The sequence below is a fragment of the Leptinotarsa decemlineata genome, unplaced genomic scaffold (genome assembly GCF_025532065.1).
Source record: "Leptinotarsa decemlineata unplaced genomic scaffold, Ldec_3_MD MMD2_P_RNA_scaffold_12, whole genome shotgun sequence".
Taxonomy (NCBI): domain Eukaryota; kingdom Metazoa; phylum Arthropoda; class Insecta; order Coleoptera; family Chrysomelidae; genus Leptinotarsa; species Leptinotarsa decemlineata.
In genome coordinates this window covers 7061866-7206044 of record NW_027412526.1, presented here as the reverse complement: position 1 = coordinate 7206044, position 144179 = coordinate 7061866, and the positions used below count along the sequence as shown (strand labels likewise).

At 36.9% G+C, this 144179-nt stretch overlaps 7 protein-coding genes across 10 annotated transcripts in view; 5 read left to right on the top strand and 2 right to left on the bottom strand.

Annotated features, from left to right (window-relative positions):
- The first annotated feature begins 31125 nt into the window (after positions 1–31125).
- Positions 31126–58318, top strand: Gl (glass). Its single transcript, XM_074173385.1, has 6 exons — positions 31126–31435; positions 35610–35746; positions 45589–45922; positions 47689–47926; positions 52745–52982; positions 56124–58318. The coding sequence occupies exons 1-6, from the start codon at positions 31349–31351 to the stop codon at positions 56293–56295; spliced, it is 1206 nt and encodes a 401-aa protein (XP_074029486.1). The 5' UTR covers positions 31126–31348; the 3' UTR covers positions 56296–58318.
- Positions 38568–39594, top strand: LOC111513617 (15-hydroxyprostaglandin dehydrogenase [NAD(+)]). Its single transcript, XM_023169842.2, has one exon. The coding sequence runs from the start codon at positions 38624–38626 to the stop codon at positions 39548–39550; it is 927 nt and encodes a 308-aa protein (XP_023025610.1). The 5' UTR covers positions 38568–38623; the 3' UTR covers positions 39551–39594.
- An 8074-nt stretch (positions 58319–66392) lies between the features above and the next one.
- On the top strand, positions 66393–67867 carry LOC141481606 (uncharacterized). Its single transcript, XM_074173381.1, has 3 exons — positions 66393–66877; positions 66937–67158; positions 67216–67867. The coding sequence occupies exons 1-3, from the start codon at positions 66707–66709 to the stop codon at positions 67861–67863; spliced, it is 1041 nt and encodes a 346-aa protein (XP_074029482.1). The 5' UTR covers positions 66393–66706; the 3' UTR covers positions 67864–67867.
- A 1334-nt stretch (positions 67868–69201) lies between these two features.
- On the top strand, positions 69202–78269 carry LOC111514760 (facilitated trehalose transporter Tret1). Its single transcript, XM_023171009.2, is given in 3 exon segments — positions 69202–69402; positions 76664–77971; positions 77974–78269. Coding segments are annotated over 3 exon segments (1446 nt in total). The 5' UTR covers positions 69202–69311; the 3' UTR covers positions 78021–78269.
- A 13560-nt stretch (positions 78270–91829) lies between these two features.
- On the top strand, positions 91830–127656 carry LOC111503390 (facilitated trehalose transporter Tret1). 3 transcript variants are annotated; one of them, XM_074173361.1, is made up of 3 exons: positions 91830–91945; positions 118943–119118; positions 125879–127656. In XM_074173361.1, exons 2-3 carry the CDS (start codon positions 118947–118949, stop codon positions 127225–127227), a joined length of 1521 nt encoding a protein of 506 aa, XP_074029462.1. In that variant the 5' UTR covers positions 91830–91945; positions 118943–118946; the 3' UTR covers positions 127228–127656. The 3 variants fall into 3 exon arrangements, with proteins under 3 accessions (XP_074029462.1, XP_074029452.1, XP_074029457.1); XM_074173351.1 differs by lacking the exon at positions 91830–91945 and adding an exon at positions 103401–103524; XM_074173356.1 differs by lacking the exon at positions 91830–91945 and adding an exon at positions 107725–107869.
- Positions 127657–127764: 108 nt separating this feature from the next.
- LOC141481602 (uncharacterized) lies at positions 127765–130204 on the bottom strand. The gene is made up of 3 exons (XM_074173371.1): positions 129685–130204; positions 129404–129625; positions 127765–129347 (listed from the first exon to the last, which is right to left on the bottom strand). Exons 1-3 carry the CDS (start codon positions 129916–129918, stop codon positions 128700–128702), a joined length of 1104 nt encoding a protein of 367 aa, XP_074029472.1. The 5' UTR covers positions 129919–130204; the 3' UTR covers positions 127765–128699.
- Positions 130205–135190: 4986 nt separating this feature from the next.
- The window catches only part of LOC111503391 (facilitated trehalose transporter Tret1), an 11447-nt gene continuing 2458 nt past the window's right edge, over positions 135191–144179 (bottom strand). Inside the window, exons 1-2 of one of the 2 annotated variants that reach the window (XM_023157686.2) lie at positions 142390–142564; positions 135191–136710 (exon numbers count right to left, since the gene is read on the bottom strand). In XM_023157686.2, the coding sequence (XP_023013454.2) occupies positions 135350–136710; positions 142390–142441 (1413 nt within the window). In that variant the 5' untranslated portion in view covers positions 142442–142564 and the 3' untranslated portion in view covers positions 135191–135349. Of the gene's footprint in view, positions 136711–142389; positions 142565–144179 lie in introns of those variants that run through there. The other variant, XM_074173344.1, reaches the window with a different exon arrangement.

Here is a 144179-nt window from a genome sequence, read left to right as displayed (position 1 = left end):
CATTCACAGGGAAAGCTCCCTAGTTGGAATATCAAAAAATCCTCTGTTATTACTCATCTACAACATAAAATGAATCTACATAAAAAATTTCAGCCTCGGTACGGAGAAACAGTGATGAAAAGGTAATTTTCATATGTAAACGCGCCCCTAGTGGGGGTGCCCCACTTAGAGTATTATAAAATCCTTTCTATAACATAAAATGAACCTACATAGAAAATTTCAGCACCCAAAAATATAGCGACACGGAGAAAAAGTGATAAAAAGGTGATTTTGATATGTAAACACGCCTCATTCATCCCCAATAGGAGCGCCCCAGTTATTATATTCGAAAGTCCCCTCTTATTGCACATTTACAACATGACGAACCTACATACAAAATTTCAGCCTTCGAAAATATAGCGGTACGGAGAAACAGTAATGAAATGGTAATTTTCATATGTAAACGCGCCCCTTTCATTTCCAGGGCGAGCTCCTCAATCGGAATAATCAAAAATTCTCCCTTATTGCATATTTACAACATAGAACGTACCTACATACAAAATTTCAGCCTTCGAAAATATAACAGTACGGAGAAACAGTGATGAAAAGGTGATTGTTATATATAAATGCGCCCCTTTTATCTCTAAGGGAAGCTCCTCAATTGGAATATTCAAAAATCCTTCGTTATTGCTCATTTACAACATAAAACGAACTTACATATAAAATTTCAGCCTCTGAAAGTTTAGCGGTACGGAGAAACAGTGATGAAAAGGTAATTTTCATATGTGAACGCGCCACTTTTACCCCTACGGAAGGCTCCCCAGTTGGAATATTTGAAAATCCTTCCTTATTGCACATCTACAACATAAAACGAACCTACATACAAAATTTCAACCTCCAAAAATATTACAGTATGGAGAAACAGTGCTGAAAAGGTAATTTTCATATGTAAACGTACCCTTTTCATCTCCAGGAGTAGCTCCCCAGTTGGAATATTCAAAAATCCTCTGTTATTGCTCATCTACTACATAAAACGAACTCACATACAAAGTTTCAGCGTCCGAAAATATAGTACGGAGAAACAGTGATCAAAATGTATTTTTCATATGTAAACGCTCCCCTTTTACCCTCACGGAGGGCACCTCAGTTGGAATATTCAAAAATTTTGTCTAAGTGCACATCTAAGATCTAAGAAGTCCCTACATACCAAATTTTAGCTTCCTAGGACTTATCAGTACGGAAAAAAAAAGATGAATGAGTGAGTGTTAAGTGAGTGACTTTTGCATTTATAGATTTCACCTAATGGTGTAGTCGAAGTAACTGATATAGTAATTCTTAAAGCTATCGGCGAACTCAAAGGTCAATAAAAATGCAAAGAAATAATGTCGCTACGAATTAGTCCACGTGGACTGAAGAACTGGCGGTTCGTATTGAATCATTTTCACTAACCGAGTTTAATGATTGGCTGAAGAGTCATGAAAATTAAATTTGAAGTCATGTTAGAATGTAGCGATGAGTACCGCCGTTGTGTCGTCAATGTTCAGTTCAGGAACTGATCGCGATTTGAGAAATTCGATATTGGTGAAGTTATAATTACTTAAAATTTTTGTTATTTGTTTAAAATGTGACGTCTTTAGACAAGTACTAATAGTAATAACGAGTGTGATAACAACGCAAACTTTTTCCTTTTCCTTTTCCAGACTATTACAAGCAACATCAGATTTTACCGAAATTCTTTTCTCAACTATACGTAACATAGTCAAAAACAAACCTTATGAACGCAAGACGATGCAGGATTACCAAAACCTTTAGATGTTCATCTAATAAAATCATTAAAAATAACAATATACGACTGTTACAAAAGCAATGAGATTCCTACAATTGAAATCATAAGGAAGAAATTGAATACTTCCGACCTTAACGTGAGCTGCTGTGACAAAACTCTTCAGAATTGGTAAAGAAACTAGGATTTAGATTTAAAATAATAAACAAACAACAAGCAGTTATGGAAAGCAGAAGAATAGTGGAATTGCGTAACAAATACTTAGAACAAATAACTGAATATAAATAAGAACAACGGCAACTTTTCTATTTGGACGAAACTTGGTATGACACTCACGACACAGTTACAAAAGGTTGGACTGATGGTTCAAGAATGTGTACGCCTAACATGCCTGCAAACAAAGGATCGCGACTAATCATTGTGCATTGCGGAGGAAGTGAAGGATGGATTCCGAATTCTTTGAAATTATGTGGAAAAAACTTGAGGACTGCAATGTTGACTATCATATGAACATGAAAGCTGATATTTCTGAAGAATGATATGAAAACACATTGGTCCCAAATTTGGATGCGAATAGTGTAATATTTCTTGACAACGCTTCCTATCATTCGCGACAGCTGATTAAAGTACCGAATAAAAATTCGAGGGAAGATGAAACACAAAGTTTTTCAATGGATAATAATTTGTATTTTGAAGATAACTATACCAAAAACCAACTACTTGAAGTTTTACAGAGAAAAACATTTGAAAAAGTGTATGCCTTTGAGAGTATTGCTGAAAAGTATGGACACACCATATTGAGACTTCCCCCCCCCCCTATTTTTGTGTTTTCAATCCAATCGAGTTGATTTGGGGAAAATTGAAACAAAGCATCAGGCGTAAAAATATATATATATAAACTGTTGGATAGTGGGGTATTGCAGCAAGTAAATGAGTACTCTTTCAAGTTAGTCCAAGCTTTCGGAAAATTTTATTTCCATCATCTCCACTTATCTATTCATTTTTTGATTTTTATGGAATTATTTTCCAGCAGCTTGATTGCATTAACCTTATATATATATATATATATATATATATATATATATATATATATATATATATAATATAGTTATTGTGATTCTTGTATAATCAGAAATGACTATTGAATAACAAAATTAGCTGGCTCCCTAACTATTTTATTAAAGGGGAACTGCTGGAAGGTACGGTGCACTATATCGTTTACTTGAACTATAATTTAACACCGCTTGGAAAGTTTGAAGCTGAACACATTGAATATAGAACGTGTAACTGAAATTGCAAATTGAGGTACCTAATCAATAAAAACAATTGTCCAACATTTGGGCTTTGTTCTGGAACAAAATCAGTGTAGCTATATAATTTACGAAATAGTTCCTGTACATTGGATTATTCCCCATCTCTCCTGTTATTTCCAATCCACACCCAAACAATCTGAAATCCAACTTCATTGGTTGCTAGGGTTTCGAATTAGGGACGTAACTCCACCCCTCCGTTATTAATTGGGGTGAGGATTCATCCTCTTCACTGTACTGTAGAGTTGGGGTTGGTAGTAATGATAATACTTGTAATTGATCTATTTTAACATATTCCAGCGTGTTTGTGGGTAGTGAGAGTAGAAAACATTTCTTCAAATTTGAATTTTATAAAGAGAAAAAGAAATTGATGGATGCAGCCGTTACGACATGGTAGGAGATCATCACGAAAAATGATAAATGTTTTTTGCCACTTTTATTTGTAACTGACGTTACTGCAGTTTTCCCTATCGTCCCACGTCACAGCATTAAAAATTCGCTAACTTCAGTGGAAATAATAAGTAACCAAACCACGCCACACGAGCCAATTTTAGTTTCATTCGATGTAAAGAGTATGTTCTACATGTATGAGTATGTTGTACATACCGTACAACGAATGTAAGTCTCCCATTTTAGATATATTAGATCAAGCCAAAGTGGAATATATTACTTCTTTTGAAATTTCGATAGTTTTCGATATATAAACATGATTTAGGTTCATCACTTTCAGCAGACATGTTTAAGAACAGCTTGGAGACCACTATAGTAAATTTCGACCAGTCTCATTTATTAACATTTGCACTATCTTACTTCTATTTGGGGAACAAACAGCAAGTAAACCTATAATCAAACCCCTGAAAACCTTACAAAACAAAATAATAAGAACCTTTACCATATTTGGAACCAACATTGAAGTAATATAAATCAAACTACTTATTGGCCTTGAATTCAATCTATAAACTCAAAATTAGTAGTCCGGTCAATTTAGATATTCGAAGCTACCTGAATTCCCACCAAGCTGAAAATCAGTAATATTGTTTAAAATATGACTAAAATTGAAATTTGAAAGTTCTCCATCTTTCCCCTGTATGGAAAAAATGTATTAAAGGTCAAAGGCCAGAACGGTAAGTTTTATCATGAAAATAGTCCAGAGAAAAATTGTAGATCATAAAATTATCTACAAAAAATATATGAATATTGTTTTCCTACGAGCCACGGTTTTCGAGATATAACGATTCAAACATTTGTAAAAGTTGTAATAGTCATAATATGCACATGTTTCCACGCCACCTATGAGGTAGTGTACCTAGCGCGTTTTTTTAAACATGGTTTCCCCAGCAGGCCTATTCCACGGGCCAGTTGTGATCCTGTAAAATTTAAAACTATTGCAAAATAATGGCTATTAGCAGAGATTGAAAGGAAAAAAGCAATTTAAGTTAAAAAAAGTAGTGAAATTTAATTGTCCGAATCGTAACTTTCAAATTCTTCTTCTTGTTCTTCTTCTTAATCTTCTTGTTCTTATTATTCTTCTTGTTCTACTTCATCTTCATCCTAAGTACATGTAAAACTGCGTTTATAGCGATGTCGCCTCGTTGGAATCAAACGGATCTTCCACTGTTGGTGATTCAATATTAGAGCACGACCGACTTTGACAATGTGTACATGTCAGAGAACAAAACAGTCCGGCTTTAGCAACCACATTTAGTACTGCACCCCTTTTTGCAGTTGCAAAAAATTGTGTTCAGCAGTTTTTCTGGCGTTACTGATTTTCAGCTTGGTGGGAATTTAGGTAGCTTTACTTTATTTTTTGGTCTAATTTGACCGGACTATAGCTGCTTCATTTATTATGTTAAAAATAATACAGAGAAATCAAACTTAAATTTTATTCGAATTGGTCGTATTCACAATCATGCTACGAGACAAACCAAATTACTGTCAAAAATTAAGATACACATGATACGATTTTCATACTTTCATTATTTCCCCAAAATTCAATATTGAAATTGAAATAGACTATTTCAAATTGAATCGGAAAATCAATATCACTTTTCAAAAACCCCCTCACTGAATTCACTTACAATACCGCGAGATTGACAACAAAATGACCGTAATCCACACCAGCTCAGGTCCCAAAACAAATATTTAATTTTCTCAAGTGCACGGATCGTGGGGAAGTTTCCAACATCCTAAACGACGTAACACCAGGCGCGTGCGGAACATCCTCTTATCTGCCGCAAATATCTAATTTTCGGTAATCTGTCGGTGATCAGATACTCTTTACGAGAGTAATGAATATTGTTATCCGGTGGGATTCTATCCGATGAGAACTAATCTTATCAGCGACTATTAATCGATGTACAAACATATTTTTTCTACGATCGAGCAAAAAGTTAGTAGGTACTTTTTGCACGAGCCCCTATGCCGAAATTTGATTTTTGTACAACTATCAGAAAAACTTGACATTTCTGTATTTCTATTGATGAGTAGATGTTAACTTTATTCACCGTGAAAAAAAGTCTTTTTTGTACAACTGTCATTAAAAGTGAAATTTTCAATGGTTGTTAAGAGTATTAAAAGATGATGTTTACAAAGTAGCGCGTTAAAAATATACAGGGTGTTCCTTAAACACATGCTAATATTTAAAGAGGTAATTCTTAGACCCATTTTAAGAAAAAAACTTCCTATGGACGTATGTCCTAAACGCCTTAACTTTTGAGATACAGGGTGGCAAAATTTTCAAAAATAATCAGTTTTTTAATAATAACTGAGATAATTTTGTAGACATCTTTGGCATATTTGGTACATATGTCCCATGCCTCAAGGCGCATTTTCTGATGTACACAAATTTGTATTTTTTCAAACAGTGGCATCCCTACGGGTTTCGCATTGAATATTTTTGGGGAAAAAGTACTACGCCAATGATTTCTTTTCAGAATAAAATCATTTTTAAAATCCTCATTTATTTTTGAGAAAATTTGATCTCTTGGTATTTCTTTGTCCGACGCATGATTTTCTCTCAAAAAAATAAAAATCGACAGAAAGCAAATTAAGAAATTAGATCAATTCTAAAATGAATGAGAATCTGAAAATTGCTTCATAACGCATTACCAATTCCCTATAATAATATTTGAAAACATAATCTGCAAAAAAATAAATTTTTCACAAAAACGAGTTTTATTTTATTTTGCGACAGTAAGTCTAAACGAATAGCACAAATTTGTTAATTAGTAATAATACCAAAACTGATTATAAAAATTGTTGGAAGTGGCCACCTGCACTTAGTATGCATGCTTCCGCCCTTCTACGCATGGAATTACGCACCCGTTCAAATATTCCCGGTGTATTTCGTATAGTTTCACACGAGGCAACTATTCGCTCTCTAAAATCTTCTAAAGTATCAACGGGAGTCCTATACACAAGAGTTTTAAGGTGACACCATAAAAAAATCTAAACTGTTGAGTTCGGGGGTTCTTGCTGGCCATTGCTGAGGTCCTCCGCGACCTATCCAATGATTAGGATAAACTGTATTCAAATGGTTTCGGACAATTACACTGAAATGAGCAGGGGCGCCATCGTGCATGTACCATATTCGATTCCTTAACGCAAGTGGCACATCTTCCAATAACCTAGGTAAGTCTTCTTCGAGAAAGTGTAAATAAGAACGACCATCAAGGCGTCTTGGTAGAAAAAATGGGCCTATTAGATGATCACCTATAATTCCTGCCCATACATTAACCGAAAATTGGTGTTGGAAATGGGTTTCGGTTATTGCATGGGAATTTTCTTCAGCCCACACATGATTGTTATGGAAATTTTGAATGGCATTCCGAGAAAAATTTGCTTCGTCTGCTTCGTGTCTCAAACTGCGGATTTAGTGCAATACTTTGTAGATACCACTGACTGAAGTTCACACGCCATGGAAAATCTCTGGGGAGTAATGCCTGCACTCTTGAAATATGGTGTGGGTATAACAAAAAATCAACCAAAATACGCCAAATAATTTGATGACAAATATCCAGAGTTTTAGCGATCTTCCCCGTACTCGTCTCAGGATATTCCTCAATTTCTTCCAGCACCGCTTCCTCAATTTTAGGAGTTCTTACTACACGAGGTCTACCTTCCGGAGTCCCTTTCTTGAAACTACCAGTTTCCCCAAGAAGACGATGATAATTTGAAAAGGTTCGGCTATCTGGTAAGGCACGATTAGGATATCTTTCCTGATAAATGCGCCTGGCTTCTGTTGCATTCCCATCGGCAAGGCCATATACGTAATGCATTTGCGCCATTTCCGCATTCGTATAATTTACCATATTTACTGATATTCAGAAAAACAGCGGACTACCAAAATAACTTCAATAACACTTCAAAATCAATCAAAACTCGCTGTGACAGTTTTTAACACCAACACCTTACTTTAAACCAACATCAATATTAGCTACTGACGTTTGTACATACAGAGAATTCGTTTTTTATTGCTATGGTGGGTACGCTGTTTTTTCTGCTTTCAATCTTTAAAAGAAATCACATATCGACAAACTCCATATTTCCAAGAGGTGCAGTAAATAAATTCTGCTACACGTCATTCATTCCAGGATAACTAAATTTATGTTTTCAAAAATTATTAAGCGGTGCTGCGTTATGACGTAATTTTAATTGAGAACAGTGCATCTGACAACAAACAAATACCTTTTAGATCCTCAATTATTTTGCAACAAATCTGATCTCTTAGTTTGCTTTCAGTCGATGCACGATACCGCATCAGATTTTTAAGGAATTTATCCTTAAGTAAAGCGATTTTTAATTTTTTGAGCGAAAACCATGCGTCGGACAAAGAAAACCCAGCAAATCAAATGTGCTCAAAAATGTATGGAGATTTTAAAAATAATTTTTAATTCAAGATAAAGCAGTGGTGTAGTATTTTTTTCGCCAAAAATATACATTTCAAAACTCGTACGTACGCCACTGGCAGAGAAAATTAAGAAAATTGTACATCAGAAAATGCGCCTTGAGGCATGGAATATATGTACCAAATATGCCAAAGATGTCTACAAAATTATCTCAGTTATTATTAAAAAACTGATTATTTTTGAAAATTTTGCCACCCTGTATCTTAAAAGTTAAGGCGTTTAGGACATACGTCCATAGGACGTTTTTTCCTTAAAATGGGTCTAAGAATTACCTACTTAAATATTAGCATGTGTTTAAGGAACACCCTGTATTTAGTACTACCGTTAAAAGTTATTTTAACAGTTTTTTTTTTCAACCAAATAGCAATAAATAAAACATAAATACTCAATTTTTAAGGAAGTTTTATCATAAACAATAGATATAGATACAATTATATTCTGTTACAAATGTATTATACACATTATTTACATTATTATTTTCATTTATTAACATATTTACATTATTATTTTCATTTATTAACATTATTATGTAAAATGCAATCTGAACAACTGCTGATATTAATACATTGCCATGTTGAAGAATCTTGTAATATATTTGAACTAGCTGAGTTGACAAGAGTCAACCGGAAAGAAATGTCACCTTCAACGGACAAGAGACTCCGTGGATCAACGAAGCTAGATACCTGGGAGTCAACCTAGACGAAAGATGAACTTTCAGGTCTCACGTACGGCAGAGAATAGGAATGAGATCTGCCCGACAAAACCTATTACCAATAATAGGTCGAAGAAGCAACATGGGACTGAAAGTGAAGCTGCTGATGATAAACACCTTAATACTACCGATAATCCTGTATGCCTGTACTGCCTGGGGCCAGTAAGCGGCGACATACAGAAAACAGATCCAGTTGTTTATGAACGCGTACGTAATGGCCGCCGTAAACGCTCCGAGATATGTACCGAATACGTACAATACGTGGACGCATACCAGTGTTGCCAACTAGTAGAACTATAAAGTCGCTACACATGAATCAAAATTCCGCCACACTGCTTCATATTCCGCTACGCTTGTATATCTGACGCAATCAGTTGGCTCATGCGATGGTACTCAGTAGATGGTACCTAATTTTCTAAGTTTACAGCAGTTAATTTTTGAAAGCTGTCGTCTCGACCAAATATTTCTTAGCTTGAAAAAATGATTCTGAAAAGTAAAAATAAAAATCAATTTGTTCACGTACGTATAGCCACACTGAGCTCTTAAACGATCATTCGCAAGGGGACTAATCCATCCTTTCAAGTTGGAATCAGACAAACAATGTTCATAAAAAGTTTGTTTTCGAGACTTTTTGTATTTTTTTGAACACATCCCATTCCCGTCAATTTCAAATGCGATAGCTCTTTCGCTCGAGTCATAATCAGATGAACTATCTTCTATTTCTACTGTAATTTGTTTCATATAAGTTATAATACTCAAGACAGTCGAGACTTTTAGTTTCAAAGTATTGGAGGTTATACAGTTTATGATATGAATAAAAATATTCGAAAATTTTCTTCTCATTCATCATGTAATGGTATAACGTATTAGCTGTGCTTCGAGTGCTGTCTGCAGATAGCCTTAGTTGCTGAGGCCATTGAATCGAAAAGAAGAAGGAGAGTGCTGTTCACTGCATCTTCTTCTTCCATATTTTTTTCAATATTGTTTATAGAAAATTCCGCTATTTTATGTTCAAATCCGCTTCGCCGCTACTGTCGAGTAAATTCCGCTACAGTAGCGGAATTCCGCTACAGTTGGCAATTCTGACGCATACATGAGGAAACACGCAGAGGATACGTTCGACAGAATTCGAGCGCACGACAACCCAGCGCTAAGCAACTTACATAACGCACTAAACGGGTTTGACCCCAGATTTCGATAAAGGGACAAACACAGGAGGCCAACGAAGCAGCACCAAAGACCACCCCCGAGAGTCGCCGTCAGGCGGCTCCGGTTAGTATAAAAATTTCTCAACCAGACTACAAATTAATCTCATTTTCAGATTCACTGAGAACCAACACTTGCTCGCGACTAAAAAGACACTCGTCTCCGGTTAGTTTTTGGGGATCCTATGCAATAATTCAGTTAGGAAAGTCATGATAAAACAATTCACAGATCAGAAAGTAAAAGCACCAGAGACTGACTTTAGACCAAAGAAGGTCAGATGTCAATCTTGCTGAAGTGCCCATCAGTAAGTTAAGAACCGCTCCAGAGGAGCGGGAGTGGATGGACGAGATGGGATCTTCTGCACCGTGTGGCTAAGATTTCAACTCAGGGCACTCAACCCTGGGGGGGGCATTGGGGGGTATAAGCCAGTGAAGTACTTGTTTTCTGATGGGCGTCAGTCCATTCAACCTACTGTCTAAGTGTATAGACGGGCTTGAACATTTGAAGTTCAAAAACGCGTTTTATTTCTTAGCCCAAATAAATAAAACGCGTTTTATTTATTTGGGCTCCAATTCCCTGACAATCTAATTTTTCCAAAACGACGATTACTTCCTTTCATGCCCATCTTCCTCATTTACAGCAAAAATCAAATACACAACTGAGTTTCTACCTCTGTTTCCTGTCTGTGTACGATTCAATAAAGACCCTTGCATTTAATTATCGATTGCCTTTTGATGGCTTCTTCCGACGTCAGAAGCTGACTTGCATGGCTTCTCGCGTTGCTTATTAAATTAATTCTTGTGCCGACATTCGACTCATGATGGCGTCCCGACGCTACGTATCAATTAACTGTGACTATATACAGGGGAGTACAAAGTATCTGATTATGTGAATAAAATTGAATAATCTATCTCTTTTCTACTTAACCTTGCAAATGGTCCGGAGAATAATAATAATAATGATAATAATGTTTATTCACTAATGATAAATGAAACAATCAGTAAGTATACAGGATGGTTAAAGTTCATAAACGAAGCTCAAATTTCAGTGAAACTATCGTTTGTAAATATAATTATATACAGGGTAAATGAGAGAGTAAACAAATAATAATGAATATAAATACTGAACATTCTCTCCCGCAGTAATTGATTCGAATGATAGAAATTACTTCAAATCTGATTATTCTCGCGAGACTTCTCTTTGAATACATCAAGTATGCAAAGTGTAGATACAGCTCGCTTGAATGTTGTTCCAGAAGCTGTAACAACATCAACCACTCTGATTTTGCCATCCTTCCCAGGGTGAACATTTGTAATTCTTCCTTTCAGCCAAATGTTCCGTGGACTATTGGAGTCATAAAATAGAACAATATCCCCAATTTTGACATTTCTTCTCTGCTGGTGCCATTTATCTCGTTTTGCTAGAGATGGTAGATATTCTTTAGCCCACCTTTGCCAAAATAAATCTGTGAGCTTTTGTGCTGCCTTCCATTTGTTCAATAAACACAAATCCCTTTCATCAGTTTCAGCACAAGGTAACGCTAAATAACAAGTTCCAATCAAAAAATGATTTGGAGTTAGAGCCTCCATATCATCTGGATCTTTGGGTACATGGGTAAGTGGTCTCGAGTTCAAAATATTCTCAACTTCTGCAAATACTGTCCTTAAAACATATTCCTGGGGGTATCTTGTTGTAAGAACTTCCGACACATTTTTCTTGATAGATTTTATCAAACTCTCCCATGATCCACCCATGAAAGGAGCTAATGGCGGGTTGAAAAACCATTTCACATTTTTCAGCGTACAAAATTCCTTTATTTTATTTTGGTCAAACGATTCCAAACTTTTTTGAAGTTCTCTGTTACTTCCTTTAAAATTCCCTCCATTGTCACTATACATCTCTTGCGGAAAACCTCGTCTACTACCAAATTGTCGAAAAACATGAATGAAACCATCCGGCTCGAAGGACCAATTAATGTTGTATTTTACCTGGAATATCTAAGTTAAATCCGGTCTCGAAGAACGAAATATTGAAATTCAATGTCAGTCAAAAAAGTTTTTTTTTATTCTCTTTGTTTTAGTTACAACAACTGAACATCAAACTAAATATAATTATATACAGGGTAAATGAGAGAGTAAACAAATAATAATGAATATAAATACTGAACACACTGTGGTTTCCCAATATTCCTGCCCAAACGTTAATTTTTTCTGAATATTGGGTATGTGTTTCCCGGAAAACGTGAGGGTTGGTGTCACTCCAATAACGGCAATTTGGTCTATGGACATTGCCGTTTAAAAAAAAAACGTACATTCGTCACTAAAACAAACATTGTGGAGAAAGGTAGGATGCCTTGCAATGGTTTACGTCATGATTTCGCAGAATTCTGTTCTTCGATCAGGATCATCTTCAGTTAATTGGTGTACCATTTTAATTTTGTATGGATGGTTCCTATTCCTCTTCAAAAGTCTCTACACAGTAGAAGGAGACACCTCACAAATATTCGCGACGGAATAAGTAGACTGTTCAGGATTTACTTCCATCTCACCAATTATTTGCACTTGCTGTTCTTCCGGAATGGACGGATGACCTGGGCGCTTTTTGTTATGTACACTACCGGTAGTTGTGAATTTGAATACAAGTTTCCTCAAATATTTTCTACAGATAGGACGATTCGGAAAACGTTCATTGAAAATCCTTTCGGTCTCGTGAAAGTTACGCGTCGCACCGTAAATAAAAATCGCTTCAATTTTTTCTTCCAATGGACGAGAATTGATCATTTTAGAGATTGTTGACGTGGTACCTTTCTACTAGTAAAACCGAAAACTAAATGAGAATATTCTAACAGAACAGTGATGTTCATTGTCGTACTGACATTTTTTGTCGTTTTTATAAACAAAAAATAACCTAACAAACCTTATTGGGTTGTTGGAATTGCCATATGGCAGATAAAAGGAAATATTTCTTGAAATATCGATATTATTGTGTTTGTCTTCAGGACATTATTAAATGTTCCGCCACTTTGTGGTAGGTGAAGATATTGACTTTATATTCTAGGGTTGTGAAGTATTCGTCAGGAGCTTCAAAATGATGTGTAACAAGACCCCCTTTTCCATTTAATTTTTTTCCCAGATGGCGCCCAGTCGCCATCTTGAAAGTTTCATCTGTCAATTTCACTTCATTATCCAAAATTTCAATTTTTTGGGTTGACCCTTTCAAAAAATAAAAGTGGTGGACATTAAAGAAATGCAATGTATATTGTATATCATTTTTTTAAATCTATGCTAACCTATTTTTGTAATAAAACCATATTGTATTAGCAAAGCTGAATAAATGAATAAATAAATAATAAGGTGAAGGGTAAGTTGATTCAACGGACAGAATGAAATAAAATGATTAAACTTTAGGCCTACAAATCGTCCTGGGCGGTGATGCTATGACGCGTTACCCTTCGCTCTTAACTTGCATACGAGGGTGGTGTAAAAAGTTTGCGGCCTATCAAAGGTAAAATACATTTTTTCATAATTTTTATTTTCAACATTATTTTCTTTCAACTTTACAAACTTCTTCTGGCAATGCTTTCATCTCTGTAACCCGTCCAAATAGTACTCGGCGTTTCTCTCTGCAAAATAATTGTTCAAGAAGGTGATTGTCTCTTCATTTGACCAAAATCTTTGTCCCTCAAGCGCAATTTTCAGATAAGCGAACAAAAAGAAGTCGCTCGGGGCTAGATCTGGCGAGTAAGGCGGATGAGATAGTTCAAACAGTGAATCGTGGATTTTTTCCATGGCACTCACTGAAGTGTGAGACGGTACGTTATCTTGGTAAAACAGGTTTTTCTTTTTCTGTAAATGTGGCGGTTTTTCTGCAAGTTTTTCCTTCGGCATGTCAAGTAATGATGCGTAGTAAGCTTCTGTAATGGTTTTTCCTCTTTGAAGATGAGCGATTGAAAAAACTCCATGACTATCCCAAAAAATAGTCACTTTCCCACTTCTCCAGCCGAAAAAATAGTTTAGTTTCTTTAGAGCCGGTTCCCCCTGTGCAGTCCACTGTTTGGACTGTAGTTTTGTTACGGACGTATGATGATGCATCTAAGTTTCATCTACAGTAGTTAATCAACACCAAAACTAGGATTTATTGTATCTAAACTGCGCCAACAGAACGTTGGAAATGTTTATTCGAACATGTTATTGGTTAAACGTGAGCAAACGCGGCACAGCTTTCTCATGTATAAATGTTGATTCAATATGTGACAAATACGTACTTTTGAAATGTTCATAACCTTTGCTATCCTACGGACTGATGACTTCGACAATTGCGAAACTAGCCAAACGTCACCATGCTCAATCCTTAAAGAGATGGGGATGGAATCAAAGGATGCAGTCTTGCCAGGATCACCCTGGACGACCCTGGGAAGCTGACGCCAAAAAAATATCTAGCAATGACCAGGAAAAACCTACGCTTAACAGTAGGATTTCTGACTGGCCACTGTCAACTAAGGAAACACCATCATTTTATGGGGCTAGTGGACACACCTCTATGCAGGATGTGTGAATAGGAAGATGAAACTGCCAGTCATGTCTAATGCGAGTGTCCGGAGTTATCGTCAATAAGAGAGTGTGTGTTCGGCGAGTCTTGGCCTACACCTGCCTTGGCCTAAACTTGGAGATGTCTCCCAGCGACCTGTCTACCTTTCTGGAAAGGACAGGATGGACGATGACCTAGGAAGATAACTCCTCGGGAGGATGTACAATGGGTCTCCTGGAAAGGACAGGATGGACGATGACCTAGAAGGACAACTCCTCAGGAGGATGTACAATGGGTCACATGTGACCTGAGTGTTGTGGGCCTACACTCACCGTCCCTACTCTACAGATACAGATACACAACCTCTGCTACCTCTCTCACTTCAATTCGGCGGCCGTTTAGTGCCATTTGGTGAACTTTTATGATGTTTCCGTCGGTAGCTGAAGTTTTTGGACGCCCCAAAAGTTCATCGTCTCCGTAGCTCTTACGGCTATGTTAAAATTCAGCTGCCCAAAATTTCACTATGCTAAATGATGGTGCAGAGTCCCCATACAAAGAATTCAACTCATATTTGATTTCCGTAGGCGAATTGCGTTTCAAAAACAAATATCCGATGACAAGTCGATACTTGTTTTTGTTAGGAGTCACAGGTTGAAAGGTAAGACCTCGTTAGTCCTTAGCTCGCGCAAGTTTCTCAACTTCTGAAAGTTGTCGTTCCTATGGGGGCGACAGCTGATTAACGGAAAAACAGATTTAAAAAATACAATTTTTTTTAAACTGCCTGTCCAAAATTGCAGAAACTTTGGCGATATATTGTCAGCAGATGAACAACGAAATTCACCAGCTTTTATATAAGAGTGCTGCTATCTTCATGTTGAGGCCGAAAACTTTTCAGTTCACCCTCGTATTATGAAATTCTCCGAACCAAATCCCAAATGACGTTCACGTCAAGTGACACCAAAGTAACCCTGCTGTCTAACGCAAACTATCAGTCGTATCTCCCGATCACCATCGTGCCGACGATAAAAAATCGAACCCATCAATGGGCTAGATGATACCATCCGCGGGACGTACGCTTGAACGAATCTCCGGATCGCTAGCCTCCCGGATCGAGTTCTTTCCGAGTCAGGTGGTTAGCGGGTGGGACCGGGATGGTACGCCACAAGGCGATGTTGCGGGGCCGCGGACGAAATTCGATACTCCGACGTGCGGTGGTGGAGAGCAGAGTTCGGCGTATTGGAGGTTAGAAACACCGGAAGGGTTGCAGAAAAATTATATTGAAATACTGACAGAGAGAGAGCGAGGATGGAACTGGTGTAAATATGGAAGAAATTTTGTGGAACTAAGTTTAGAGTAGTCTTATGGGTTACAAAATCGTACATTTTTGAATTTTATTGAACTACGGAAATAGCGGGAATATAGAGTTTGGTTCAATAATAATAATAATAGTAAGAGTCAAGCAAGAGTCCAAACAGGGTGGGTCACTTTCAGAAGCGGTGTATTTCAGGGTAATTATCTTAGTCCCCTTCTCTTCTGCATCTCACTATTGCCATTATCCATTGGGCTCAGAAATACTCGAGGGTATAACTGTGACATCCCCGGAAACTGGAGGCACAAGGTCACCCCCATTGCGTTTTATATGGATGATCTTGAACTTTATGTCTCTGGAGACAAGGATCTCCATCAGTCCTTGAGGGTGGTATGAAATTCGGAATTGACAAATGTGCAATGGTCCATCTCAAAAGAGGACGATGCGGAGACTACGGAGAGGATGAGCAGCTCGTAGATGGAAGCATCTTACACCATCTGGATGCCGGAGAGATGTACACTTACCACGGGGTGGAACAACGCCACTCACAAGAGGTAACAGCAGTGCAAAAATCTCTCTGCGCACAGCAGCACAAACTTCGGCAGATCTGGTCATCGGAACTGTCGAGGATGAACAAAGTTGCTGCAACAAATATGCTTGTCGTTCTAATCTTTCTCTACTCGTTTGGAGCTGTATCAACTCGACGTAAAGGCCCGAAAAATGATGCAACTCTATAGGTGTTTACTCTACCCGTTTGGAGTAGTGAAGTGGACTCGGGAGAAGCTGTATCAACTCGCCGTGAATACCCGAAAAATTATGCATCTCTATAGGAGTTTGCATCCCAAATCATCCGTTCCGCGGTTGTACTTCCCCGATAACAAGGAGGCCGTGGACTTTTGAGTTTGGAGTGTCTATATGACAGAACGGTACTGGATACAGCCTGTAAAGTCATCAAGTTGGAACCCGTTCAGCAAAAAGCTCATATAAAAGCCGCAGAGATCACCTCACTTCTGCGGAAACACAAGGATAAGCCAATGGATGGGGTCTTCTTCAATAACATTGGAGACCTTGGCTTATCAAAGCGCCTGACTTTTGCTTTCCTCAGGTCGAGTGGGATGAAGCCGGAAACTGAGGGGTTCATCATGGCTTGTCAGGATGGTGTCTTCAACACTGAGGTATTGAAGACACCGCGAGGCGCCCGAGACCCTAATGCACTTGCTATCAGCATATGCGGTCTCGGTCTATATCCATCGACATAACGCGGCCCTACGAGTGCTAAATCTTCGACACTCTTTCGATATTGACGAGACACCGGTGTTGCCCTACGCTCTGGGGACGTCCGTTATGGGGAAGGAGAAGTGCCAAATTTATTGAAACTATTCGTTACCCACCCTCGGGTTCAAACAAGCTAATAAGCTTGATGTAGTCCTTCTCGACCACCAGAGCAAGGCGATATTTGTCGTGGATTTTTCAGCTCCTGGCGAGACGAATATTGTCCGAAAAGAGGAGGAAAAATGGATGACATATCGAGAGTTTCTCTTCGAACTCCGCAAACTCTATCCAGACCACTTTGTCAAGATGGTTGTTCTGATTATTGGAGTCCTTGGTGGAATGATACCCTCTCTACTCTCGAATCTTAAAATCATATCGGCTTGCCGCACTAAGGCGGAAATCTTAGCCGCACAGATGCAGAAGGCTGTCATTCTTGGCTCTTTGCACTTGCCCAGGGCACATGATTCTCGGACCCAATGATCACTTACCCTGCGATGTGGGGAGCGGTCGTTGGTTAATAGGTAATGCTGGCGCGCCCTCCCGAATGTATCGGGGCTTTGGGGGATAGGGCCTGACCAGCGCAAACTACGGTTGAAAAAAAAAAATTCCTTTATTTCATCATTTCAATGCACATAGATTACATAAATGATCAAAAACGTCAATATTTCAGTTACATCGTTGCTTTGAACAAGGCCATGTCAACAATTACAAATTTACGTATAAATGTATACATTAAAAAGGTCAATAATATAGTTTGAAAATAAATGATTATCATCATAAAAAGAAATCGTCTATGGAATAACAACACTTACGAAGTAGGATTTTTTTCAGTCTTGATTTAAAAATATGAACGAGTTCACAATCGATACAATGAAAATTTCTTTGGAACAGAGATATGCGATGAAAATCAGGCTGCAAGAGATTTCTATGACGGTTATTATAGCAATGATTGTTATCTATCGCAAACTTATTCTTATAGATATAAATGCAAGCCCCAGTATATATAAACTCTAAACTGTTAGTATATCAAAAGTTATGAAGTATTGACGACAACTGGTTCTCATATCAATACTTTCCATTATTCGTATTGTGTATTTTTGAAGAATGAAGATCCGATTCAGACCGGAACTGTTTCCCCAATTCAGTATACCACACTTCATGTGGGAGTGGAAATGTGCAAAGTACAGCGTAAGCAAGACATTTTTGCTGCAGTGGTCTTTCATATCCTTTATGCTGTAGCAACCACTTCTTAGCTTATTAGACAAAAGTTATATAATGCCCATTGCTATGCATTGCATCGCTATATTGCTAATTGCCCATTGCAGATGTTTGTCGAAAATTACTAATGAAGTTTCACCTCATCACTACAAGTTATTTGTTTTTCTGTATTTTTGAATAATATAGTAACAGAAAGAAAGTGAAAGTAATCAACAACAGTGAACTATAATTGACGGATGAATGAATGGTCGAACCAGAAATGTTTCTCACCCTACAATGTGCACTTCCTATTCGAATAAAAAATGAAGGGATTATTTTTCCTCCAACATCTTCATAGCTATTGAATTTCAAAAGCTTCATTTCGATACTGAAGGTATCAATTTTCAAGTTGGAACATAATTTATATTATACGGAGAGGTATCTCGTATGGTATAAAAGAGTTTACAAGTATACGGAGTTGATGAAAGATAATGAACAGGGTATTTAAATGAAACAAAAAAATGTTATTATCATTAAAACGATTAGCTAAATTTGAATCGTTTGACTCATTGTCTTTGAAAAATGTGTCACCACCGCTATTCAAATGTAAATAATGTTGATAATAATAATAACAACAAATTGCCTTTATTTTACTTGGCGGAGTTTAGCATACATCGCTATTCTTCCATCGTTCCATCACTGTTGACTGAGAAATCAAATTACTCAGTCAACAGTGATCTGAAAATAAATATTTGTGTGAAGGTGCATGACAATGTTTCATGATGAATTTCATTAGTTCAGACTTCCATTGCCTGATATTATATAAAATGAATTGAAATCCCTGCAATAGCTAAAAAAGAAGAATTAAACATTAAAGAAAAATAAAAATGAATAGCTGAAAAAAAAATTATATTAAGAAAAAAACCTGAAATCAAATAATAGTGATATAAAATACAAGTAAGAATGGAACAAATTGAAAAAAAAAATGAAATTAAATTGAAAAGTTGAGACATTCCAAGCCAAGTTACTTCATGACGTTTTGATTGTTAGTCTCAACAATCTCTTCGGGTGATGACTGGACTGATTCCTCCGTGAACTGACTATTTATATGTCATTTGAGTACTTATCTCTGCTGTACACTTATCTCTGCTTTCCTTTTCCCTCTTCACTGGTTTAGTGGGAGATGACCGTTTGGCGGGTGTTGGCCATTTTTCGCTTCATTATAGGTTTCCATATGTTGTGTATCTCTACACTAGCTTGGCTGAATACATTGTTGGATAACATGTATGCGGCTTCTTTGAATTTCCTCCTGAAGCAAGGTTCCTCTTTGTGTATGATCTCAGATTGGGACCTTTCAATGCTATGTTGATGGGTCCAAACATGCTCTGCTATTCCTGATTTGCTGGTTTCCCCTCGCTGTGTGTGTTTCTTGTGCTCGGCAGTGCGAATATTCAATGACCTATTAGTTTCACAGATATAGAATTTTCCGCACTCACAGGGTATCCGGGTAATGCAATTCTTGGACTCGCAGTTCTCGTTTGGTGGCCTGGTTTTCGTGAGGCTGCTACGGATAGTATTTCCGGATCTGAAGCAGTTTCTGATGTTGTACTTGGATCCAATTATTCGTATCTTTTCCAATAATCCTCTGATGTAGGGAAGTGCAAGAACTGGTTGTGACGGGTTCTCTTCCTTGCGAGGCTCCTGCTGTCTTCTAGCCAAAGTCTTTTCTACCATTGCTTTGGAGTAGCCATTCCGTTGAAGATCATTTTTGATGATGTCTAGTTCCTTCTCGAAACCTTCCTTCGTATTACAAAGCCCGAAAGCACGGTTTAATAGATCTTTGATGATTCCTCTGTTAGTCGATTGATGGTGGTGGGATTTGTGGTCAGATACTGTTCAGTGTGAGAGGGTTTTCGTTATACAGATGTTTCCCACTTAGTGTCTGTCCTCATCACCAATACGTCTAAGAATGGCAAATTGTTGTGGGCTTCCTTCTCTATTGTGAAAGTGATGGAAGGTCTTACGCTATTGATGTGTTTCAGGAAGACGTCTAGTTCAGTATTTCCATGGTTTCATATTATGAGAGTGTCATCAACGTGTCTCAACCAGATACATGGCTTCTTGTGCGCTTTTTCAATGGCCAGAGTTTCAAACCACTCCATGTATATGTTGGCTATGACTGGTGAAAGTAGCGATCCCATTGGCAGTCCCTCATCTTGTGTAAAGAATTCGTTCTTTAGTTGAAAGGAACAGTTTCGTTCCTGGCAATTTCATAATTATTTCTATAGATAAATTCGTTCTATCTTTTAGGTCTCCGTCTTCGGATAGCTTCCTCTATTTGATTTGGAGTGCTTCTTCTACTGGAACGTTGGTATAAAGGCTTTCCACGTCGAAACTAATTAGTTGATCTTCATGTGTGACAAAATGCCTTGAATTCTTCACAAAAGACGATGGTTTTCCTTGTAATGGTTGTATTTTGGTGAGTAAAAATCTAGACAAGTATTGTGTAGCCGAATCTCTGGAGCTGATGATCGGTCTGAGCGGGACGTCCTTCGTGTGGATTTTAGGTAGTCCATACGGGGCTCACTGTGGTGCGGTGATAGCGATGATCTCTCCTTGTCCGAAAAATAGACATGGTGTTTTTCCAAAATCTGGTACAACTTCCTTTCAATTGACGCAGTAGGGTCCCGTACGATCTTCGTGTATTGCCCCTTCTGAAGAACCTCTTCGATCTTCTGTTCGTAGAGAACAGTATCCATCACCACAGTAGCGTTTCCTTTATCTGCAGGTAGGATCTTGATGGTGTTGTCTCTACGTAAGTCGTTCAGAGCTCTACGTTCTTTATTGCTGATGTTAGATGTTGGAACTGGTTCACGATCCAGCTGTTCTCTGACTTTCCATCTAAATTCTTCTGCCTCGGTCTGGTCAATGAGGAAACTGGTGGATTCCACTGCAGTGATTATCTCCAAAGTTGACCTTTCCTCAACAAGGATTCCTCTATTCCCGAGAGCGGACGGGATGAACTCATGTTGATGACGTTGGCAGTTTCATAGTTGTCTTGTTTTCTGCCTGCATTTGGTCCTTGTTTCCTCACTAACTTACCCCACTTTCTGTAGTGGGTATTCTCCATGTCTTGGCGGATCTTCAAGCACGTGCTTTCAATCTTGGCAAACATTGGTCCATGCTCCTCTTCCAATGTCTCTCTTCTTATTTCTTCAAATCGTTCCGTGGCATCCTGCAACAAAGTTGACCTCTTCCAACGGTGATAATTAATTTGAGACCTCATCAGTGCTCGGCTGGCGCGTTCCAATATGCGCTTGGCTCTCTCTCCTGCGATTGGCGATTTCAGCAGAAAACTTTTGGGGATGATGTTGTCTCTCGCTCTGCACAAAAAACTGAGGTAAGTTTCTTTCTTTGCGAGCTTGACCATAGGCTTCTCATATCTTCGGAATAAGTCGCTGGTTCCGGGTCCGTACCGGGTAATCAACGGTTGTTTGAAGGTGACTGACAATGTTTCATGATGAATTTCATTAGTTCGGACTTCCATTGTCTGATATTATATAAAATGGTTTGAAATCCCTGAAAGAACTAAAAAAGAAGAATTAAATATTATTGAGCAAAAAACCTGAAATGAGATGTCCGCTAAACAGTCATCTTCCACTAAACCAGTGAAGCCCAAAAAGGAAAGCAGAAATGAGTGGAAGTACTCAAATTACCTATAAATAGTCATCTCACAGAGGAATCAGTCCAGTCATCACCCGAAGACGATTCTGGATACTAACAATCGAAACGTCGTGACATAACTTGGTTTGAAATCTTTTAACTTCTAAATCTAAAATGATATCTGAAGATGAAGCAAAAATGTACATGATTTATAATTCTGTATCACCCAAATATGATGGTCTTCCTAACATACATAAACCTGAGACCCATTATTTCTTCCATTGATGCTCCAAGTAGCAAAATTGCTCAAATGGTCACAAAAATTCTCACTGATGCTTATAATTATGAAAGTGAATTCTATATGAAGGATTCTTTCGATTTTTCCAATTTTATAAATGAAAAATCATTACCTCCAGGTTATACTCTGATCAGCCTTGATGTTATTTCACTTTTCAGCAAAATACCTATGAATCTAGTGGAGAAAAGTGTTATCTTAAGATGGAATGATATAAATAAAAAATGTTCAATAAACCAAAAAAATTTTATTGAAATAATTAATTTCATCTTCAACTCAAGTTATTTCTCTTTCGAAGGTAAATACTATAAACAAATTCTTGGTATACCAATGGGAGCTCCTATTATAGCTCAATAGGTAATAGACGAACTTTTTAAAAACATACTTTCCAAACCGATTTTTGAAATTCCCTTTTCAAAGAAATACGTTGACGACGTCATTTGTGCAACACCTTATGACAAATCTAATGAAAGTTTTGATGTTGTTAATAGATATGATAAAAAATTACAATTCACTATAGAAATAGAAAATAATCAGACCTTTCCTTTTCTTGATACAAGAGATATCTGTAAAATTGATAACTGCTTGATTACTGATTGGTATGTCAAACCTACTAATTCAGGAAGACATATCAATTACCATTCTTCTCATAAAAAATCAGTTGAAAATAATTTAATACTCTATTTGAAAACTTCTTAGAGACATATTGATCGAAAATTCTTATCCCAGAAAACTTCTCAATAAAATAATTTTCATTACTGGCAGTAATACAAATTCCGATGTAATCAACAGAAATGTATGTAATGATAGTTCACCTATCAATTTTTCTTATAAATCTATACCTAACCTTGGAAATGTATCTTCAAATATCATACATTTTTTTCATAATGAACAAAATATCAAAATATGCCAAAAAATATTAAAACTATAAAGTATTTGAATACTAAATTGAGAGATAAAACGAATACTGAGGAAAAGTCAAATGTGATTTATAAGATTCCTTGTAACAATTGTAATTTGGATTATATTGGAACAACATCTAGAATTCTTAATAATAGAATAACTTCACATAAAAGTGATATAAAGCCTAATAAGAAATCATGCTCAATAGCACAATATTCTATAGAAAGAGGACATAAACCAAATTATTCTAATATCAAAGTTTTACATACAGAAAAAATATTTCTAAACGCCTTTTTGTTGAAATGGTTGAAATTAATAAATCTTCTGTTTGTATGAATAAGAAAACTGACATTGATAATCTCAGCAGTACAGTAACTTACCGGAACTACATCGAAAACATGATAATAAAGAAAATTGTATCAATCAATAACTATTTTTTTAAAGTCAAAGACTATGAAATCATAATACCCATTGAAAAATGACATTTATGTGAAAGTATGACAGTTGTCAAACCCAAAGTAATCCTATACATGTTTAACTTTCTTCGTCAATTTATATGTTCAATTTATTGTTTTTAACTCATTTTTAATGTAAGTATGAATTGTAATGTTTTTCGATGGCAAAAAAAACCAACAACTAAATAAATTATAGGCCCTGAAGAAGCTTTCCATTAGAAGCGAAAGCTTGGCAAAGTAGAACAGATTTGATTTTTAATTTTTTGACTGAGAGACCCAGTTAATCCATTTTGCTGTATATATATATATATATATATATATATATATATATATATATATATATATATATATATATATAACAATATATGTAACAACTGGTTACCAAAAATGGAAAAAAAAAACATCACATATGCACGGTGTCACCAACAGGAGCCAACCGCACATTTGTGGTTTCAATTAGAAGACCCAGCATTCCCAGGCATCATCTAACATCACCACGTAGGCAGCTATAGCTACCTGCGTGACTTCCGGGTCCAGGATATAGATACAGAGATATAGATACTATTGAGTGTGTATGATATAAATCAAAAAGAGGAAATTCGTGGACATGACACTCAAGAAATATGGAGGCAAACCGCGGACACGTGTTTCTGGCTATTGGCCTCATCAGCGCGGTGCAGCCAATTGCAAAGGTGGACAACAACTGGTTACCAAAAATGGAAAAAAAAACATCACATATGCACGGTGTCACCAACAGGAGCCAACCGCACATTTGTGGTTTCAATTAGAAGACCCAGCATTCCCAGGCATCATCTAACATCACCACGTAGGCAGCTATAGCTACCTGCGTGACTTCCGGGTCCAGGATATAGATACAGAGGTATAGATATTATTGAGTGTGTATGATATAAATCAAAAAGAGGAAATTCGTGGACATGACACTCAAGAAATATGGAGGCAAACCGCGGACACGTGTTTCTGGCTATTGGCCTCATCAGCGCGGTGCAGCCAATTGCAAAGGTGGACAACAACTGGTTACCAAAAATGGAAAAAAAAACATCACATATGCACGGTGTCACCAACAGGAGCCAACCGCACATTTGTGGTTTCAATTAGAAGACCCAGCATTCCCAGGCATCATCTAACATCACCACGTAGGCAGCTATAGCTACCTGCGTGACTTCCGGGTCCAGGATATAGATACAGAGATATAGATATTATTGAGTGTGTATGATATAAATCAAAAAGAGGAAATTCGTGGACATGACACTCAAGAAATATGGAGGCAAACCGCGGACACGTGTTTCTGGCTATTGGCCTCATCAGCGCGGTGCAGCCAATTGCAAAGGTGGACAACAACTGGTTACCAAAAATGGGAAAAAAAAAAACATCACATATGCACGGTGTCACCAACAGGAGCCAACCGCACATTTGTGGTTTCAATTAGAAGACCCAGCATTCCCAGGCATCATCTAACATCACCACGTAGGCAGCTATAGCTACCTGCGTGACTTCCGGGTCCAGGATATAGATACAGAGATATAGATATTATTGAGTGTGTATGATATAAATCAAAAAGAGGAAATTCGTGGACATGACACTCAAGAAATATGGAGGCAAACCGCGGACACGTGTTTCTGGCTATTGGCCTCATCAGCGCGGTGCAGCCAATTGCAAAGGTGGACAACAACTGGTTACCAAAAATGGAAAAAAAAAAACATCACATATGCACGGTGTCACCAACAGGAGCCAACCGCACATTTGTGGTTTCAATTAGAAGACCCAGCATTCCCAGGCATCATCTAACATCACCACGTAGGCAGCTATAGCTACCTGCGTGACTTCCGGGTCCAGGATATAGATACAGAGATATAGATATTATTGAGTGTGTATGATATAAATCAAAAAGAGGAAATTCGTGGACATGACACTCAAGAAATATGGAGGCAAACCGCGGACACGTGTTTCTGGCTATTGGCCTCATCAGCGCGGTGCAGCCAATTGCAAAGGTGGACAACAACTGGTTACCAAAAATGGAAAAAAAAAACATCACATATGCACGGTGTCACCAACAGGAGCCAACCGCACATTTGTGGTTTCAATTAGAAGACCCAGCATTCCCAGGCATCATCTAACATCACCACGTAGGCAGGCAGGCAGGCACCACGAATTTCCTCTTTTTGATTTATATCATACACACTCAATAATATCTATATCTCTGTATCTATATCCTGGACCCGGAAGTCACGCAGGTAGCTATAGCTGCCTACGTGGTGATGTTAGATGATGCCTGGGAATGCTGGGTCTTCTAATTGAAACCACAAATGTGCGGTTGGCTCCTGTTGGTGACACCGTGCATATGTGATGTTTTTTTTTTTCCATTTTTGGTAACCAGTTGTTGTCCACCTTTGCAATTGGCTGCACCGCGCTGATGAGGCCAATAGCCAGAAACACGTGTCCGCGGTTTGCCTCCATATTTCTTGAGTGTCATGTCCACGAATTTTCTCTTTTTGATATATATATATATATATATATATATATATATATATATATATATATATATATATATATATATATATATATATATATATATATATATATATATATATATATGTATATTTATATTTTAGGGACCTAAGTATAAATAAACATGTTCAATACCATGTAGTTGGTTTATGAATGAATATATTTCTTTCTTTCTCTCTTTCTTATATCACGAGCCAATTTGAGACAATTTAAGGTAAGCCGTCCAATCCAGAGTTCCACAAAAAAGTGTAAAATTCAAAGAAAACCAAGTACTTTGTTTGCTACTAAATTAGAGTTTTTAGTATGATATGAATTCTCCGTACTTTGAAATCACTTTTCATTCTGTCTAGAAAGCAATGTGACCGCAATAATGAAATTTCTCATGAAACAGGTCGCAGCGCCTACCTTGACGCGTCCAAAAAAATCTCCACCTCGGCCTGACTTTTGCAAAATTTCCTGCGGGCTCCAAGGCAGCAGCTCTCAAATCGGTAAGTAAACATTAGTGTTCCGGTTGCACAATGCCCGTATACCGTGTGATTTTCAGATTAGGATCGGCGTAATGAAGTGGTTCGATGTCGATGTAATGATAGATGACACCCTCGATGCCGCGGGAAGGGGGTAGGTGGGCGGACGAATGGGGTGACCGGTCATTCTGTCTACTGTTTTAAAACAGTTTCAATCACCAGCTCATCTTCTTTCGCGCCAGATTCGAACCCTTGAGGGTTTTCGCTCGGTTGTGTTCGGTGGAAAGTTTCGAGGAAATGTGTGGTTTTCTCGGATAATTGACGAGAGTTATCGAAAATACAAATTGAGTTTGTGAAAAAATGAGGATTTTATCGTTTGTGATGTTTGAAAATGAATGTAGTTTCTTGTTTGGCAGCGATTTATTGAAAAAATAATAAGGTAATTTTGAATTTTCTACTTTTTTATTTGTCAAACATGAATCAGAGTACAAGTTTTTTAAAACTGGCAAAAATAAATCAAAATCAGTAACCAACTTGTTCGATTGATGATCTGTTTATTTTGTGGAAATTCATACTAAATATAGAATAAGGAAAATCGCTACTAATCGTTCTATTTGTTACGATCGGTTTCGGTTTATTGAACCATTCTCAAGTGAACTGACACGGTTCAACTGCGTCAGCTTACTTGAGAATGGTTTGTTAAACCTAAACCGGTGGTAATGAATAAAAATCTTAGTAGAAATACATAAATGCGAAACTCACTCAATTAACACTCACTCATTCCTCTCTGTTTCTCCGTACTGGTAAGTCCTAGGAAGCCAACATTTGGTATATTAGGTGCTTCTTAGGTCTTAGCTGCGCACGGAGGAAGAACTTTCAAATATTCTCACTGGGGAGGTTAAAAAGTTATAATGGTTCAGGATGATACTGACTAGCCTTTCTGATAATTTCACTGATGGTGCAGTGACAAAAGAAACTACTGGTCTGATTGGATAACTCTGTTTTCTAAAGACAAGTGAAAGATTTTTTGAAAAATTCAAACATACTTTTTACTGAAAGGGAAAAGTTTAAATTAACCCCAAATTCCAAAATTATACTCACTCATCAAACTGCACAAACAGTTGTTAAAGTTGCATATAGGACAAGTAATGAGTTGGGAAAGGTAATTAAAAATAATAAAGACAAAACATCCCAATTCAAGAAATCAGGGGTATATAAATTAAAGTGTGGAACGTGTCCTAAGGTATATATTGGTCAAAGTGGCAGAACATTTAGGAATCGAATCCAGGAACATCATATGAGCTATATAAATAAGAAAACAAGTTCAACATATTTGAATCATCTTCTAGAATAAAATCATATCTTAAACGAAGAGTTCAAAATTTTACACATAGAAAATAAAGGTTTGAAACTGAATTATTTGAAAGCAATGGAAATTAATGAACTTAAAAATTCAAACATTCTAATGAATCACCATTATTGAACTTGTTTCCTTAAAAACCAAGGAAGTATTATTATTGATGTATTATTGTGGAGATCAAATTGTGAGTTTCTTCGTACCGCTATATTTTCGGAGGATGACATTTTGTATGTAGGTTCGTTTTATGTTGTAGATATGCAATAAGGAAACATTTTTGAATATTTCAACTGGGGCGCCATCCGCGGGGAAAAAGGCGCGTCCATAAAACAAAATTATCTTTCCGTCACTGTTTCTCCATGCCCTTAAATTTTCGGTAGGTGAATTTAAGTTTGTTGAGTTTTTAGTCGAACACAGTATTATTCAACAGTAAACAACTTTGATGAAAATGAATATACAAATCTCAGAAAAATTAATTTTAAGTAACTTTACAGTGACTATTCTATCACCAACACTTTTTTATAAATAAAACAAAACTTCATATATGGTGATGTAGATTGAATTATTGTTCATTCCTCAACAATATTTAATATCACCACTGTACCCGTGGGCTGCCGGGGCAGGTCGGTAGTATTTTCTAGCAGAGTAATGATCAGGTATGCTACGGGATCAAGGGCGTTGAATAACCATTCACTTGCCTCATTCGATAAATATTGAAAACTCTTCTCTATTCATACAGCTAGGTTTGAATTTTTTTGAATTCAAAACATTGTATGTTCGAGGAAATTCGCACCAGTCTTCATGTAAAAACGTTATGGTGAAAATCAGGGCTCAAATAATAATATTCTGAATAATTTCGTCAAAGACGAAACGTACTGGTTTGACGATAGTCGTGTCACGAAGTGTTCTGGCGATGCATTGCATTTATTGGAGCCTCTGGAGACACCCTACATTTTGTTTTAAAAGAGAGAGGACATTGTTAGATCAAGATCTTCAGATGATGTGGTGCTGCAGGTTTTTCCGGGTTTTCCTGCCGCTGAAAAAGCAAATGCGCCACTGGAATCAATGAAGTAGCCCCGGAGCGCCAATTAATTTTTATCGTTATTTTTATTTTATTTTTATCGTTGTATTGTATTAGTATTATATTGTAGTATAATAAATAAATAATAATTTTTTGACTTCTACCAACCTTGGTAAGCCCATATCACATCGCGTTTTGCGTTCATAAGGTTTGTTTTTGACTATTTTACGTACAGTTGAGAAAGGAATTTTGGTCAAATCTGATATTGCTGGTGATAGTTTTTTCCCCTCGAAACCAAACTTGAGATGTAGACTCTTATATACATTGAAACATACTCTCCGTGTTTCAATATTCAAATGCATCCAAATCTTATTCACTGGTATCTCGTTTTCGCATTGTTCACCATCGCTATTGAAATCACTACACAGAAAAAAGTCTGCGTTGTTAACACACTCGTTATTACTATCAGTACTTGTCCAAGGATGCCACATTTTAAACAGATAAAAAAAAAATTCAAGTTATTATGACTGCACCAATATCGAATTTCAACACTCAAATCGCGATTAGTTCCTGAATTGAACATTGACAACACGGTGTATATGAACATCCTCGCATTCTATTCGTCACCGTAACATGACTTCAAATTTAATTTTGTGACTCTTCAGCCAATCATAAAACTCGGTTAGTAAAAATTATCCAATACGAACCGCCAATTCTTCAATCCACGTAGACTAGTTGGCAGCGGCATAATTTCTTTGTATTGGTTGTTTTGGCCTTTGAGCTTGCCGAACTATTCATAATACCGGTTACTTCGACTGTACCAGTATAATAAACTGTTAATCAGTGTTTTCGTATTAAGATTGAGAAATAGAAAACCAAAACCATTTTTTTCCAAAAAAGTGATTTAAGTACATTCATATAATTATGAGAACATTGGATTTTATGTTTCAAGTTGAAAATTCTGTTTTAAAACTAATCAATAGAGTTTACAGTACAGTACAGTGTATTATTTAGTTTTAATATAGATTTTCATCAAGTATCGGTCAGTTCTAATCAATAATTCTGTTTTAGAAAACTATCAAATGTTGTCAAGATTACTTAGTAAATATTTGGGTTTTTCAATAAGATCACTTGTAAGTAAATGTCGCACTTCGGTACAATGACATAATCAGGAGGCAGGTTGGTCCTTTTTTTCCACTTTTTTGAATACGCATTTGGAATTTATAATTTTGCAGAACATGAAGTACGTGCTTATATATTCTAGGTGTCAACTAATTGGCATTTCACTGTCCGATCGTTTTCTCACATCAGGGTAGAAATATGGCAAAAATTTTTGCGTTGTCTGATATTCATGATTTGGGCTCTTTTATTTAAGTGATCGCTGCAATGATCACGTGTGTTGTTAATTATGTTAATGATCCATTTTTGAATTACATTGCCACTTTCTAAAAAACAATAACTAACAGCCCCCAACCCAAAATTGTGTGTAAAAGTTGTGACTGTATTAGCGAGAAATAGAATATTTTGAATTGTCCAATATCCATAAAATCATTAAGATATCTAAATTTCGAATGGAACCACTTATTTTTGGAAATATATCGTAACCCCAAGGCATTTCACCGATATTGCTGAAAGGATTTCTTTATTTAAACCTACCTTGAGGGGGCCTAGATTTGGTAATTCGCTGACATTACATAACATGTAATAGTCAATTTATTGAATTGAAACCATTTAAAAATTCATTGAAAATCATCTTCAACGGTATGTTTCATGTTTTGCCAAGTTGAAGAAGTATATAAAATGGTAGTATCATCGGCAAAACTGATTATTTGCCCAGAAGAATTCAGGGTTGAAAAACTATTCATGTAGATCGTGAAGAGAAGTGGCCCCAGTACAGTACCTTGAGGAACATTATGAGTCTCAGTTCTGGGCATACTTAAAACACTATCAATATCCACAGTCTATTCTGGAAAAATCTATAGTTTTACCAAGACTCGTTATTTTTCCATCTAAAGCATTATAAATGATTGAAGTTAGTTTATAAATGGCGTTTCCGGTGAACCTGCCTTAATCTGGTCAAAATTTGTTATTCCGTTAACCAGCTGGTAACATTGATTTCGAAAAACGTAACCATTGACATTTGTTGTTATGTATCCTCGCGCAATCGTAAATTTTCATCGTTGTATTACATTTTATTCCAATTCATCAATAAGACCTCCTATAATAAATCTCCTGACAATAAATCCTAAATTATTATTGTTACTAGTATTTCAAGACACAACGAGTTTAAACAAATACATTTTTATAGTCATGAAATGTAACTGAATTTTGCTTGAATCTCGCTGAAGCGGATTCTTTGTTTCCATCAAATTTCCACACAATGGCAATTCCACTAATTCGCTCTTCGGCATTTCAGGTGCGCAGGTTTTGTCCTCCCATCATCCAGCATCCCTACCAACATCATGGACGCCAGTTACGTCCCCAACAACCCCCAGTTCGGGTTGCAGCTGGAGTGTAACTGGAGTGGATCTCCTGCAGGAATACAACAGGTAGACTAATTGTTTATTGAGAGTTTGACAAGTGATTGTGCATGACTATATTCATTTTGAAGTTGAAAGCTTTTGGGACACTTTTTATAGTTTGGTTGACTTTGAAAGCCGTGATATGGAAACCACGTACACCATTGGAGATTGCACAGTCCTTCAGTTGCCATATTCGTTTCAGAATTTTTATGATAATATCATTAGAGTCATTCTTGATGAATATATATATATGGCATCATAGATGTGCTGAATTTTTAATTTTTTTTACTTAATCCCCTGGTTTTTTTGTTATAAACTAGTTATTAGATACTTTCATTCATTCTATTACTATGAACTGTTTTTTTGAAAATAACATAATATAAAAATCGAAAACCTAACTTACAACTTTGTTCCATAACTTTGAAAATTCATTATTTTTATTGATTTTTCATTAGTATTGATTGAGCTGTTCATCACTATATTGTTAACTGAAGCAACTGCAAGAATATTATAAAAAAATAGCTCATAGAATAAGTACCAAACTATTATGTGAATACTCATCACTTCATTAGCATTTATAATTTTCGTGAGATTTCATTAATAAATATTTTGAAAACATACTCACAAAACAATTCAGTCGATATACTAACTGAGATTAATTGAAAAGTAGAAGAAATCTGGTTGAAAGAAAAACAATATGAAAACCACGTACACCATTGGAGATTGCACAGTTTTTCAGTTGCCATATTCGTTTCAGATTTTTTATGATAATATCATTACAGTCATTCCTGATGAATACATATGGCATCATATATGTGCTGAATTTTTAAGTTTTTTTACATAATCCCCTGATTTTTTGTTATAAAACTAGTTATTAAATATTTTCATTCATTATATAACAATGAACTGTTTTTTTTGAAAATAACATAATATAAAAATCGGAAACCCAACTCACAACTTTGTTCCATAAGTTTGAAAAGTCATTAATATTATTGATGTTTTATTAGTATTGATTGAGCTGTTCATCACTATATTGTTAAGTGAAGCAACTGCAAGAATATTATTAAAAAATAGCTCATGGAATAAGTACAAAATTATGTGAATATTCATAACTTCATTAACTTTTGTAATTTTCGTGAGATTTCATTAATGAATATTTTAAAAACATAATCACAAAACAGATCAGTCGAAATACTAATTGAGATTAATTGAAGAGTAGAAATGAGATTTCCTTAATAACGATGGAAATATTTTAAAAACAAATCAGGCGAAACACTAAGTAGGATTGTTCGGAAAGTAGAAAAATCAGTTGGAAGAAAAACAATATGAAAACCATGAAGAACCATTGAAGATTGCACAATTCATTAGTTGCAATATTTGTTTCGGAATTTTTAAGATTTAATCGTTAGAGTCACCCTTCACGAATATTTATGGCATTATCGATTAACTGAATTTTTTAATTTTTCACGTAATCTGTTTGCTCAAAATTTCCCCCTAAAATTATCCCTTATTAACGCATTTGATATTGCTTATGAGAATAATAGTAACGACACAAATATTTTGAATATTATTCACCATCATTTTCCATAGTATTATGCACTTTTATAAGGTAGTTGAAACGAAAACACAACAATAAAGATTCATCGAGTTTTGTTCAAAATTTGGATTTGTCGCGTTTTTTACGAAACGGGAATAAGTTTGAAAATTCATTATTTTCATTGATGTTTCATTAGTGTTGATTAAGCTGTTCATCACTATATCATTACCTAAAGCCACTGCAAGAATATTATAAAATCAAAATTCTACAGCATCTCATAGAATAACTACAAAACTATTATGAGGATGTTTATGACTTCAGTAACTTTTAAAATTGTAGTGCTTACTAACATTTTTACTCACTTCTTGAAACCACTTGCACAGTGCAGATGTAAATACCCCTCTCCCCCTCTTAACTTTTGAACAGGATAAGTTTTCATAGTTGGAAAAAATTATATTGAAAAGGGATCTTGTAACATCTTGTATGAAAGGTATTTCAATTCTCTATACTGTATGATTAGGAGACTGAGAAAATCCAGAGGCAACTGGAAGTGTAGCTACAGCTAGAAAAGCTGACGTATATCTATCTGGGAAGAGAAACAGATATGAATCGCAGTTGACGACAACAGTTGTTACTGAGAATGATGTCTTAACAACCACTGTCAAGAAATAAATAAACTGAAGATATCACACGAATAAATGCAGATAACTTGGATAAAAGGATGCAATTTTGTGTCCGAACGTTTGATTGCAACCGCATGAAAAGTATTCGTTTTATTAACAAATTTACTTTTTTCTCAAACGGAAATATAATCACCAAAATGTGGCGCAATCTCAAAAATGTTGAAAAGGATTGGGAAGACTATTTTGTTTTTTCAAGCGACCCAAAAATATTTATTGTCATAAAATACAACTGATTAGACAGAACTATACAAATATACTTCAATCAAACTCGATTCATTAATATACTCATAAATAATTACTCAATAATTGGTGAAGGTGCAAGTATAAATGGTCGTACAGAACAGGATTGTAATACTAGTTTTAGCATAACATTATTTCTGTTGAATTAAAAGGGGTATATTTTTTGGAGTGATCAAAATGAACTCCTCACAAATACATTCAGATCAAGTTTTTCAAAAACTACTTTTCCTTGTTATACCTGCTTGATTGCTTATTACTTTCATCACTACTAGTTTTTATTCAGCTCTCATTATGGAAGGTAGAACAGGACCTTCTGGCGTGGAATGAATCCACGCCAGAAGGTCCTTCAGGAGATGAAATATACTTCAGAAGACAACAATCTGGTTGGTGAAACACGCGTCGATGAGAGTATTGCAGTTCTGGTGTTTGGGAACATAACTTGTTTTGAATTACTATTATGGCATCAATATGCACATATTTACTTTATATTGAATGAAACACTTCTACTTCGTTTGTCATAGGAGGGGATTTAAAAAAAATATAGGCTGCTAGAGTCGCTGATTTATTTCTAGCGACTCCAGCAGGTTCTACTTCTGACTCTCCATGTAAAAGCTGAGGGACAAAAGTTCAACCTACTTGGTTCGCTGGAAATGATTAAGTCACTTCAGCAGGTTCAACTTGTGTCCTTCCATGAAGAACCTAAAGGACAGCAGGTTCAAATTCTGTTCCTCCATGTAGAAGCTAACAGACAGAAGTTCAACCTGCTGGAGTCGCTGGAAGTAAATAAGCCACTCCAGCAGATTCAACTTGTGTCCCTCCATGTAGAACCTAAGGGACAGCAGGTTCAACTTCTGTTCCTCCATGTAGAAGCTAACAGACGGAAGTTCAACCTGCTGGAGTCGCTGGAAATGAATGAGCCATTCCAGCAGGTTCGACTTGTTCCTTCATGTAGAAGCTAAGGGACAGCAGGTTCAACTTCTCTTCCTCCATGTAGAAGCTAACAGACGGAAGTTCAACCTGCTGGAGTCGCTGGAAATGAATGAGCCATTCCAGCAGGTTCAACTTGTTCCTCCATGTAGAAGCTAAGGGACAGCAGGTTCAACTTCTCTTCCTCCATGTAGAAGCTAACAGACAAAAGTTCAACCTGCTGGAGTCGCTGGAAATGAATGAGCCATTCCAGCAGGTTCAACTTGTTCCTCCATGTAGAAGCTAAGGGACAGCAGGTTCAACTTCTCTTCCTCCATGTAGAAGCTAACAGACAAAAGTTCAACCTGCTGGAGTCGCTGGAAATAAATGCGCCTTTCCAGCAGGTTCAACTTGTCCCTCCATGTAGAAGCTAAGGGACAGCAGGTTCAACTTACAGAAGTTGAACTTGCTGGAGTCGCTCATTTATTTCCAGCGAATCCAGCAGGTTCAACTTTTGTCCCTTAGTTTCTACATGGAGGGACAGAAGTTGAACCTACTGGAGTCGCTGGAAGTAAATAAGGGTGAAAATTCGGGTTCCCATGAACTAATAGTGTAAATGGTGTAAAAACTCTACCTGAGATCATTTTTACTGATAACCATAGATGTTAGGTATCGATAATTGAAATGTTTGTGAAAATTGGGTAATTATTATCATGGATATTGTTATTAATTCTCATCAAGTAACGTCTCAGTCCATTCATAAATAGTCTTGTGAACTTTCAAAACTTCTTCGATGTTCTACTTTGATCCCAGATTCGAAATATTTTTGTTACAGGTGACAAACTGTACCGACGATTTATCTTCGTGTTGGAGCGAGGATATGGGCTCTTTTTCGCTACCACTGGATCTGGAACCCCTTCCCAGCCTTTTCAATATCTCACCATGTAGCAATGGAACGAATGGAAGCTACAAGTGAGTACATTACCAACTAGAATTTATATACATTGGTGATGATGATACCAACAGTGATTGAAAAAATTAAGACAGGTTGATCCATGAAACTCAATTATTTTCAATGTTTCTGATCCTAGAAGTCGAGAAGGTGTGTAATGAATAGCTCAGTCATTTGCGAAAATTTCATTTATGTCACGAAACCACTGCATTATAAGGTGCAGCGACATTCCTGTCTTGGGGATTCCCTCCGTGGAGGTGCACAAGTGAGGGAGCTTTCCTGCAGGAACAGCCGGTTCCTTGCCTTTATTCAAGGCGGAGCTCTTGGCCCCCGCCGCAGAAAGTGCCCTTACTGTTGGAGGTGATCTGCTATGTTCAGCCTCACCACGAGGGGTACAAATACAAAGAAAGTGTCTCTCTCGACTATAAAATTAACCTGTTTTTTAGATTCCTCATTTTATTTACTGGAAGGAAGATAATAAGGGTGCGCAGTTTTCAAATGGACACCCTGTACCACGACACAGTAAAATGAATATTCATTAAGGTATGGAGTTACAACAACAAGACAAGACAAGACAAGACAATTTATTTTCCACTGAATGTTACAATACAAGTACCATACATTATGGGAATCGTCACTAATAAATAGGATATAATAATATTACAATTTCACTTTTTGGTCATAAAATAAAATAAATTAACAGGTACATGTACACACTTTGAAAATTAATAAATGAAATATAAGTTTATCAATACTAATTAGGATTATTTATTAAAAATTTGAATCAATAGACTACTGTTTCATGTGGTCTGAGTCAAAATTTTCATTCAAAAACTCCTGAACTGAATAATAGCATTTCTGTACTAAAAACTTCTTTAGATAATTTTTAGATAAACTTGTGCTGAGTTCTCTAAATTTCTTAATTTCACATATTTTATTGTAGCATTTGATTCCTATATAATTGGGATTCTCCTGTCCGATTGATAATCTAGAGAAACATAAATTGATGGTGTCCTTCTGCGTCGTATTATGATTGTGAACATCCTTTCTTGTTTTAAGAGAGTTATGTTTATTTATGATGTGAACAATTATTGAGTAAATGTACAAGCTTGGTAATGACATAATACCCAGCTCAACAAAGTGTTTTTTACAAGATGTTTTGCTAGATAAATTCAGCATGCACCTTATAATTTTTTTTTGAGTGATAAATAATTGACCACTATTATGGGCTTTTCCCCAGAAAATCAGACCATATGACAGGCATGACTGAATAAGGCCAAAATATAGTAGTTTCAGTACTTCCATTGACACTGTGTTACGCAAGTTTCTAATAATGAAGCAATATGAGCTCAGTTTTGAGGATGTATGTTCAACATGATCGTTCCATGTGAGTTTTTGATCCAAGTGGACCCCTAAAAATTTTGTACAGGTCGAGTTTTCTAATGATGTTTCTTCAGTTTTAAGTAGTATGCTCTGGTTCACAGTGGCATTTTTTGTATTGAAGTGAACAGCTATTGACTTGTCTATATTCAGAGATATGTTATTATTACCACACCATTGGGTTATGTTTTTGATAGATTCGTCAGCTTTGTCCTGTATTTCCCCCTTGATTGTCCAGTGATGATTAAATTAGTGTCATCTGCATAAATAATTGGATAGCTTGTTTTATTTACCTTCATGGGTAGATCAGTTATAAATATATTGAATAAGGTTGGTGACAAACATGATCCTTGAGGAGTGCCTATTCTAGTTTCAATCGGCTCGGATCGGACCCCGTTGATTTCTACTTGTTGATTTCTATTTGACAGATATGAATGTATCCATTTCAAACACGGGCCTCTAACACCAATATGATACAGTTTAGCTTTCAACAAATTGTGATCAACGGTATCGAACGCCCGGCTCATATCAAAGAACAGTCCCATTATGTTTTCTTTTTTGTTCAACGCGTCATGGATGTGAGATATAGCTTCTTCTAATGCTGTCATGGTAGATTTTTTCGCTCTAAACCCATGCTGTGAACTATCTAAAATATTAAACCTTTCGAGATAATTGCAGAGTCTTACGTTATAAGAGTATTCATATATTTTGCCAATGTGACACTGAACCGCCACTGCCCTATAATTTTTGGCCTCCTTTCTACACCCCTTTTGCTTGTAGAGTGGAACAACTCTTGAGAACTTCAATTGTTCAGGGTATTTACCTTCATAAAAGCTTCTATTTATTAAAATACTTAGTGGATGTGATAAAATGTCACCAACAGCCTTCATGACATTTCCTGGTACATTATCTATACCCGGTGTTTTTTTGGTGCAAACTTTTAATATAGTCTTATGTATTTCTTCAGGATCGGTAGGGTATAAATAAAATGAGTGGAGCCGGGATTTAATTTTTAGGGTATGGTTTGAATTTTCTGAACCTTTGTTTTTGTTTTGTTCTATGAAATATGTGTTAAAGAAGTTAGTTATATCCTTATCATTTCTTAAGACTGCACCCTCAGTGTTTATCATTTCAGTTATTTTATCCTTGTTTTCCTTATTTGTGTTTTCTTTTATTATATTCCAGCATTCCCGATTCATGTTGTTGGAGTTCAGTATTCTATCGTCATTAAAGGTTCTTTTTGCTATATTAACTTGATTTTCATAATATTTCTTTAAACATTTATATCACATGACATTGAAACGGACAAAAGTTTTCAAACAACTCAATATGTCCCCCCCTGAGTAAAATATTCCAGATAAATATCAATAAAGCATGAAACACAATTTTTAAACACCTCGTAGGTCTGTAAGACAACCAATCGATACAGTGATAACGATATTCTTAACCACATCTGTATTCACCTTGAGCGACAGAAAAGTCAGTCACAAAATGTCATTGTCAGAACTGAAGAGAGAATGGTTTTCCATATAAAATTACGAGAACTCAGCAAACTCCTGGTTCTGAACACAAGGGTAGCATACATTTCCTGCAGTCCTTCTCGCTATGCCCATACCAAAGGATACGACAGTAGTTGTAAGCAGAACATTCTCTACATGGAACCTTGCTGCAAGGTAGCCGTGATCACTGGAGGTTCAGACGGTATAGGCTTCGCCACGGCACAACAACTGCTCTGCTGCAAAGCAAAACACGTGGCCCTGATTGGCCTGGACATCGCCAGAGGCCTGGATGCAGTGAACACTCTGAACTGCTCTCACGGGAAAAACAAAGCTACTTTTATTAAATGTGACGTGAGGAACAAAGAAGCTGTCGACGACACTTTCCTGAAGATCAAAAACGAGTTCAAGAAGGTGGACATCATCGTCAGCGCCGCTGGAATCTGGAACGAACAGAAATGGCAGGAGCAGATTCAAACCAACCTGATCGGAACCATCAACGTGAACCTAGCTGTGCAGGAATGCTTTCGTAAGTCGAACACAGTCGTTATCAATATAGCAGGGCTTTCGGGAATACAACCTTTTCCTTACTCCCCGATTTTCGCCTCTGGCAGTACAGGCATCGTCAAGCTGTCCCAAAGCTTCGGCCATCCGGATAACTTCGTGAGGACTGGAATAAGAGTCGTGGCTCTTTGTGCTGGTATCACTTCCACTACTCTGATTAAGGATGTAGACCAGCGCATGCTCAATCCGGAGATGGGTAAGGAGCTGAAAGAGTTCCTGAAGACTGCGATATGCCAGAAACCTGATGCTGTGGCGAAAGCTGTGCTGGAAGTTGTCAAGTTCGGGGCTACTCATACTGTGTGGCTTGTGGAAGGGTCTAGATTACTGCATCTAGAGATGCCCGACTGGAGGAAGCACTGTGTTCTAGTATCTCAATTCACGTGATTTTACATGTATCCCTATTTTATGATTATACTCTTTCATACCTGTTGTAACATTTCATTGATATTCTCGATATGGAAAAGTAGTATTTTTTCCTTAAACAAATGTGTATGTGAAATACTAGTGAAAAGATGGGCTTATGGAAAATAAACAACTCTTACGGTTAGTTCATAATTGATAAAAATGGTTCTTGCAAATGAATACTTTGCCTAATGTAATGAATCGGAACTTTGTAACTTCTTCCCAGATCCAAATGTCATAATTAATGATTTTTTGATCAGAAATAAAAATCATAGTAAATATTAAAGGAAATTCACTTCGAAATCCCATAAAAAACTAATTGATCACAACCATTTCATAATATATATATATATATATATATATATATATATATATATATATATATATATATATATATATATATATAGTTATATATATATATATATATATATATATATATATATATATATATAGTTATATATATATATATTTAATATAAATATAATATAAATATACCTAACTATTTTTACGCGGAAATGAATAGATTCAATAATGGCAAATTATTCAATTCAGTTTGATGGTTCATAAGATGATGAGATTTTTTTAATTTGTTCATTAAAATGAACAAATTAAAAAAATGAATCCTAACCAACAGGTTAGGATTCAAATCTTTCTTCTGTAAATGGAGGGGCTTGTATTATTGGTTGAACTCATGTCCTTCTGTGATTAAATGAGTGGCATGTGTGGAATTGATTTTCCATTCTAGAAACTATATTTGCGGGCTTTGAACGCTCTTCCAGTTTGACCTATATAAAACATCGGACATAATCCACACCATAATTTATACACTCCTGATTTTTCTAAAACTGAACTTTTATCTTTGTTATTCTTAATGTGCATGCCTAAGTTGCTATTGGTTTTGAAAGCAGTATTTACTCCTTTGCTGTGCAGAAAATCTGGAATATTTGTAGTGGGTGGGCCTAAGTAGGTAAAGGTTCTATAACTTTTATCCTCTTCTTTTTGAATTGGGTAAACTTCTTTCAAAATTTGACTATATAACTTTTTTGATGATAAAGTATGTGTTCAGAAGAATGTAATTATTGTTGACGACTATTTGCTTCATTATATTCAGTACTTTATTGAAATTCATCTCTGACAAGGGCACATTTATCAGTCTGTGGATCATACTATTGAATGCTGCTACCTTATGCTGATATGGGTGACTGGACGAATTATGAGTGATAATATCTGTATGTGCCGGTTTACGATAAATTGAAAAATCATGTTTGTTGTTAACTTTTGTTATTGTCAAAACCAAAAAATTCAAAGAGTCGTCCTGTTCCATCTCCATTGTGAATGTAATCGAAGGGTGGAGAGAATTGATGAATTCGAAAAAGTTTGTCAACTGTCTGTTCGTTCCCGTAAAACATACCAGGATATCATTCAGATATCTATACCAATACATGAAACTTCTCACTACTGCGTATTCTTCTCTCCAAATCGTCCATGAAAATCTCTGCTAGAATAGGACTAAGTGGATTTCTAATTATGAGACCTTTGCATGATGAGAAAAAGTTTCATTGATTTGGAAGTAATTCTGTGACAAACACACCGTAAGCAAGTCTAATATTTCATTTTTCACTACCGGATTGATCGAAATCCCATGCTTTTTCTTATGTTGCTTCATTTTCAGATCTGCCAGAGGAATCTTGTGGAACACCCACTTCGAGGTAGGTCTGATGTGTGTAAGAGTGTATGATGTAATGTGTATGTGTCTATGGGGAAGAAGGTGATGACGTCACTGCAGAGTTGGAAAAAATCAAAGATGTTGACATGCCTAAAGGGCACTTAACCGCATCTTTGCTAATAATAGTCGCATCACCACGTGCAGTACATAAAATGAAAGGGAAAGGAAAGTAGAAATGCATTGATGAAAAAAACAAATGGAGATGATGCGACTATTATTAGCGAAGGTACGGCTCAGTACCCTTTTGGCATGACACCAACTCTGACGGCATCATCTACTACCTCGTACCCACATACATATCGCATCGTATCACTCTTACACACGTCAAATCTAACTTGAGATAGGAGTTCCACAAGGTTTCGCTCGAAGGTTTGAGACTTGCAAAAAGAGGCAGCATAGGAAAAAGCATGGGATTTTGGGCTAGAATCAGCATCGTACCTCTACCGTGAATGTTCTTATTTCCAACACTATTAAAATTCTTGTGTCTATGTGAAAGACCATGTGAATATTAAGTCTCACTACTAACTGTTTTTCTTGAAGACGTATTCAAAAAGTGATTTTTCATCAAGTAGAGCTTCGAACGACACCCCTTTGAAAAGGAAATTCACAGCCATCGAATAAATTATAGTTCATTATGATCAAAAAATCCGATTAGAACTGACATTTTGTTCTAATATCGATACATTTCAGAAATTTCCTTGAACTCAAACTTTGTTATTTCTGAGCAATAGCTATCGAGCAATGGTGTGACCCCTCTGTATATATATATATATATATATGTATATATAGATATATATATATATATATATATATATATATATCTATATATATATATATATATATATATATATATATATATATATATATATATATATATATATATATAAAAATAAAAACTATTGGATAGTGGGGTATTGCAGCAAGTACATGAGTACTCTTTTAAGCCAGTCCAAGCTTTCGGAAAATTTACTTGCTGCAATACCCCACTATCCAATAGTTTTTATTCTTAACTATAGTCAGCAACGACTACCCTTCCTCTATATATATATATATATATATATATATATATATATATATATATATATATATATATATATATATATATATATATATATGAAATCTGAAGTTTTCACGGATAGGAATATGCCGGGTATTTGATCCGTGTATGTGATATTATCTCTAATTTCACCGACGTTTCGACAAAATCTCATTTGTCATTATCTAGGTGTGCTAATAAGTATTCAGAAGTTTTGTTGACCTTGCTCAACTCACTTCTTACTATACTGGTAAAACGGTATTCGTTACGTGTTCAGATATTGAGTTGTCAAAACGTCGGTGAAATTAGAGATAATATCACATACACGGATCAAATACCCGGAAAACCAGTTTAGCATATTCCTATCCGTGAAAACTTCAGATTTCATATTCGATACCTTAACGGGGAGATGAGGTCAACCAAGAAGAAGAAGAACTCAGGTAAAACTCAACAACATTTAAGTAGTAGGTAGTAGAGTGTTTATGGACCCTCTATATCTGAACACGTAACGAATACCGTTTTACCAGTATAGTAAGAAGTGAGTTGAGCAAGGTCAACAAAACTTCTGAATACGTATTAGCACACCTAGATAATGACAAATGAGATTTTGTCGAAACGTCGGTGAAATTAGAGATAATATCACATACATGGATCAAATACCCGGAAAACCAGTTTTAGCATATATATATATATATGATGAGCTGTTTTCTCGGGTTTCGCTCCGTGTTCTGTGTATTTTCTCCCCATAAGGATTATTTTCACAACATTTCGTTTCGGTTTTATTACCTGAGCTGCCTCTCCTGTCTCTGTTTTTTGTACCTGTATTGTCATGTACCGAGTTTTGCCTCTGAAGTTGAGCAGTACATGACAATACAGGTACAAAAACAGAGACAGGAGAGGCAGCTCAGGTAATAAGACCAAAACAGGTAGTCGAGCAAACACAGGTAGTGGCAGCAACGCAGGTAAAGGGAAACATCCATCCCTATAAATTGAGACACAGAGTTCGAATTAATCAGTCTAGTTGAAAAAACCAGACATCACCAGAAGATGGCAAATGAGACTTTGCCGAAACGTTGTGAAAATAATTCTTATGGGGAGAAAATACACAGAACACGGAGCGAAACCCGAGAAAACGGCTCATCATACTTTATCCGTGAGAATCTTCGAGTTAACATATATATATATATATATATATATATATATATATATATATATATATATATATATATATATAAAACTAACTTTCTTCGAAAGCTGCTGATAATTTCTCTTCCATATTTTTTGTCCACTTTCCATAATATAGTCTTTTTCAACTAAAATTACTTTTTTAATCCTTTTCTGTCAGTCTTCTTCGGTAATATTATATACTTCTTCTTTAATCAGCTCTATTACCTTCCAATCCAATTTTGGAAAGTTATTTTTACGCCTGATGCTTTGTTTCAATTTTTAACCAAATCAACTCGATAAGATTGAAAACACAAAAATAAAGGGAAGTCTCAGTACGATGTGTCCATATTTTCCAGCAATACTCTCAAGGGCACTTTTTCAAATGTTTTTGTCTGTAAAATTTCAAGTAGTTGGTTTTTAGTATAGTAATCTAGAAAATACAAATTGATATCCATTGAAAAACTTTGTATTTCATCTTTCCTCGAATTTTTATTCGGTACTTTGATGAGCTGTCGCGAATGAGGAAGCGTTGTTGAGGAATATTACACTATTCGCATCCAAATTTGGGATCAATGTGTTTTCAAACCATTTCTCGAAAATATTAGCTTCCATTTTCTTATGTTAGTCAACATTGCAGTCCTCAAGTTTTTTCCACGTAATTTCAAAGGATTCGGAACCCATCCTCCGCAATGCACAGTGATTAGACGCGATCCTTTGTTTGCAGGCATGTTGGGTACACATTTTCGAACCATCAGTCCACCCTTTCATAACTATGTCGTGAGTGTCATACCAAGTTTAGTCCAAATAGAAAATTTGCCGTTATTCTTGTCTATATATACTTATTTGTTCTATGTATTCGTTACGCAATTCCACTATTATTGTGTTTTCCATAACTGATTGACATTTGTTTATTATTTTAAATCTAAATCCCAGTTTCTTTATCTGATTCTGAAGAGTTTTGTCACAGCAGCTCACGTTATGACAGAAGTATTCAATTTCCTCCTTATGATTTCAGTTGTAGGAATCTCATTGCTTCTGTAATAGTCCTATTTTTTTTTTTCCCACATCGCGTTTTGCGTTCATAAGGTTAGTTTTTGACTATTTTACGTACAGTTGAGAAAGAAATTTCGGTCAAATCCGATGTTGCTTGTGATAGTTTGTTTCCCTCGAAACCAAACTTGAGATATAGATTCTTATATACGTTGAAACATACTCTCTGTGTTTCAATATTCAAATGCATCTGAATCTTATTCACTGGTACCTCTTTCTCGCATTGTTCACCATCGCTATTGGATTCATTACACAGGAAAAAGTCTGCGCTGTTATCACACTAGTTATTACTATTAGTACTTGTCCAAAGATATCACATTTTAAACAGATAACAAAACTTTCAAGTAATTATAACTAAGCCAATATCGAATTTCAACACCCAAATCGCGATCAGTTCCTGAACTGAACATTGACGACACAACGGCGGTACTCATCGCTACATTCTATTGGTCATCGTAGCATGACTTTAAAATATAATTTTATGACTCTTCAGCCAATCATAAAACTCGGTTAGTAAAAATCATCCAATACGAACCGCCAATTCTTCAGTCCTTGTGGACTACTTGGCAGCGGCTTTATTTCTTTGTATTATTTTTTTTGGCCTTTGAGGGCGCCGACACTTTAAGTATGCACAATACCAGTTACTTCGACTATAAAGTCATCTTTATTGATAACAGAGGTATATCGCTTGAAATCATAATGTTTTGCATAAATTATCAATGGAAAGTAGAAGAAAGTAATGGTGCAAAAATGGATCCTTGAGGATCTCCACTAGTGGCTGTCAGTTTCATCGCTGCTGAGAGGAATCGTTTTATCGCTGTTAAACTCCTTCAATATATTATCGGTTAGAAAGAAATAATTGACAAAATTCTTGTCTTATGCCATTACTTCCGATAAATAGTTGTATCAACATGATCTGACGGATTTTTCAACATTACGCCAAGAAAAATATCACATATATATTTGCTTTACAAAATGAATGAGTAAAAATGTTATTTCACGATCAAAAAACGAAAGTTCCTTCTAGAAAAGTCTTTTCAGAATAGAACCCACGCTCCAAAACCAAACACCGCTGATATTTCGAGACAACAAACAGCCTTCCTCAGACGTGGCAGACGTGCTCCTGTCCCTGAAGCATGCCGTAGTCCATCCTGGACAAAGCCCCAACGAAAAGTACGAAACGCAACATCTGTACCACCCCCAAATGCTCCTCTCGCCGGGAGGGTACTCCGGTGGAATATGCGAGCAGAGTTTCAGCCAGCAACCTCCCATCTTCCCCAGCATGTCGGTGAACGTTTCGATGAATATGACTATGCATGGATACCACCCGAATAACAGCTGCGGATATGCGCCGACTGAAATCTCCTGTCCTCAGGTGTGTAATAATAATAATGTATTTTTTATTTCTGCAGAATGTTATGATTTTCCTGTATATGTGGGTGTTTTTTATTATTAATGTAACAAATTAATAAATCAACCGTCTCAAACAAATTTATTTCCAACAATATTTCATTAATCACAAACTAATTCATATACAACACCTAGCAACTAATACTTATTTTATTTCCACTATTTGAACTTCTTGTTTAGCCGCTCGATTAACTTTCTGAACTGCCCTCTTGGGTCGGGAAGCCGGGCTTATATCGGTAACGGTACTTTCTAGAAATCTGTATTCGGTTCGGTTTTACCGGCGATTCCCGACTGCATTCTTTCAAGATGACGTCATGTGTTTGTTTTATACTTAGGCCGGCGTTCTGATCAGAGGCGGCTTCAGATTCGTTACATTAATAATATTTTCAATTATATTATTGATTTTTATGACTAGCAAGTTGCCTTGAATGAAAACAAAGGCAAGGGAAAAAGTCTTGGAAAATATTTTAGGGAGCTTTAGATGAAAACAAAACAGTTTATTTTTCTTCAATAGTCTTGAATGAAGAGTCATTTAAAACTGTGTTTGTACTATCTGTGTGATGTTATCAAAGTAGGGTTGAGTTAGGTCCAAAGTGAGTGGGTCTGTTCGACCCTCCACCGCAACCCATAAGGGTTTATTGTGGCTTACACCTATTCACACTCGATATAATAAACCCAGCTTCTTAACGAAGCCGATTAGTTGGAATGGTGAGTGGTCTTTCAGGTTAGATGGTTTGGTAAACCCTCAAGCCATGCCAATGACAGGTTCTGGTCCAATGAAACCGCTTGCAGCACCCTTTTCTGCAAGAGAGTCCGCAGCTTCATTGCCTTCCAGACCAGTATGGTCAGGAATCCAGACCAAAGACAATCTGTTGAGTCTTCCTATCGAGGAGAGTCTTTTTTGGCAATTTGCTACCAATTTAGACGTTGCTCGGTGGAGCCAAGAGCTTCCAACGCCGCTTGACTGTCCGTGAATATTTTCATTGACTTGTGTATGAGGTTGAATTCATATTATGAAGGAAAGCTGCAGAACTGTCACCTTCTAGCTTCATGTGGGTGCCTAGTCATTGTGGCATAAAGAACAACGAGGATGTGGACAATGCAGCTAGAATGATTGCCAACCCTAACGAATATGAGGATGTACCACTCCACTCAGAAGATCTGAAGAATTTTAATAAAACCAAAGAAAAATCTGACTGACAGATTCTTTGGAATGAAACTAACGCCAAACTGAAATGCTCGAAACCAAGTGTGAATAAGCGAATCTCACCATTGAAATCGACCAGGAAAGTTGTTCTTACGCGTCTGCGAATCGGCCACACAAAAATGACACACCTTTACTTGCTCCTAGGAGAACAAACAACCTCTATGTACTACATGCCAAACAGTACTAACAGTATAACATATACTTGTAGAAAGTCCAGAGTATGAGGAAACCACGAGACAACATGATATAACTGGAGCAATGAAAGAAATTCTATGTGATGATAGACGAACGTTGAGCAACCTGATGGCATTTTTGAAAGCCGCTAATATAACAGATGAAATTTGAAAAACAAACAACAAGTCCGCGGCTAATAACCTAGCAGTAGATTCCGCAAAAAACTATCTACTCCTAGTATTTCCTTCTCCCAGAGGATCCAGTCCTCTCTACTCTACTCTACTCTCTTCTCTACTCTACTCTCTTCTCTCCACCATGGGACTCTTACATTCAACTTTCATTCAATGTAGGTTCAATGGAGTACCACACCTCAAGTAACACCACAGAGCTACCAGAATCAAGGACTACTGAGCCCATCGTATGGAGGAACCTACTCCTTCACAGCAGACTTTAGACCGCAACAGGAAACTCCTGTTTTGACTCCATCATACAAGACTGTGCCGATGTCTTTTGCTTCACCTAGGAGGAGGCATAGCATCAGCTTGTTGGATGAAGATAGTCAGAAGCCGAATGTATGTAGAATTTGTGGTGAGTTGTACTTATTTTAGTGATGTTCACTTTGTTTCTTGTACAATCCACCTTCGAAAAGTCAGAATATAAAAATTTTGCAAACTCTGTTCCACTCAGCTCAAGCGATTGGGAAACTGTTTAGCTCTAGATGAATTGGTATTGTTAAATGTCTACTCTTCTATGGCTTACTCTCACATCAGCTTTCATGTCTTGAGGATCTGCCAATTAATTTTTTTTTCGCGCAGCAAAGACTGATGAGAATGATATACAATTCAGAATTTCAAGATAGTTCTAGACAAATTCTCTAAGAGATGGAAGCATCTATATGCATCTTGAAATGTGTCACTTATGCTCATGAAAGTACATTTTTCTACAACTGTCATTGAACACTCCACTAAGTTACAGGTTCTAAGGCTGGTCGAAAACACCATCCGCGAGTTGAACACAAACAAAAAAGTGCACATTGTCCTATTAGACATCTCGAAGGCCTTCGACCGTGTTTGGCACGAAGGTCTTCTGCAAAAATTAAATGCGTTCGACCTGCCTCGGGGCCTCGTCCGGTAGATCGGGTCCTTCCTGAAAGACAGGACATTTCAGGTTAGAGTAGAGGGATCTCTGTCTGATAACAGAGAGATCCTTGCTGGAGTGCCACAGGGGGCCGTGCTCTCTCTGACGTACTCACTTTACACCAGTAACCTTCCGAGGCCCGAGCGTGTGAAGATATCTCTGTACGCCGATGACACGGCTCTCCTCTCATCTTCCATGGGTCGGGAGCTCGGCGTCGTCTATATGCATCGTGCATTGGGAACACTAAAATCTTCTCCGGCCAAAAAAGTGAGAATCTCTGGAAGGGAGATTAACTGGCAAGCGCGGGTAAAGTACCTCGGCCTTCTAATAGACCGTAGGCTCACTTGGAACACGCACATAATGTGCGTCAAATCAAAGATCGCGGGTCAGATAGCACGTCTGTACCCTCTGATCAACAGAAAATCAAAAATGAGTCTTTAAAACAAAATTACCATCTATAGTACGATGTTCAAGCCTGTCATCATGTATGTTTCAGGCGTCTGGGGACAAGCGGCTGCGTCCAACATTTCCATTCTGGAAAGGTTGCAAAACAAGTTAATAAGGATGATTGTGAATGCTCCTTGGTTCGTGCGGAATGAAGCTTCTAATAGACCGTAGGCTCACTTGGAACCCGCACATAATGTGCGTCAAATCAAAGATCGAGGGTCGGATAGTACGTCTGTACCCTCTGATCAACAGAAAATCAAAAATGAGTCTTTAAAACAAAATTACCATCTATAGTACGATGTTCAAGCCTGTCATCATGTATGCTTCAGGCGTTTGGGGACAAGCGGCTGCGTCCAACATTTCCATTCTGGAAAGGTTGCAAAACAAGTTAATAAGGATGATTGTGAATGCTCCTTGGTTCGTGCGGAATGAAGCTTCTAATAGACCGTAGGCTCACTTGGAACCCGCACATAATGTGCGTCAAATCAAAGATCGAGGGTCGGATAGTACGTCTGTACCCTCTGATCAACAGAAAATCAAAAATGAGTCTTTAAAACAAAATTACCATCTATAGTACGATGTTCAAGCCTGTCATCATGTATGCTTCAGGCGTCTGGGGACAAGCGGCTCCGTCCAACATTTCCATTCTGGAAAGGTTGCAAAACAAGTTAATAAGGATGATTGTGAATGCTCCTTGGTTCGTGCGGAATGAAGCCATCCGCAGAGATTTGCAGCTGCCTTCCATTCGGCAGTCCATTCAGTCGAGAAATCAGAGAGTTTTCGATGGTGCAGAAACTCATGAAAACCCATTAGTTAGGGAAGCTATGGATTATACTGTAGACGACCCCTCCCGTTGTAGAAGGCCCCGACACTCTGTCGAATGAGGCCCCTATATCCTCCGCTGAAAGATGAACAACGTTTTCATCCAATTCACCCCAGCCAGGCAGGGGTACACCGTGAAGGGCGGTACTGATATCTGAGGACACTCATGCTGCCATACCATTAACACCCACATCAGTCATGACCCGTTTGTCTTTCTGGCAAACATCTGTTCAAAGGGTAAGGGAGCCAGGCTCCAACCTGACTAAATTCAAGATGACTTCCACCGCCTGTCATTGAAAGTGTCATTTTAATGGTTGTCAAGAGTGTTAAAACATGATGTTAACCAAGTATCGTGTTAAAAATGTTTTCAACACGATTTTTTTCGACTAAATAGCAATAAACAAAATATATTCATTCAATTTTTAAGGAAGTTTTATTATGAACGATAGATATAGATACAAATGTATTATATACATTAATAACATTATTAATATTATTATTCATGAACATTATTATGCTGAACGAATGCTGATATTAGTACCTGGCGATGTTGAAAAGCCTTGTAATTTATTTGAACTAGCTGACAATTTCATGGGCATTAACATTTAATTCTTGACGTGAAGAGGATGATGCTGTAATGTTGGGAAGTATAGGTTTGTGATATATGGTTTGAAAGGTCTCTCAATTCTCCATTCAAAAATGTTACCGCTTTCAAATTTATTGCAACAATTATGATTAAATAAATTAAAATCATGTGGTTACCAAAATTCGATAAAATACACTCAAAAACTAAAATGTAATGTAACACGTAATGAAATGTAGAATACGAAACAGAACTATGGATGTTAACGAAGTTAGGTGTTCAGAATGTTCACCGCGAACGTCTTGGCAAGAAACCAATCTCAAATGAATCTATCTTCTAAGATTATTCAACACACAGGCATGACCGACCTAATCGCAAGCATTATTCGTTCTTTCAAGTCATTCAAATCTGAAGGTTCAGTTTTGTACACATCGCTCCTTACATATCCCCATAAAAAAATCTAATGATGAAAGATCAGGTGATCGCGCTGGCCATTCAATCGATCCTCGCCTACCTATCCACCGATTGGGAAATATTGTATCGAGGTATTGCCGAGCATTAACTTGGTAATGTGGTGGTGCTCCATCCTGCTGAAACCATATAGTATACACTGGAATTCGAAGGTTTTCTGGATCAGGATATAAATTTGCTAAAATTGGAATGACATCATTTTGAAATAGTGCCAAATAATTATTGCCATTCAAGTTGTTCTCAATGAAAAAGGGACCAAACAATAACCTATTGAAGGTATTGCGTGTGTTCCTCTTTAATCCAATGAATATTTTCCGTTGACCAGTAGCGGCAATTTTGCCGATTAACATGACCGTTAAGAGACAAAGTACACTCATCAGAAAACATAACGTCTTCTAATTGGATGATATTGTTATCCAACATGTCCATCATTTGCTCACAAAAATAAGTTCATCTATCAAAATCGTCTTCCTTGAGCTCCCGAGTAGGTATCATTTCATACGAATGCATTGTATTTTCTTTTAATATGTTTACTATCAATGTATGGCTAACATTGAATGTAGTGGATGCCTGTCTACTCGATGTATGTGGGTTTTCCTCAAACTCAAGCATCACATCTAGTTTGAATTCATTACTCATTGCATTGGCAGCTGCTTTTTTTATCTGCCCCACATAACCACGCTTGCGAAACTGCTTTCCTATTTTTCTTATTGTTCCTTGAGATATGGGCGGTAAATCAGGAAATTTCCCATGAAATAGGCGAGATACTTCTTGTTGTTTTCGGGTTTTATCTCCGTAATCAATCATTTGTTGAACTATTAATTTATGCATTTCCGTTAATCCAACCATTCGTCAGACTTGAAGTTAACGAACTTTAAACTTAAATTAAAATACTGACAACTATTGTTGTAACATACAAAACAAGTTGACGAAGCGTTTTAAACTAACGTTGCCACGGAAATTATCTTGAAAGAACATTGCTATGATTTTTACTTACTATTTTATTATCAATACCTCAACACGAAATAAGTTTTGAGTATATTGCAATAAGTTCTGGGTGTATTTTGTCGAATTTCGGTAACCACATGATTTTAATATTTTTTATCCTAATTGTTGTAATACACTCAAAAGCAATAACATTTCTGAATAGAGAATGAAGAGACCTTTCAAACAATATATCACAAGCCTATACTTCCCGCTTGAAAAATTGGAGATTGTACCTGTCATTCGACGGAAGTTGAATGTAGGGGTAGCATTTTTCCGTTGAAGTATGTCAAATTATAATTTAAATTTGACGTGTTTCGGAATTTTGTTGAAATATTTACCGTAACGAAAATAATGAATATATTGCATTTGTCTTTCACACACTGTATATTGTGGACTGCCTATGCAGATCTCAAATATATTGCAGTATAATACACCGTAAGTCATTTAATGACGGGTCCAATCCTGATGAATGACAACATTGAAATTATTGGCTAGTCGAAGCACGGAGACAAGTGGGAATCTAGTAGTAGTAAATATTTTAAAATCATTCTTCTATTGATTTATGGATGACATCATAAATATTTTTTCTAACGAATAATTTGTTTGTGGAGGTAACATTGCTTTCCCAGACATTATTTCACAATAATTGAATAGAACTGGCTGATAGTTGATGAAAATCCCATATTAGAAGTAATTAATACAGTTTATTGTATGATTTTTACTATAAAGGGTTTCACGAAAACTGTGACACGTGTCACATAGGAAGCTATTGTATAGCGAAACACGTGTTGCGGTTTTTGTGAAACCCTTTGTAGTGAAAATCGTCCAATAAATTGTAATAATTAGTTTTATTATTTCACAAAACTGAACGAAACTTTTGTCCCATCACTTGCGCTTGTCACAAAATGAAAAAACCTACATCTTCGTGAAAAATTAATAACCATTTTCTTAATTTTCAGGTAAGAGTTACGCACGTCCCAGCACCTTGAAGACCCACCTGCGCACCCACAGCGGTGAAAAGCCGTACCGCTGCGTCGACTGCAACAAGTCCTTCTCGCAGGCGGCGAATCTGACCGCGCACGTGCGCACGCACAGCGGCGAGAAGCCCTTCCGGTGTCCCGTGTGCGACAGGCGGTTCTCGCAGAGCTCCTCCGTCACGACGCACATGCGCACCCATTCCGGGGAGAGGCCGTACAGGTCAGTGGGGGCGGGTCTTTGCGTATTGATTTTTGTGATATAGTCTAGTCCAAAAGGGCTATTTTGCAAAATTATGGTTGGATTTCACATTATATTGTGATTGAAGAGTCATTCGGTTCATAATTCCACACTTCACAATTCATGATCATCATAATAGGTTTTTTCAAAAGTTTTGTCCGTATTAATGTCATGTGTTGCGTTTATATAGGTGAGTGGGAAAGTAGGGATTCAATTACCCGGGTGAGAATTGAAAATATTTCCAAATACTACTTACTCACATATTATATGCAATCGATCGCTTCAAAATCACTTCACCAACTTTCTTCGAAAGCTTCTTATAATTCCCCTTTCATATTCTCTGTTTCACTATCACTGTCTTCATTTGAATCAATAATGAATTTATTTCCACCATTAATATGGAAGTGTCCACAATTCATATAGTCTTTTTCAACTAAAATTACTTTTTTAATCCTTTTCTGCCAGTCTTTTTCGGTAATATCAGATACTTCTTCTCTAATTTGCTCTATTACTTTCTTATCAAATTTTGAAAAATCATTTTTACGCCTGATGCTTTGTTTCAATTTTCCCCAAATCAACTCGATGGGATTGAAAACACAAAAATGGGGGGGGGGGATTCTCATTATGGTGTGTCCATACTTTTAAGCAATACTTTCAAGGGCATACACTTTTTCAAATATTTTTGTCTGTAAAACTTCAAGTAGTTGGTTTTTGGTATAGTAATCTTCAAAATACAAATTGTTATCCATTGAAAAACTTTGTATTTCATCTTCCCTAGAATTTTTATTAGATAGTTGACATTGCAGTCCTCAAGTTTTTTTTTCACATAATTTCATAGAATTCGGAACCCATTCTGTACTTCCTACGCAATGCACAATGATTAGTCGCGATCCTTTGTTTGCAGGCATATTAGGCGTACACATTTCTCGAACCATCAGTCCACCCTTTCGTAACTGTGCCGTGAGAGTCATACCAAGTTTCGTTCAAATAGAAAATTATCCGTTGTTCTTGTCTATATTTAGTTATTTGTTCTGAATATTTGTTAAGAAATTCCACTATTCTTCTGATTTCCCTAACTGCTTGACGTTTGTTTATTATTTTAAATCTAAATCCTAGTTTCTTTATCCAATTCTGAAGAATATTGTCACAGCAGCTCACGTTATGGACGGAAGTATTCAATTTCTTCCTTATGATTTCAGTTGTAGGAATCTCATCGCTTTTTTAACAGTCGTATATTGTTTTTTTAATGATTTCATAAGATGAACATCTAAAGGTTTTGGTTATCCTGTATCACATCGCTTTTTGCGTTCATAAGGTTTGTTTCTGACTATTTTACGTACAGTTGAAAAAGGAATTTCGGTCAAATCTGATATTGTTTGTAATAGTTTATTTCCCTCGGAACCAAACTTGAGATGTAGATTCTTATATACATTGAAACATATTCTCTGTGTTTCAATATTCAAATACATCCGAATCTTATTCACTGGTATTTCTCTTTCATATTGTTCACCATCGCTATTGAAATCACTACACTGGAAAAAGTGTGCGTTGTTATCACACTTGTTATTACTATGAGTACTTGTCCAAGGACGCCACATTTTAAACAGACAACAAAAATTTTAAGTAATTATAACTGCATCAATATCGAATTTCAACACTCAAATAGCTATCAGTTCCTGAACTGAACACGACGGCGATAACCATCCCCGCATTCCCCGATTTCTATTCGTCACTGTAACATGACTTCAAATTTAATTTTATGAATCTTCAGCCAATCATAAAACTCGGTTTGTGAAAATTATTCGATACAAACCGCCAATTCTATGGTCCAAGATTTGATATCAAGGTCAATCAAATGAAGAATGTAACTGTCGTCGTCTTGTTTAGCTGGATACTCTTGGAAAAAAAAAACAGGGCAGATCATCTATACGGAATTTTCTGTGCTAGTTTTTTAATGAACTCACAAACGTTTATTAATATGCCGTTCGTGGAAGATTTCGAGGGCTTTATAGATCATTCCGCCACTCCACTGTTCAAGAAAATGGATTATAGTTATGAATTTGTGTTTTTATTAGCACACTGTATATTCCAAACAATAGCACAGAAGTTGTATGTATCGAAAATATTCCCAAATGTAACGTCATTATATTTCTTGAAGAGGGTAAGCACATGGCAGTAACCATGTGTGACCTGAGCAAGATCTTCGACTGTGTTTCACACAGTTTCCTTTTCGACAAACTCGAATATTATGATATCAAGGGCGTAGCAAATGATTTTTTCAAATCCGCCCTCTCTAACAGATCACAGTCAGTATTTTTCAAAGAGGCCTATTCAGTAAGCTCAACAGCAAGACACGGTGTACCATAGGGATCGGTATTAGGTCCAATTTTGTTCATTGTATACATCAACGATATCTTTGAATATATGAATCCACTGAACTGTGTACTATTTTTAGACGATGCAACCTTTTATGGGCTTACTCAAATCATGATGAGTTGAAATATCAAATGGAAATATCTAACACTGACATAAAAACTTGGCAAGTTGACTTGGGTGTCACATCGATGGGTGGTTCCACTTATGTCTCGCTTGCGTTTACGCAGTTATTTCTATTAAGTACTTTTCTTGATTTTTCGCATTTTGTCTTCAATCGAGGACCGCCTGCCCGGTACTGACGATGCCCAGTAGGCTGAAACAGCTGTATACCGGTGGCTCTTGAATTGAAATCAATATGGGAATGATCAGAATGGTAATTATTTATTTATCGTTTGATTTTCATGGAATTATTTTCCAGCAGCTTGACTGCATTAACCTTTCTCGATTTCATATCATTTCTAGAAACATGTGGATTCGATTTTCGATGACATTCCAGGTTAGCTTCCCAAATTTCTGCCACCGCAGTTGTCGGTTGATTGGTTAAACCACCAACATTGACATAAAAACTTGGCAAGTTGACTTGGGTGTCACACCAATAGGTGGTTTCACTCTTGTCTCACTTGAGTTTACGCAGTTATTTCTATTAAGTACTGTCTACCGGTGGCTCTTAAATTGATTGCCCTCAAATTGATTGTAGTCAATAACTTTATCTAACTATCTATTATTCACTGACTATCTCTGTTGCAGGTGCAGGCTCTGTAAGAAAGCCTTCTCCGATAGCAGCACGTTGACCAAACACCTGAGGATACACAGCGGAGAGAAACCTTACGAGTGTAAGCTGTGCCTGCTCAGGTTCAGTCAGAGCGGCAACCTCAACAGGCACATGAGGGTCCACGTCGGTAACGGGATTCCCCCGTGACACGGGTTCTTCGGGTACCCGGTGTAGTTGAAGGTGCTCTCTTCCGCAAGGCGAACCATTGCGCAGTTTGATCAGTTTCTGGCAAAGGAGTGTTCCGTTTGGTATTCGAGTTAGGGTTGGGGTTTACTCAGGGGGTCCTGTTGTTTAACATTCGATGAAGACGTGTACAAAGTGCATAGATGATTCTTACTTTTGGAATAGTATACAGGGGTTCTTGAATTTGGCACTTTGGAAATGAAAGTTGATGAACCAAAAATGAATCTGGTGTATATGGGGTTACTCAGTACTTGATAAAAATCCATTACATATTGAAGTAACAATTTATTGTGAAATTTTCACTGAAAAACAAAACCGCAACACGTGTTTCGCTATACAATTGCTTCTTTAGGCGTGTTAATACTGACTATATTTTACCTAATTTGTGCTTTACTAATATAACTGTCTCTATTAGAACAGCATGGAAAACCGAACAAATTTGTTTTACATTCATTCACACATAATTGCTGACCTAAACGGCGAAGTTCAGTAGCCCACTACGTGTAACTTAGTGAGGTCCTGCTCTACTACCTAACCTACTATTATTGGATACTTAGATACCATGTATCTAAATACACTAACTCAACCTACAAGATACAAGATATATTGAGGAAAAAAACTGAAATTACAATGAAGTAAAATACAAGTAACAATTACCAAGGAATGAAAATTAAAATTGAAAGACTTCAAGCCAAGTCACTTCACAACATTTCGATTATTAGTATCCACAATCATCTTTGGGTGATGAGTATTCATAGGTCATTCGAGTGCTTTCACTACATTCACTTATCCGCTCTCCTCTCCCTCCTCTTCATTGGTTTTAGCGGGAGCTGACCATTTGACAGGAGTTGGCCGTTTTCCCCTTGATTATAGCCAAGCTAGCGTATCTGTACGTTAGCTTGGCTGAATGCGTTGTTGGATAAGTATAACATTAGAACCTGATTCAGATCTGTAAACACTATCCGTAGCAGCCTCTCGAAAACCAGGCCACCAAACGCGGGATGCGATTCCAAGAATTGCATTTACTGGATACCTTGCGAGTGCGGAGAATCATACATGGGTGAAACTAGGAGGCCATTGAAAGTTCGCTTTGCCGAGCACAAGAAGCACACACAGCGAGGAGCAACCAGAAAATCAGGAATATCAGAGTATGTTTGGAATCATCAACATAACATCAAGTGGTCTCAAGCTAAAATCCACAAATCCACATAATAAGAGTCCAGTCAGCACCTGAAAACTATTGTGCATACTAACAATCGAAACGTCGTGAAATAACTTTGCTTAATTGTCCAATTTCAATTATTGCTTGTATTTTATTTCATTGTAATTTCAGGTTTTTTGCTTAGTATAATTGTTTTTTAGCTGATCTTTTCAATTTTATTGATTCAGCATTGCTGAATGTTGTAGAAGACATTGTCAGAGCTTCAGATAGAGGACATTGTACAGCTCTAGTACTTTTTGACTTCAGCAGAGTCTTTGACCCTATAAACCACGATTTATTGATATCAATTTTACATCACTTTGGTCTGTCAACTTCAGCTATCACTTCGCTTGCCAATTATCTTAATGGAAGAAATATCAAGCAGTTATGTTTGATGAAATACTATCTCTTCAGCGCGGAGCGCCACAAGGCTCTATACTTAGGCCGATCCTGTTTGCTCTTTACTCCTCCAATCTTTAAAAAAATTTGGATCACTACAAAGTGCACTTCTATGCGGATGACACCCACATTTATTATAGTGTCCTCCCTCTAGATGAATATGATTCTTCTATGATACTTAATAAAGACTTGGATAATTTTTATAGGGCTGCAACATAACAGTATTCACTCCTGAACTCTCAAAAATCAAATGTTCTATTATTTGGACCAAAGTCCACACGATATGATATTTTAGACTACCTTAACATATCAATCAATGGCGTGAATATTGAGTTGGTGAAAGAAGTGAAAAATTTGGTCTCAACCTTGACCACACTCTCAGATTCTTGAATAACTTGATACGACGTGCATATTCTTCTTCAAAATCGATATATGGAGTTAGGCAGTATCTTCCACTGAAATTGAAACTAGTATTATGTGAAGCACAAGTTTTATCACATTTCAACTATGCTAATACTGTCTTTGGACCACATTTGAGTGAGCAGTATAAACGTCAAATTCAAAAAGTACAAAACTTGTGCTTGATACTTATTTATGGAATAAGACGTTCTCGGAGAATCTCTCATTAGCTCAAAGATTGGATAAATATGAACAGAAGATCTTGCATGCCGCGCACCTATTCCATAAAATTATTCCTTCTAGAAAGTCTGCCTATCTTCATAGAAACATTTCTTTTCGAACAGATGTTCATAACGTCAATATCAGGTTCAGGGGAACACATACTCCACCTTCTTTTAAAACTGAATTTTTCCGCAGGTGTTTCAGGTGTTTAAAAGACGTCAATCTCATTAACCAGCACTTCAATTCCATACCTCAACCTATCAGATCTGCTCACCAATTGTCCTTATTAGATTGATATGTTAATTCGGAAGAAACTGAAAACTCCTCTCACTTCACCTCAGTCACCTGTGAGATTGTGCGAAGTTCGCTGAGACGCATCAAGAGCAACGCTTTGGGTTCTGACGGGATATCTCTCAAAATGATCAATCTCATTGACTCTTTTTTGATAAATCACTTCACCTTTCTCATAAACTTTATCATTACCAGTTGCCAATTTCCAAAATGTTGGAAGGATGGATTGGTTATCCCTCTGGCTAAGTGTAACTCACCTACTGTCCTTTTTGACCTGAGACCAATTACAATTCTACCGTATCTCTCTAAAGTAGTGGAATTGATTCTGAAAAATCAGATTAATGAGTACGTCAATGAAAATCATATTATAACCACGGCTTTTCTGTCAATTACTGACAATATTTTTCAAGCTGCAGATGAACAAAATTTCACCTGTTTAATACTTCTAGATTACAGCAAGGCATTTGACACTCTAGATCATGAGATAGTGTGTGACAAACTTGTCTACTTCGGTTTTTCTCGGAAAGCAGTGTCTCTCTTAGAAAACTATCTGAAGAATCGTACTCAAAGAGTTGTTGTGGATGAAGTTATTTCAGATGCTCTGCCGGTATTGAAGGGAGTGCCACAAGGATCTATCCTTTGGCCCTTGCTTTTCAGCTTGTATATTTTTGACTTTTATCTGTCCGTGAAAAAAATGCAATATACATCACTATGCAGACGACACGCAGTTATATTTCTCTTTTTCGCCAGGCGAGTCTACATCTGCTCTGTCGCATATTAACAACGATCTCCAAGCCATCTTTGACATTTCTACTGCCCATAAGCTCAAGCTCAATTCAGACAAATCGGCAATAATAATGTTCGGAGCTAAGAAAAACAGAGAGCTTACCAACTCTACCTTTCAAGTTCGCATCGATAACGATATACTTCCCTCCGTGGACGAGATAAAAAATTTAGGATTGTGGTTTGATCTGGATCTCCGCTTTACTAAACATGTCAGCTATCTGAATCAATCTTCTTATAACGTTCTCAGACAGCTTTTTTCTAATCGTGATTTGCTCAACACAAACTTAAAACTTAGACTATTCGAGTCTCTGATTATGTCAAAAATTTCCTATTGCGATAGTATTTATGGACCTGCTTTGAAACAATCGGATGCTCTCCCACTACAGCGTATTCAGAATAGCTGTCTACGTTCCTCGTTTGTTATTCGGAAATATGACCATATATCCCCAGCAATGCAAGAATCAGGATGGTTAAATGTTGAGTAACTTAGGACTCTACACCTTCTTACCAACACCCATAAAGTTTTGATAACTCGACAACCTGAAGAAGCTTAAAACATTCTCTACGATTAACAGTTTTACTACAAGGAACAGTTCAGTTCTAGTCATCCCCAAACACAAATCTTCCATCTTCACCCGCTGCTTCTCGTATAATGCACCCAAATATTATAATCAACTACCCTGCGAATTTCGATCATAAAAAAAGACTGAAGACTTATTTATCTCATTAGCATCTTGCCCGTTCCCGACCTTGGCATTTCTAAAATGAATTTTCTAAAGTAAAGCAATAACTAAAATTGTTTGATATTGTTAACTCGACTTGTGTTCATATTATTTATCTATAGTTTCTCCCAGGTTGAGTTGAAAAACAGCCTTGGCTGATACTCCGCCTATTCACCATATACTGGAAGTTTTTTTTTCTTTGTTTTTGTTATTGTTCCTGTATTCTGTTTTATTTTATTTTTGTCTATTCCATTTGTATTTTTATGGTGAATAAAGACGTATTATTATTATTATTATCTTGTATGCCATATGGTGAATGACCTCTTGAATTACGTATAGGTGCGGGTTCCAAAAATTCAAGTATAATCTACTTAGCCATTTATTCAATACACGTCAGTGATATGATTTCAGAACTTCACATCGTTTTTCTTCTACTTCTGTAGTGTGGACAAATTTGTAAATTTTTCTTTGTTTTTGTATCATTTAAATAAAATTCAATAGAGAATTATTTTTTAGGGTTGAGGGGAAGAACCGTTCAGTTGTTGAATTTATTCAGGAACTGAACTGAACTTCGCCCTTTGTTTTCAAAAATTTTCTCTTGATGTATTTCCTCAATTTCGTTTTTTTTATAAATTCTTTGAAAATAATAAAGACGATCATTATTATTATATTAGACAATGGAAGTCTGAACTGATGCTATAGTTCTTCTGTAATATGTTTTTTTTAAATGCAGACAGCAGTGAAATTGTTTATAGTGCTAATGGCACAAATAGTGAAACTATAGCTAAATTGATATTGATTTGAATTTAACAGATAAACGTCAACTTCAGCATAGAAATGTCAGTCATAAAACATTTCGAGAACAATAAATTTCAATTGTAAGAATTATCAACTTGTACACGATTCATTCTGAAGTCTTAAAATTTCCTTCGTTTTCTCTGTTATGTTTGAAATAGTAGGTATGTGTGTCACTTTATTTTGATGTGAATTTAGCAATGAGTACTAATCGGAACAGTTTAACTAAAAAAAAAATATTGTACACCATCATCAATACAATTTTGAAAATCGTTGAATTTCTCATGTTATAATTTTTAGTTGGAGATTCGTTGCTAATATCACATCCAAATTTATTATTAATCTGTTCTGTCAGGTTCGCAAGTAAACAACGACGAATTTATCGAAAACAAAATTGTTGAAAACCAAAGATTATTCGTATTATAACTAGTCATTTTTGTATATAAGAAAGATCTCAAATGTGAATGTTGATATTTTATAATAAACTTGTATGTACAAATTGAAAGTGAGCGTTTTTTTTCTCCAGGAGTTTGAGCAACTCTGTCGAACGAAAACAAATTATTCATTTGTACTTCTCAACAATGATGGAAATTATGCCGAGATGAAAATCCACCTGTTGACATGACTTTTTTAATTTACCTACTATCTTCTCTCTCTCTCTCTCTCTCTATTTTGGATGGTCGTTGCTTCCTATCTTCAGGCGTATATGACTAATGCTCCTCCTGTTGGTTGACAGGAGCTTCGTCGAGGGGCGCAGCGGTCTTGCACCATGCAATGTTGCCATCCATTTTCTTCAAACTTTTTTTTAAATTATAAAAACAATTGGATTTTTATGAAGTCGCCTCCTGCTTGGGAGATCTTTTGTTTTTTTTTCACATATACAGCGCCCTTTACGTTGTTATACCAATCACTCCGGCCTGGATACCGGCGTGAATAAAGGGGATCCTTTATTCATCACTTTTTTTTTTCAAAGACACTCACATTTCAGTAATCAACACAATGGACTAACACAATACAGAAAGGAGCCCCACGATAGCACATGGTATCCGCGCACCTTCTTTGTTACAGTGTTACTATCTTCATACGGGTTTCAAGGCCGATGTAGTTAGGAACTGCATCCTAACGTTTCGTCTGCACGAGTGGCTGGCTTCTTCAGAGATTTATTCATCTTGATGATTCACCGATGACTGGTGATTTGTAGTTCGTAGGTTGTATTTATGTTGACACAGGTAGTCCGCCTCTCTTGTTGATGTGTTGCTATTGGCCGAAGTGTTATTACCTGTTAATGACGTGTCTATTACCGCTGTACCTCTCAGCCGGTTGTTATTGGTTACGATATAATTACTTGACTTATTTATGAGTGACCTGTCGTCTCTAAGAACCGTAAGATTGCATTGAGCTGTTGCCACTTCAGCATTTTCAAGTATGTGATCCCAAATCCGGGTAAGCGTTAGCGTCTCCTTTTTTCTGTTGTAGTTTTCCGTATGTTTATGGATTTCTATGGCTTCCCGTACAAGCCGACTGTGGTATCCATGATCGGGCACAAGTAGTTTCACATCTTCAAACAGTATCGTATGATCTCCTTCACTGAGCGCGTTTTCTGCTAGTGCCGATTTGTCTATTTGACCTAATCCATAGTTCCTCCGATGTTCATTCAGCCTTGTAACCATGGATCTTTTGGTGGTATCGATATAAACTTTTCCGCAAATGCATGGAATACGATATACCCCCGCAGCTGCTAGTGGATCTCTTTTGTCTTTCACAGATCTCAGGCTTTGTTGTATTTTCCTGGTGGACTTGAACATTGTTTTTATTTGATGCTTCCCTAAGATTTTTTTCAATTCTGTCTGTAACCATAGAGATGGTTGAGTTTCCTCCCTATTGTGACTTCATGATCGTGTTGATCTCGGTTACACTATATTCATTCGATAATTCAGAGTGTTGATGATTATCAACGCCATGACGGAACGTACCCGTAGAATATGGGAATCGGAACGCCTATAAGGATAATTGGAGCATCTTCAAGTGGCTTTAAGATCTAATGGATACAGTGTAACCAAGAATAACAAGGCCATGAAACTGAAGACTTCCACAAAACATGGAAGAAACTCAAACACACTGTCTTCCGACAGTCCAAATCTCTGCATATGATGATTCAAATGACAGTGACCTGTAAGAATGCCTGTTAGACATTGTAGTTCATCCCTATTGTAGTCCAACAACTGCTTGGTATCAAGTTTCGAAGGGTGAATAAACGCCAATCCTGGAAGATTCTGCCAGAAGTCCATGAATCTTCTTGCCATCCAGGTGTTCAATCTTTGTTTGGGAAAGCCTAAAGCGATGCCAATGACAACTTCTGGTCCAATGAGGCTGCTTCCAGCACCCTTTTACGCTAGGGAATCAGCAGCATCATTGCCTACCAGGCCAGTATAGCCAGGAATCTAGACCAGATATAATCAGTTAAGTCTTCCTATCAAGGAGTCATTTTTGGCAATTTGCTACCAATTTAGACGTTGCTCGGTGGGAGTCAGGAGCTTCTAACGCCGCTTGACTATCCAAGAATATTTTTATTGACTTGTGTATGAGGTTGGATGCTTTCAATCTCTCAGCACTCAATTCATTAGCGTAAATTTCCGCGTGAAATACAGTCGCATAGGTTCCTCTGTCCTGGGACTGCGACTGAAAACACCTGCACCAGAACCGGAAGGTGTTGTTGATCCATCTGTGAACCCATAAGTATCTGCTCTTAATATTTCCTTCTCCCGGAGGATCCAGTCTTCTCTACTCGGGAACAGTTATTTATGAGGCAGTTCGTAGTTGACAGTTGAAGGCATAAAGTCAGAGGTAATTTCCAGAATGCTGTGACTTCCAGTGTCAACCAACAGTCTGTTGCACTCTGTATTGAATTGATTTTTGCATTTGGCAATGTGCACAAGTCTATATGTAGTCCATCTAGCCTCATTATCCAGAAAAATGTTGAGAGGAGGTAGATCTAGAGGGTCTCCATGACCGCTGACGGTATGGTACTGATGACACCACTGATGGCCAGACAAGACTGTTTCTGTAGGCCAGAGAGATTTGCCTGGGCCGTTTTCTGTAAAGCCTTCGGCCAACAGGGCAATTGTACCATAAGTGATCATTGATCTGATAATCATCACGTATCATCACGTAAATCTATTTTAGGAGAGTATAATTTTTGGGAAAAAAGGGGTTGGCTTACTCCTTTTCCATCTTTATACAAAAAAAATCTGGAAGAGTAGAATGCCAAAACCCTTCTTTACCAAAAATTATTCTTTGTAACAAAAAGCAAAATCCAGCAAACCTTGAAAATTATAGGCCCATTACTGTCACACCCTTCTTTTCTAAGATTTTTGAATATATTTATCTCCAAAGACTTATGAATTTTGCATTAAGTCATAGTATCTCCTCAGATAATCAACATGGTTTCCTGCCAGGACGTTCAACTCAGAGTGCGGTGTTGTCATTTTATGAAAAATTGATCAAAGCAATTGAATCAGGTGAGTGCTCTGTTAGGATCTTCTGTGATCTCAGCAGGGCATTTGACTGCGTTCAGCATGAGTTACTCTTGTCTAAGTTGCACAAATATGGTATTCGTGAAGTTTCTCTCGACTGGATACGGAGTTTCTCAACCCACAGAAAACAGTTTGTTAGTATATCTTCTACTAAATCTACATATCAAAATACCTCTATGGGCGTTCCCCAATGCTATGTTTTGGGGCCAATTTCATTAAATATGTAGATGACATCAATATATTCGTCTCTGACAAACGTGAAAATACCTTGAAACAAACGTGTATAACTGAGGTTGGTAATCTCATTTCATGGTGTGATCAGAAGTCTCACTATTTCAATAGTAGGGTAGGGCGGGGCTAGTTGAGCATTGGGGTAAGTTGGGCAATCAAAATACCCTCAAAAATATACACCGGACGCTAGCACGTCAAATGAAAGAAATGCGGGGGCGCGGGAGGGGAACAGATCACGCGACCGCTAGTGGCGAATTGACGATCGCGTAAGGCACGCCAGCGCTTTGTTTATTTTGCGAACAAAAAGTAAAAAAATCGTGTATGTGTAAATTTCTTTTGTACAGGTCAAATGTTATTCATTTTCAATCAAGTAAGTGCTAAAGTTTCATTAATTTCATGTATTTTTGATATCTATCATGGATTTTGTTTAAACTAATACGGTTTTTTCATAACCTCATTTCAAATTCAAATATACGGGTTGGGGTATGTTGAGCAACTGTTGCTCAACTTACCCCGTGATTAAAAATAATAGTGACTTATATTTTTCTCTCTTTTTAGAATGCGGACGTATAAAAGGAAAACTTCAAGAGGTGTGTACTCAACTCAATATGTAAATGGATGGACGTCTCAGTATTCGGACTATAACCATTTACGATATCCCAAAAATAGTGGCTGATTCACTGCCCTTTGCTCAAACAAGTATAAATTTTATGAATGGTTTCAAAAAGACTGGCATCTTCCTATATAACCCCAACATGTTTAGCGACGATGAGTTTTCACCATCGTCTGTAACCGACCATCCAGATCCGGCATCTATTGACCTAAAGAGAGATCGTCAAGAACAAGCAATGTCCAATACTCAACCTATTCAACTTGATCGCGTTCCGTCTACCTCTGCCAGTCAATGTGAACCTGAGCCCAGTACGAACAATAAAGAAAATGAACAGCCCTAAAAAATGTTCAGCCATACCCAAAGGCAGCTCCAAGAAAGATGAGTACAAGTATGCGAAGAATGGGAGAAGCTGCAACTCTCATGCACAGATACACCCGAGAAAAACGCATTGTAAGAAGAACAAAATAAATCTAGTGAAAAAGTTAAGAAGCAAAAGAAGAAAATTAAAAAAAAAATTACTTCAGTCAAGTGATGAAAGTGACAAAGATGAATGTATCTGCCTGGTTTGTAGCGAATTCTGGTCTGACAGCATATCAGGAGAGATCCAATGCGAAGATTGTTAAGGGTGGGCACATAAAATTTGTCCAAGTTACTGGCCTTCATTTCATTTGTATCAATTGCAATTCCGATGACGATTATGATTAATTTTAGTCATTATGAATATTTTTTCTTAATTTAATCTTTATTGAAAGTGGAAAGGATGAATCTATTCCAAAAATTAATTTCTAACTATGTTGCGTTTTTGTTGATTATATTTTTATGCTTAATGTCTAATAGTTATTTATGTATCAAGGGAATTAGGAGGGCCTTAATTACCGATGGCAAAGTTTGCGTCCCGAGGGCCTCTGGCCCAAGGGACAGCAATTGCCTGAGGTTATTAAGGCTCATTAATTCCCGTGGTACATAGATAATTTTATTTCTGACCGATTTCAATAAAATTTTGTTCATTTTTGAAACGGAAAAATGTACCAATTCATTACCTTCCCGGTATATTTGAATCAGATACCGTTGATTATAGTAGAGTTTTCTTGTTGCTAGGTTGTTGCTATGTTACTTGTTTATAAACAGAACTTTGTTATCAAGCTGTGTTTGCGGTGAAAACGTGTTTTCTACCCCAAATATAATGGAGGATATTTTGAAAAAAGCTGAACAAGCAAGAGAATCATTAATTCCATCGAAAAGTGAAGCCATATACCAAAAAGAATACAAGATATATCTGGACTGGCTGACACGGAAAAATGTTATGCCAAAAGATGTCACTGAAACTGTATTTCTGGCATATTTTCAAGAACTGGTAAGGAATTTTCTATGTTTTTCGGTAGATTTGGTAGTAATTGTGTTTATTCGTTTCAGTCAGAAACGTATAGTCCGAATTCTTTATGGACTAAATGGTCAATGCTAAAATCGATGGTGACTATACATGAGAAACGAGATATCACCAAGTTCAATGAACTACAGGCTTTTTTGAAACGGACGAGTAAGAGTTATAAGCCGAAAAAGTCTGCTGTTTTATCTCCTAAAGATGTTATCAGATTCCTAAAGGACGCTCCTAATGATATTCATTTATTGCATAAGGTAATTTTTTTCTTATTTTCCTTTTTGTGTGTATTTATTTCCTTTTTTTTGTTATAGGTTGTTTTGATTATGGGTTATTTTGGAGGATGCAGAAGTCAGGAACTTTTGAATATGAAGATATCGGATATAGAGGACCGGGATTCCGTTATGGTAGTGAACGTACCGGAAAGTAAAACTGGTGTATCGAGGAAATTTACAGTTGTGGATGAAAAAGAGTTCTCCGCTTTGCCTTTATTAAGACTTTATATGTCTTTGCGTCCTAAAGGTATTGAACAATTTTTTTTGAGCTTCCGACAAAATAAATGTACATCTCAGCCAATTGGAAAAAACATGTTTGGGAAAATCCCCAGCAAAATCGCAATGTATTTAGGATTGCCAAACTCATCTTCCTATACGGGACATTGCCTTCGTCGCACTTCTCCTACTGCTCTAGCCAATGCAGGAGCAACTATGACTAACTTAAAAAGACACGGAGGTTGGAAAAGTTCCACGGTGGCGGAGGGGTATTTGGAGGATAGCATCGAATTGAGAAATAAAACGGCGCGTATGTTGTCTACTTTGTCATCAGAAGAGGCAGGTACCTCGACTGTAGTGAACAGAAGCTCCAGCCATACAAAAGAAGAAATTGTTTCCAGTGGCGGAAGTGATTTTCAGGGAACATTTCAAAATTGTACATTTATTATTTGTAATGACGTGAATAAATAAAATATGGTTCATTTTTCATTTCCATTTATTTTTACTTGTGAAAGGTAGAGGGAATTATAAAATCTATTATGACCCTCTTTATTGATAGCGTAACTATGACGATATAAGCTTATAATATCCCGGTCAGAAATAAAAGAAACTTATGTTTTGTTTTATTTTTTTCACTTAGAAATTAGTCAAGTAACAGTTAATTATCAAATACAATTTTTATTTCATGTCTAAAAACCTTAGTTAGACTAGAATCTCTAACTGCTCAATTTGCCTCATACCCGTGCTCAACTTACCTCACCCATGGGGTAAGTTGAGCATACTTGACTTTCTTCGTTTAAACAGCTGTAACTTTTGAACTTGATTAGTTAGTAATGAATTACTATGGGCTTTTTTGTAGAAGAATAAATCAGTAATTCATCGGTATGCCACACAAACTATTGATACTTATTGTTGAGGAGCTATAATCACTTGAGTAAGAAATTGCTCAACCAGCCCTGCCCTACCCTAATAAGACAAATATAATTCGATTCCACAACTACCAAAAACAATGCGGAACTGTAATAATAAAAACTGAAGAAATCTTGATTGAGCCTACTTTATCAGTTAAATTTCTTGGAATTACTATAGACGCTGGTTTAAACTGGAAAGAACATTGTACCAACTTGATCTCAAAATTGAACTCATTATGTTTGATGTTTCGAAATCTTAAGAACATTTTGTTACGTGAACAATTATTCTTATTATATCATGCACAAGTAGCCTCTTGATTACGATATGGCATATGTTTCTGAGGTGTTTCCACTGGAGCACCAGACGTATTTATTGCACAAAAACGAATTTTCAAAATTATTTGCGATACCCCAAGTAAAGCAACCTCTAGATCGATTTTTAAAGAATCAAAAATTTCAACAATGACAAATATTTTAATTTTAGAAATGTGTGTATATGTATACACGTATACTAGAATCCACAGTTACCACTTTCAATCTAAATTTGAAGAATTCTGATATTGAACACTTATGTGGGATGAAAAAATATCCATTTTACTGTAATCAATGACAGTTTTTATTTATTCAATTACTCCTAAGAGATGAATCAATATTTCTACCAAAGGACTGTTAAATCTTATCTAGATAAACACTCATAAATGTTTCCCCACATCAACATTGTCATATCTTCGTATACGTTGACATAAAGTTGTACAATAGAATGAATAATTTGAATCTAGGTAAACTAAACATATTTTTCATTCTCGAGAACAGTTAACTAGAAGATAACAGGTGTGGATTCTAAGCTTACCCCGTCACTCTACAAATAATGTAAATCTCATATAAAATAACGAAGCAGTGTTTTAATCCATTTACTTCACTGAATACTGTTTTTTGACACGTTTTACCATGGTCATTGTTACTTATTACATCCATTAATTTGCCTGTTTGGTTGGGTAACATATAAATATGGGTGACAATTATTTGGAAACCGCCACCCCAATTCTGGAGGACGTGGTTCCTTCCAAAAAACTGAACCAATATTTGGCTGCTACGTCGGGTAAGTACCTAATCCAACTTATGTTACTGCCTTTACTACCCTACCAAAAACATGTCCTAGTTGTAACCACGACAGTTAGTATTGAACATAATTGAACTATCAGCATTCTGCCCCCTATCAGAATTCTGCCCTCATTCTCTAAAATATTCGAGAAGAATGTTTCCCGTCAAATAAGAGCTTTTCTTGAAGAAAATCGAATACTCTCGTACAAGCAGTCTGCGTTCCTCAAAAAAACATGGAACACAGACCGCCCTCTTGAAAGTAATCGACGATCTTGCGAGATTCAGAGATCAATCAAAAGTCACCATTTTAGTACTGCTTGATCAAAGTAAAGCTTTCGATTTAGTTAATTTAGATTTACTCATCAGCAAGCTCAAGTTCATAGGATTCGATGACATTTCTCTTGGATGGATGACCAGCTATCTCACAGGCCGATCACAGATGGTCAAACTGGATGGTTACTCATGGTCATCCCTAAAAGAAACAATCTCAGGTATACCGCAAGGAAGTATTTTAGGACCCTTTATGGTTTCAGTGTTTATTTTTGATTACCCCACTCTCTTATCACATTGTCAAGTACATCTATAAGCAGATGTTTACAGTTATATTTGTCTTCTCATAACACCGATACAGAAAGTTGCGTGGCCAATATAAACACAGATCTGTACAAAACATTCCTATACTCGGAGAAACATGGACTGAAAATCAATCCAAATGAAACTTCGGCCTTATGCATAGGGTATCAAAGACAAATAGTAGAAACTCGGTGTAACGCGTTTTCCACCTCTTACAACCATGGAGTGAACCAAATAAATTACTGGCTAAGTGTCTTTTTGGTTGTACAAAACGTCAGATCAATTTCAATATTGAAACTTTTTTAGTGCTTGTGAAAAAAATTGTTATACAAATTTTATGTACCCCATTTAAGGGGCTGTATCTTCACGAGGGATGCTCCAATGAAATTTCTTTATATGAAAGATCCTATCTTTTTTTTGATGAGGAATCACCTCCTTAAATGTTTTACACTTATTTAGTTACACCCTGTATAGTGCGACGGAACGGGCAAGGATAATATCTTCTTTCTGAATTCCTATATTCATTCGATTGATTTCGCGTAAAATATTTTCCCAAATAGTTAAATTAGGAATGAATTTGAATTTTTTCATAGCAGCTAAGAGATGATCTGCCTAGTACCTAGCTCAATTTTTTCTAACTATGAACTTTGCCTACGTACCTCGTCAAAAATAATGTTCGTGCTTAGTGTAGGTCAAAGTTAAGTATATGAGTTGTCCATTCGTCTGTAAAGTGTCGATTTGGCCGCCCTCTGAACTTGCCACCCGGGGCTTAGGCCCTGGCTTACCCCTTTTCCTAGATCTAGGACTGACTGTGTCACCTGCCAAAGTTGTAAATATCACTAAAATTGTTTTGACCTCGGTTTCATAATGTTATTTCTGTTATTGATCATAATCCATAAATATCAAATCAGAGCATATTTTCCATTGTGAACGTATGTGTTAATTCATAGAAATATTTTCAAATATCATTTCCCAATCTCGAGAGTACGTGCAGTAAATTATGATCCATTCTGAAAATTTTTTGTTTTTTGTTGACAGACATGCCACGCTTGACAATATAACTGATTACCTCTGTATTCATGTTGGTGTTTTGGCGATTATTTTATGTTAAGTAAACAACATTTTTGATTATTTGAATAGCTTGTAAATGGCAAAGTTGAATATTATCTGTTTTATTACTCTTATCTTGTTAGCATGTTTTCGATTTTAGGTGATCCCAATAAAAAATATAAGTGATGTTATCCGTGGCAAACAAGCGAACAGCACATATCAAATTAAATATTTCCCAATTATATACAGATCCTAAACATTCCTTAAAACGGTGAACTCAACAATTGCTTTGATCAGAGCACATCTTATATTATTTGAAACGGAGTCGAAATATCTTGCCATTGTCCTTGATGAAAAAACTCACCTGGTACGCTCACTTGGGAAAAGTTTTATACAAAGCCAGACTGTCCCTATGGACATGTCGAAGAATGTGTGGTAGAACTTGGGGTTTGGGCTCAAAGAAATCCATTGGTTTCATGTGATGATTGTCAGACCAATGAACACTTATGGTGCCATTGTCTGGTGGCCGAAGGCTTTACAGAAAACGGTCCAGGCAAAGCTCTCTGACTTACAGAGACAGGCTTGTCTGGCCATAAGTGGTGCCATCAGTACCACACCCTCAGCGGCCATGGAGATCCTTCTAGATCTACCTCCTCTCCACATTTTTTTGGAGAAAGAGGATAGATGGATATCATATAGACTTGTGCACATTGCCAATTGCACAAGTCAATTTGATGCAAAGTGCAACAGATTGTTTTTTGACACTGGAAGTCACATCATTTTGGAAATTACCTATGACTTCATGCCTCCAACTGTTTCATAAAGTACTGTTCCCGAATAGAGAGGAATGGATACTCCGGGAGAAGGAAATATCAAGAGCAGAGAGTTATTGGTTCACAGATGGATCAAAAACACGTTCCGGTTCTGGTGCAGGTGTTTTCAGTCGCAGACCCAGGACAGAGATATCAACCTGTCTAGGAACCTATGCGACTGTATTTCATACAGAAATTCACGCACTGAATTGTGTGCGGAGACATTGGAAGAATCCAACCTCATACACAAGTCAATAAAAATATTCTCGGACAGTCAAGCGGCGTTGGAAGCTCTTAGCTCCTACCGAGCTAGCAAATTGCCAAAAGCGACTCTCCTCGATAGAAAGACTTGACATATTGTCTCTGGTCTGGATTCCTGGCTATATTGGCCTGGAAGGCACCCTTCCTTGCAAAGGAGGGTGATGCAAGCAGCTTCATCGGACCAGAACCTGTCGTTGGCATCTCTTTAGGCTTTGCCAAACAAAGATTGAACACCTGAATGGTAAAAGATTTATAGACTTCCGGCAGAATCTTCCAGTATTGCCTCACTCAAAGGCGTTTATTCACTCTTCGAAGCTTGATACCAATCAGTTGTTGGACTATAGTAGGGATGAACTACGATGTCTAACAGGCCTTTTTACAGGCCACTGTCATTTTGATCATCATAAGCAGAGACTCAACCTGGCGAAAGACAGTGTGTTTCAGGATTTTAGAGTTCAGCAGAGCCGTACTCTTACCATCTGACCTGAAAGACCACTCACCATGCAAACTAATCGGCTTCGTTAGGAAGCTGGCTTTATTTGGTCGAATGTGAATAGGTGTGAGCCATAATAAACCCTTGCGAGTTGCAGTGGACTCAACCCAACCCTTACCTAACCTTATATTATGAATTTTAATGGCACTGACTATGTAATTCATTGAAGTAATCAAAATCTAGAACCGTCATAGAAGTTTTTCGTACTACCATTCTGGTTTTGCTTGAACCAGATTTTTTCCATCCACCCTATAACAGGTTTCAATGAAATCATCATTCGGCACATCAATTTTTCTGAAATTCTTGAATACAGAGCTTCGAGAAAATATTTCTTATTTATTTGGTAACGTATTCTCCATAGTTTTTGGTTGTGTTTGGAAATCCTTGCTATTCTATTACCTGTCGACAAAGGATACCTTTTTGAATAAAACTTTCCTAATGTCTCGAAGTCGCCCTTGGTAATGGAGGTTATAAACTGACAGTGGAATACAACAACGTGAGATCTAATTCATGATCAGTTCAATTAGAAGTGCCACAAGAATCAATTCTGGAGCCAGTTCATTCGTCCTCTTTGTAGGTGACTAGCTCATATCACAATATGACCACGTGAATGAGTTCTGAGACAAAATATAACTTTATCTTCTTCCTGACCAATGTCTATATCAAACTATCTGAAGAAACACGTGATATTTCAGTTTGAAAATATTCAAAAGCAAGCATTTACAGAGTTGGAAAATTGGACACTTTTGAAGGGAAACTCCTGCTTTCAAACTAGATTGATAAACACTGATGGCTGAGGGTCAAATTTTGTGACAAACGCAATGACTAAAACCGAGTATCGATTTTTATCAACGTTTTTGAGCTACAACATTTTATTTTCGAAAATGTGCATTTTCCAAAAGTTGCCGCAACTTTCTTCCTGTCAAAATTTCTTGTTTCTATGAAAACATTTTCAAAGCATTTTTTGGCGTAGAATTCAATGGCGTGAAAAACTTTTCAAATGAGATATCAATAGTTATTGATGGAAAACCAATTTTTTCAATGAGACACCCTGTATAATCCTGCATATCTCAGTAGATCTTGAAATAACCTTTCAAAAAATGTAGCACACTCGATGTTTTGTTAGTTATCTTTGAAATACAGACATTTCAGGTTTTTTCATGTAGACTTTGAAACGCACGCTTTGATCAAGCAGGTTTTGGACTATGCGGCGATAAAACAGAAAGAAATTGTTCAGTAGTAGCTGCCAAATGTTGAGAAAATTTTACACAGCAGTAATTCAAACGCATAGTTTCAATAAAAAGGAACAAATTATAATATATTTACTACTAATGAATGAAACTTCAACAACAATAATAATAATAATAAAGAACAAACCATGAAATATATTTCTTCAGAGAAGGTGTTCCAAATGTCTATCAGCTTCTCCCACACACACGCGACACCTTCTATGAACTTTTTTGCCGAATTAAAATATAAACGTCTGTTCTGAAACGAATTTGTGATACATATACAAGACAGAAAAGTAGTTGTGGTTGATTCCACTAAGGCAAAAAAAATCAAAGTGAGGAAACACATAAAATGAATCGAAATTATTAAACAAATCTTCCAATTTGCTGCTTCGTGTTATTGGGCTGTGTTGAATCTTCGTCCTCTTTCTTTCCCGGCTCTCCACAATTTCTGGTTCGATATTTTATTCGTTTTTTGTACCTGAGATGGAAGAAGCTGCAAAATGGATTCTTCTTCTGTACAGTTGTCTTCTTTATCATTACTATTCTGAACTTCTTCTAGTTTCAGTAGATCATCTACAGTGAGCAAAAGACCGTTTACTCTTAGAGTGAATATTACTGAAGTTTTTTCTTCAACACCAAACCGTTATTTTACCTCCTCGACACGTGGAAGATCAGTTTGATCTTCCTCTTGAAGATGATCACTTGGTGATCGAAACACGTGTTGAGTTGTCAACGATGAAGCTATTTGTACTGCAGTTTTAGGGCACGTTGGACTGATGAAAAATTCGCAACCTCTCACTAAGTTTTCTCGAGAATCAGGAATCAGTCGTATAAATGTTTTCAGGATCCTTCATATGTACAAATTTCATCCATATAAGACTAGACTAGTTCATGAATTGAACAAAGATGATTTCGATATACGTATCGAGTTTTGTGGAAGTCTCACCGAACGGATCAACTAGCATAATTTCTTGTATAATCAGTTTCTCAGATGAATGTAGGTTTTTTTTTTATTTATCAAGAGCATTATTTACAAAAATGAGATGTTGAAAAAAATTACAAAATTGAAGAAACTAAAAGTTAAACTTTCCCTCGGTTATCTTGAAGGCGCGGTTTTGTTCCATCCTTTACATAAAAGAGGACGTATGCTTCTCCACTCACAAGCGACTTTGGTGAAATTGGTGACACGTGTGAATCGTTGTATTTGTGCCACGCGCTAGTATACGGGTGTCTGCAGTATGCTGTATAATGTCCTCTGTTAGTAGTCCCACTGTGATTTAAAAGTGCATATAGATTATAACAAGTAGCCACATTTTCTCCTGCAAAATTGTCCATATCCAATCCTTCTAGAGGAAATTCGATGACATCATTCAATTTGCCTCTATTTTCAGTTGTAGAGAATCTTTTTAAATGTATTACTAAAATATAGGGAAACTTGTGGATTGATAGGGACTTTATGCATTTTCTCCTTTCCTTGCATTTCGAACACGTCGGTTTTTCAATTCCATCCAAAGTTTCTTCTCTTGTAAAATAATCTAAGCATTGCCACAAACTCAATTGGTCGGTTCTTTGTGGTATGGAGAGAGACAAATCCCAGAAAGGATCAAATGTTACTGAAGAGTATCCACAGTGTGTGCATTTCATCGTGGATTTCAATTGGCCAACGAAATTATCTACAATCTTAGAGTTATGCATCCTCAAATATGTGAGCCATGACTCTTGTGCATTTCCGCTGTCGCTCAATTTTTCGTCAATCTCCGTTAAGATTGGTTTAGGTTTCTCATTAATTATATTAACCTCTTCATGTAATCCTTCTAAAAGATAACGGAGAAACTCCTGGGCGTCTTGATGGGAATTACCCATGAATCGAGGAGCAAAACTTTGAATCTGATTTTTTAAGGAGGCTGTATTTACTACTTTATCAAAAGAATCTTCTGACCACAACTCCTTGATGACTTCTGCAAACGATTTTATTAAAGCACCCTTCATACTAGAAATACTAGTATTGATATCTTTCATGAATTCATCCTTTTTCAAATATTCCAATAACCATCTCGTATTTGATAAACATTGAATTACGCTGTTCATGAAACAGGTGTTACCAATATTTTTTAAACCATTTAACCCAAAGGTTTTGACTGAAGAATTTATCACTGAACAATCCGAAATATCTTTGAAACCCATTTGAGAATTTTGCTGAGATAAAGTATTTTAGTAGGTTTAGTTGGAATGGAGAGGTGAATCGGCAAAATTGTCGATATTGTAGTAATACGAACCCCCATTTATACCGTCAAGTTCATACCCAACGACCTCAAAAACTGAATGTTTAAGCAGGAATTTTAGGTAACTACATCATAGAATCTTTTTTTATCGATGATAATTTGACTTGTGATGAATATTTGGATATGTTGGAGAATCGAATAATACCGTGCATCAATAGGGCAATTGAGGAGGATATAAATTTATTAGAAAACGAAATAACCTCCTGTGGCCTCCTATGTGGCCTCCTATATAATTGTTGACCTGTTTTTTGATTATTTATTTATGATTTTATCAAATGTGAATATGTCAAAATGTGTCCCCCTGTATACTATAGTTGACGTGTTTTTTTATTTTTCCTGCAAATCTCTGTACCGAAAATTATTCAGGGTCGCTCGTTTTGAATGGAATATACTGTATAAATGATCTTATCTATTTTTTTTCTATGCACCGTATTGAGATTACATTTAAGTGATCTCAATACGATGCATATTTCTACATCTACATTCTGTTGATCAAATACATAACCTGCATTTGTATGTTTCCTAATTTTCTTTATGGCTCATCTCTTTCTTTCAGTTTCTCTGGGAGCCTTCTGCGCAGGCACAGTGCTATCATGGACCTCTCCTGCCCTCACCCACATCGTTCTCCAACCGATGAATCAAACCAACACCACCATCGCACCGTCGAACATCTCTCATACTTCACCAGGTTTCAAAATCACAGAAAACGAGGGCGCCTTGGTAGGGTCAATCCTCACTATCGGAGCACTTGTTTCGGCCATCCCAGTAGGCTACCTCGCGGATAGATTCGGAAGGAAAGTGACCATCATAGGCTTGGCGGTGTCCTTCCTGATAAACTGGATTATCATATGTTTTTCCTCGAATCTCATCATGGTGCTGGTGGCTAGGTTCTTTGCGGGTATAGGCTTGGGTGGTATATGCGTGGTAGCACCAATATACATCGGTGAAATGGCAGAAGCAAGAAACCGGGGGACATTCGGATCTTTTTTCCAGTTGTTCCTGTCTTGTGGGATCCTCTTCTGCTGCGTTGTGGGGTACTTCACTGACTGGGTGGGACTAGCTCTAGTCCTTGGGGTGACACCGATTTTATTCGGAGGGAGCTTCCTCTTCATGCCCGAAACTCCTGTTTACCTGGTAGGCCAGAACAAGGTGAAGCAAGCCGAAACTAACCTCAAGAAACTCAGAGGCAGCATGTTCAATATCAAAGAGGAGCTTAGAGAGATCGAACGACAACTGCTAGAAACGAAGCTGAAGAAAGCTAACCTCACAGATGTTATTACAAATAAGGCCAACCTACGAGCTGTTATCTCCATTGTCGGGGTACTGGGTTTCCAGCAAATGTGCGGCATCAACGCTATAGTTTTCTACACTGTCACTATTTTTGAAGCTGCAGGTACTGACATATCACCATTCCTATCAGCAATCATAACTAACCTGGTGCAAGTTGTAGTATCGTACTTTTCCGTTTTGGTGATCGAGAAAGCTAACAGAAAATTCTTTCTGATGATTTCTTCAGCGGGTATGATGCTCTGCATGGTGTCGCTGGCCATGTTCTTTCACCTTAAACTTCTTCAGGTGGACGTGAGCCATTTGAGCTTCCTCCCACTTGCCAGTACGATGCTTTTTATGGTATCCTTTTCCTTCGGGTATGGTCCAGTCCCGTGGATGCTGCTTGGAGAGTTGTTCGCCCCGGAGATCAAAGGAATCGCCAGTGGAATTGGAGTACTGTCCAACTGGATATTCGCCTTCGTCGTGACATTTTCTTTTCCACTGATGAATTCCAGCTTTGGGAACCACGTTACTTTCTATACTTTGAGTGTTGTGATGGCATTAGCAACTGTTTTTGTTTATTACGTCGTTCCGGAAACAAGGGCAAGACTTTAGCTGAAATACAACAGGAACTCAATGGATGACTCGTTCGTAAGGATTTTTAGTGAATCGTGCTTAGGACAAATTGGAAACTGGAGAAGACAAAATTTGGTGACTTTTCGATTTGTGATTGTTTGGAGATATCAAATTCAAGCGCAACTCAGAATTGTAACATGAGGAAACTATTCAAGGCTTCAACAAAAAAGCATCTGTTTGTTTATTTGAACAACTAGTTCATCAAATATGAAATATCTGTATAATTTGTTGAGTAAAACAGTTGGTTCTCTACTTGACTTATGGAAAAACTATTGAACTAACGTCTAGCAATTTTTTAGCTTAGATAGATAGCATAGATGATAGATAGATAGCACTTTAATTCCAACAGGTGTACACCCAATTACAGGAATTTTCAGAGAAAATATACTGAAAAAAATACTGCATCAAATACAAATCAATTAACAGAATTCAGATTATTGAAAGAGAGAAGGAAAAAAACACCTCAGAAGTGCTGCTTTGTTCCCTCCTGTTCTTAAAAGAGGACACTCACAAGTGATTTTGGTGAAATTGGGTACACGTGTGAATCGTTGTATTCATTTCACGTGCCACTATAAGGGTGTCTGCAATATGCTGTTTAATGCCCGTTGTAAGTAGTCCCACTGTGATTCGGAAGTGCATATAGATTGTAACGACAAGGAGCTACATTGTCTGCTGCATAATTGCTCATATATAATCCTTCTGAAGAGAACTCAATCGCCACATTCAACTTGCCTCTGAATCAACTTGCCTCTGCCTCTGAACTATGGATCGATAGGGACTTTGTGCATTTTCTTCTTTCCTTGCACCTCGAACAAGTTGGTTTTTCATCTCCATCCAGAGTTTTCTCTTTTGTGAAGAAATTCAAGCATTGTGACAAACTCATTTGGCCAGTTCTTTGTGGTATAGAGAGAGACAAATCCCAGAAAGGATCGAAGGTTACTGATGAGAATCCACAGTGTGTGCACTTCATAGTAGATTTCAATTGACCAACGAAATTGTCTACAATCTGAGAGTTGTTCATGTTCAAGTTTCTCAGCCAGGACTCTTGCGCTTTTCTGCTGTTGCTCGATTTTCATCTATCTCCGTTAAGATCGGTTTTGGTTTTGTCAGTGATTCCATTGAGGTCCTCATGTAAACCTTCCAAAAGATATCGAAGGAATTCCCGGGCGTCTTGATGGGAAGATCCCATTAAATTCTATTACATTCACAAATTACTTATTCAATTGACAAATTAAAAATGATATTAATAATATAAATGAAATAATATTATTAGAATCGGTTGACATATTATAAATGAAATATCCTTCACAATGGTGATATGAAACAATTGAAAATATAAAAAAAAACTATAAATGAAAGGTTCTATGTAAGATAGAATCCTTGATAAAGTTCAAAGAGTTTTCATCATACATGTTACCTACCAAATTAAAATTTTAACACACTGATTATACTGGTGCTTTGAGATTCACATTTGTTCTACTACTCTGACAATGAAATGTTTTCTCGTATCTTGAGTTGAGGCGTGGTACATAAAAATTATTTTTTTTGTAGGAGTGGAGCACAGGAGATGTTATTATTCAATAAATTATATGGAAATGTGACCGTTATAATATTAAATTGGTTCAGAAGGATGGAATAGTCAATTCCCTTTTGGGGGTAGATGCCTGTAGTGTGAAAAAACAAGAATTTTAAGAACTTTCTTTTGACAGCTTCAATTTGCCGTATGTGAGAATTATAAATGGGATACTAGATCATCGCCCCATATTCTTGTTTGAACGTCACATAAGCATAGAATGCGTGATTATTACTTTCATATCTTATTATGAGATATGTTCCTCATTATAAAGCCCAACATTCGACTAGCGACTTAGGTTATTATTATCACCTAAGCAAATCCTTTTCATTTTATAAGTGTCAGCTAAGATATAGTTTTTCCAAAAAAATCGATAGTATAGTCCAACTAGCATTTGAGTAGAACAGAACAATGATTCAAAAATAGAAAGGAATTTGTCCTTGGAATCAGTAGCGAAAAAATAGACACTTATTTTTTTAGGAAAATAGTACTGCGAGCAATAATACTAAATTTTTTCATAGTTCAGAATATGTTGTGTCTGAAATTCAATGTAAAATCTGTTGAAGAGGTTCCAAAAACCATATCGTAGGCTTCCCTTTGGATGAAGGTGAGATTGGACTCGCTTCGTATGGAAAAAGATAGATCTTTCAAGTCTGTTTGAAAATTAATTTCTCACATTGCGGAATGTTCTTAGGATAATTTCGTTGCTATTATATCCATGAGTTCTGAAATAAACTAGGGTTGTGTAACGTATTCTATATATTCAACGAAAGTCATTTTTTGTGGAGGAAAAATCTGTTTTTTATCGACCTTTTTTTTGGGTATTTGTTACCTTCCACAATCTGGAAAATATAAAAATTATAATGGAGAACTTTATACAAGTGTAGAAGGGCAAACTTTTCAGTTTACCCCGATAAGTTACTGCGTAAATATCAAAGTATTTTTCACAAAGAAATATCTTCTATTTATCAGTAACTTGTTGTATTTAACAATTTTGCCTATCAAAAAATCATTAAGAAATAATACTTATCTTTTACGTTTCGGAGGACAAAATCTGCCTCCGTTTTCAGAAATGGATAAAAAATTGGAATATATTCGCAGTTATTCCTTTTTTGATAGCTTATTTCTTTACTTCTTCGACAGATGTCAAAGAAGTTTTGAAATATGAAATTATGTCTCCTCAGAAATAGACCGTATTTGGCTATCCATCTTGAAGAAAACTTTGGATAGTGGCGAAATGGCAACAAACTGATATCGGAGAGTACCTTGTATTACATCGAATGTTTCAGTTATCAATCAACAACATTGACATACACTTGTATAAAGTTCTTCATTATAGAAATCGGTTAGATAGTCCAGACCCGGATTGTTGTCAGTTTTGTTTTTATTAAAAAGCAGAAAAGTCAAATAGAATCTTACTTTGGCGAAAATAAGTAGTTTGCCCAAACACTGCGGCAACGGTAGAAGTGATCTGTCTTGCTGCATTGCGCAAACTGAAAATTGCAGTGATGCCAACTTATCAAAATGTTTTCCCTAAGCCTATTTCGAAATCCCCTAAATTCAAACAGAGATACCATAATTTTCTGTCATCTGTATTTCGAAAATCCACTCACACGGGACAGTATCTTAACCACGAATCCAACCACCATCAATCGACTAAAAGAGTAATCATCAAGACTCTATTAGACCGTGCTTACGGGCTCTGTAATGAAAAGGAAGGTATCGAGTTGGAACTAGACAACAATGGCTACTCCAAGGCGATGGTGGAACAGAGTTTGGCTGAAAGACAGAAATAGCCTCGCAAGGAAGAGAAGCTGTCACAACCAGTGCTTGCACTTCCCTACATCGGATGATTATCGGAAAGAATGAGAATTGGGTCCAAGTACAACATCGGAACCTGCTTCAGATCCGGTAACACTATCCGTAGCAGCCTCACGAAAACCAAGCCACCAAACGCGGACTGCGATTCCAAGAATTGCATTTACCGGATACCCTATATCGGTCAAACTAAGAGGCCATTGAAAGTTAACATTGGCGAGCACAAGAAATACATACAGCGAGGGGAAACCAGCAAATCAACCATCAACATAACATCGAGTGGTCCCAAGCCGAGATCATACACATGGAGGAAGACTGGTTTAGCAGGAAATTCTAAGAAGCCGCATACATGTTGTCCAACAATATATTCAGCCAAACTAGCTTAGAGATACGCAACATATGGAGACCCATAATCAAGCGAAAAATGGCCAGCTCCCGCCAAACGGTCACCTCTCGCTAAACTTGTGAAGCGAAAAGTGGAGATAAGTGATAGTACTCGAATGACCCATAAATAGTCATTTCTCGGAGGAATTAGTCCAGTCATCACCCGAAGATTGTGGATACTAACAGTCGAAACGTCGTGAAGTAACTTTTATTTTTTGTTCAATTGTTCTATATTTTATTTCAGGTTTTTTTGCCTAATATAATTGTTATTTTCAGCTATTATTTTTGATTTTTCATCTGCATTGGCTTTTTTAGGGATTTCAAATCATTTTGTATAATATCAGCCGATGTAATTCCGAACTAATGTAGTTCATACATTTTTGCTTTTTTTTGCTCAATATAATTACGGTAGTAGATGAAAAATATAATTAAATATTTTTAATTATAATAAGATCCAATAAATGAAATATTGTTTGCTTTTAGGCTGACATCTTGAATCACCAAGTTAATAAATCAAACTACAGAGGACATGATAATTCTACGTTCTCAAATATGTTTTCAATTCTATTTTTCTTGAAAGATAGTTCTAATGAAAAAAAAAAAGATTAGTAGTTCTTTAGCCATTGTGTTAAGTATTGAACATGATGCCTATTCACGTAAACTTTGTCCAACCTTGATATCTTGTTCAGTTCAAATGTTAAGAGGTAGGAGACTTTTCACGTCCGCCCTGTATACAAAGAATTGATGCAATTTCGGTGTCCAATAGATTTTTAGATGGTGGATTTTTTCCAGAAATAATTATTGTTTGGTAGTGTTAGGAGTAGTGTTAAGAGGTGGGGGACTTCACACGTCCGCCCTGTATACAAAGAATTGATGTAATTTCGGTATCCAATAGATTTTTAGATGGTGGATGTTTTCCAGAAATTATTATTGTTTAGTAGTATTGAGTAAATTTCGACCTGAAAGAGATTGTTGTTGAACTTTGATGTGAAAACCCGTATTATCAAACAGCTCATTATCAGGACTTGAATTTGATGAAATATAGACATAATAAACATATAAGATTGAATACTTGCAGTAAATATTTCACGAATTATTAGATTACCTAATCACGTACAAATTAGGCAGATAAATTGAGCTAAACATAAATGTTGTATAAGGCACTAGCGGACCGCCGCGGCTCCGCACGGGGCGGCTAAGAATTACTATTATTCTACTACTAATACAAAGTTGAAAATTACTATTATTCTAATTTTTTTATGCCCGTGAAGTTATTCAAAAAATCAATAGCAACTAATTTTTTCTTTCAAATTCAACCTGTATTTCACCAATATGGCTATCAAAATCATATGCCTGGTGAGTGTTAAACCTCCGCACGAGCCACAACATTCATATCAAGGTAGCAAAGTAGATGCCAGGAAGAAATCGATTTCTTGAGGTGAGAATAGACCGGCCAACAAAATGTTGCCAACATATTGATGGATATTGTGGGTTCTGGGTAATAGTAAATATTACCTAACACCAGGAAGAAAAATTTGCCTTGCAATATTCGACAAATGAATTATTTTCCAAAGGGCTGTCAGCTTGGTCTGCCGGAATCGAAATTCACATAATGGGGTTGAAAATAAAAAACGAAAGGACAAATAAAAAGGAAAACAACAAAAACCTTCTCGCCAATGTTGAATTGTAAGGCTCGATCCATACATGATGCCGTTCTCGGTCCGATCTCGCTCCGGTCTCGGTCCGTTCTCGGTCCGATCTCGCTCCGGTCTCGGTCCGTTCCCGGTCCGGTAAATTATTCTCAAACATGAAAGAATCAGAGTATTCTCACTATTAATCCAGTCATTAAAAACTTAAATTAGGTAAGAATCTCGGAATTCGAGATACCCAGCTGTAAGTCTGTAAATACTTGTATATTGACACCCTAAAAGTTGTCTCAAAACCTACATATGGTAGGGTGTAAGCAACTATTAAATTTCAAGGTCAAAGGTCACAAAAATCGTTTTTTTGCGCTTTTTTTGAAATATCTCATTTCCTATGGGTTTTTTGCTATTTGTATTCATCATCAATATTGTAGAATACAAAATTCTCTAAAAATTTTGTTTGAAAAAATTTTTTATACGGTGAACCGTTTTCGAGATAGAGGGCGGAGAGCACGCGGTCACAGCATCACTTCATGTCAACCGGTGCCTCCGGTCGAAAACGCGCCATATATAGTTGATGAACTATCGATAAATCAATGATTATAAATATTTGACAATTTTCATTAACTATTATATTATATTTTATCATTTTCTTCATGCATTAAATCTATATCTATTCAATAATACTGATAACCGTTTACTAAAATTTAAAAATAAATAAGAGAAAAACTTAAATCATAATATAATTACATTCCCATTTACACTAATGACATTTTAAATAGAAAATAATTTAGTGCCTCTTTGAAATCTGTAAATTTTAAAATTCTTCCACTACGTCAAATCGAAATAACAAAGATAAGTTCATTGATATGTTAATTGAAAAATTACAAGCTGCAAATATTACTACTAAACAAGCCAGAGATGATGCGGATGTTCTTATTGTTGAAACTGCAATTGAAGAATCAAAGTCTAAAAAAACTGCAGTTATAATAGGACAAGATATTGATTTACTTGTCATTTCAATTGGGCGTACACTGTCTTACGAACAAGAAATTTTCTTTAAAAAAGTTGGGAAAGGTAATGTAAAAACGGAGATATACTCGACTAAAAGTTTTGATAATTATCCTCATTCTAAAAAACATATTTTATTTCTGAACGCATTAAGTGGCTGTGACACAACTTCTGCGCTTTTTAAGAAGGGAAAAAAATCATTTTTAAAAGTTTTTGAGAAACTGACAAATTTGAATGAACTAGCTGCAGCATTTGAGGAAGAAAATTGTTCGGCCCAGAGATTATTAGAGAGTGGAACTCAAACCTTATTGGCAGTCTATAATGCTCCGAAATCTGTGAAAAGTCTCGATCATCTTCGTTATATGCATTACGTCAAGTCTACAAAACTTAATAAACCTGTGCAGCTTTCAAATATTTCACCAAGTGCAGCTGCTCATCATCATTTCAACCTTGTATATTATCAAGTTCAAACTTGGTTAGGACATGATTTGGAACCCCAGGTATGGGGTTGGGCAATGCGAAACGATTTTCTGGAGCCTATCATGACAATTTTACCACCTGCTCCAGAAGATTTGCTAAATACAATTTTCTGCAACTGCAAGAGTGGTTGTGGTTCGCGATGCGGATGCAGGAAAGCGGGCTTGCAATGCTCTTTAGCTTGTGGCCAATGTAATGGGCAAGCTTGTCTCAATGCTCTACCATATCAGAGCGACATTAACGAAGATGGAACCTTTGATCCCGAAATCATGGAACAACTTGAGACAAATGTCGTTGAAGACGATAATGAAGACCAATTTGAAATTTACCAGCAGCCAGAAGACGACGATGAAGAGGAAGAAGATGATTGAAATTATAAATTGTAGTTTTTGTACCCTTCATTCCATTTCTTTACTTTCAATAAAAATAAATGTATTCAATGAAATTTTTTAATAAAAAGAATAATTCATAATTTATTTGTTTTTTTTTCATCATGTAAGAAGTTATTCATATTAATTAGGTTAGAATTCAAATATAATTCCTATATTTTCATTAACAATTCTGCAATTACATGGGCAGGTAAGTGTTGTTAAATAAATTAATACTGAATAAAAAGTGGATAAGTTAGGAAAAAAATGATAAAATATAATATAATAGTTGATAAAAATTGACAAATATTCATAATCATTGATTAATCGATAGTTCATCAACTATATATGGCGTGTTTTCGACCGGAGGCACCGGTTGACCTGAAGTGATGCTGTGACCGCGTGCTCTCCGCCCTCTATCTCGAAAACGGTTCACCGTATAAAAAATTTTTTTCAACAAAATTTGTAGAGAATTTTGTATTCTACAATATTGATAATGAATACAAATAGCAAAAAACCCATAGGAAATGAGATATTTCCAAAAAAAGCGCAAAAAACCGATTTTTGTGACCTTTGACCTTGAAATTTGATAGTTGCTTACACCCTACCATATATAGGTTTTGAGACAACTTTTAGGGTGTCAATATACAAGTATTTACCGACTTACAGCTTGGTATCTCGAATTCCGAGGTGAACTTACTATAATGACTGGACTATATCGTATCGCTCTGGATCCGATCCGGCATCGCGCTGGTACTGGTTGGTCGAAAAGAATATTTGATTGGAGCCAGACTGGAGCGAGATCGGACCTGTCATGACTTGTACCGACAGTGTGAATACGTTTTTGTTTCAACTCTAGTCTTTCTTCGGTCTTGCAAGGAGACGTTACATTTTTCTTCTAGCCATGGTTAGTAATAAATTGTGGGATTCTGAAAAAGGGTAACTACTTTATTTGAGTCATTTATAACATTTGATCATAAATAATAAACTTTTCTTCGTCGAATATCAAATAACATTCTTCTTCTTTTCATTTTATGTTGTATTTTTTTTTTCATTTGTATTCTGTTCGTCCAAACTAATAAAATATTATTGCTAATCCTTCGATTGAAAAATTAAATGCCATTTTTTGGCGAGTACAATTTATCTAATTATTTCGAGAAACGTCCTATGTCGACCATGGATCGAGTATGGAACTAGAGTAAGTAAGCTGTGCTAGTAGTGTAGACACAGCGAGATTTGATCGGAGCGAGATCGGGCCGAGAACGGCATCATAGTGTGGATTGAGCCTAAATAATTATTTCGCAGACGGTCTACTAGTACCATCTGGCGATAAATAGCACAGGATACTTTCCTATGCTACAACATGCACCCTGATCGTACTAGAGTGTTGATTAGTGCTACAATATTTGTTGGACACAGCAACTTGTATCGCATACATGTTTTCAACAGTGTTGCACGTCTAAACCAAAACCCCTTGCCATTTTTTGTAAGGACAAAACACAAGCACTACAGAAAAACCCTTAAGGCGCTCTTAGAGTCGTGCCTGTGCGAAAGTAGCGATTCACATTGGAGCGATTCACGTTGGAGATTAAATCCATTTGGAAAAACGTTCTTGGGAAGTTTATCCCACAGAAACGCAGTTCTCCAGATGAAAGGGTTCCTAAACAGTGAAGTTCGAGGTGTACTGAGTTGAACCTCGAAACGATGAACTTTGGTCAGCAAACCATTATGCCACGTCAAAGGCCTCAGAAATATCAAGCGCAATAGCTCTTGACTCGATTGCGTTATTCCAAATATGGGTGACATACAATAAAAGGTCGCCTGTTGATCTTTGTTTCCGAAAGCCATTTTGATGATCGCTCAAGATGTTGAAGCTTTCCAAATATTTGAGGATATGGTGGTTTACGACTTTCTTTATGATTTTTGATATTGAATGATTGATTTGTAAAGTGAAGAATGATTCAATCACCACACTGCTTGCACGATATTCTTCCTCTTTTTGACAGAACCCGTATTGGGTTTCTTCTGTCAGATCCGTGTTGCTCAAGTTCCCTGAGTCGGCTATGTCCCATTAATAGACCCACCACTACCCTTACAGCCTCACGGTCGTGGTTTAGCAGGTCTTCCGTGAATCTGGGCGATGATTTCTTTATTAACTCTTTCGCCTGCCCCATTCCTGGGAGCTTATTCCATCAATCTATGGAATTGGCTTGCATCCATGAGTTCATGGATGTCTTTATACATGCTTTCGCTACCCCGCAGAAGGGTTCTGGGCCAATCTGTTTAAAAATCTGTTTAAAATCTGTTTTTCCGTTAACCAGCTGTCGCACCCCTACGAACGACAACCCTCAGAAGTCGAAACTTGTGCGAGCCAAGGATTAACGAGGTCTTACCTTTTAACGTGTGATTCCTAACACGGGTTGGACGGTAGCAAGTGAAGATCGATCGTTCAGACTAGGGCTTGAACCACCGACCAATACGGCAGTCAATTCGAGTGAGTGAACAAAGCACCCATGCCGAACCACTTGGCTACCGACTGACCAAATCATAGCCTTGGATGCGACTTCACGGGCTAGGACATCGACCTCTTCATTGCCCTTGTGACCCTTATGTCCCAAGCTAGAGTGACCCTATTTTGGGTACTTAGCTCCTTGAGTGGGCTCAGACAGCTTCCTACCAATCTTGTACCAAACTTGTAATGAGCTGAGCTCTTTAACTGCCGCCTGGCTGTCGGAAAAAATGACAATGGTTTCATTTGTGACTTTCTGCCTGTTATACAGTATTTGATGACCGCTAAACAGTTACATCATTTCCGAGGCTGAGTGCGATTCTCGTATCTGCTCTGCTTCCGTATATACCAGCTCCCACTCCATTTTGGGTCTTTGAGCCATCTGTATACCAAGTTTCTTACGCTTTTACCGGTGGGCCGTTTTGCCAGTTCTCTCTACTTGTTATGCTGATTATGAAATCATTTTGAAAGTCATACTGCGGAACTGTGTTATCCACGGGCATTCCTGGTAATGGATCTGCCTTCAGTTCATTGTACAGTTTCAACTATTCTGCACCGTGTGACTGGCTGATTGGGAGTTGCTCCTGCATTCGCCTGTAAAGTTCATTGTCAGTAATACAAGTGTTCGGAAGGCTTTGTATACAAATTTAATGTATCCATATCACAAGCAACGGGTAGAGGCACTGTAACCGCGATATTTTCATAGACGATTGGATTCAGTGGTCCCTTCAAATAATTGTACTAGATCTCAATTTCACTTGTGAAGTTTCATTCACAGATGAAGCAAGTTTTTCCAAAACAATCATTCTTGGGCCTACGAGAATCCCCATGCTACGTCTGGACGGATACCCGCTGCGACGCCACTGGAATTGAAATTTCAAATCTAATCCCATGAAATGAAGCCATTTGTTACAGCTGCCGGACAGAGTCATGGACGGTGAGAAGCCTTTCCCTCGATACAATAAATATGTACATCTGCTGGACTGAGTCATGGCCAGTGAGAAGCCCCTCCCTCAATACAATAAGTATGTACAACTACTGGACTGAGTCATGGCCGGTGAGAAGGCCCTTCATAAATACAATGAGCACGTACAGCTGCTGGGCTGACTCATGACTGGTGAGAAGCCACTCCCTCAATACAATGAGTATGTACAGCTGCCGAACTGAGTCATAGCCGGTGAGAAGCCCCCCCCTCAATACAATGAGTATGTACAGCTTCCGGCCTGAGTCATGGCTGGGGAGAAGCCCCTCCCTCAATACAATAAATATGTACAGCTGCCGGACTGAGTCATGGCCGGTGAGAAGCCCCTCCCTCAATACAATGAGTATGTACAGCTTCCGGCCTGACTCATGGCCGGAGAGAAGCCTCTCCCTCAATACAATGAGTATGTACAGCTGCCGGACTGAGTCATAGCCGGTGAGAAGCTCCTCCCCCAGTAAAATAAGTATGTATGTACGATTTTTCCCACTGACTATGACTCAGTTTGGTAGCTGTATGTACGATTTCTCACATCGGTCATGATTCACTCCGGTAGCTGTACTCATAACAAACACACATAGTTGAATCAAAATCGTTGAAAATAATTGTGGGCTACTAATAAAAAACAATATTTTTAGTAAGACTGAAACCCCGGAAACGAAGCAAGTTAGGACTGTCGGGACACACGGTCATATGACCTTTATTTCATGAAATTCGACAAGTAATCACCAACGGAAACTAATGATATCATTTAAGATACACACTGTAAATCATTGAGCCCCCAAAGAGTGAGTACATTCCAATTTTTCTAGCAGTATAACAAGCGGAAAGTACCGATCAAGTGATTAGCATTGATACATGTGGAATATGTGCCTTACAAATGACACGTAACCTCAAATTAGAAGATCCTGGTCACATACAATGTGCTTATGGGTCACATACAGTGAGGACGTAAAAAGAACTGAACAAGCTATCAAGGTCGGGTAAAATACAGGTAACATTTGATCCTTTCTGGGATTTGTCTCTCTCCATACCACAAAGAACCGACCAATTGAGTTTGTGGCAATGCTTAGATTATTTTACAAGAGAAGAAACTTTGGATGGAATTGAAAAACCGACGTGTTCGAAATGCAAGGAAAGGAGAAAATGCATGAAGTCCCTATCAATCCGCAAGTTTCCCTATATTTTAGTAATACATTTAAAAAGATTCTCTCCAACGGAAAGTAGAGGCAAATTGAATGATGTCATCGAATTTCCTCTAGAAGGATTGGATATGGACCATTTTGCAGGAGAAAATGTGGCTACTTGTTATAATCTATATGCACTTTTAAATCACAGTGGGACTACTAACAGAGGACATTATACAGCATACTGCAGACACCCGTATACTAGCGCGTGGCACAAATACAACGATTCACACGTGTCACCAATTTCACCAAAGTCGCTTGTGAGTGGAGAAGCATACGTCCTCTTTTATGTAAAGGATGGAACAAAATCGCGCCTTTAAGATAACCGAGGGAAAGTTTAACTTTTAGTTTCTTCAATTTTGTAATTTTTTTCAACTTCTCATTTTTGTAAATAAAATTTATTAAGATAAAAAAAAATCCAAAAAAAAAAAAAGGTAAAATGGTACTACTTTTATTACATTCAAATTCGAGAAATGGGGAGTATTTAATTATATTGTGAAACGTGTCCTAAGGTATATATTGGTCAAACTGGCAGAACATTTAGGAATTGAATTAATGAATCGAAGAGGTTTTTGTATTAAAGTGTATAATTTTTAAAATTCTTGCAAAGCGCTTTCGACTTTCGTCATCATCAGTGCTCACCTAAAAGTAAGTGATCTAGTTGAAAATGGAATTTATTGATAATTGAAGTTGTAAAATTTTTTAAGGTTAAGAAATTTGGAAAAAATTGTTTGAGGTTACTTACTTGTCAGGCAACAGGAATTATCAAATCAAGCAAATTGCACATTTGTAATATTTGACTTAGATAAAACAAAATAGGCTTATAGCCAAGAAAATACATTTTTGGATTGAGGCCATGTGGTTTAGTCAAAGTATTATATGAAGAAGGACAACTTGAGACAGAATATGTCAAGTGTCATGTTAAAATAATGGTACCAACTTGAGGAGTGATCCATTATGGATTTGATTGAATATGTAGAGGAAAAATATTGAATACATTATATTAATAAACTGTGATTAATCAATAATTCATAATCCTCTTATGAAGGGGAAGGAAATCTCTATTTAAGTTTACTTGGGTATTCAAACAATGATCATTGTTGGAAAGTTCTTTAGAAATCTCCAACTCTTCAAACAAGTCAAGTCTAAGGAAATTTTTATTATCTATTTTATGTAATATTTTGGAATTTCTATTGGGACTAAAGTTGGGATTGTGAAATTTTATGTGGTGGCCAAAAGCAGATTTGTCGGTTTTTTTTTAAATGTTCATTAATACGAGTGAAAAGAGGTCTACAGGTTCTACCAATGTAAGATGCCGAACAATCAGAACAGTCAAGCTTATAGACTCCACTTCTGTGTAATTTGTTGATTTTGTCTTTAAAATTTACTAAAAAGTTACTTAAGTTGTTTTGTGGGGATCAAATTTTAAGGTGTACTTTATAAAATTACTATTAGATTGTTATTTTGTTTACATTTGTATAATGTATTTTCAAGTGAATCTTGATAGTATCGTTTTGTTGGACAGTATAAAGTATTATTAAATTGTTTTAGCTAGTTTTCCGAGACTAGCATGTTGGTGCTGTCTTGGATAACTTTTTTTTGGATAGTGCTGCTATTTCAAATACTATTTAAAATGTTGGTTGTAACCATGCTTGCATTATCTGAATAAAGCTCTTCGAAAAAACGTAGTAATTATATCTGTCTGGAACTTTATCGCCCGCTGGATCAATAGCCCCCCCTGAGTGTTTGTCACATTCACAACTATCGCTGTAAACAGAAACAGAAATGAGGAGCAGTGGAAGTTTTCGATCTTTAAATAACCTTCCGCATGGCATCTGCTCCCGATATCGAGTGGGATGATACACAATAAAATGGTGCATCGGTTGATAACCCTTAAAATATTGAACAGTATTGTGATTCAACCCCAGGTAGTGCGTCATGAAGTGACAAGAACTGATGGAAATACTTCAAAACTACCCGGTTGGTAAGCTAGATTTTCAAATAATTTCAAGTTCAACTCATCAATGAATTAATGATATTGAATACACTGATTAGTTACTTGGTGAAAATCAATAACACTGTTCATGATGTTGATTACAAATTTTGACAGTATACAGTCTGTTTCTTTTATCATGTGGTAACATTGCTATATTCTGAACCGTAACAGATACGAAGACGATTAAATGTGAATAAAGGTTACTGTCATTCAAAGTGCACTATGACGATGTGATAATGAATATTCGATAAAACGTTTCGTGTCAACATGGCCACCATCAACTTTTTTTTCAAATACGTACCTGTCTTTTTTATTACAGATGTTGATGAAGCGATAATTTCACAATGCAAGGGTATATCACATTTGATATTTTTATAGCGTTTAATTTGAAATAAGTACCATTCTGTATTTTATCGAATTTCGGTAATGACATGATTTTAATTAATTTTATCTTAATTGTTGCAATAAACATGAGATCAATGACGTTTCTGAATAGAGAATGAAGATACCTTCCAAACTATATATCACAAACCTTTACTTCCCATTTAAAGGATTGGGGGTTGTACCTGTCATTTTAAGGGGGTTGAAAGTAGGGGTGGCATTTTTGCGTTGAAAAATGTCAAATTATAATTTACATTTGACGTGTTTCGGGATTTAATAAGAATATGTTCAGTAACCGAAATAATGAATTCATTCCATTTGGCTTTTAAACACTGTATGTATCTGTATAGAATATTTACGAATAATCGTTTTCATATAGTGCCGCAGACGGCCAGTGACATCTTTGGTGAATAATTATTTTGTATCATCATTATTATTCTCCTTTTGAAGTCGAATCAGATTTCGTCTTGATAAAATATGGCGGTGTCGTCTGCAAAAAATTTTATTATGATATGGTTTTGAGAAACAGATCATTCAGGTAGATTAAAAGGAGTACTGGCCCCAATATGGCTCTTTGGGGTACACCGCAGATGATTATGCTCTCATCACTGGTATGTCCTACAATTCTCTCTTTGAGTACGATTTTAAAGGTAGCTCTCAAAGAGTTCATTTAATATTTCTACAACACCAACATCTTTTGAAGATTCTAATAGCTTGGCATGATGAACGGTATCGAAGGTTTTAGTTAGGTTGAATAAAAATAGAGAGAGATGGTTTACTTTTGTGCAGTGATCTATACAGGGCATTACAACGAAAAATTGACCTTCCCTATAGGTCATAAACGGACGTATACTCGAAAATTCCAAAGGCCACGTCAAATTTTATTTTTAGGGGGACTAATTTTGATCTGAGAATCACCCCTCTGAGGTCATTCGTTATTGAGAAATTAAATGTTGAACGTTTTATTTAAGAAAAAAAAATCGTTGTCGCTCATTTTATTGAGGAAATCAACAAAAGTAATATCAATGGCAACACAATCAACGAATAAAGTGTTCAAAATGACCTCCATCTATTTCCATACAATAATACAGTCTACTTGAAGATGTCCGAAGTCAGAAATCGGCATTCCGGAACAATTCTGTGTCGCAGGTCTTCTAGATTTGTATAATTTATTTGATTAGTAGTAGACATTTTGAAATAGACGCCACTGTTAGTTTTTTATTTTTTTCTGCACTGGTAGTTTTTGTTGAATCTAGTTGTTGCAGAACAAAAAGTAAGATAGTTGGCCACTGTCACTTCTTCACAAATTATTATTCAATCATCCTTGTTCACTATGTTCCAACATGGTTTATTCTACTGAAGAGAGAATAGAAATTGTTGCAACCTATTATCGAAATAATGAATGTGCTGAAGCGGCTGCAAGAATTTATAATCCGAATCATCCAGACCACAACGTGAGCCATCAATACGTTAAACAGTTAATAGATAAGTTTCGAACTTCAGGTTCTGTTCACAACAGAAAACATGAAGTATCCCGTTCTGTCAGAAATGACGGAGTTGAAGTTGCAGTTTTAGGACATGTGCAAATGGATAATCGACAATCTACCAGACAAGTAGCTAGAGCGTCTGGTGTATCAGCCACTAGTGTTTTTCGAATTACTGATTACTGTTCTAGTTCTCTTAGACTATTCGAAAGCTTTCGATACCCTAAATCATTCTGCGCTGAAACATACTCTAAGATATATTGGACTCTCAGAAGAATCTGTTTTGTTTTTTGATAGCTATCTAAGTGGTCGAAAGCAACGAGTTGTACTCAATACTAGGGTTTCTCAAACAAGAGAACTGACATGTGGGGTTCCACAGGGATCCATTTTGGGACCAATTGTCTACGTAATTTTTACAGCATTTTTCAAAAATTTTGTCTCGAATTGTTATCTACGAAGGTATGCGGATGATACTCAGGTGATGTATTCCTTCCACCCATCAGACATAGTGAATGGTTGTCAGAAAATCAACGAAGACCTTGATAGAATTTTCAAAATATCCAAAGATCATTCTCTCTCACTGAATCCAAACAAATCTAAGGCAATGCTGTTGGGGAGGCGAAATGACAGACTTTTCCACCAAAAAAATGTTTGTGTTACTATCAATAACATTCCTGTACAGTTTTGTGATGTGGTGAAGAATCTTGGGCTCTGGATAGATTACTCCTTACGATTCGAAGAGCATGTATCGGAATGCATTCGTAAAAGTATCTGGAAACTGAAAATTTTGTTAGGATCTCGAGCAACTTTGAATTTGAATCTAAAAAAAATACTTTGCGAGTCTCTAGTTCTTTCTACCTTTACTTATTGCGATACGGTGTATAGCTCTTGTCTTACGGCAACATCTACGCAAAAAATCCAGAAAATCCAAAACTATTGTCTCCGCTTCATCTATGGTATTCGTAGGCGTCAACCTATCAGTCATAAGCTACGAGAAGCCGGGTGGCTAAATATGAAATCTCGCCGAAAACTTCACTGCTACACCTTATATCATAAAATAATTACTACACAAACTTCCTCCTACCTTTATAGAAAGAAAATGTTCCGCACTGACGTTCACAATCTCAATATAAGATCGAAAGGTACTGTAACACCACCAATCCTCAAATCATCATTGTTTGAGAGAAGTTTTTCCTATAATATATCGACCAATTACAATGCTATTCCAAATGATTTTAAGAATTACGAAAACATTTGTTTGCATTTATGAAATCCTCTGAAATCTAGGAAACGGTTATTTGAATCAGCACATATATCTTTAGTATTACTCAATTTTGATTAATAGTCTGCGATCTTTTGTTCTGTTTGTCCAAAGGTTGAGTGGAAGACCATCTTTGTGCACTCCAGGTGCTCAAGATGAACTCCGCTTTTTCAGTTTGCATAGGAAATGTTGTAGCGTATTTGATAGGTTTCATTTTTTTTGTAATCATGTGTTCTACTGAATAAAGAATATTATTATTATTATTATTATTTTTTCCATCCTAGTGTGCGCTGGTCAGGCCCTATCCCCCGAAGTCCCGATACATTCGGTAGGGCGCGCCAGCATTATCAACCAATGACCACTCCCCACACCGTGGGGTAAGTAATCATTGGGTACGAGAATCATGTGCCCTGAGCAAGCGCATTGAGCCAAGAATGACAGCCTTCTGCATCTGTGCGGCTAAGATTTCTGCCTTAGTGCGGCAAGCCGGTATGATTTTAAGATTCGAGAGTAGGGAGGACATCATTCCACCAAGGACTCCAATAATCAGAAAAACCATCTTGACAGAGTGATCTGGATAGAGTCTGCGAAGTTCGAAGAGAAAATCTCGATATTTTATTCGTTTTTCCTCCTCTTTTCTGACGATATTCGTCTCACCAGGAGTTGAAAACTCCACGACAAATATCGTTTTGCTCTGGTGGTCGAGAAGGACTACATCAGGCTTATTAGCTTGTATGAGCCTGAGGGTGGGGAACGAATAGTTCCAATAAATTCGGCACTTCTCTTTTCCCACAACGGATTCAATTGCTCTCTGTTGAAAGCTAGAGCTGGAGTGTCTAAGTTCAGTGACTGCGGGTGTTCATAGATATCCTTCCAGAAGGATTCCACCTGATCAGCAGTCGGCGGATTATCCACAACACGTGGAGGCTCTTGGAATAAGCGAGAAGGTTTCTCGCGGAACCTAAGATTTTCCGTGATACTTCTTGCTCGCCTCACTAGTGACTTCTTAGCAGCCACTAGCATTCGTATCCTATCAAGGCAGTGCTGCTTGGTGGTCAACAGCACGCCTTGGCTTAGAGTGTGATGGATACGTCGTAGATTGGCGGCTATTCGCCTCACTGCGGGCGTGAAAGGCCTATTGGCCGCCCTGTAGGCCATCACACATTGGATACGAGACGCGTGTTGTCTCGCCAACGTGATCTTAGCCTCCATCTTGTGTACACGCCGTTCAATCTTCCGAACCGCAAGGCCGGGATTTCGTCCTTCCGATTCGGAAAGTGATTGGACGACGTTATACAGGCGGTGTTGATTTGCCAGATGTCTCTTCTGTTAGAACACTATGAACCTCCACATCCAAACAAGCCAGTTCTTGTGACTTCAGGTTATTATTATTATAACAATTTATATATTTTCCAAATGAGGCTAGTTCAGGAATTAAACGAAGATGATCCTGATCGTCTACTTCAGTTTTGAGAGATGTTCAGCGAGAAATTGACCAATAATCCAAACATATTATACAATACTTATTTTTCAATAGAAAGTTTTTTCATGTTGAATGGTGAAATGAATAGATATAATTGTCGTTACTGTAGCGATATGAATCCTCACTTGGTGATGGAAATACATTCACAAACTCCACAAAAATTGAACGCCTGAGCCGGCATTCTTGGTAATCATATTGTTGGACCCGCATGGTCCAACAATATGATTACCAAGATTTAAGTATGTGGAGACACATACTTAAGACTGTGTAGACACATACTTAAGACTGTGTAAATCCTATGATCACACAAATTTTAGAAAATGATGACAATTTAGTAGAAAATCAAATGACATGTCAGCAGGATGGTGCACCTCAACATTTTGATGTTCGGGGTGTGACAGTGTTTGGAAGAACGTTTTCCAATGCATTGGATCGGCGGAAGGGGTCCAGTGGAGTGGCCAGCTAGATCACCTGATCTCACACCGATGAATTTTTTCTGTGGGGACACCTGAAGCCGAAAGTGTACTCTACTAAGTTTACAAATCTAGAAGACCTGCGACAAAAAATTGTTTGGGAATGCCGATTTCTGACTCCGGACATCTTCAATAATGTAAGGAACGCATTCGAAAGTAGACTGTATTATTGTATGGAAATAGATAGAGGTCATTTTGAACAATTTATCTGTTGATTTTGTTTCCACGGATATCATTTGTTGCTGATTTCTTTACTAAAATGAACGACAGCGAATTTTCTGTTTTATCTTAAATCAAATGTTTAATTTCTCAATAACGAATGAACCAATTTCGAAAAAAATTGCAGAAGTAATAGAGGGACAAATGATGTACCACTCGACCCCCCCATGCCATTGAAAAAAATTGGGGGGTAGTTGCTAGCCGCAGGGGGTGAAGTTTCGGGTATGATTTCTGTATCAGAATTAGTCCCCCTAGAAATAAAAATTGACGCGCTCTTTGAAATTTTCGATTACACGTTCGTTTTTGACTTACAGGGGGGGGGGTCAAGTTTCCGTAGGAACGCCCTGTATATGTTATTTGTCAATTCTCTTATTGGATCTTACTTAAATGTTTTGTTCGGAATCAATATTGTGACATCGACAAGTGATTCTGAATATTCAAAAAATGAATCTCGTTTGGATAACTTTCTCAAATATTTTGGCTGACCTGGTAATGAGGGCAATTGTGAATTTGTATGGTAATGACTAAAATTATTACTAATTAGTGTGAAATATTGACATAAAAATATCTTAATTATGATAGGGCTGAGAGTGAAAAGCAGCAAATGCCAAATAATCAAGTTGTCCAATTCATCAGGCGCCAATTTTTTTGTTGTATCATCGTTGTGTTATCAAAAAATGAAAACAAATATACGAATTGGGAAATATTTCATATCGCCATGTGATAATTTGGCAGAAAAGTGGACAGATGTGACACACCTCCAGTTGATTCGTCATTTTCGTGCCTCTAATGTACATCATCGTAATTCATGTGTGATTTGTGATCACACTTGGTGAACTTTCAGATTTCATTTTATCTTCGGGTTGACAGTTTATCAGAGAAATGACACAGGCATTGTACCATTTTATTTTTATTTCCGACTGTTTGGATTCGTTTTACATACAAGAAATTGGATAAATCGGTGAATCGAAATTTTTAACAAGTGACTCAGTTTTCAGTCATGATAATAACTTCTAGGAAAAAAATTAATGAGTTTTCATTTCTACATTTTCATTGAAAAAATGTGGAACACTTTCGAAGAAAGTCGAATTCTGACGTGATGGTAGCTTCCGCATTATGGAAGAAGTTTTCGATGTTAGCAAATTCAAATGTATTATTATGCTCTGGACTATTCGCAATGTGATGGATCCATTCGAGTCCACTGGTTCAGTAAACGATTGACCAATACCTGTAAGTCGACGAAACACAAGATCTGCCGAAATCATCGCCGCTGTCTGTGAGAGTGTATAGGAGAATCTGAGACAGTTAATTTGGCGTAGTTCACGAGCATTTGGCCTTTCGCAGACTACAACTTCGCTGAATGGGCTCTCGAACAGTTAGCAACTGACCCAGGTACCAAGATTGGAGGTACCAAGGAAGATTGAGGACAGGGTGAAAGGAGTAGATAGGATATTCCCCTGGTTGCAAGGGGAGTTGCTAAAAGAGAGGGAGGACGAAGGGATGATTGAAGTATATGTATATGCCGGGGTAAGGATAAGAGATAAGGATAAGGATAAGAGAGTGATCAGCATGAATGAGAGCGTGAAAGTAGTCAGTGACTCTGCAATGGTGGTAGAAAGAGTGAAAGCAGGAAGAGTGGGAAATAAAAGGGCAGCGATGATTCAGCGGATGATTGAGGAAAGGAATGAAAGGAGAGTACGTACCCTGATTACGTGAAAGAGGGGGTACAATCCGAACAACGAAGGTAGTGCGAAGGCTCATGAAGAAGCCACCAAAGGCATGCATAGAGAAGACATTACGTGGGAGGTAAGGCAGACATATAGTAAAACGGATGCGAGGGAAATAATAACAGATTAGGAGTGAATGGTAGAGGGAATGGGAGAGAGGCACGACTGGCGGCTGTTCTACAGCATTCGCAGAACAGTCGGATATGAATCCTGGGATCTGTCGCGGAAGGCTGTCCAACTGCTCACTGGGTATGGGAACTTTTCGGGATACCTGGCAAGATTTAACCTGGGCCCGAAGGTTCCCTGCTTCTGTTAGTACAGGGAGCACGTGATTGATAGATGCATGAACGGGGACAGGATTGGGTGGCGAAAATGAAAGGAGAGAACGGAAAGGATGAATGGTGAAATCATGTCGAGATATTTTTGTTTGTTACCTTGGGAGCTGTCCATTTAGTCCAAGTCTTCAGAAAATACTGCAGCCTCTTGGGCTTATTGCGTTTATTCTCCCATTTTATCATGAAACTCATTCCATCAGTCTCGTACCCTGTACTAGTTTGTACAGGTTCCGTGTTGGATGTTCGTCATATTCTTCTGGGCGTAATTTTGTATATCCATATATTGCCTGCCTCCTATGATTCAGTGCCTTACAAGATGTGTAGTGCCGCATAAGATGTGTAGAGCTGTTTCTATCCCTTTATTGCATAATCTGCAGCTGAGGACTCCGCTGTACAGCCCCATTTTATTCAGGTGTCCTCAGAGCGGACATTGACCGGTTAGTAACCCTAAAATTATTCTGAGCCGATCCCTTCTTTATTTAAGTAATTCTTCGGTTCTTTTCTTGGACGGTTCCCTAATGAAGGTTCTACTGTGTTTGTTGCCAGGTACTTTTGTCCAGTACTCTGTGGGCTTCTTATTGGTCTATGTCCTAATCTGGTTTCGTACCAATAATTTTGGTACCCCCAGAGCTGGTTAAGGACCTATATATGAAGTTTATGATCCGCGTCTAGCGCATTGATCAGCTTTATCATTACCTGTAATTCCTGAATGCCCTGGCACCCAGTACAAAGTTAATTCGTTCCTGTTTGCAAGTTCATTCAGTTCTTCATGGCATTCCTAGACCAGTTTTGATGTCACCTCTTGCTGTCTGTTAAAATATTGATCCGCTCATTTCTCTGAGGTCTCAATTTGATAAGCCTTGCACACTGCCAGATAGCATACACTTCCGCCTGAAAGGCAGATGTGTATAGTCCTAGCGGATAGCTGTAGTTTAGATTTCTATCCGCTCGGTAGAGATACAAATGGGGAAAAGGATGAATGGATACGTTTTGTTGATGACTGAGCGGAGAACGTGGTGAGGGAAGAAAGTGAAGGATAGATGAAGAGTGGCACTCAAGCCAGCGTGGTAAACACTAGAAGGAGTGGAAATAGATTTTGTCAATCATGGCTTGAAGCGATATCGCTAGACTGTAAGTGCAGCACAGCTTGTATAAATCATCTATAGGGGTTGGGTGAAGGAAAACAATTTTATGTTGAATTTTTTCCGTTATTATGTCTGATTAATGCTGGAGTGGCTATAATGTTCTGAATTCATATTATTTCTGTTTTGTTATTTGAGGATGATTAGTGTTTAAGTTTATGATTGATGTTATATGTAATTGTTTTTGGAAAATAAAAGAAAAAGAGGGTCTTCCACCCCGCTTATTCGTCTCTTCGTATGACTGTCACCTTGCAACGGTGGTACGGGGAGGGGGTGAGTTCGGAGGGGTAGGGGGTTCCCTTGACAGTGGTGACGATAGATAATGGAAAGATGCCTGATGCAAGGCCTACAAGCTAGGACATCCATAGCAAAGACGTTATTCATGACCCTGATTTTCATCGAAAAATCATCTTCAGCGATTAGGCTCATTGCTGGATGAATGGGTACATGAACAAACAAAACTGTCAAATATGGGACGATACCAATCCACCTTAGATTGGAGAGCGTCCAATGCATCCCAAAAAAAGCACTGTTTTGTGTGGATTTTGGGATGATGGCATCTGTATCTGTAGAGTAGGGAGGGTGAGTGTAGAACCACAGCACTTAGGCAACAAGTGACCCATTGTACATTCTCTCATGGAGTTGTCCTCCTAGGTCATTGTCTATCCTGTCCTTTCCAGAAAGGTGGACAGGTCACTGGGAGACATCTCCTTTATATCGGCAGGTGTAGGCCAAGACTCGCTGAACACACACTCTTTTATTGACGATAACTCTGGACACTCGCATTGGACATGCCTAACAGTTTCATCTTCCTGTTCACACATCTTGCGTGGAGGTGTATCCACTAGCCCCATATTATGGAGGTGTTTTCTCAGTTGACAGTGACCAGTCAGAAATACTACTGTTGAGCATATCTTTTTTCCTGGTCTTTGCCAGCCATTTCTTCGGCGCCAGCTTCCCAGGGTCACCCAGAGTAACCCTGGCAAAATTGCATCATTTGATTCCATTCCATCTTTTCTTAGGATTGAGCATGGGTGTAACGTTTGGCTAGTTCCGCAATTGTCGAAGTCATCAGGCCGTAGGTGCCACTGGGTCCTATAATTCTTAGTCCAGCCGCTTCCTTGGCTAAACAGTCGGCAATGCGATTACCTTTACTCCTGTCGTGCCCTTCAACCCACCTCAGGATAATGTTATTATCTACCGAGGCTTTGGCTAAATCTTGGTGGCACTTTAGTACTAACCCTGAGGTAACACGTTGTCTGCTCAAGGCTAGTAGGGTTAGCTCACTAAAAATCTGTTTAAAATATGTTTTTCGTTAATCAGCTGTCCCCCCCATACGAACGACAACTCTCAGAAGTTGAGAAACTTGTACGAGCTAAGGACTAACAAGGTTTTACCTTTTAACGTGTGATTTCTAACACACTATCAATGCAGATTGTTATGTTTTTGCCAGAAATTCCTTTCCTGGTTATTTCTTTTGTGGCGATTGAGATATTAGCCAGTTCTGTTGGAACCACGCTGGTATTTTTTTCCATTCCTCACTCAATCCTTAGGCTTAGTTTTTGAGCCGTCTGTATATATGCGTATTGCATTTGTAGCATCTGACTCTGTGTTTTGTTTTATTTGTATTCTGTAGGGTTTATTAAACACAAACCCGGGTTCAATTGAATCACTGGTTGCCTACAGCAGAGGTTGTGCTCAGCCTCAATTGAGCCATTCCTACTTAGAGGTTTACACCAGCCGTACGCAATTGTAAATGGCAATTAACGCAACCCCCTTAATGTACAAGTCCAGAGGGGTCAGACCAGTAATTAATTCCATTGCCGCGGTTGGTGTTGTTCTCCTGTGATGTTTAAATAAGACAATCGCTGTATTTTCTTGTGGAGTTTTCTCAAGTCGCAGGTGTATGCAAATAAGTCACAAATCACAGCGGTTCTCAAAGCGAATTTGTTTTCTTGTTGAAAAAATTATCCCGTTATGGTATAAGAGGACTACCGCTTAAATTTTTGAATCGTATCTCAAGAACAGGGAGCAGAGGGTAGTTGTTAACAGCAGATAATCTAGTTCCTAGCCACGTACACACGGTGTACCACAAGGGTCAGTTCTTAGACCACTTTTGTTTATCATCTACATCAATGATCTGTTCTTTCATTCATTTCCAAATAACATAGTTATGTTTGCTGACGATGCAACACTCATGAACGTAGATAAAATATGGAAAACTCGGGAGATTATTATTGAACAGGCAGAAAATCAAACGGAGATGTGGTATAATGCCAATAATTCAAAATTGAATAGAAAAAAAACTCGAAATCTCGTTATTTCAACATATCATAACGTTGCGGCAGGTTGCTTGGAGTTGTTTGAATGATGAATTGAACTGGTCCAGGCACATCGAACAACTTAGTAAGAAAGTATTTAGTTATATTTATCTAATGTCGATAAATCTAGGTTATGTTAGGTTAGGTCTGAAGTGAGTGGGTCTATTCGACTCACCATTGCAACCGGCAAGGGTTTATTATGGCTCACACCTATTCAAACTCGAGTCAATCAAAACAGTGGACTCAAAACAAAGAACCGTCTCTAAAGAAGGCGAATAACGTTTTATCTGCAGGCGAAGTCAAGGCATGGGTTTTGGGATGCGCGTGGGATGACTATCGAACGTATTGGACGCCGCTGGAAAGAGTGTATGAAGCCTGCTGCAAGGAGATTATGGCGACAACTAAAAACATTTTTTCCCAAAATTTGGTGTTTTCTTTTTTGGACCTGGTACTTCTGGAACCACCCACGTATGTCAATTCTCTGGAGGAATATTCCAATCTCTGAGCATGCAGGAAATGTGGGAAGTGAACCCATTTCGTTCATGACCTTTTGTTTGCATTTTCTGTAACTCTTCATTACGCAGGACTGATGTTATGTCCCGATCATCATAAATATTATTATACGATTGGGTCGTATTATTTGTTTTTTAACAGATGTAAGTATTGACATCTAGTGTTATTGAAACTGATGTGTGAACATGTGTCATTGTTCTGTTGCAATCCAAGGAGAAGAGGATACATGTGAGTTTTATGTTGAAATTTTTTTGTTTGAAGAAAGTATGTATTTAAAAAAAAATAATTTTTTCCAATAATTGAATAGAATTGGCAATACTTTTTCATCAGTTCGGACTTTCATTGTCTAATATAATATAAATTGATTTGAAAACCCTCAAAAAATTTTAAAAAATTTCAATATTAACTGAGAATAACAATTTTATTAAACAAAAAACTGAAATTACAAAAAAACAACACACAATCAACAACCAACTAACGATTGTTAGTATCCACAATCGTCTTCGGGTGATAAGTTATCGAAACGTCGTGACGTAATTTGATTTGAATTCTTTTAATTTTTATTTTTCAATTTTTGGTAATAATTTTTATTTCTCAGCTTTTATTACTATTTCAATTTTTTATTCGTTTGGCTGTTGCTTGTATGTTATTTTTTTGTAATTTCAGTGTTTTGTTTGATAAAATTGTTATTTTTAGTTAATCTTGAAAATTCTTTAGTTTTTTTCAGGGTTTTCAAATCAATTTATATTATATTAGACAATGGAAGTCAGAACTGATGAAATACACCACGAAACATTGTCAACCACCTTCAAACAAATTGCCAATACTTGATGAAAATCCATATTGAAACTAATTAATGCATTTTATTTTGTGATTTTCACTTTGAAGGGTTTCACAAAAACCGCGACACGTGTTTCGCTACACAATAGCTTCCTCAAGCGTAAACTAAAAGTTACTTCTAATTGCAAACATTTAATACTATATGTATGTATTTTATACATACATATAGTACATACATTACCTACTCGTATGCCTACTTTCTAATGACTGAATCTACCTGAAAAGGTCAGGTATGAATTAATTAACTATAGAATAGAATATTTATTTACCAATATTTGATACAATAGTGTATATTTGGCACGTCACTTAAATATCACACACAAATAAATATCACAAATGTCACAAATAAATGTAGAGTCATGTAACAAAATGAATAAAAACTGAATCATCACATTTACACACATGAACATATTTACAAATATGATTGTATAATATAACTTATACTTGTCAATTTCACAAAAAAAACAGGTGTATATGAGACAAAACAAAATATTTGTCAGGTGTATATGGGATAAAACAAAATACTTACACTACACAAAAAGTTTACACAATGAGGAAATAATTTAGATTCCTCATTCCTCCTGTTTTCCCTTTGACAGGTCATTTATTTCTATTTATAAACTCATCTATACTATAAAAAGCATTCAGCATCAAATATTTTTTTATTTCATTTTTAAATGAAGATAACGTCATTTCTTTCATAGGCTGAGGAACACAGTTATACAAAATAATACAGTTATAGTATAGAGAGTTTTTGAATGCAGCTGTTTTATGCCCAGGTATCGACAATAATTTTTTATGTCGTGTATCGTACATTTATAGATGTAAATGCTAGGTACCGTAAAAATATTATTATTTATAAAAGTTTCTTTACAGCTATCTAAGCGATTTATATTGAAAATCAGTCTCAGTAATCTTTTCTGAGAAACAAAAACGCGCTGTAAATGACTCGATCGTCCCCAGGTTAATATATTCAATGAAATATGTGAATAAGCTAATGCATAGTACACACTTACAAGACCCTGTTTGGCAATTGTGTCTTTAAGCTGTAAAATGGCAAAATAAGCTTTATTAAGCAGCTTGCAGACGTGGTCAATGTGTGGTTCCCATGTTAACTTGCTGTCTATAAAGGTGCCAAGGAACTTAGTTGTTTCAGATAGAGCAAAATCACAGCTAGGTGTTAATGGCCTCCTAAGGTTAAAGTTCATAAAAACCGTTTTCCCATGGTTTAAAATAAGTTTATTTCTTTGACACCACGCATACACTTCGTCAAGCGTTACCTGAGTTTTGTGGTATGAAGTGGTATGAAGAAATTTTTCGAAAGTACCGTAGATACACATAACTATTTTTACCTGGAAATGAACAGATTCAATAATGGCGAATTATTCAATACAGTTTGATCATATCGATCATCTCGATAAGATATCGAGAGTTTTTGAATTTGTTTATTTCCATACTCACCAACAGGTTAAGTTTCAAACCTTTCTTCTGGAAATGGAGGGACTTGTATTCATGGTTGAACTCATGTCCCTCTATGATTAAATGACTTACATATGTGGAATTTATTTTTCCATTCTGGAAACTATTCTTGTGTTCCTTTATGCGGGCTTTGAACGTTATTCCAGTTTGACCTATATGAAACATCGGACAGGACCCACATGATAATTTATACACTCCCGATTTTTCTTAAACTGAACTTTCATCTTTGTTATTTCTAATGTGCATGCCTAGGTTAGGTAAGGTTAGGTTAGCTCCAAAGTGAGTGGGTCTATTCGACTCTCCACCGTAACCTGCAAGAGTTTATTGTGGCTCACACCTATTCATATTCGACCAAGAGAACCCAGCTTCTCAACGAAGCCGATTAGTTTCTATGGTGAGTGGCCTTACAGATCATATGGTAAGAGTACGGCTCTGCCGAACTCTAAAACCCTGATCCGGTCCCCAGCGGGGCAGGTACAAATTATATGCACTGCTGTTTCATTGTTAATGAGGTAGTCGGATAGTCAAGGTGCAAGATTCCCACCTTGGTACCCGTGACAACCTTTCCATATGAGGGTTTTTTGCACGTCAGCTACACCAGACGATGCCTTAGATTCAACCGTGCAGTGCTTTTTCGCCTCTAGTTCTGGTGAATCATCACTTGAGTGTAAACCTGTTCATGGGGGTTTGTTCCTCCACTTGAGACAGATTCTGCGTACTCCGCTCAACAATTTGGTGCAAGGCGGTTTCTTAAGGTACCCCACTCTTGAGTAGAGGACTCAGTCGCTTCCTGGCTCCACCACCGAACATTTTTTTAAGTTCAGTTGATGGATTAAGATTTGGAGAGTTGAGAAGCTCTCGCTCCTGATCTAAATTTACAGGGAAGTCAGTTGGAGTCGTAAAATCGACATCCATCTCCGCTGTAGACACAGCAGCTAGGGAAATACGGTCAATCACGGCAGAGCCCCGCATTACCGTGACAAGGCGATGCTACGACGAGAGGGCGCCCGGTATCTCGAAGGTTCCATAGAGACAGCTGATGAGCTCAGTGTCATTCATCCTCTCGGCACGGATACACACACCTTAGGATTGAGTCTTCTTTGGGATGCCATTCAGTTAGGGAATATCAGAACCAAAAGTGAATCTGTCATTCCCTTATCCAGCGGGGTTAAGTGGCAGCAGGCATCCGATGGCCGGCTTGCTCAACTTCCACATCCCAAGCCAAAGCCCTTGCCGGAAACAGCATGCACAGTGGATCAGGCAGTGAAAGATGAACAAAGTCAGCCACCCCGCCAGGTGCATGCCTAAGTTGTTGGTTTTGAAAGCAATATCTACACCTTTGCTGCGCAGAAAATGTGAAATATTTGTAGTGGGTTGGCCTAAGTAGGTTGACGTTCTATAATGTTCATTCTCTTCTCTTCAAAGCTTGGCTGATGATGAAGAATGTATTAGACTGCTTCGATGTATTAGACGACTATTGCGAAAGCAGTCTAATACATTCTTTATTATCAAAAAAGTTACACAGCCAAGCTTTGGAGGAAGTTCACTCAATTCGCAGAGGAGAGGATAAAAGTTATAGAACCTCAACCTTCTTAGGCCAACCCACTTCAAATATTTCAGATTATCTGCACAGCAAAGATGTAAATACTGCTTTCAAAACCAACATCAACTCAGGCATGCACATTAAAATTAACATTAAGAAAAACAAGGTAGATTCATCCATAAGAAGGTAGGCATACGAGTAGGTAATATGTTAGAGTATAAAAAAGTTGTAATCTAGAAGTAACTTTTAGTTCACGCTTGAGGAAGCTATTGTATAGCGAAACACGTGTCGCGGTTTTTGTAAAACCCTTCATAGTGAAAATCACACAATGACCTGCATTAATTAGTTTTGAAATTCTTTCTTTGTTCAACAGTGTCAAAACTACAATAGATTAGTCATTATTATACAAAGCATATAGATCATCCAAAATACCTAGACAGATATAGTTTGTTCGAGAAGGAAAACTATCCTGTTACAGGATATAACTGTTATAACAGTTTAATAAAAAAAATGCTGCAAGTGGCACGGGTCTTGGTTTCATCATATTCAAGGGTTCTTTATGTGGACCTGAAACACTTCAATATATTTTATCACGAATCCACTTGAAATTACCTAATCATAAAATCTGTAATGGTTTTTATTACACAGATTTCGGTTCACATTAGTTGAATCCCGCAGTAATACAGTGATTGATCACGAAAAATTTTCGAAGTGAGTTATAGATTATAGTATTCGTAGGATATTAGTGACTATTGTGGATGTTCAAAAAGCTCTTTGAAGTTTTATCTCATCAATTTAATTGTTGAATATAAAAAAAACGAAGAAATGAATAAAAAATTTTCAATAGTTTTGAAGATGATTGGGGTTGGAAGAACTTTAGATTCTACTAATAGCTAAGTGAATATAACATTTTATCAAACTTGTTTGTTCCAACCTAAAATATTCAGTATTGACTTGAAGCTCGGAAATCATCAAATCTACTGTTATTCGCACAAGCACCGCTCTAAGAGCGCCTTAAGGATTTTCCTGTAGTGCTCGTGTTTTGTCCTTTGAAAAAATCAGTAGATTTCGAGAAGGAGCTCAAATAAGTTCTCAAAAAGTAAAATATATTTCATACATACATTCTTCAGTGACATTTCTGAGTATTTCTCAAATTTTTCATGGGCCAAACTCTAACGTTGGCAACTCCAACGGAGTTTAGCCCATGAGAAGAAGGGGTGAGAGAAAACACAAACAAAAGTTGCGTTGGTTTGATCAAAATTGATAACTACAGATGAAATAAAGTATCGTTTCAACGGCGAGTTTGAATGAGGATTGTATCAGCTCATCATGCATTTTTTGCCATTATTGATATCTTGCATACTCTGTAAGAAATAAATGAAATCGTTTTCAACGGTGGTGCTCAGCACTGATGTAAAATTCTGCCAAAACATCCAGTGAAGATTGCTCTGCGTGCATGAAAGTTATTGTGAATACTAAAGTGATCATTTTGAAATTTTGGGATTTGAATGTGTGTTTTTTTTTTAATTCTGGAAAGAACATATACAAAAAGACCCAATGAAAATTGAAGTTTACTGTCACCCATAAACAGACATGTCAATACTTCAATAGTCAGTGCCACGATCCACATATAATCAAATAAGGATTGACATCACTCCAGTAACTCCAGTTATCTATGATAACATTCACGTTGACGCAAGCGTTGACAATGTGCCTAGTCTTGTGATAAAGGACTGTATCGACGTTCTCTCTATACCTCTAATAGGCATATCCAACTTAATTTTATTAACTTGTGCCTTCCCTGAGCAGTGAAAATCGACTGGAATTTCTCCGATATTAAAAAAAGGCGACTCTAGCGATAGTGGCAATTTCAATTTTATGTAACTTTTCTAAACTCTTCGAGATATGTGTGCAAAATGTTATGTACTCCCATATTCAAAAAGTTATTTCTTCTATTTAGCATGGTTTCGTACAACAAAGATTATGTATGACAAATCTTACATGTTCAAATCAATATCTCTGTACGTACCTGGGCAAGCAAAAACAAGTTGATGTTGTTCATTTAAACTTTTGAAAAGCCTTCGATCAAATAGACCATTACGTTCTCTCCAGCAAATTGACAAAATTGGGACTCTCTAACCAACTGCTTAGTCTAATTGAATCATATCTAGTTAACAGACAACAATTCGTCGAATATGAATCTTTCAAATCGGCTAAGTGCGTAGTTACTTCTGGGGTACCACAAGGTTGTAATCTTGGACCTCTTTTATTTTTATTAATCACTTGGCAACCTTTTTGAATATTGCTAGCCTACAATTTATAGACGACTTGAAACTATATTATAAAATCGACGACATTACTAACTGTCAACGTCTACAACATGAATGAGATGTAATGAAACTACAATTGAACGTATCCAAATGTAAAATAATATCATTTACAACAAAAAAGCGAACTTCAATGTAAGATTATTCAATCAACAATACTACAATCAACCACGTACGTGAGATAAAAGATCTTGGTATAACATACGACAGTAAATTAACATTTGCGACACATATAAGGAATATGACGCTGATGCAAATAGGATGCTTGGATTCATTTACAGAAATGGCAAAAACTTCAGAAGTATTGCTACCTTAAAATTGCTATATTTTGCGTAAGCCAGATCTAAGTTAGAGTATGGCTCTGTGTTATAGAATCCAGTTCACAACTACCAAAAAATATCAATTGAGAGCGTGCAAAGAAGTTCCTAAAATACTTATGTCTAAAAGTTGATGGTCAATACCCCACGAGAGGCATCGATCATAACATTTTGTTGACACGATTTGATATGACATCTTTGGAAAATAGGAGAGTTGTCCTTGGTATAAAATTCCTGCATAAATAACTAAACAACAATATTGACAGTACGGTTCTTTTACCCGAGATCAATTTCTTGGTACCAAGAAGTGAAGGTCGACGCAATCTGAAATTCTATTGCGAAGCATCACGCACGAATGTACGATCACCATTGAATTTTATGTGTAATAGCTTCAATAAAATCTGTGAACATTGCGATATTCATTTCGACTCTCTGAACGCCTTGGTATCATGTATCCACAATCACTTTTGATAATATGTCAGGACTGCTACATTGTATGATATGAAATTTTTTGTATTATATACTCAATTTTTCATTCCTCTTTTGAAATTCTACGTATACGAATATTTCATATATAATAGAATTTGCTGTAACTGGGTACTTCTGGAAATAAATCGCTTTTTTTACATGGATATAGAGAAAAAACAATATTTGCAACGTGGAAGAACTGAGACAGTTATGAGGTTACTCAATTTTTGAAAAATTATGGCAATTTATTGGAAAACGAAATGATATTCCAGCAAGATGATGCACCTCCACATTTCGATATTTGCGTAACACAGTTACGAATATTGAAGGCGTTGAAGAGGTCTAGTCCCACAGTAGGGCTATCTAGCCCTACAGTTTTCAACATCCATTTTATTGCCAGATTTATGTAAAGGTATTATTATGGATGTTTTCCAGATAGGCGGAAATGGATTAGATTTGATAATTGAATTGAAAATGTGTATTAATGGGGCTTTCAACCATTCACCACACTCCCAGTGTTCCATTGAAATTAGTTTCGTTTATCGACTATAAAGGGAATGATTCATCACAAAAACCTTTATCATCATTATTTTTGGAATTTTAATTGTATGTAGCTGGTTGTGAATGAGAAAGTTTGCAAATGCATTTTCCGTGATCTAAGATGCTACATTTGGAATATCTATGCTGACCACAACCTGCATTTGCTATTTGCTTTTTCCCTTTTTTACATTCATTGGCGTTTCTTATTTGTATGGAAGGTTCTCGTTCTACTACCAAGAATGCTTTTCTCGTTGCTTGATGTTATGTTGATGGGTCCAAACATGCTCTGCTATACCTGATTTGCTGGTTTCTCCTTGCTGTGTGTGTTTCTTGTGCTCGACAATGCGAACTTCTAATGGCCCCTCTGTTTCACCGATTCATGATCCTCCGCAATCGCAGGGTATCGCAGTCCGCGTTTGGTGGCCTGGTTTTTCGTGAGGCTGCTACGGATAGTGTTCCCAGATCTGAAACAGGTTTTGATGTTATACCTGGACCCAATCCTTCTTATCCTTTCCAACAATCCTCTGATGTAGGAAAGTACAAGTACTGGTTGTTGCGGCTTCTCTTCCTTGTGGAGCTCTTGCTGTCTTTCAACTGAAGCCTGTTCTACCATCACATTGAAGTAGCCAACATATATATATATATTGGCTATTGTGTGTGTTTCTTGTGCCGAGCACAAGAAACACACACAGCGAGAAGAAATCAGCAAATCAGGAAGAGCAGAGCATGTTTGGACTCATCAACATAACATCAAGTGGGCTCAAACTGGAATCATCCACAAGGAGGAGGTTTAGGAGATAATTCAAAGAAACTGTATATATGTTGTCCAACAACGCATTCAGCCAAGCCAGCGTAGAGATACGTAACATATGGAAACCTCTAATCAAGCGGAACACAACCAACTCCCGCCAAGCGGTCAGCTCCCGCTAAAACCAATGGGGAAGAGGAGATAGGTGAAAGCACTCGAATGACCTATGAATAGTCAGATATCTCTGAGGAATAAGGCCAGTTATCACCCGATTAGACAATAGAAGTCCGAACTAATGAAATGTGAGGAGTGATATTTGTCTTATTTATTTATTGTCTTTCCGAAAGCCGCACGCTGTTTCTCTTGTAACTCAACGGTCCTTTCTATTTTCAGATGGGAAGAATAATTTTTTTTCTGTTGCTTTTCCAAGGCATTTGACATAAATATGGATCAATAGGCTTTATTCATTTTTCTGATTTATTTTGTTTTTCTATATATATGTAGACAAAAGCGCAACCAAAACTAACCACAAGAATAAAATTTTAAAACATGATAATCTGTTCAAAAACGGATCTTCTGACGTCTCCGTTTTCAAACCTTAAAACATATTCTTTCAACGAATGGAATATTTTTAGGAATTGAACTCTTATAAACTTCTCATACTACCCTGGTATCTTTTGGTAACCGATAAATAAAGCTCTGACATGACAACCTGTTGAACATTCATTTTTAAGACATATGATGAATGACGTGGAAAATTATTATACATTTCATTTTCCAATATTTGTGAGGCAATACTTTTTTGTTTCAAATATTGCGATAATTATTCAAATCAGATCATCATCTCATCGATTTTGAACTGATTAAGTCATATGCTCATTTCCAACTGCAATAAATAATTTCTACTGAATTATCATCATCAGTTATTATTATTGTAATATTCCAAAGACTGATTGTTGGATGGAATATTTGATATTATCTGTTCAAATAAGCTTATTATTCCCAACCTAACCACTTCAATAGGTATCATATATTTCCATTAAGATATAATTATCATTAGTACGTTGTTTTTGAAAAGATAACGATGATTGAACTGAAGAATAAGTCGTCAGTGCATTTGAACTGTTTTTGATCGATCAATTTTTTAAACATGAAAATGAGGAATGAGAGGCATCATTTTCTGTCTTCAGGTTATTTTGTTAGTAGAAATCAATAACATTGTTTGTACTAGACTACTGAAATGCGAAGTCTGTCAAAAAAAATTAGGTGAATGTTATCACTTCAAATAACTTTACTGTAGCAAATTTCAACGAAATTAGTTTAAGGATATTTATGATATTTTATAAATACCTTTTTTGTTAAACTTCAACGCCCTGTATCTCAGAAACGAAGCAACTTTGGACATTTTCATAAGAACCCTTTTCTTAAAATGACTCATCAAATCACCCTAAGAAGTTTATTGCCGCAGTTAAGAAACATCCTGTATATATTTTCTATTATTATATTATGTTTTTATGCAGTGCATTTCTTTAATGTCCCCCCCTTCAAAAAATTGATATTTTGGATAATAAAATTGATGCATGACCGGGCCGCCATCTGGGAAAAAACAATGAAATGGAAAGGGGAGGTCTTGTGACACATCATTTTGAAGCTCCTGACGGATACTTCATAACCCTAGAATATGAAGTCAATATATATCAATAATAATAATAATGAATTTATTCACATTACAATGAAAATGATTTAAATTCACATCAATATATAAAATAGACATTACAGAAAACGTGAAAAAAGTAGGAAAGCGATAAGTGTAACACACTTGTTTCGCAATAAAAATAACAATCTACACATAGCTTACACATATACACATAGATATGACTTTTTTTTTACACATTTCAAATAAAATATACCTATGACTAGTTTATATCAACTGAACATATATACATTCAGTACTACACAAATATAATATAGACAGTACACTGAATAAAATTACACACAAATATAAGAGAAATATCGAATTTAAGATAATGAATTTTGAGTAAATTTCCTACCAGCTGTTAACAAAAATGTTTTCAATTTTTTTTTTGAATAATGCTGGAGATTTAATATTTTTTATATCTTCTGGTATGCTATTATGAAGTTTAATGGCTATAAAGGAGTGAGCTCTTTGTGAGATTGACTTTTTCAGTATCACGGGGTATGTTAATTTTTCGCAGTGACGTGTAGAGTATGGGTGATCACGAGATTTTGCTTTGTTTGAACTAAAATGGTATTTCACGCTTGTACTGAAAGAAAACAACTGTCGCACATCCAAGTTTCCACACTCTTTATACAAACGCTCTGTTGGAAATCGCCGATTTTGTGACATTATGACTTTGAGGAATCTTTTCTGTAACGTTTCCAGAGGTTTCAAATGTACACGTAGAGCTGATCCCCAAGCAGTTATTGCATATCGTAAAAATGACTCTCAACAAGGGCCGTATATAAATGTTTCAGTTCGTTGAAAGGTAAATATATTTTCAGAAATCTGTAGAGGACTGTTTGGAGTTTTTTTATAATATATCTGATGTGGTAATCCCATTTTAGATGTGTGTCATTATATACACCTAAGTATTTCGATTGTTTAATAGACTGAATTGTTATTGTATGGTTTTGTGTAGTCAGAATATTGAGGTTGTCATAAGGACAGGCATTAGATGCATTGCAACTGAAAGGAAGAAAATTCGTTTTCTCCACATTTACAATCATGAGTCTGTTATCAAGCCACAGTTTCAATAACTCATTTACCTACTAAAAAATGGCGGAACATTTAATAATTTCCTGAAGACACACATCAAATATAGATATTTTTAGAAATATTCCTTTTTATTTGCCATATGGCAATTCCAACAACCCGATAAGGTTTGTAAAGTTAATTTTTGTTTATAAAAACGTCAAAAAATATCAATACGACAATGAACATCATTGTTCAGTCGAAATATTCTTATTTATTTTACGGTTTTACTAGCAGAAAGGTATACCACGTCAACAATTTCAATAATGATCAATTCTCGCGCAATGGAAGAAAAGATTGAAGCGATATTTATTTACGGTGCGACCCTTAACTTTCATGAGACCGACAGGATTTTCAATGCATGTTTTCCAAATCGTCCTATTTGTAGAAAATATTTGAGGAAACTTGTATCCAAATTTACAACTACCGGTAGTGTACATAACAAAAAGCCTCCAGGTCATCCGTCCATTCCGGAAGAACAGCAAGTGCAAATAATTGGTGAGATGGTAGTAAATCCTGAACAGTCTACTTATTCCATCGCAAATGTTTGTGGGGTGTCTCCTTCTACTCTGTGGAGACTTTTCAAGAGGAATAGGTATCGTCCATACAAAATTAAAATAGTAAACCAATTAACTGAAGATGATCCTGATCGAAGAACAGAATTCTGTGAAATCATGACGGAAACCATTGCAAGGCATTCTACCTATCCCCACAATATTTGTTTAGTGGCGAATGTACATGTTTTCAAACAGCAATGTTGCTGTTATTGGAGTGACATCAACGCTCACGATTTCCGGGAAACATATACCCAATATCCAGAAAAAATTGACATTTTGGCAGGACTATTGGGAAACCATATTATAGGACCTCTATTCATTGATCGAAATTCAACAGGGGAACTGTATTTGAATATGCTGGAAACTACTGTTGACCCTCTCATCACTGAAATCGTCGAAGCGAATCCTAATGAATTCGATATGGACATTGTATTCCAACAAGATGGAGCACCAACACATTACTCCAGACAAGTAAGAAACTATTTGGATACTACTTTTCGCGGCCGTTGGATTAACCGTCAAGGTCCTACAGAATGGCCAGCCCGCTCGCCAGATTTGACACCTTTCGACTTTTTTATGGGGCTAATTGAAGCAAAAGGTGTACGAAACTGAGCCTGCTTCAATATTGGATATCACAGCAGAGAATAATAAATATTTGTAGCGATATTGATGATACTGTGTTGGAAAATTTTCGGCGTGAAATATCGTATAGGCTGTTCATATGTCAAGAAGTTTAAGGTAAGCATTTCGAGCATTTTCTGAACTGACCTCACGCTTAGTACCTTACAGTTTGTAGTTAAACGTCAATGTATTCAGGCAATTATTAAAAGTTCCGCCATTTTGTAGTAAATGAAGATATTGACTTCATATTCTAGGGTTATGAAGTATTCGTCAGGAGCTTCAAAAATATGTGTCACAAGATCCCCTTTTCATTCAATTTTTTCCCCAGATGGCGCCCAGTCGCCATCTTGAAAGTTTCATCTGTCACATTCACTTCAAAATTAAGTATTCATGCATTCCAGTATCATTGCTTTTCGAGTTTGAAAGCCGTGGATTTTTGAAAGTCTAGCTTCTTCAGAGGTTTAACCATCAAAGTTTGCTGTCCGATGACTACCTTTTAGGCTTCATAAAGCGTCTCCCGTACCAGTCGGCTATGGTATCCCTGGTTGGGGGCTATTAGTTCTGTGTTTTCAAACAAAATTATGTGGTCTCCTTCACTAAGTTCGTGTTCTGCCACAGCTGACTTGTCCGTTTGGCCTAGTCTGCAGTTTCTTCTATGCTCTTTTAGTCTTGTTCCCATGGATCGTTTGGTGGTTCCGATATATACCTTTCCACAAGTGCACGGTATGCGATAGACCCCTGCTGATGATAATGGGTCTCTTTTGTCTTTAGCCGACCTGAGGCTTTGTTGTATCTTCCTCGTGGGTTTGAAGACTGTTTCGATGTCGTGTTTTCCCAATAGTTTTCCAATTCTGTCCGTGACCATAGGGATAAACGGTAGATATGCGCGTGCAACCATCTGATCCTTTTTCGCTTTCTGAACCGTGGTTTCATGGCTTTTCTGGTCTCGGAGGCACTGTATCCATTCGATCTCTAGGTCACTTCAAGGTATTCCAGTTCCCTCTCCAGATGTTCTGGTTCACATATACTCCGAGCCCTTTTCTTTAGAGTTGAGATGACTCCTCTCTTTTGGTTAGGCCTAACCAAATGGACAAGTCAGCTGTGGCAGATCACACACTTAGTTGATGAGACCATATAATTTTATTTGAAATCACAGAACTAATTGCTCCCAACCAGGGATACTATAGCCGACTGGTACGGGAGGCAATAGAGATCCACAAACACACGGAGAATTTCAACAGAAAAGAAGAAGCGGTGAACCTCAATCGAATATGGAACCCCATTTTAAAAAATTCTGTAATAACGAACAGGACAACAGGCAGCAAGATTGTTAATGTTCCAGGTTCAAGTGTAGGTACGAGTACAGGTACAAGTGCAGGTCCAAGTGCAGGTACAAGTACATGTACAAATACAGGTATAAATACAGGTACAAATACAGATACAAATACAACTGATTACCTGACAAGGCATAAATACGCTTTACGAAGCCTAAAAGGTAGTCATCGGACAGCAAACCATGATGGTTAAACCTCTGAAGAAGCTATCCACTCGCGCCAGCGAAACGTCAGGAAGAAATTTCAAAAATCCACGGCTTTCAAACTCAAAAAGCAATGACACTGGAAACCTCAGCCGTGAAAGTCTAAACCATTTCATTCATGCAATAATTTCATTATCCCAAATTTCAATTTTTCTAGTTGATTGGTTCAAAAAATAAAAGAGCGGGGGACATTGAAGAGAAGCACTGTATAATTTGTAATTCAGGCAATGAAAACTATTACTGAGAGAGCGACAGAAAATACATAAATACAATAAACCGTTTACGATCAAATCACGCTATCTACCCAGCTTATAAATTCAAAATTGGATTAACAGATAATCCTCTATGCTCATGTGGACGTTATGGCGATCACAATCACATCATGTTGGAGTGTTCGCACCACATCCACAGTATAAATACCCTTTACTCTGAATTGAAATTACATAATATCTTTTTTCAAATAAACTTAAATTGTATGTTAACTTCAAACAACGAGTTCCGTGGTGGCCGTGGTAGTGGACGGACGTGCTGATAACGTCCGTCCACAAAGAAGGTACGCGGATGCCATGTGCTATCGTGGGGCTCCGTTTTGTGTTGTGTTGTATTGAAATTGAAATGTGGAGTGTCTGAAAAAGTGATGAATAAGTGGCTTCCTTTATTCACGCCGGTATCCAGGCCGGGGTGGTTCGGATAACCACGTAAAGGGGGCTATATATGTGAAAAATTACCAAAAGATCTCCCAAGTAGGAGGCGATTCAAAAAATGAAATTGTTTTTTATATATAAAGTTAGAAAAAAATGGGTGGCAGCATTGCTTTGTGCAAGACCGCTGCGCCCCCCGACCAACAGGAGGAGCATTGGTCATATGCGCCTGAAGATAGGAAGCAACGACCATCTAAAATAGAGAGAGAGAGAGAGAACTTCAAACAACAGTCGTGTCACGAAGTGTTCTGGCGATGCATTGAATTTATTGGAGCCTCTGGAGACACCCTACATTTTGTTTGATCAAGATCTTCAGGCGATGTGGTGCTGCAGGTTTTTGCGGGTTTTCCTGCAGCTGAAAAAGCAAATGCGCCACTGGAATCAATGAAGTCGCCCTGGAGTGCCAATTAATTTTTATTGTTGTTTTTATTTTATTTTTACCGTTGTTTTAATAAAATTTGACAGAAATATATACAAATTATTATACAATCATCTAATAAGATGCAAAATTGAAGAATGAATGATTGATTGTAAATATAGTTATAGTACTACTAACAATATATTCAAATGTAAGCAGAAATTGAATCATATTATGTACAAACGCATTGAAAAAATAAAAAAAATAACAATCCATATAAAATAATAAAAAGAAAAAAATAATAACAAAAAAATTAGGGGAAACAAAAATATAAAACAAATTAAGAAAAACCACTTATTCAAAGAGAAAAAAGACAAAAAAATGAAATGAAAATGCAAAAACGAAAAAAAGAAAAAAAAAAGAAAAGAAAAAATACATAGAAAAACAAACAGAAATGAAAATTCAAAAAGCAAAAAACGAGGGAAAAAAATCTATGTTTGAGCTACTACTCAATGTTACTTTCAAATAGTTTTTTTATTGAAACAGTCTGGCTAATTGATTCTCCCAAAGCCAAAAAATTTAAACCACACACACACAGCATCATTATCTGAAGGTAGTTTCAGAAATTGTGGATTACACAACGAGAATAATGATCATTCAAGTGAAAAAGTGTTTTTTTCTCCGTAAACATGAAAAAGAAATTCAAAAAAACTATATTCTCAACAAAAAACTCATTCAACCGATGTCTCCGAGACTGAAAACTATCTAAATACATAAACATACCTATCGGTTAGTGAACGAAAAAACGGCTTTTGATAATCCTCCTGATGATTGCAGAAAAATGGCGAACAAGGACGATTACAAGTACGAAGAGGTGGCGGGGGACGAAAAAGAAGCTGCTTTGCTGCCGGAGACCACTTTTGATGCGGCCCGTGAGTCGGTACGCATTTCTTCCAACATGTTGAGTGCCAGTGCTCCTCGAAGACTGTTCCTGTATTTGGCGGCATGTGCAGGTTAGAATTTTTGAGTTTTTTTTTTAATTTAAGCTAGACAGTGAACTTCTAGAAGGGATGTTGAATTGTGAATATTTATCAATAATAAGAAGTTGTTTGTGAATCCCTCTACAGAAAAAAGTGAAAATCAACAAGCTTATTTCATCATATTTTTTGAGAGAAAGAAAAACAAAATTAACCATGGAGACTAACTTCATTACTCTCAAAAAAGACGCATTATTTCGATAGTAACATTCTTAAACAATAAAAGTAATAAGTGTTCTTTCATCTCTTAAAATTCATACAGGGTGGCCCAAACAGAGAAGTCTCATTTTTTGGATGGGCTGGAATATATGAAAACATTTCAAAACCTTCACACTATCTACACAAGCATGTTCAGAAAAGTATTTTCATCAAACCATTCAACTCTCCAATCAAGTATTTTTCGAAGACTGTGAAATCTCAACAATTAGGAAATTGTCGTATAGAACTCTCACAATTTATACAGTGTGACCCATTTTTAATGGAAACACCCCCGTAAAATTTGAAGTTGTAAACCGATATTATTATTTTTTTTTGAAATGTCAAGTATTAAAAGGTCTACCTTGGGACAACATTCGAAATGTTTATTAAAGTTTCAGGGCATACAACGATCTTTTTTTCTTAGTCGAGAATCGGGATTTTTTATTAGCGATTTTTCATTTGAAAAAAATCACTACGCCACTGGATTCAGAGTGCCTCTAAATAGGTGTGACCAAAATTTCATGAAAAAATATTCATTAATAACAAAGTTATGACAACTCAAAAATTCGAAAACTCACACAGCTATCAGTCACAAAAACACCCTATATCAACAGATATAGCTATGAGAATATTTTTTTTATGATTTCAACAATAAAGTGCCGCCAGATGAAAAAAAAATAGCGTAAATATTTTTAATGAAAATAACGCAATTACATTCAAGTTTTCACCCGAATGAACTAAAACTAAGACCTAATATTTCAATTTAAAACGTAGTTGCCATGGAAATGATATTTCACAACACTTGTGGAAAATTTGAATGTACTATTTATTGTCAATAATATTCACCTTACAGTTTTTCGAATTATTTCGTGTCATGGCTGCAAGATTGAGCGTAAGAGAGAAAATTGAAATTGTACGCCTTTCGGGATATGACGTTAGAAGTGCTAGAGAGGTTTGTAGAGTATTTAATGAGAGACATCCAGATCGTCCTCGTATTAGCTGCGGTACGGTAAATAAAATAAATAAAATATTCAATGACACTGGTGCAGTATCAAAAATGATACTATACAAAGACGAAACAGGAATGACAGGAATGATCAAATCATTTTAGATTATTTCGGAAATAATCCTAATGCCAGTATAAGGAATGCCACTTTAGATTTGAATATTCCATGGGAAACTATTCGGAGATATCTCAAGGCGAAGAATATTAAACCCTTCAAGCCAAAATTATTACACACACATTTCAAGAAGGCGACGAAGCAAAACGCCTGGAATATTGTTTATGGGCCCAAGGAGAATATTTAAACAATAGAAATTTCCTAAAAAATATTTTATATACCGACGAAGCCACTTTCACTACAGTGTCATCACAGAATTGTTGCTATTGGGCAGCGGATAATCCTAACTGGGTAATAAACTGTAAAAGTCAGTATTCCCAAAAAATCAACGTCTGGTGTGGGATATTGAACGAATGAATTATTAGTCCTTTCTTTTTTGAGGAAAACATTAATGCGCAGAGGTTTCTAGAATTCTAGAGACACAAATATACACAAACATAGTATAAAATTAAATAAACAAGATTAACAATATACAAACTATTCAAATTAAACTTCCGCAGGAACAGTATCAGAAAATACATATCGATTGATAAATCAATAATATTCATGATTTATTTACGAATTTTTTCGAGTATATTGCTTGTAAGCAGCATAACACGTCAAAATATTGCAAAGTAGTTTCGATAAAAATGTTTTCAATTGAAATGAGTAGTCGTTCTCAGTTCAGATATAAAGGAACTGTTAGATCCATCATAAAATTTGTTGGAATGTTAAATCGGTAGTGACATTGATGAACATCCGTTTTCCATTATGATTCGACCTCACCAACAAAATAAATGCCTATCGCATAATAAACATGTTACAAAACTGAAACATTGAAATAATCAATAGTCATTCTCATTATTTTATTATATTTCCAGCTATGAATTTTTCATCAACTTGACATGCCGGCGTCTGAATAATGAAGTAATCAAAAAAATGAAACAAGATTTCAAAAATTGCGAATTCAAAAAACATCAGCTCAGAAATTATTTGTATAGTAGAAAAAATTCCTCAGTACATTATTAAATAAAAGTCGGAGAGAATCATGTAGCCCATTATTTGCCAATATGAAAGTACTAGCTCTTTCTTGCTTGTATGTTCTAGAAATATCACATATTTAGAAATGTAAAAATCATTAGCACTCATAATAATAAGTTATTCAACGAGGTTTAACCACCATCTGAAAACCCCCGAAATAATTTGAATGTAACTCTCAGGTGACCCATCTCAGATACTGTAGGAATTCATAAAAAGGAAAGGATTCAATGCCACAAAAACCCAGGCATCGGTTTTCTCCAAGAAGATAAATGTTTCCGAACCGGATATAATAATGTCACGTCAGACAATTCCGCATTCTGTTTCGACAAGTTTGTTGGGGGTTAAAATGGCATTATGCTGCAATTGCAAAAACTGCTTCTCAAAAGCTTGGAACACTGTTCTGAACTAGAAAACTATACACATGTCAGCAACTTTTGATGCTTTATGGAGCTCAGATTAGACCATCTTTGCAGTATTGTTCTAGGACCCATTTTATTCCTATTATACATCAACGATCTTGCTACAGTCGATATTGTAGGGTCATTCACAATTTTTTCCGATGATACTACATTGTTATAGCATGAAAAAAATACTAACAACTTGAAACAAATGATATCATTAGATTTAGAAGAAGTCAAACAGTAGTATGATTCTAATTCACTCTCCTTCAACGTAGACAAGACCAAAATTGTAAACTTCAAGTTTAGCTATGACAACTTGCTATCAGATGGTATTAAGATGAAAGAAACGACTTGCACTGAATTTTTAGGTTTGTATATTGACAATAACTTGAAATATAAAGAACATATCACATCTTTATGCACAAAATTGGCTTCAGGATCACTTGCTGTCAGAATTGTCTCCAATAAACTTGATATATTCACTGCTAGATCGACTTACTTTGCCTTAGTAGAGTCTTATCTAAGGTATGGCATTGCATTTTGGGGACTCTGTAGTGAACAACTATTGAATCAGGTCTTCGTGTTGCAAAAGAGATCTTTGCGGCTTTTATGTGGGTAAACCATAGGGATAGCTGTAGACAACTTTTCGTTAGATACCGAATCCTCACTCTTTTCAACATTTTCATTTTCGAAGATATAACATTGATTCTCCAGATACACATTGAATCCACAACACAAGACAGAACCGTGTAATACTATCCATCTGCCAATACCCAGATTGACTCTAACAAAACATGTGTATATTAAATTATGATACAATTGCATTCATAATGAACATGCAAGGTTTGTTTTTTTTTCTACAAATATGTTTCACATACTTTTTCACCTTTTCACTGGAATTGTACCTACCCAGGTACATCAGTTTCTGCAGCATCAAATCACAAAATATTTAAGACGAACGACGTTGCTGCTTTTGTACCGTGTAGGATACACCCACAACGATCAACTTATACAAGTAGCGCGCTCTAGGATCGTTGTTAGAAGTTCTGAATTCAATCATGTGTTGTCATGTCATGGCGATGTAGCGAGTATATGTAACTAGTATCACGTGATTATTTATTCTCATAGATCTCAAAGAAACAGATATTAGTCTAGGCCTCTGAAGGATTCTAGATATGATGGATATCAACATATTGCGGAATATGATAAAAACAAATATAACTCAAGATGTAAATTGGAAGGGTGCAAGGAAATAACACTTGTTTACTGTAATAAGTGCCAAGTGCATATATGTTTGTTGAAAGACAGAAACTGTTTAAAAAAATTTCATAGTCGATAGTTACTCAATTTCCAACTGTTCTGAACAATAAAATCTTTCTTCACAATAAAAACAGATAATATTTATATTTATATATATATATATATATATATATATATATATATATATATATATATATATATATATATATATATATATATCTAAATTATGGAATTTTCGAAGAACGTCCAATCACGAATGTGGGAACTTGTTAAATGAACTGGGGCCAAACATTTCCAAACAGAATACAAATCGCAGATATATGTTATATCTGAATAACTGCTTGTTGTTGTCGCCGATCTTTTTCTCTGTAGCGAACTCTGTTTACAAAAACACAGACAAAAAACCGAAACTTTTTGATCTTTCCGGCTGCCAACGGGACATTTCGTTGTTGACAAAAACAGTCGCTCGTGACACAAAGTCTTCAAAATGTTTCTTATTTTGACAGCTCAAGTTTTTGTTTTGTCGAAATCGACAGAGTTGCTGTTTTTTTGTGGTTTTGTCCGTTTGGTGAAAATCCGCCTCAAGATCATGAAGACGATATATTTATCAAACTCAGATAATTTATTATCACCATCATCGGGTTGCAGATCTGATGCATTTCGGATTTGAAATCCAAAACAGGCTTTGATGTCACAAGTACATAACAAACTAATGTGAAAACGATATATTATTTGGAATTCGAAAAGGTAATTTTGATCTTCGTTATATTCTCAAGTCATTTTAATGATAAACTGCTGCCTAATAAATTGATTGGGAAATCTGTATCACTCGTTTTTGTAACTGAAGGTCAAAGGCCTATTTCTATTGAGATAATTCATGTGTCGTGGAAGTATTCCACGATCATCGATTACTTGGATGATAGAAATGTCCAATTAAGATTATCTCCACATTTCAGCTCTCTCGTTTATCGAATATTCAAGTAGATATTGTTCGACGAGGGTGAAAACATTATCAACCTTATTTGAATAGACTTGACGAAGGTCATCACGTAATTCTACACATAGTTTAAAAATAGCATCGTCAAGAGCTGCACAAGTTTCATAATAGAATAATAAACGTTTGAATGACTCTAATAATTCTTTTCATTCTTGGGATCTACGTGTGACAGCATTTATTAAAGAATAATTGGACTATACAAGAGACATCTTCAACAAAGAATCTCTCGTTTTTTGACATTTTAGGAATATCCACTTTACACAATCTGAAAAAAATCTCATGAATACTAGAGGGGTGAAAACTGGTAAATCCAATATTGAAGCTGCTTCAGTTTCGTACACCTTTTACTTCAAATAGTTCCATAAAAAAGTCCAAAGGTGTCAAATCTGGCGAGCGGGCCAGACGATTAATCCAACGACAGGCAAAAGTAGTATCCCAATCGTTTCAATTAATATTCATATCGAATTCAATAGGATTCGCTTCGACGATTTCAGTGATGAGAGGATCAACAGAAGTCTCCAGAATATTCAAATACAGATCCGCTGTTGAATTTTGATCCATGAATAGAGGTCCTACACAGTGAAAATAAAAATCTCAAAAAAGAACATCATCTCGATTCAAAGAAATCTTGCTCTCCTATATTCATGGAGAAATATTTTTTTAAACTGAGAAACATATTCCCTCAAGTTGAATTTGAATCATTATTCCAAATAGTATGCATTCTTTAGTCTGAGCAAAATTAATTTCGAAGCAGAACTGTTTTGGATTTCGAAAGAATGATATGTTTACTTGGAACATTATTTAAATATCTCCGTATGAGAAATACATTGTTTTCCTTTGAAGAGAGGCATTTTTCATTGAAACGCTTCTATTTTTATAAATCAAATAAACTCATTCACTTCATCAAAGATGAACTAATGATTCTGTTTATAAACTGTCCCTCTCATTTGGATGTATTTAGTTACTTGAATCCAAAGTATCATATCTGTAATAAGAACAGTTATAAGTGGTAACGAAAGAAACTAAATAATACATTACATATTATGATTGGTTTATTTGAAGCAATTGCAAATCATAAATATTATCCTGAAAAAGCATGTGATAAAAAACAAAACGTAATAGAGAACTGAATTTTCTTTGCTAATCTTTGCTTAAATATCATATTCCAACCGCACACTTTTGAGAGATCATAGCTCGCTCACTTTCAGTCAACGATCATTCAGTATCACTTTGTGTATTTCCTTCACCGTTTCTGGAGTCGTCACCCCATTTCGTCGACCACTGCGATGCTTGCCTTGGCGGCTCGTACAGCTTCGTTTAAACTCTGCTACTTATTATTTTACTGCTATAAACGAAGGCACCGACTTATCCAGAATAGAATCCAGTTCAGCTTTTATATTAGTTGAGCTAAATTCACCAAAAATTTTCTCTATTGATGGCTGTCAAACAAATACTATAGAACGCAGCATCTTCAAACTTGAAACATATGTTTCATAGATTGTGTACTTTTTCAAACTACCGCAATCTCTAGGTCAGACAAAAAAAACTGATTTTTTGAGAGAAAAGGAATATTGATTTATTTTGTATGCTTTGTAAACAGTTGGATTCATTTATCTTTCATGACCGAAGTCTTTTATAGATCCTATTGAGTTACGTCTCTGTAAGAGAAGTCATACTTTTTCTTTCAAATCAGTAATACCTGGAATAGTGTACAAACTAAGTTTTCTACTTTGTTTCAGGAAACTTGGCAGCCTTCACCTGCGGCCTATCATTCGGTTGGACGTCTCCGGAAATACCTAAACTAAAGCAACTAGATGGAAACCCGTTGGACCACCTCTTGACGAAACCTGAAGAAGGATGGGTCGGATCTTTCTTACCTCTCGCAGCAGCCTTTGGTCCCTTCATAGCAGGATTCATCGTCGACAGAATCGGCAGGAAAAAGACCCTCCTCATAGGAGCAATACCATTCCTTCTGGCCTTTGTGACTAATATTGTCGCAGACACCGTCTACCACTTCTACTTGTCCAGGTTCCTTTGTGGATTGGGCGTAGGAATAATCTTCACAGCTCTGCCCATGTACATCGGAGAAATCTCAGATGACGAAACGAGAGGCACCCTGGGTTCTTTCATGCAGCTGTTCATAGTTTTGGGCATTCTCTTCTCCTACGCTTTGGGTCCATACATATCCATATCATCATTCAACATTGTTCTTCTGGTACCTCCAGCGCTCTTCATCGTCCTATTCTTCTTCTTCATCCCCGAGAGTCCGTACTATCTGATCCAAAATAACGAAAACGAAGCCGCGGAAGAGGCCTTGATAAAGCTGAGAGGAAAGAGTAAAAACGCTGTGCAGAAAGAAATAGAGATTGTGCGAATTCAAGCCGAAGCCGACCAGAAAAATAAGGCAAGCTTCTTCGATATCTTCAAGTCCAAGGGATTGACCAAGGCATTGTTTCTGTCAGTCAGTTTGGTCATTTGGCAGCAGTTGAGCGGTATTAATATCATCCTCTTCTACGCTCAGGACGTCTTTACAGATGCGGGGGTATCTTTGGCGCCAGAAATTTGCACTATCCTCATTGGAATAGTCCAGGTGATTTCCAGTGGGGCGACCCCCTTGCTTGTGGAGAAAAGAGGAAAGAGGTTCCTGCTGATCCTCTCAGGTATCGGCATGACTCTGGCGCAAGCAGCAATGGCGTACTTCTTCTTTCTGAAGGACATTCAGCACAGTAACGTTTCCAACCTATCTTGGCTGCCGATAGCCAGTTTGGTGCTCTTCATCGTGACCTATTGTCTTGGTTTCGGGCCTCTTCCTTGGGCTGTAATGGGAGAACTGTTTCCTGGAAACATCAAATCGGCGGCTTCTACAGTCACAGCTTCAGGTTGCTGGGTTTTGGGTTTTTTCTTGACGAACTATTTCGGAGCCGTCATTGATATGCTCGGTGATTCGGGCAAATCGATTTCTTTCGGATTCTTCGGAGTATGCTGCTTCATTTCTGCTGTCTTCGTCTACAAGTTGTTGCCGGAAACGACGGGAAAGAGTTTACAAGAAATTCAAGATATCCTGAGTGGTGATGCAGATGAGAAATGAGTCTGTTGTTTTATAACATTCTATTTATTGTTTTTATCAACGTGAGTTTAGATGATTGAATGTTCCATACAAGATGATTTAAATCAATTGAAGTCTTTGGGTTACTACGAATAGTAGAATAATGAATGAGAAAGATGAAATTGATAGATAGTGATTAGTGAGTTTGAAAAAGTGCTATAATTACGATTACACACAAATTAAAATTTTTCCTGCTGGTTGAGGATTAGCCTCTCAGGTATTCTCCAGTCTGAATTTTGAATCATCTTGTGTACCATTCAATCTGTATATATTGAAGAACTGATTTATTCAAGTATGTTTCAGTACTTGACAATGTTGAATGAATTATTGATTTTTGACATAATTTATGTACATAATGAACAATTTGTTAATTATTCTATAAAGATTATATTAAATGTTTTTCATAATCTATTCACTTCGATATTTTGATCAATTAGCGAATTTCATCAATTGTTGATTACATTCGTATTGAAACATGAAAAATTTTGGATCTAGAACAGGGGTTCTCAACCAACCAATTATTGGCAGGAACTCCAAAAAGGAAAACAAGCAACCGGAGTCAAATAACACACGATTGTAAAGTTGAATGTCTGCATGCGAGACAATACGTATTGGAGCCCAGATCTAGCAGGCGTTCTGTTCAACTTGATTTGACTTAGCTATTTTTGCAGTTGTGAAAGTTGTCAAACCATTGCATCGTTAATTTGTTTATTTCTGACCGGGATATTATAAGCTTATATCGTCATAGTTACGCTATCAATAAAGAGGGTCATAACTCCCTTGGGACATTATAGATTTTATAATTCCCTCTACCTTTCAGTGACATCTTTTGGCATAACATTTTTCCGTGTCAGCCAGTCCAGATATATCTTGTATTCTTTTTGGTATACGGCTTCACTTTTCGATGGAATTAATGATTCTCTTGCTTGTTCAGCTTTTTTCAAAATATCCTCCATTATATTTGGGGTAGAAAACACGTTTTCACCGCAAACACAGCTTGATAACAAAGTTCTGTTTATAAACAAATAACATAGCAACAACCTAGCAACAAGAAAACTCTACTATAATCAACGGTACCTGATTCAAATATACCGGGAAGGTAATGAATTGGTACATTTTTCCGTTTCAAAAATGAACAAAATTTTATTGAAATCGGTCAGAAATAAAATTATCTATGTACCACGGGAATTAATGAGCCTTAATAACCTCAGGCAATTGCTGTCCCTCGGGCCAGAGGCCCTCGGGACGCAAACTTTGCCATCGGTAATTGAGGCCCTCCTAATTCCCTTGATACATAAATAACTATTATTTCTGACCGGGATATTATGAGCTTATATCGTCATAGTTACGCTATCAATAAAGAGGGTCATAACTCCCTTGGGACATTATAGATTTTATAATTCCCTCTACCTTTCACAAGTAAAAATAAATAGAAATGAAAACTGAACCATATTTTATTTATTCACGTCATTACAAATAATAAATGTACAATTTTGAAATGTTCCCTGAAAATTACTTCCGCCACTGGAAACAATTTCTTCTTTTGTATGGCTAGAGCTTCTGTTCACTACAGTCGAGGTACCTGCCTCTTCTGATGACAAAGTAGATAACATACGCGCCGTTTTATTTCTCAATTCGATGCTATCTTCCAAATACCCCTCCGCCACCGTGGAACTTTTCCGACCTCCGTGTCTTTTTAAGTTAGTCATAGTTGCTCCTGCATTGGCTAGAGCAGTAGCAGAAGTGCGACGAAGGCAATGTCCCGTATAGGAAGATGAGTTTGGCAATCCTAAATACATTGCGATTTTGCTGGGGATTTTCCCAAACATGTTTTTTCCAATTGGCTGAGATGTACATTTATTTTGTCGGAAGCTCAAAAAAAATCGTTCAATACCTTTAGGACGCAAAGACATATAAAGTCTTAATAAAGGCAAAGTGGAGAACTCTTTTTCATCCACAACTGTAAATTTCTTCGATACACCAGTTTTACTTTCCGGTACGTTCACTACCATAACGGAATTCCGGTCCTCTATATCCGATATCTTCATATTCAAAAGTTCCTGACTTCTGCATCCTCCAAAATAACCCATAATCAAAACAACCTATAACAAAAAAAGGAAATAAATACACACAAAAAAGAAAATAAGAAAAAAATTACCTTATGCAATAAATGAATATCATTAGGAGCGTCCTTTAGGAATCTGATAACATCTTTAGGAGATAAAACAGCAGACTTTTTCGGCTTATAACTCTTACTCTTCCGTTTCAAAAAAGCCTGTAGTTCATTGAACTTGGTGATATCTCGTTTCTCATGTATAGTCACCATCGATTTTAGCATTGACCATTTAGTCCATAAAGAATTCGGACTATACGTTTCTGACTGAAACGAATAAACACAATTACTACCAAATCTACCGAAAAACATAGAAACTTCCTTACCAGTTCTTGAAAATATGCCAGAAATACAGTTTCAGTGACATCTTTTGGCATAACATTTTTCCGTGTCAGCCAGTCCAGATATATTTTGTATTCTTTTTGGTATACGGCTTCACTTTTCGATGGAATTAATGATTCTCTTGCTTGTTCAGCTTTTTTCAAAATATCCTCCATTATATTTGGGGTAGAAAACACGTTTTCACCGCAAACACAGCTTGATAACAAAGTTCTGTTCATAAACAAATAACATAGCAACAACCTAGCAACAAGAAAACTCTACTATAATCAACGGTACCTGATTCAAATATACCGGGAAGGTAATGAATTGGTACATTTTTCCGTTTCAAAAATGAACAAAATTTTATTGAAATCGGTCAGAAATAAAATTATCTATGTACCACGGGAATTAATGAGCCTTAATAACCTCAGGCAATTGCTGTCCCTCGGGCCAGAGGCCCTCGGGACGCAAACTTTGCCATCGGTAATTAAGGCCCTCCTAATTCCCTTGATACATAAATAACTAGTTGTTAGAACTCTGGTATAATCATGATTGAAATTTAGATTTTGACATGGAGTGTTTATACGCAGGTTAGTCTATTGACTCATGATAATAATTTGTTTGACATGCAAGCAATTTTGAAAGTATTATCAAAATCACTAAGAGGATCATTTTTTTTTAATAATTCAAAGTTCAATTACGATTTTTGTTGTAATTAGAGCAAATGATGTTTCCAATTATCATTTCCGAATGATCTTTGTAGCATGTAATCATATAATAACAAAAAAAAATGTTGCACGTATTTGCTCTATTCGAAGAAAATATCTTTTTAAGTTAACAATACCAATTGTCAGTTTGAGAAATATCGTTTTTTGTTGTTTCTAGGAGCGGGTTCCTCAAAAATATGTATAACTAGAAGGGAATTATTCAATAAAATGAATGGTTCTGGTTATTCAATATTAGAAGAGTGAGTCAACGCATTTCGTCGAAATGCGTACAAAGTGTCCAAAACAAGGTTTACCTTCACTTCATGAAAAAATTTCGTTCTTTGCCCTGGATTCCAAGAAAAGATGGCAGAGATCTAATCGAATTCATGACAGATTTGTTATGAAAAACGAAAACTGGCTGAATACTTCAATAAGTTTTTCGAATTTCGTCATTTCATCTGAGAAAGCAAGTAGACCTAAAATTACTTTCAGCGCATCTTCAGAGAGAACAAAACGCCAAAAAACGAAGTCCCTAAGAAAAACCTACACGCCCGAAGAATTTTCTCTCGCCTCTCATATGAGTTTGCGATGTTCTGATCAAGTTGCAGCACCTAGTGTGGTAAAGGATGTCACTCAAGCAACTCCGACGCGAAGGAAGAAGTATAAAACTGCTTTCAAGTCTATAGTGTACCCAAAAAGCGACAACTCACAGGAGCAGAGGCTCTGACTATGTATGTTGAAGCCCAACTGACAAGACACCAATATAATATAATAAGAGAGCAAGATAAGGAGATATTTCCATCTTATAAGAAGATCCAAGCGGCGAGTAAGGAATGTTATCCTAATAAGGACAGCATTATAGTAACAGAGACTTCTGCCGAAGTTCAACTGCAAGCTCTTCTCAATCATACCGCTTCACGCCTCCTGGATGCTCAGCACGCAGTTTTGAGTAGCAAGACACCCAAGACCTTTCAGAAATTGATTTTAATTTGTAAGTGGGGGTTTGATGGATCAGGACAAGCAAAATATAAACAAAATTTCGACAGTGATCTGAATGCTAGAGATGCAAATATTTTCATTTCCTCTCTTGTCCCTATTAGACTGATATCAGAAAAAACCTCAGAACAACAAGAGCAACAAGAAATTATTGTTTAGCGGAACACAAGAAATTCCTCTACACGGTATTGTAGACCAATAAGATTTCAGTTTCAACATGAAACCCAAGAATTATCCAGATGTGAAATTGAATATATAGATGCACAAATACAGCAATTGCGGCCACTGACATATGAATTCAATAACACCCATATTGAGGTGAATTTCAAATTGCTACTCACAATGGTTGACGGCAAGGTGTGTAATGCACACACGGAAACTACATCGACACAAAAATGTTTTACCTGTGGTCTCACATGCAAATATTTCAATATTATTGAAAAAATCTCCTTTGTAACCGAACTTGGAATTTGGCCTATCTGTGCTTCATGCATGGATACGGTTTTTCGAATGTCTACTACACCTTGCATATAAACTACCGTTGAAGATATGGCAAGCCCGTGGAGAGAAAAACAAGCAAATTGTAGCGACTACAAAAAAAGATATCCAAAATCAGTTCCGACATGAGTTAGGTCTATTGGTAGATAAACCAAAGCCCAGTTTTGAAAGTACCAATGACGGAAATACTGCAGGCGCTTTTTCACTAATCCAGATGTATCAGCAAAAATAACTGGTGTTGAGAATTTCAATTATGCTCGTCCATTGTTTTTTGTTTCTGCATCTGTACATTTGAATTTTCAGTTGAGAATCTCAATATATTGATTGAAAAGATGAAAGTCAATCATCATCATTGCTAATTAATAATTTCATTGACACTTGAAGTTGAAATTCATAGTTTTAAATTCAATCACTTTTAGTTGGATATATTAAGCCTGACATAATCACTAATTGAATGTACATGTCACAACTCTAACAACAAGACCGCTGACATCGAGGACGCCTTGGTGGAAAAAGTATTCCAACCATCATCCCTTACCAAGATGATGCGAGAAAACCGCCCGTTTCCTCTGATTTTGGTTCAAGTGAACCAAAATCATATCGTCGTCGTCCCATATCTACGACGTCCGGGATCTTCTTAACGTTATAGTTAAGGTTGAGCCCCAACACCACAAAAAACTGGTAGGGCAGTGTCACAGATGTCAGCGGTTCCGGCATTGCCAAAGGAACTGCTTAGCGTCAAGTGCGCCGACAGACACCTTTTAGGTGAGTGCAAAAAGCAGATCCACTGAAGTGCAACAACTGCAATGGTGTGCATATTAAGAACTAAAGCAGTTGTTCTGAGTTCCCCAAGGTTCGTAGGAGGACCAAAGTAGGTGCAGGTGCCCCCCGAAGTACACCCACACCTGGAAGGCGTCCTGCCGGAGCATCTGGCGCATGCCCGGGAATGAGCTACGCAGGAGCGCCCAAGAGCGGTAACACCTCCGACAGGCCGACCGCGTCATCCGGTAGTCCTTATCCGTCGGAGATTAGTGATATCTGTACCACTCTGGACCAGATGAAGAAAATCTTCGTTCAGTTTCCCTTCTGTATCTGTAGAGTAGGGAGGATAAGTGTAAGCCCACAACACTTAGGCCACATGTGACCCATTGTACATCCTCCCGAGGAGTTGTCCTCTTAGGTCATCGTCCATCCTGTCCTTTCCAGGAAGGTGGGAAGGCCAAATAAAATAAATAAAATAAATAAAATCCCCTTTATATCGGCAGGTGTAGGCCAAGACTCGCCGAACACACACTCTCTTATTGAAAAGTTTACACTTTGTTGAAACTTGACTCAGATCACAATCCAGTCATCCTGATGCTGGGTGATGATCCCCCTCCCCAGGAATATCGCGTGAGATAATCCACGGATTGGGAAGCCTCCAAGGCTCATCTAGTGGAGACAAGTATAGACCGTGAGGCTCTTCAAACTCGTAACAGTCTCGACGCGGCGGTGGAGGATTTTGAGTTGTCTGTGAACAATGATTTTCACGCAGTCACAACCAGGACGGAGTGTCCTCTACGAAACTATAATGAGTTTCCTCCCAGGATAAAGAACCTTATCCGGAAGAAAAACCGACTCGAACGAGTTAATCAGCGGACTCTTTATCCTGGAGACAAAGCTGCGGCTAGCAGGATGGCTGAACGAGTTAAACAAGGTATCACTGACTATAGAAACGAGAGGTGAAGCGTGTAATTGAAATCGTTCGAACCTGGGGATGATGAGTTCTGGCGAGTCATCCGCAGGCTCGAGAAGAGGAAAAACGCTACCTCCCCCCTTTACGGACTGCTCGGCATCTGCTACTTCCCTACCGAGGAGGCGTTGGCGTTTGCAGATACAATGGAGAGTAAGTTCCAGCTTAACGTTGATCCGGATGATAACATCGACCGGGATATCCCGCTGGAACACCAGGTTCGGCGTATCCTTAGAGAAAATGATGACCAAGTTATCCGTCCAGCTTCGGAGGTAGAATTGAGGGGGATATATTAGGGCCGCCAAACCCAAGAAGGCTCCGGAGTTGATTCAATCAACAATAGGTTGTTGAAGCAGCTCCCCGAGAACTTCATGATATACCTGCTGAGTATCATCAACAGCTCAATCGCCCCCAGATACTTCCTTTGAAGATGGAAGCATGCCGTAGTTGTCATGATTTTGAAACAGGGTCAGAACCCGCTGTTTCCCCAGAATCATCGTCCGATTGTTCTGCTTTGCTCAAATGCTAAGTTGGCTGAACGTGTTGTGCTGTCCGGTGGATTAGGTCCTTTCTAAAAGGCAGAACATTTCATGTTCAAGTAAAAAAAAACCTGTCTCCTGTCAGGAAAATCCAAGCTGGAGTGCCTCAGGAAGCTGTACTGTCTCTACTACTGTACAGCCTTTACGTGAGCGACCTTCCGAGGTTCAACCACGTGAAGGTTTCCCTTCAAGCCGATAACACAGCTCTCCTCGACTCTCCCATGGGTCGTGCGTTGGCAGTCGTCTACATTCAACGTGCATTGGATGACCTCGAACGCTGGTACCTCGAATGGAAGGTTCGGGTAAAACCCAGCTAAAACTCAGGCGATATATTTGGGCAGACGTAACGTTTTCCCAGACACAAAGGTCACGATATCAGGCAGGGAGATCGAATGCCAACCACGAGTCAAGTACCTAGGTCTTTGGATAGATCGCCGACTCTCCTGGGCAAATCACATTGATTACATCAAGAGCAAGGTTCAGTCGACGATAGTTAAACTCTATTCTCTGGACATTGAAACCCCAACCTTAGAAATAAGGTTTTACTATACAATGTACATTTACAATACATTATGTATGCTTCAGGTGCTTTCCATTCTGGATAGATTACATAACAAATTTCTAAGGATGCTGGTGAATGCTTCATGGTTCGTGCGGAATGAAGCTACCCGCAGATATAAGCTGTTAACTATACATCAGTCCATTCAGTCGAGGAATCAGTGAGTTTTCGAGTGAGCAGTTAAATGTCATTGAATTCAGGCAATTATTAAAAGTTCCACCATTTTGTTAAAGTTGGAGATATTGACATTATATTCTAGTGTTGTGAAGCATCTGTCAGGAGCTTTAATGTCACAAGACCCCCTTAACTTTCAATTTTATTCCGAGATGACGCCCAGTCGCCATCTTAAAAGTTTCTTCTGTCAATTTCACTTCAAAATAAAGTATTCATGCATTAAGTCCATTATCGGAAATTTCAACTTTTTGAGTTGATCCGTTCAAAAAATAAAAAGGGGGAGGGGAATTTAAGAAATGCACTGTATACAAATAGAACTTTTATCACAATGTTTGTATAACAAAACAATATATACAAAGTACAATGTTATAGGCAACTTAACAATCTTTCTACCGACTCTCTCTCATTCTCTCTTTCTCTTGTTGCTCTCGGGATTCCCATGCTGAATCTCGAATTTGTCTGCATCTACAATATGGAATTATTTCTACTAGGTACAATCGAAGTTTTTCTTAAGATATTTTGAATTTCCATGAACGTTTTTCCTCTAGTTTCCGGAACATAAAAGAGAGTGAAAATGACATAAAGTATACTGAAAACTGCAAAAAACCAAAATGTTTCCCCAGTTCCAAGAGCAGTGGTCATATCGGTGAAGAATTTGGTTATAATAAAAGAAGTAAAATAACAACTGAAAGTGGTAGCGGAAGCTGCAAGTTGCTTCAAGTCACTAGGAAACAATTCCGAAGATATTGTCCAAGGTACCGCAGCAACTCCAATTTGGAACACTAGGATCAGCAGGACCAGAGACGTTATTGGTAACCAGAATATCGGCTCAGTACTCAAAGAAGTCTTTTCCTTGATGAAGAAAAAAGCTCCCATTGAAATCAAGCAAAGTGCCATAATGCTGCAGGAAGAAATCATCAGAGTTTTTCTACCAAACTTGTCAATGACATAAGGACCCACGAGGCTGGAGGAAAATAGGCACGCCCCTACCACAAGCGAAGCTATGTCCGAAGGTATTTCTGTACCTGACGATTCGAAGATCGGTTGGAGATAGAAAGTGATCGCGTTGATGCCAGAGAATTGCTGGAAGGCCAGAAGGGAAACAGAAATGATCAATGCTTTTCTCAGACCAGAGCTTTTGAGGACATCCAGCAGATTTCCTTGTTTTTCATTGGCGAGCGTAGTTCTGATGTGACTGAGCTCACCTGCCACTTCGTCCTTGCCTGAGGATCTGAGAAGCATGAGGACCTTCTCGGCTTTGTCCAACTGGCCCGTTTTAACTAGGTAATAAGGAGTTTCCGTTCCCAAGAATAAAAATGATATGAAAAACGCTAAAGGAAACAAAGCCAGGACGAAGTTGAACCAAAAAACTGAGAGAAACGATCCGATGAGGTACGGGAGGAAGTTGCCAAAAGCCCAAAATATTCCCAAAGTGACAGAATACGGTCCTCTTTGACTTTCTTGGGCTATCTCCGCTATATACATCGGAAGTAAATTGTATCCTGCTCCTACTGCTATTCCTCCAAATAGCCTTCCGAAATAATATATGTTCACATCCTTCACGATGGCCATTGATAAATATGAGGTGAAGTGGGGTACCGCTATGCAGAGGAGAGCGATTTTTCTGCCGAATTTTTCTGCTAGATAGCTGATAGGTATTGTGCCCAGTATAGCTCCAATGTTGATGAGGGATCCTATCCATGCTCCTTCGTTGTCGGTGATTCGTCTGGACAAAGGGTTAATGGAGCTGTCGGTGGAGTTCAGCTTCGTTAACATGGGAGAGGTCCAGGACATCGTGATATCTCCTGAAGTGGCCAAGAGATCCACTGAAAATATAAAAACAAAAATTACTTTTTATAGTTATAATCTGTTTCCTGACAGTAGATGTGATAAATTTTCATGATGAATGCAAAACATTAACAAAGTGCTCAAACAAAGTTTTATGATTCCGTTGTGATTTGCCACAGTTATAATTCGTTTGGAAAACCTATTGATGCCATTATGTGTGGAATATAACGATGTTCAAATGTCCGCCATGGCTTTTCTGGGTGGAGCGCATCTGAAACGTCCAATTTTACATGACTGACCTGCGGTTTGAGAAAACCCCACAAGAAAGAGTCTAACTGGGTCAAATCGCACGATATCGCTGGTCAGTTCGCATCACCTCCACGTGAGATAACCATGCTTCCAAATCGCTTGTGTAGAATATCCAATATGGCATGAGCTCTATGGCACTTAGCGTCGTCCTGTTGAAAGCACATATCCTTGGTGTTCGGATCATCCAATTCAGACCAAAAGAAGTTGGTCGTCATTGACCTATAGTGCTCGCCGTTGGCAGTGTAGAATATCCAATGTGCCATGAGCTCTGTGGCACGTAGCGTCGTCTTGTTGAGAGCACATATCGTTGATATCCAAATCATCCAGTTCAGGCCAAAATAAGTTGATGATCATTGACCTATAGTGCTCGCCGTTGGCAGTGTAGGATATCTAATGTGGCATGAGCTGTGTGGCACGTAGCGTCGTCCTGTTGAAAGCACATATCCTTGGTGTTCAGATCATCCAATTCAGACCAAAAGAAGTTGGTCGTCATTGACCTATAGTGCTCGCCGTTGGCAGTGTACAATATCCAATGTGGCATGAGCTGTGTGGCACGTAGCGCCATCCTGTCAAAATCACAAGTCTTTGGTATCTAAATCATCCAATTCAGACCAAAAGAAGTTGGTCGTCATTGACCTATAGTGCTCGCCGTTGGCAGTGTACAATATCCAATGTGGCATGAGCTGTGTGGCACGTAGCGCCATCCTGTCAAAATCACAAGTCTTTGGTATCTAAATCATCCTATTCAGGCCAAAATAAGTTAGTGATCATTGACCTATAGTGCTCGCCGTTGGCAGTGTAGAATATCGAATGTGGCATGAGCTCTGTGGCACGTAGCGTCGTCCTGTTAAGAGCACATATCCTTGGTGTCCAAATCATCCAATTCAGGCCAAAATAAGTTGATGATCATTGACCTATAGTGCTCGCCGTTGGCAGTGTAGAATATCCAATGTGGCATGAGCTGTGTGGCACGTAGCGCCATCCTGTCAAAATCACAAGTCTTTGGTGTCTAAATCATCCTATTCAGGCCAAAATAAGTTAGTGATCATTGACCTATAGTGCTCGCCGTTGGCAGTGTAGAATATCCAATGTGGCATGAGCTGTGTATCACGTAGCGTTGTTCTGTTAAAACCACAAGTCGTTGGTGTCCAAATCATCCAGTTCAGGCCAAAATAAGTTAGTGATCATTGACCTATAGTGCTCGCCGTTGGCAGTGTAGAATATCTACTGTGGCATGAACTGTGTCGCATGTAGCGTTGTCCTGTTGAGAGCACATATCTTTGGTGTTCAGGTCATCCAATTCAGGTCAAAATAAGTTAGTGATCATTGACCTATAGTGCTCGCCTTTGGCAGTGTATAATGTCCAATGTGGCATGAGCAGTGTGGCACATATCGCCATTCTGTTAAAACCACGTCGTTGGTACGAATCATCCAATTCAGGCCGAAATAAGTTAGTGATCATTGACCTATAGTGTTCGCTGTTGGCCAATGTGGCTTGACCTGTGTGGCACGTAGCGTCGTTCTGTTAAGAGCATATATCCTTGGTGTCCAAATCATCCAATTCAGGCGAAAATGAGTTAGTGATCATTGACCTATAGTGCTCGCCGTTGGCAGTGTAGAATATCCAATGTGGCATGAGCTGTGTGGCACGTAGCGTTGTCCTGATGAAAGCACATATCTTTGGTGTTCAGATCATCCAATTCAGGTCGAAAGAAGTTGGTGATCATTGACCTATAGTGCTCGCCGTTGGCAGTGTATAATGACCAATGTGACATGAGCTGTGGGGCACGTAGTGCCATCCTGTTAAAAGCAATTCGTTGGTGTCTAAATCATCCTATTCAGGCCAAAATAAGTTAGTGATCATTGACCTATAGTGCTCGCCGTTGGCAGTGTCGAATATCCAATGTGGCATGAGCTGTGTGGCACGTAGCGTTGTCCTGTTGAAAGCACATGTCCTAGGTGTTCAGATCATCCAATTCAGGCCGAAAGAAGTTGGTGATCATTGATCTATAGTGCTCGCCGTTGGCAGTGTAGAGTATCCAATGTGGCATGAGCTTTGTGGCACGTAGCGTTGTCCTGTAGAAAGCACATGTCCTTGGTGTTCAGATCATCCAGTTCACACCAAAAGAATTTGGTGATCGTGGACCTATAGTGCTTGCCGTTGGCAAGCAATCAATAAAGAACTCAATATGATCAAGTAAATTGCAGTAAACAATGGATTCAAAGCTGAATTATTAAACAAACTATTTTCTAAAAAAGTCTACGCAAAATCCATTCGAGACGTTTTTCCTTTTGATAAGTTAGATGATCAAAATCAAAATTATAGAGCTTTAATGTATTTTGGAAAAGCAATAGAAAAAAAGGCTTCATTTTTGAGGAAACGAGATATTAAAATTGTATAAAGAACAAGTATTACGTTGAGAAAGTTAGTTAGGAATCGAATGCAGGAACATTATAGGAGCTATGTAAGTAAGAAATCAAGTTCAACATATTCAAATGATGTGTCAGAAGAAAATTATATTTTTAACGAAGAGTATGAAATTTTACACATAGAAAATGAAGGTTTGAAACTGAATCATTTGGCAGCAATGAAAATTAATAAACTTAAAATTTCAAACATTCTAATGAATGACCAACTGGATTTGAATAGATCACCGTTATTGAAATTGTTTAAACAAAAAAAAAACAAGGAAGTATCATTATTGATGTACAAGTGAGGTAATATGTTACAAGTAATCATAATTGAAGAGGTACCTCAGGTATATAAAAGTTGTGGGGGCTTAGGTAATTCGATGGAGGTAGTCTCAATTGTAGTTATAGTCGAAGCAACCGATATTGTGCATAGTTAAAGCTGTCGGCGATCTCAACGGCCAAAAAAACCAATACAGAGAAATAAAGCCCCTGCCAACTAGTCAATGTGAACTCTAGGCTTGGTGGTTCGTATTGGATGATTTTTACTAACCGAATTTTATGATTGGCTGAAGAGTCATAAAATTGAATTTGATGTCATGTTACGGTGTCGAATAGAATACGAGGATGGTTATAGGAGTCATGTTGTCAATGTTCATTTAAGGAACTGATTGCGATTTGAGTGTTGCAATTCGATAGTGGTGCAGTTATAACTACTTAAAATTTTTGTTATCTGTTTAAAATGTGGCGTCCTTGGACATTATACTAATAGTACTAACGAATGTGATAACAGCGCAGAGTTTTTCTTGTGTAGTGATTCCAATAGCGATGGTGAACAATTCGAAAAAGAGATGCCAGTGAATAAGATTCGGATGCATTTGAACATTGAAACACGGAGAGTATGTTTCAATGTATATAAGAATCTACATCTCAAGTTTGGTTTTGAGGGAAATAAACTATTACAAGCAACATCAGATTTGACCAAAATTCCTTTCTCAACTGTACGTAACATAGTTAGAAACACACCTTATGAACGCATGAGGCGATGTGATACGGGAATACCGAAACCTTCAGATGTTCATCTAATAAAATCATCAGAAAGAACAATATACGACTGTTACAAAAGAAATGAGATACCTCTGATTGAAATCATAAGGAAGAAATTGAATACTTTCGGCCATAACAGGAGCTGCTGTGACAAAACTCTCCAGAATTGGATGAAGAAACTAGGATTTAGATTTGAAATAATAAACAAACGTCAAGCAGTTATGGAAAGCAATAGAATAGATGATTTGCGTAACAAATACATAGATCAAATAACTAAATATAGACAAGAACAACGAAAAATTTTCTATTTGAACGAAACTTAGCATGACACTCACGACACAAATACGAAAGGGTGGACTGATGGTTCGAGAATATGTACGCCTAACATGCATACAAACAAAGGATCGCGAATAATCATTGTGCATTGCGGAGGAAGTAAAGGATGGGTTCCGAATTCTTTGAAATTATGTGGAAAAAACTTGAGGACTGCAGTGTTGACTATTATAAGAACATGGAAGCTAACATTTTTGAGGAATAGTTTGAAAACACATTGATCCCAAATTTGGATGCAAATAGTATAATAGTTCTTGACAACGCTTCCTATCATTCGCGACACCTCATCAAAGTACCGAATAAAAATTCGAGGAAAGATGAAATACAAAGTTTTTTAATGGATACCAATTTGTATTTTGAAGATAACTATACTGAAACCCAACTACTTGGAGTATTACAGACAAAAACATTTGAAAAAGTGTATGCCCTTGAGAGAATAGCTGAAATGTATTCCCCTGAGAGTTCCCCCTCTTTTTGTGTTTTCATCGAGTTTACTTGGGGAAAATTGAAACAAAACATCAGGCGTGAAAATAATTTTCCAAAATTTGATAAGAAGGTAATAGAGCTGGTTAAAAAAGAAGTATCTAATATTACCGAAGAAGACTGGCAGAAAAGGATTGAAAAAGTAATATATGGAGAAGCTAACTTGAAATGCCATCGGAAAAGGAATCCACATGTTTCTAGAAATTATATGAAATCGAGAAAGGTTAATGCAGTCAAGCTGCTGGAAAATAATTCGATGAAAATCAAAAGATAAATAGATAAGTACTATTTTGATCATTCCCATATTGATTTCAATTTAAGAGCCATCGGTAGACAGAATAATTAGTGACTGGATTGACTATAAATCGGTTCAATTCGTGAGGTTGCAGTCAACAGTTGGGCTGTTATAAATGTTGTTGAATTAACGTTATCATTATTATTTCTGCTTTGATAATTATTCATTTCAAATAATGGTGGACGAGCGGGTTTGATGTCGTCGAGTAGAACTACATTTTTATCAAGACTCGTTGCTCCGATCGACTTTCCACACGAGTACTTTTATTCATAAAATTGTCCAAGTAACCTTATTTTGTTGAAAAATATTGAAAAATATCTGTCATTTCAAAGTTTTGGGGTGTGGACCATCGGGGGTAGTCCGTTCCTGACTTTGTAGCAAAACAACTGACTCCTGCATGAAAGCTCATCGAAGGAATTCATTTGTTTAGTCAATTACCAAAATTTGGATGATTTTGAATATTCACTTGAAAAGTTATCAAAGAAAAACATTTTTCATTTTGTAACTTCGAGGGCCCGTAACTTGGTTACGAAGACTTTTAGGAAAAAAAGTTATATGAAGTACTGGTGATATTTTGACCCCATCTATACATTCCCGAAAGGAAAAGAGGAAGTCCAAGGACACCCTGTATAAGGAAGGTTGCACTATATCGTTAATTTGAACTATACCTGTGGTATATAAATAATAGTGTAAGAAGCAACTTGTAGTATTCAAATCACTGTTGATATAGTTCTCAAATAAAGTTTGTGGAGATCAAATTGTAAAGTGCAGTTTATGAAAATATCCTTAGATATTTTAAATGTACAATGCCCATTCAATATCTAAGTCGCTAAATAGTTACCTGAACATATCATTAAGAGGGTATAACTGATTTTTCTCCAAAAAACAACCATTTTCCATATGATACACGTTATTACTGATTAGAAAAAAACAGTACATTCATTGTTATACGACATTTCATTCAAAATTGCGACTGTTATCAATTATCGAAATACTCCAGGCCACTTTTGATTTGATAATAGGTATGTACCTACGTGATTCTTACTTGACACTTAATGAACTTGAAAATTGAATCAAGAACATTTTTCAATGCAGATAATACTGTTTTTGTTCGATAATGATGAAATAATTTGTTTTTTCGAAGATATAAAGTCAGAAATGAAAAAAAATAGGAAAAACTCGAATTGACTACGAATTTAAACAACACTTCATTGCAAAATTTTTACAGAACACCGTTTCATTATTCAGGGTACAGCATAATGACCGTCGATTGGCGGTATTTTGGGAAATAATAGGATTCGAATCCTGAAAATCGACAAATATAGGTTTTTTTCATATGCTTTATCGAATGAAAATAAATATCGTTTTCTCAACAATTCCAGTTATACCGGAATCAAATGTAACACCTGATATATCTCCACGTATTACCTGGCATAATTCTAATGTGAGTTTGTGAATTACACTCTACAGGGTGTTCCAAAGTAAGTCGGCACCATTGTCAACTCCTTTATTATTGATGCTACGAATTCGGTTGAACAGGCAAACTAGTAGCATTTTCAATGGCCTTCTCGATGCCGAAAACAAAAAATACTTCATAAAATGGAACACCCTATATTTGATCATGCATTTCAATTCATAATAACATTCTCAACAACAAAGCACATATCACCTTCCTTCCTAAAGTTGAAAATGAGTGACTTATGTGGAAATACTTATTTCTTTCACCAGTACCAAAAATTCCTTTGTTTTGGCAAATAAAGAGCTATAAAATATCGAGTAAATATTCAAAAACACCGCCTTTTTGTTGAACTCATATTTGGGTCCTTCCCTTGACACTATGTGAAGCTTTCAACACAATTCGGTCATCAATTCTATTGTTTCAATATAATGACATTATTATGCTTTATTTTATACACCTTATTTTTCAGAAATCCCCAAAAAATAAAAATCTAGAGGTGTCATGTCTGGTGAACGAGAAGGCTACTCAACAGGACCATTTGTAGCAATCCATCCGTTTTCGAAAACAGTCTTACAACAATATTTTTACGCCACTGAAATCATGTGCTGATGTTCTGTCCTGCTAAAAATAGATCATCTAACAATCCTCCAGATCAAGATCATCGAAAAACTCTTGCAACACTCTTGTTAAAGAATTAGTGTAACGGGATCCGGCCAAAGAACCATGGTAGAAAAATGGACTGATAATTCTGCCTCTAAATAGACCACATATACTAAATAGTCTTTGCGGATTGTGGAGATGGACTAGAAATGTATTATGCCCACTCCAATAATGAAAATTCTTTCTATTATACATTTCATAATTTGAAAAATCAGCCTAATCGCTCCATATAATATTTCTATAGAAGTTTGGATCTTATCTGCATTTATTCATAAGCCACTGACAAAACTCCAATCGTGTCTCGAGGTCACCAGGTCCTAGTGTTTGCACTGGTCTTAACTTATAAGAAGAAAATGTATGTTTCTCCAGAATTTGTTGAGTAACAGACGGTGGAACAGCTATTTCTCCAGATAAATCTCTAATGGAATTATTTGGATTTACCTCAAAGTAGGCTAAGTTTTAAATTTCTGTATCTTCAGATATTACAAAACGTTTTTTAGTTCTTTTCTTTT

Excerpts from the sequence above, each read along its gene's own strand:
- Gl (XM_074173385.1), top strand. The coding sequence starts at position 31,349 with ATGGACGCCAGTTACGTCCCCAACAACCCCCAGTTCGGGTTGCAGCTG. Across the intron at positions 45,923-47,688 it reads CTGAAATCTCCTGTCCTCAG|GTTCAATGGAGTACCACACC; the intron begins GTGTGTAATAAT and ends CATTCAATGTAG. Across the intron at positions 47,927-52,744 it reads GAATGTATGTAGAATTTGTG|GTAAGAGTTACGCACGTCCC; the intron begins GTGAGTTGTACT and ends CTTAATTTTCAG.
- LOC111513617 (XM_023169842.2), top strand. The coding sequence starts at position 38,624 with ATGGTTTTCCATATAAAATTACGAGAACTCAGCAAACTCCTGGTTCTG.
- LOC141481606 (XM_074173381.1), top strand. The coding sequence starts at position 66,707 with ATGGAGGATATTTTGAAAAAAGCTGAACAAGCAAGAGAATCATTAATT. Across the intron at positions 66,878-66,936 it reads TGGCATATTTTCAAGAACTG|TCAGAAACGTATAGTCCGAA; the intron begins GTAAGGAATTTT and ends TATTCGTTTCAG. Across the intron at positions 67,159-67,215 it reads ATATTCATTTATTGCATAAG|GTTGTTTTGATTATGGGTTA; the intron begins GTAATTTTTTTC and ends TTTTTGTTATAG.
- LOC111503390 (XM_074173351.1), top strand. The coding sequence starts at position 103,472 with ATGTGTGAACATGTGTCATTGTTCTGTTGCAATCCAAGGAGAAGAGGA. Across the intron at positions 103,525-118,942 it reads CCAAGGAGAAGAGGATACAT|AAAAATGGCGAACAAGGACG; the intron begins GTGAGTTTTATG and ends TGATGATTGCAG. Across the intron at positions 119,119-125,878 it reads GTATTTGGCGGCATGTGCAG|GAAACTTGGCAGCCTTCACC; the intron begins GTTAGAATTTTT and ends ACTTTGTTTCAG.
- LOC141481602 (XM_074173371.1), bottom strand. The coding sequence starts at position 129,918 with ATGAACAGAACTTTGTTATCAAGCTGTGTTTGCGGTGAAAACGTGTTT. Across the intron at positions 129,626-129,684 it reads TGGCATATTTTCAAGAACTG|TCAGAAACGTATAGTCCGAA; the intron begins GTAAGGAAGTTT and ends TATTCGTTTCAG. Across the intron at positions 129,348-129,403 it reads ATATTCATTTATTGCATAAG|GTTGTTTTGATTATGGGTTA; the intron begins GTAATTTTTTTC and ends TTTTTGTTATAG.